The 122,045-nt window shown below is 42.9% G+C and overlaps 2 protein-coding genes across 14 annotated transcripts; both read right to left on the bottom strand.

The window, feature by feature from the left end:
- Positions 1-16,795: 16,795 nt before the first annotated feature.
- LOC134402588 (phospholipid scramblase 2-like) lies at positions 16,796-67,598 on the bottom strand. Of its 5 annotated transcripts, none has more exons than XM_063132141.1 (9): positions 46,549-46,834; positions 36,118-36,150; positions 33,515-33,619; positions 30,809-30,939; positions 29,983-30,025; positions 28,656-28,882; positions 25,246-25,407; positions 19,989-20,150; positions 16,796-17,564 (listed from the first exon to the last, which is right to left on the bottom strand). In XM_063132141.1, the coding sequence occupies exons 1-9, from the start codon at positions 46,817-46,819 to the stop codon at positions 17,394-17,396; spliced, it is 1,305 nt and encodes a 434-aa protein (XP_062988211.1). In that variant the 5' UTR covers positions 46,820-46,834; the 3' UTR covers positions 16,796-17,393. The 5 variants fall into 5 exon arrangements, with proteins under 5 accessions (XP_062988211.1, XP_062988214.1, XP_062988213.1 ...); XM_063132144.1 differs by lacking the exon at positions 46,549-46,834 and adding an exon at positions 36,230-36,692; XM_063132143.1 differs by lacking the exons at positions 28,656-28,882; positions 29,983-30,025; positions 30,809-30,939; ... (1 more) ...; positions 36,118-36,150; positions 46,549-46,834 and adding exons at positions 56,168-56,394; positions 59,536-59,578; positions 60,568-60,707; positions 64,093-64,218; positions 67,520-67,583.
- A 12,437-nt stretch (positions 67,599-80,035) lies between these two features.
- LOC134402587 (phospholipid scramblase 1-like) lies at positions 80,036-104,156 on the bottom strand. Of its 9 annotated transcripts, none has more exons than XM_063132131.1 (10): positions 103,956-104,156; positions 97,098-97,153; positions 92,419-92,451; positions 91,652-91,759; positions 87,252-87,409; positions 86,204-86,246; positions 84,505-84,725; positions 83,185-83,346; positions 81,673-81,834; positions 80,036-80,571 (listed from the first exon to the last, which is right to left on the bottom strand). In XM_063132131.1, the coding sequence occupies exons 3-10, from the start codon at positions 92,423-92,425 to the stop codon at positions 80,515-80,517; spliced, it is 918 nt and encodes a 305-aa protein (XP_062988201.1). In that variant the 5' UTR covers positions 92,426-92,451; positions 97,098-97,153; positions 103,956-104,156; the 3' UTR covers positions 80,036-80,514. The 9 variants fall into 9 exon arrangements, with proteins under 9 accessions (XP_062988201.1, XP_062988206.1, XP_062988202.1 ...); XM_063132136.1 differs by having other exon boundaries at positions 91,652-91,756; XM_063132132.1 differs by having other exon boundaries at positions 92,419-92,448.
- Between the last annotated feature and the right edge of the window lie 17,889 nt (positions 104,157-122,045).

Genomic DNA, 122,045 nt, shown 5'->3' with positions numbered 1-122,045 from the left:
TCAAACATAAGCCATTGAAATGACTCATTTAATTAATTCAGCTAATGTACTCAAGCCATTGAAACGACTCATTTAAGTCCCATTGATTTCAGTAGCCAGATTCCAATGGCGTACTTATGCCCCCACTGATTCTTTTGCACCGTGCCAATGCTATTCCACAGGCAGTGCACACTGATTACATAATGGAGATTTAGCACTTCTGGGAGCATCTGGAAACAAGCAAAAACCCATGTTTCTGGAACAAGACAGGTCAGTCGAGCTCATATAAGGAAGTTCTGTAGACCTGTCACAATCCAGAAATGAGTGTTTCCACTTATTTCAGAGCTTCCTCTAGGAAGTGTTAAATCTCCATTGAACAGCAATGGGTCCTGCTTGAGCAATGGGATTGGTGGGACCCACTGCTTGCAAAAAATTGCAACACATTTTTTTAGGGTGCAACAAAATTGGCATTGGATACTGTTCCGTTGGTCTAATCTTAAGTATGATTAGGGCTGGATCCAATATATAGCCCAAGCTTCCTCAAACTGGTGTACTCCAGATATTTTGGAATACAACTCCCATAATCTCTGACCATTAACCATGCTGAATAGTAATGATGGGAATTGTAGTTCTAGACATCTGGGCATGGGGAAAGTTGCTATCCCCCTAGATTTTGGATCATGCCTTGTTTCAGTGGTTTGGGAAGAATTTTTCCCAGTCCACTGCAAAAATATTTGAAGTTGGGTGACTATGTGTCCTACTTTACAGGGGAGAGTCCTCTAAATTTAAAGGTAAAGAACCAAAAGAAGGGAGAGCAAGAGGCCTTGAAATTTCCAATCAACAGTTAGCACCTGAACAGCAGACACCATGCTACCTGTTCCAAGTCTTTCTCACTGTGGTGAGATACACTGTACTTCCATTTAAATAAGTATTTCTCATTTTGCATCCATACATATACATTTGCATGTGCTGGGTTTTTTGGCAATTCTGTGTCTTTTTCTATTCTCTTTTTTGTTGATGCATATGTCGATACCCTAGTTTGAAGGATCACGCAGGTATGAAGACCTACACAGGTCTTTTCTACTCGATCATTGCCAGGAGGGAAGCCATTAATTGTTTGGGGAAGGCTCCCACAATTCACCCTGCCTAGGTAGTGCTGATCCCTCAAACAATACTACAGTGCCATCGGATGAAGCTGAAGAAAAAAACCCACATCACCGTGGTAATATGCAAAGGGGCCACAGTCAAATAAAATATTGAAGGCAAACAAACAATGTTTGTGCAAAACTCAAAGATCTGAAGAGCTCCTACTGTGTGTGTGTGTGTTTTACAGAAACATGAAGTGTGTGCATTTGGGGGTGGGGGTGGAACCACAGGAAAACAACTTTCACAATGGTACACTACATCACTTCAGTGCTATGAAAATTCTTTGAACAGATGGAGAATCTGACATGTCTGGAGGAAGTCAACAGGTCTGTGTTGTCTGGAGTGAATCATTCTTCATGCATCTCCACCAGTCTGATCATTAGTGGGTTTTATGGAATGACAGAGCTCATTCTTTTCTTCCTGCCATTCATCCTACATTCTATCATTTCCCTCCCCCACCATTGAAAATCCAAGTTGCCCCCCACCACACAAATACTTAGGTTAGTACAATGAAACCATAATGTTATTGGTTGGCCCCACCAAAAGTCTAGGGTATTGTCAAAAACTGGATCTAAAAATAGTTACATCAGTAACTGAGTTTTGTTTTGAGGTTGGTTTTTATATGGCCTAAAAACATTTATTACAGGGATATTAATTTGGGCTCCTGCTTTGAACTAATAATATGTCGTGCTTTCTAACTTAGTTAACAAAACATTTTCTTAGCAAGCTCACTGAAAATAATGTTCACCTCTTTTAAAATGATAAACTGATTTCTTACATTGTTCAGTACAAACATCCACTGGAGGTCAGCCATGGATTTTAGTAGGACATGGATTGCACCCATTAGGACGAAAACAGTGTCTCTCATTCAGAACAAGGCAAATAAAAATGAAAAAAACCTGAAATAATGGAAAGTTCAGAAGATTTTCTGTTTTTCCCAGTCTCATGGAAAAACACCCCACTCAAATATTATACAAAAATATTTCATTATGGTGTTTTTAACCTTTTCCACAATGCCTGGAAAACACATTATTCATGTGCCTGATGCTAAAGAGATTTCCCCACCTCCCACCCCGTCTGTACTCAGACTAAAAATGCAAGAATGAACCAGGCTTAAAGAGGGGCACACCTTGGTTTAGCAAACTCCGAGACTACATAATGTGGAACCTCTAATAAACGTGTGTTAAGTATCTGAGATTACAGTCTTGGAAAGAAATGAAGTGCTCAACTGCTGATTTTAAAAGTCTGATTATAACTGCTACCATAATTATAACCTTGGTGTCTAAAAATAAATTTATTTTTGTTATGTTCCTTTAATCCTCAATCAGACATTTCCCCTTAATTGATGCTTAGAAATGCTATATGGGTTGTTTTTGTCCTTGTAGCTTTTGTTAGCTGCTGCTAACATCAAGTCCTTATGATTCTTGCTGAGTTTGAATTCCTAATCAGGACCTTATATAACAGAGCGCTCAGGCTACAATCCATTATACTTTCCCATTTACACCAGAGTACTCAACTGTAAACTGAAGCTGAACTGTGATTATTTGTCTTTTTCCATTTAATTTTTCAATATGTATTTTGGCAGCACGTAGCTTCTTCCAAACCACTTTTAGAAGTAGTTTACTCACAGCCTGATTAACTACGAAGTGAAACCCAAGCAGCTTAAATCCAAACACTCTGACTTCATCTAGGTTGTGAATCTGGCAATTTGTTTTCTCAGCTTAATTTATAGACTCCCAGGTATAATCCGTGCTCAAGGAACAAGAGATTAATGGTGTTCATTATCAACCTGTGCTAGGGGTACAAATCTGCTGAAATTCGATAATAGCCTAAAAATCGCTTCTGAAATTACATAGGAAGATATTTTCCTTCACTCCATTCTGGAACCAATGTAGCATAACCCTGAGACAAGGCAGCATGAAAATTTCCTAACTAATCCTTTGTTTGGAACATATTACACAGTTTAGTCTCTTCTCAAATGCCTTAAGAGTTGGATAAATTCCTGGAGGGGAAAGCTATGAATGGCTACTAGTTCTTATGTTCTTAGATGTTGTAGCCGTGACAAAGAAACTTCCAATGTGGAAGACCATTGCTGTGTGTGTGGGAGGGGGAACATTTTCCTTGATTCCATAAATATTATATAGAAAAACTTGTGAATAATAAGGTTTGGAGAAGAGAAACCATGGAAAAAAGAAGCCCTCCAGTCTGGAAGGAGAGACAACCAGCATCACTAAAAATGTAAAGGCACTTTTCTTACAAGTGTGAGAAAGTTCTCATTATACAATTACAGGTATCCTAACATGAAGTGGTATGGTTTTTATAAAAGCCCACTGGAAACCTGTTATTTTCCCTTCCAGGAATACAAAATGTTAAGAGACATAACAAAGGAACATTTGAATTGTCTTTCAGTTTAGGAAACTTCCTTAGCATCGTAGCAGCATTGATGGACTTTATCTCTGCTCCTTCTGTCTGTCTCTATTATCTTTGCCAGTCCCCCTATAGCTGGCACCCTCGAGACGTGTTTGACTACAACTCCCATCCCCAGCAGCACATCTGGGGAATGTGAGGTTGGGGAAGGTTCACGTATGCAAAAGAAAGAAAAAGTGGTTGCAACTATGAACACATTATAGGGACTGGATTTAAACTCCTTACTATATATCTACATGCTCTCACTCTTGACTATTCCGGGGGATTTATAATACCCTTCTGTACCATCGTGCTGACAATGTAATGATTTGTTGTCTGTAATTATGTGTGACTATGAAAACACTTTCAAAGCTGTATGTAATTTAATTCATAAATTGAATTCTTACATTTATTTTTCTGGGTGCTGTTTTTCCTAGGCTAAAAGATGTTTCCTGACTTAATCTGGTAAATTACAGATTCTTACAAGTTTAGAGGCCCATATTGGCCTAGTTATGCATAAACTAGGAATGGTATATTTATTTATTGGTTTGTTGCTCTATCCATGATTTTACTGGGAGATGATCAAACAAACCATGATTAGTTTTCCCAGTTCCTGAGTCATTTGTCTCCATCCTCTTTCACCTGCTCCCACCCTGTAATCCCAAATGTCTTTGTATACTAGCATGTAGAGCAACAGAGGGGGTTTTTTTTTTTACCATTCTTGCCCACCACCTCTGTAGCCTGACAAAACAAACCATGATTTAAACAACTCAGAGTTTACAACCCAACAACAAATCACAAGTTCTCTTTTTGGGTTGCTCATGATTAACAAATGATGCTTTGTTAGTGTGGTCACAACATAACACACATCATGAAAACCCAGAATTCAAGAACTTGTACCCTGGGTTAGCGTTATGTATGGACCAGGCCAGTGTGTATCCTCCATTAATCTACATCTTCTTTTCTGAATTCAATACAGACAGTTGTTTAAGATAACGAAGATAACTATGCTCTTGCTATGGACTATTGTTGTTTTAAAGGCAGAACAGCTGGAGAGAGTTGCTGCTTTAAGGAACATAGGAAGCTGCCATAGGAAGCTATTGGTCCATTTGCCCAGTATTGTCGGCACTGACTGGCACTGGCTCTGGAGAATTTCAGGCAGGATCAATTCCTCACTTTACCTGGAAATATGGGGAAGTGAACCTGGAATCTTCTGCATGCAAATAATGTGCTTTCTTATGCTGTGTGATGCAAGCCTGGAAGTCTGTAAAGAAAGCTGCATAAACAAGGTTACTCAGGAGCATTCCAGAAGGCCTCTGGTCCCCATCTAGCTGTCCAGAGTGCATCTGGAGGTACAAGACAGATTCCGTTCCTGGAAGCTGAGATGACCCTTAACAGGCATAAATTAATAATTATCGACCCAGCTTTAATAAGAAAGGACATTTTTATGGCACATTGTGAAAATAGTTTTAAATAATCTGGCTTTTTTTTAAAAAAAAATGTGTGGCAGAATGACTGTCAAGATATCGGCCTTGGAAACTGAATCTAATCTTCCTTAAACAAATGTTTTGCACTTGAACTCTGTTGCACGTACACCTTCCACACACTTTTTCCATGTTGGCTGCTTTCCCTCCAGCCAGTTTGGATTGTCTATTTGGAGTTGACTCAGCATGAGATTACTTGATATTTTAGTGAGAAAAATCTCCTAGTTTACAAGCCTGTGATTTCCAGCCAGACTCCCAGAGGTCTCAGACAGGGTTCATTCAGGTTTCCCTCACATCAGTCATGCTCAGTATGACATCTGAACTGGGTCAGTCTCCTTCATACTACTGCTGAATGGTATTGCTAAAAGCCTTGTTGCTGCGTAAACAAGAGAGTGATGAGAGTTTCATTTATGAAACCAGTCACTCCCTGCTCTTCCTTTTCACTATGTTCCAGAAAATCAAAAGCATTTTAATAGTAGTTAGTACATTCTGGTCCTATGTATCTAGAGCTTCACTACATGAGTGATTTATTGCATGCTTGTGGTTAGCCATTCATGGAAGTTTGTGGGTCCTTTACACAATGTCCTCAACCTCCAGGATGTCTCCCACACTTTCCCCCCATAATCTCTCTTTTTAAAAGATTGGAGATAATGCAGCAATTGAAATTGTTGCACTACAATGCAGCCAGTAGATGGCTCTGTTTCATTGTACATAATAGAGCATTGCCAAGCGGGGAAGTTGTGAATTCCAGATCATGTGTTTGCCATCTAAAGGAGCCCATTGTAAACCCAGAAAAACTCCAGAAGAAGAAAACCTGGTAAGAGTGCAGTGTTTTTCTTTAATAGATAGACACCTTTACTCATATGTTCTATGGGGCTTAGTCCCACACAACTGTGTACAGAATTGCTACCTTAATTTGGGACCAAGCACACAACAAATGTAATTTTCTCAGTTAATTCTAGAAAAGCTAACTATGATATCAAAACCATATTATTATTATTATTATTATTATTATTATTATTATTATTATTATTATTATTATTATTTTTATACTGCCCAACAGTCGAAGCTCCCTGGGCGGTTCACAAAAACTAAAACTACAACCATTCAAAGTATAAAACAAACAGTATAAAAACAAATGGTATAAAAACATGATATAAAATCATAATGCTATAGCTAACAACCTATACCCACTTAGCTGAGAGTAAGTCCCATTGAATTCAGGATCAAATCAGACATTTCTTTAAACCCCCTATATAGCAGCTATGTCTTCTTTATTTATTTATTTTGTTCTAGAGTAGAAACAGCCCAATCTGGATTAGGATTTTAAGGTAGTGGAAGGGCTTTTAAGATCAGGGTTGTGTCTCTTGCACCTGCTCTAGAGTAAACATTTAAAAAGACCTAGTCTGTTTTGGTCCTTGATAAGGCTTACTGTTGTACTTTCAGTATGATAATGTTTGCTCTGCAAAACCTCATTTTTGTCATGAACTTTCTTTTCTAGCACATCTTGCTGTTACTTACATATTGGTCTCTTCAGGTGAATATTTCAAAGGAACAAGCTTACCTTAAGAAAACACTGGCATACTTATTTAACTTATTATTCTGTATAACTACTTTTGCACAACTTTGAATTAGGAATTGAGAAGCAAACTTCTGTTTATTTTAACTGCTCTTTTTTAATGCCGTACTGGATTCTGGTTTTTATTTTTATTTTGGATTTTTCAGTGTTTGTTTTGGAGATTTTTTGTGCATTAGTTCACAGCTGTCCTTTTCTCCCGTTTGCTCAGTGGAAAAGGCACGCAAGGCACAGTAAGTTCTTGTCTGCATTCAACAGCGTAGCTAGTATTCCTTCTTCCACATTGGCAACAAGCTGAATAGGAATAATATTCATTCAGCACTTGAAGATGCTGCCCTGGTTTACAGGATGGCCAAGGTTTCCAAGAGTCCATGTATTCTGTATGCTCTGGGCTTGAAAAGTTACTATTGGAGTGCTTGAAAAATATTTGTGTCTCTTTATGCATTTGGTTATGCTTTACAGTGGTATTGAAGCACACTGATAACTGTTGGGGCACAACCCACATTCCATATACCACTTTCATTTTATTCCACATTCGTAATGATTTGACAAAAGGTGTTGATCTGGACTAAGTTGCAATCTCTCTTACTCTTCTTCCCAGTGTTCCATTTTAACAGTACCATCTGTACACCATGCTCAAATAGTAAGGAGCATAGATAAACATGGCCCGTGATTGTACAATGATAATGGAACACCCCTTCTTTTGAAGGCCTGACAAAGCCTGAAACTGTGCATACTTCAAACATACTTCTTAAGTGAGAAAAAGGGTTATTTGAACTGATTCAATTTTGCTCATGTGATGTAGAGTTTTAAACCCGATAAAGTAGTATGGGGGATAGGTTGCATTTTTGGCTTGCTTGGGAGTTTCCTTACATCTCCTACCACTTTTTGTAGGTGTGCAACATGGATATGGATCATAATTTCTCTGCTTCATGTTCTTTCTGGTTATAATATAGTTTGGAAATTCTGCTCCCATTCCTGGCCTGTACAGCACAACACTATGCATGTCGTCTCAGAAGTAAGCTGCACAGGGTTAAATGGGCCTTATTCCAAGGTAAGTGGGCATAGACTTGCAGTCTTACAGACCTCATAATGTTCACGTCCTTGAGGCTAAAATGATTGTCACACACTTTGCTTTTGCCAAAACAGCAGAAAGGTGGGCATGTCTATAGACATTGGCCAGAAGCGAATTTTCTCCATCTGTTCCTGCTGAGGCCTGATTCATACATGCAGGGAACACTGCTTCTTAACAAGAATGAATATATTTTATTACGGTCATTGACCAATACCAACAGTACATTTAACAAAAACTCTATACAAAATATGTTAACACATAAAAACTACCAACATCTAGAGAGTCAGAGTTTAAAACAATTATAGCTTCTTAACAAGCTGTTTTTATGAAGTGATACGCCATATGGTTTTTGGCAAGTCAACCATACCATCATGACCCTCCTCTTCCTCCCCCCACCCCCTCAAAAAAAAAGAAAAAGAAAAGATTTCTCATGATACATGAAACGCTACAAGAAAGATAACGCTGCTATCTTTCTGGCGCCAGGTTAAGACTTTCCTCTTTGCCCAGGCATATGGCGGCACATCCTAATTACCCACATGTTTAGTTTTTAATCGGTTTTTAATGCTTTATGTGTGTATGTTCTGTGTTTTAGAGTTTTGAATTTTGTATACTTGTTTTTACCTCAATTTTAGAATTTCTGTAAACTGCCCAGAGAGCCCTGGCTATGGGAGCGGTATATAAGTGTAATAAATAAATAAATAAATAAATGACATGATTAGAATTGCCCAATTCTGCTGCTTCATGCAGTTAGCAGGATGGACTATGCTGTCTTATTTCAACCACCCAGTCACACCTGTATGAATTGGGAGTTAGTAAACCTCCAGACCAAATCTGTATAACTTGTGACCCACCGCCTCAAATGAAATCCACCAGTGATGTTTGTATGGCAACAATTCAGAGATTGAAAGTGAAGGAAAAGTGAAGGAGAATGGAGGTACATAAAACTTTATATGCAAACATATGTCATCTACGAATCACATAGTAATCGTATTGCCTTCCCAAGGGGGCCTGCCTAGCATCTTCATTGTGTGCATTTTGACTTTCCTCCTCTGGAAGGCATTTGATCTTTAATTTGCTGTTTTTATTACCAGCTTTACTGCTGGATCTTGATTATTTTAAAGCGTTTTTTTAATGTCTTAGTTTTTCAATATTTCCATTGGCTATATGCATTGGTTGTTATTTTACTGTTGTTTGGGTTTTTTTATTATTGTAAATAGCTTCAATTGTAAAATGCTTCAAGGGCATTTGTCAGTTTATTAAATAAATAAATACATTACAGTCATACTGTACGTCAAGAGTGGCCAACTTGTGGCCCTCCAGATCTTTGGCCTAGAAGTCCCATGATCTCTCACCACTGAAGACCCATGATCCTTCACTATTGGCACTGCTGGCTAGGGCTGTTGGAAGCTGTAGGCCAAAACATCTGGTGGGCCAGAAGTGGGCCATCCTTGCTCTATGTACTGAAGGCAGAAGAATAACAACACATACCTATGCATATCTGCTCAAAGGTAAGACCCACTGGCTGCATTCAGACAACACAATTACCACTGGTGGTTTCAGTCATCAACCATCAGTTGAGTAGTCAACGGTTGCTATTTGTGTCATCTGTTGGGCAAAAACTACCCCATGGTTGACCTTTTTCGTCCAAAAAAAACACCACTGGAGAAACACAACTGGCTGCAGAGTTGACTAGTCACACAACTGGTAGTTACTGTGTTGTCCAAACTGAGCCAGTTGTGTGTGGGGTACCTGCAGAATACTCAACTGTGAGTTGACTACTCCACCCATCATTGACCAAAGTGTTGTCCGAACGCAGCCACTGAATTCAATGGGACGTACTCCCAGATAAGTGAGCCTAGGATTCTACCCTCAACTACCATATATCAAAATAGGCAAGGCTTAATAGAGCTCTGACAGCTTCCTAAATAACTGGACCTATACATGAGCCTATAGCTCTAAAGTTCTGTGCTTGATTGCTTGATTGGTTTTTTCTTAAATGAAAGGTTAGGTTTTGAAGCACACATTAGCAAATGCTACAAGAAAAATACTACCTCAGAACTGCCACCAGCTGGATCAATTAATCCTTAGATTAACACATATGAAGAAAGTGAATATATCAACTGATTAAAGCAGCTGGAATACAAGCTAATGAGTAAATAGGAAAGAGTTGGTTTTAGGAAAGTTGAATTGGAATTGAAGCATATGCTTCCCCCGCTCCATCTATGACTTTGGGTTCTTTCCCTTCTGGCTGTTAGACAGTGTTCTTTTCCCCTGTGTGCATACCTTGCCAACGCGGTGTCAGAATCTCATCTGACAGCCTTGATATTGTGAATACTGGTTTTCTCTCCCAGTGCTTGCATGCTTGAAGATGAAAGAAAGGAACGGTAACATCAGACCGCACCAACTCTCGCTTGAAAGCAGCCACACCATTGGGCAGGATCAGAGAGAGAAAAGCAGAGGAGGGCAGTCTATCAACTCTGTTGAAAGACCAGCAACTTTTGGCTCCCCTGCTTCTTGAATGGTTTCAGATCCAGTCATCATCAGAAGAGGCTAATTAAGAACTAGTGCCTGAATTTGCATTTTTCCTCTTTCCCAGTCTCTTTTCTTTTTGTGTCATACCTTTATGATTGTAAGCCTGAAGCAGGAGCTGGCTTATTATTGATCACTATCAGCTTCTTTGGGAGCCTCTTTTGGCTGAAGAACAGGGTAAAAATACTTCAAATAATAGTAATAATAATTTTAAGATAGATCCACAACACTACCAAGCAAAAAATAAGTTCTCTTTGCAATATGAATTAAAATATGGATGACTGAGAAAGGCTAAGTTTTAGGCTTGGACCATAAACGCCCTGACATATTGTGAATGTAAGGAACTGAATGCCAAAATCATGTGAGGACTCAGGTTAAGAGAGAACAAAAAGTAGGGGAAACATATGTTCAGACAGAACAGATTCAGGTAGCATCTATACTACTGCTTTAAAATGGTTTATAACAGTAGTGACTGTTGGGGCCCAGGACAGACTGCATATACAGTGTTGAAACCATTTTCAAAGTGTCATATCTTGCTTGGTGCAGATCTGGTCTTAGTTCTGGATCCAGCAGCAGAATTTGCATGGAGGTGTTACTTTGAAGGGGCTGGGATTGTGGTACGTCACCCTATATTTGACACAGCAACTTATACTGACTTATATTCTGTAATAGCTGCATACTCCATTTTAGGAGTCAATAAAGATGGATCCAGATTGGATCATGCTTAGAGTAGACCTATTGGAATCAACAGGACTTGAGCATGGTTTGTCAAGCTGGGCACAGATTATTGCTTTTCTCTGTCTCTCTACTTCTACCACTGGGAGTAGTATACTCTTTTCTCTACCGTTTTACACATGGAGACAAAGACCGCCTCCATGCTCCTCCTGCTCTGCAGAGGATGCCCACTGGCCTCCAAGATTGGAGGCTGAAGAGTATCCCAGTAGGTTTGCACCCTAAGCCTGAATCTCACCCTCTGTGGTTTAGGTATTCTCTACTTGTAACACACAGAAGAACACCTATCACACCTTTCTTTGTTTGACTGGGTCCTTTCCAAAGTGTCTGTGACTCCCTCTCCATTTCCCCTTATTTAAATGCTAATCTGATTTGTTACCAGACAGAGTCACAAAATGCATCACTTAGTTGAATGACACCTTTCATGCCTTCCTCTCCTCTGCTTACATTTTTCACAGCACACCTACTCCTTGTCCTTTGGTATGGTCATCACTGGGTGCTGACACTGGGAAGGCAATTACGATTGTATCACTCTCTCAAGTACCTTAAGTAAAACAGAAACCCCTTTTATCACTACAGTAGCCTAATAAACAGTAAAATGCCTCCGGTATGGTGGACTGATCTTTTATTTGTACAGTGAAGTGTTATGTGCACACATTTCTTAAAGTTTTCAAGGAGTTCTTAACACCTAGATTTTTTTACCTTGGTTGCTTCACTGGGAAGAACAGTTCTTTGTATCCAGCCACTCCAGAAATAAAGCCAGAGTATTAAATAACCGATATAATGTTGTCAGTGAGGAAATAGGACTGGTAAGTCTTGGAACTCCAAACAAGCTGGAAAGAAGAATGCATATATGAAAATAAACTATGGCAGCACTGCCCTCTGTTGTCCACATAGTACATTGGATATTAAAACAATATTTGAATGCATCTGGATTAAGTCTTCCGTAGAGATACTTGGATAGTATTCCAGATGTTGTTTCATTGGGTTCTCATTATGTATTACTTTACTATATTACCTTGCAAAGACTACATCTTTCCTTTTATTTGTGCCTGATTAGTTTTGCTTTAAAAGAAAACATGTGCTAAGGATAGGTGAGACCAACTTGATGAGCAATTAAGGCAGGTTGGGTATGGGTAACATATTCTGAATTGGGAAGCAGAACAAGAGACCTGCAACACAGTGTTGTAATAAGAACATAAGAAGTGCCAGGCTGGATCAGACGGAGGGTCCATCTAGTCCAGCACTCTCTTCACACAGTGGCCAACCAGCCATCAGCCAGGGACCAATGAAGCAGGACATGGTGCAACAGCACTCCCCACCCACACAGAGCCAGTGTGGTGTAGTGGCTAAAGTGCTGGACTGGGAGATCTGGGTTCTAGTGCCCACTCAGCCATGAAAACCCACTGGGCCAGTCACATACTCTCAGCCCAACCCACCTCACAGAGTTGTTGATGTGAGGATAAAATGGAGAGGAGGAAGGTTGTGTATGCCACCTTGGGTTCCTTGGAGGAAAAAAGGCGGGCTATAAATGCAATAATAAATAAATAAATAAAAATGTTCCCCAGCATCTGGTGCATACAGGCTTGCTGCCTCGGATTCTGGACACAGCACATGGCGTACTCATGTTGTTTAGAGTTATGGCCAGCCAAGCAGTTTGACTTCTGTCAGGATACTCTATTTCATTTCCCCTACCCATTCCTGATTTTCCATTCTTTTCCCAACACTCCACCCAAGAGACACTTAGCTTTCTTTGATGGGGGTGGGGGTCTTTCCCACCCTTAGTATTCCCCCCTAAAGTTTTTGTTCTTGTGCTAATGCAATTCTCAGGTTTTCCTGCAGACATCTCCCTTTTGTGAGTGGATGGTGCTATTTTATCTACATTGACATAATGAAAATAAGTTCACTACTATTACTATATAGGATAGTTTCTGGACTCTGACCCACCATCTGATATATGGCCATTGGCCATGTTTGGCCTAGAAGCAAGTTTTACTCTTGATCTGCTATAGATAGGTTCTCCACTCATTAAGGAACATAACCTAGATTTTGCCCTCGAAGAAGAGTTTTGCTTGAAACATGCGAGGCATTTGCTGTTTAGGCAATAAACCACTTATAATATCTGTAGCCTACAAGGCTACAATGCATAAACTATAGTGGTCTTGTTGAGTCACAAGGAATACAGGCCTACAAGACTGGTAAATCATGTTCATAGGCTGTTGTATTAAATGGGTTTAGAATATTCATTTACCTGGGAGTACACCTCATTGAATCAAGTGGATCTTACTTCTGAACAAATGTGTATAAGATTGCACTGTCATCTGCAGTTACACTGGAGCTGTTTCATGAATTTATTAGTACTGTTTATGCTTTAAGCATATTAAGCCAATGGTAAGCTATTAGTGACATACCCTTATTTACAATAGTTTTTTTTAAAAAACACACACACACACATGCACACCTGATTTTTAGAATTACAATTTTTGGAATGAATGTTATAACAAAATATAGTGACTGATTATTATTTTTAATTGTTGTGGTAATATCAGAAAACTGAAAAGGATTGCAATTTTATTTGTATTTATCATTGAATTATCATTACCCCTCTCTCCCTTTGCAATTATAATAGTACAATAGTTTTATTAGATGGGGTTGATTTTTTCAAAAAGATAGATGTTTTTTCAGCAATACATCATCAAACCAGTCAATATTCTTTTCAGCTCCTATAGCAAGACATTATGATTTCCATAAGTGTATTTTGTCCTATATGCAGTGAGAGATAGCAATTCATAATGATTACACAGTTGAAGACAACTTTAAGAGAAAGCCATCTGGGAATTTCATGCTATAAATGTTTTATGTAATAGTTTTATCTAAACCAGAAGGAATTAAATAACACATTCTAAGCTGAAAATCTTATAATACTTTCAAAAGCCTGGATTTATGAACAGGGAAATAAATGGAGCGGTGTTGTAGCCTAACGGATAAGAGAAAGATCCCTTGTGTTTCTAGCACTGCTTTAATCCTCAACGTGGTTATGCATTTGTTCCACAGAAGGAAGCAATGTGGCCTTCAAAGTAAAGGAAACTAAACTTACTTCTGGGATCTGTTCTCATCAGCTTCAGTAGAGTTACAGCAAAGACCATAGACAAAAGAGGAAGGAAGTCAGTTTTGCCAATTCCCCCTTTTTCCTGCCCCAACCCCTCCATGCCATATCCTACGCTGGTTCCCCAACCATGTGGAGCAGATATTTGAGGGGTGGGCAGACTGCAGAGGGAAGGGGGAACTGGTGACAATACCTTCTACCCACTTCTGATCAAACAGAAGCCTTTGCTGGATTGACGAGCCTTTTCTAAATGGATTGTGTTGGATACAACCCATGGTGATTTTCTGCACATGCAGCTGGCCATAAGTCAGGTTCGCGCCCATCCAGAACAGTTTGGGTGTGAGGGGGTTGTTGGGGGGGGGGAGGTGGAAATAAAGAAGAAAGGCTTACACGCGTGCCAGACATGCGCGCAATCCACATGAGACAGGGGTGGTGCCAGCCTATAATGGCTCACCCCAGCGTGGCTCCAGCCTCTTTCGATTTTGGCCCCCACCCTGCCTCCCTTTAAACCAGTGTGGGACAAAACCAGTCGCCTACTTTGCAGGAGGGGCTGAGTAGGAATTTTCCCTGTCTTCTAGCGATGCTCAGGTTTTCGCCTACTCCATACTGGATTCAATCTTTAGAAAGGGTGGGTTAAATAGGTTAATCTTAATGGCAGGGTTTGTGCGGGAATCGGGGAAGGCAGAATAGGGACGGTGAGCACTCCAGCACCTTTATGGTGATTCGCAGATCAGAGGTCCTGCTCCTCGCAAGCTTTGCAGCTGGCGTGCCAGGATATGGTTTGCCTTTTGAGACCCTCTGGCATCATCTACTCGACTATGCAGCCAGAGTGGGGATGATGCGGAGCAGTATCACCAAACACTAAGTGTAGTTGAAAGGGGGGCCGGGTTACCCGACCCCGGTTTTCAACTGAGTGGCTCGCCCTGAGGGACAGGCTAGAGCCTGTAGCTAAACCGATTAGATTCCCGCACGTTCACGCACAGATCCATGGAGTGAGCATCTCCATGTGTAAATAAAGAGGCCCTAATTTTACCCCAAAGCTATGGTGTCTGTGTCTTTATTTCTGGGAACTTCCTTCTACCCTCGCAACAATGAGTGTAGATGCCTTCATACCCAAAGAGTATACATGTGTAGAAGTCATGAATAAATCTTGGGTGGAAATCATGCATATTTGTCTCTGCATGTTTGTTCCATGTGTGTACAACTGTGTGAACTGTTGGAAGATGTGGTGGCTGCTTTCCATGTGCTAAGCTGTCTTCCAAATTATGAGTGACAGCCATGTAGTGTCATTTGTCTATCCAGACAGCTGTCTATCCAGACAGCTGTCTATACATGGCCAATGCCCTGAATTGGCTGCAAATCTGCACTGCATCAGTTATATGATGCAGCCACAGATTTGCAGCCACCGCAGTGCTTTCCTGCAAAGCTGCACAGAAAAAAAGTCAGGAACTTACCCCGACTTTTTCAATGGAAATGAGGTCTGTATGGCTCTTCTGCCATCTGACCTCACTCTGTGGCTGATACGGGGGGTGGGTAGGTCCTGGTAGAAGGCACCCAACCAGGAAGGGGCAGAGGGCAACTCCAGTACCCAAATGACCACCAGAAACTTTCCACCACAACCCCAAGATCTCCTTTTTGGTTGGTCACTGCTAGCTCAGATTACTTCAGTTTATACTTGAATTTTGGATTTTTAGCTCCAATGTGCTTCACTTTGCACTTGCTTACACTGACTCACATTTGCCATTTTGATGCCCATTCTCCCAGTTTGGAGAGATCCTTTTGGCGCTCCTCACAATCCTTTTTTGTTTTAACCACCTTACATAATTGGCAATTTTGGCCACTTCACTGCTCACTCCTAATTCCAGATCATTTATGAACAAGTTTAAAAGCAGCAATAATAATAATAATAATAATAATAATAATAATAATAATAATAATAAAAAACATTCTTACCCGCCTCTTGGTTGGATCGAGACGGGGAGCAACAATAAGGATAAAATATATAAAACTGATTAAAAACATAGTATACGTTATTAAAACATCCTAAAAACATCCCAAAATTCCACTGGATAGCATGACGTAATACAAATATCCTTGCACTCAGCAGTGGCTACTGCACTCACTTATCTCCCCCAGCAACGAATCAGAGAGAAAAGGGGGTGGGAATAAGATACTAAGGTTCAGCCCCTCCTACCATGTGTTGGATACAGGGGGTTCTTCACATAAAGCTTTAATCATGCACTCATGGCCGGTTACTCATGTGTCCTTTCCATGATGACGTCAACCTCCAGTGCCTCTCCCATTATTTCTAAGCTTTATTCTGCCATTTTTAACATGCTGAAAATGAAGTAATAATAAATATAAACTGCAATCAAAGTGGTGTATTTTCAGAATCAACATAATATTGCCGTGCAATCTACTTGCTGTACAAATGGAACATATGGAACGTGCCAACAAAACAAATGATGAAAAAAAAAGTGTGTGTGTGTGGGGGGGGGAGTGTGCATTGTGCCAATCATAATCCTGCAAAGACTCCATAAGATGAAGCTTCGGTAAAGGTGTGGGATTTTTCCTTGACTGTAGAGAAGCCCGGAGTTGCTGTTCTTTTTCATATCATCACCCATTTGTATAGTGGACTAAACTGATATGGGCAATCCATACTCAGAAACTTTCTACTGAGCAGAGATTACCTTTACAAGGTGCCGGTGTGTCTGAATGGAATGTGCAATTCTGTTCTGTAAAGGAACTTCTCAAAGTCAAAGTAGTATCACTGTTATTTGCTTCATTTATTATGTTAGTTGTATGACAACTGCTCAGCATGGTTAACACAATCACCGCTGTGCAAAACAGTCGCAACAATTCAGGATATAATAATGACAAACATTTGAATAATCAAGCAGAAGAAAATTCTTAAAGTAAACTTGGAGAAATGAAGTTTGGCCACCTCCTTGGCTACTGTCACTTCAAGGCCTTTTAACAGTAGTGGCAGTAGCAGCAATAGCAAATACAGGGTCAGATTTTTGCCCCTCCATCTGCTGCTGACAGCTGGGAGTCTGGAATGCTAGTACAATTCATATTATCTATTCTTATAATTATAGTATATATACACACAACAATCCTGATGCATCAAAGTAATAAAAGAAAGCAACCACGGTATTGTGTAATCTTTTGAGTTGCTTATATGGAATATTATGACATAAGTGGTATAAGGACTACAGCCATAGTTGTAAGTTATAGAAATAAGCAACTTAAAAACAACAACAACACCCTAACGTTCTTCTTAGATGTTGCATTTGTAACTTGTTTAAGCAAAACAGCCATGGTTACTTAGAGGTGTTCGTAATGCAAATTTGGTCTGAGCTAACGCCTGCGATGTCCATGTCTCCCATGGTGTCCATGTCTCCCATGGTGTCCATGTCTCCCATGGTGTCCATGCATCCCATGAACACCGTGCACCCTACGAGCACCATGCACCCCTGTTGACCTGTTACGTCTGTTCCTGTTGCCCCGCCGTTCAAAAAACATGAAATCCTAAGTAGCAAAAGAAAAGAAAATATATTAATTGTACAACTCCATACCAAAATCCAGAAATGTCTTTATATATATATTGTGGTTATAAATATATATATTTACAACCACTACTTCAAAAAGTATTGAGATGGGACCACTGAAGAGAACATCTAAAATGTGATCCGTAGAACCTTGTGTGGTGAATGTGTGGGAAACACTGGGGGAATAGGTGACCGTATCTTCTATCTGTGCTAGTGTAAAGCTCAAGTCACCATAGATGCTTGTAGTCCTACTTCTTTCCTGTTTTTTTTGCCCCTCACCACAGAAGGGCTCATGAATAATGCAAATGCGGCTCATGCATAATGAATCCCACCTTTGAAATTTGCATGCAGTGCGGCCCCGCTCCCTTCCTCACACACCCTGATTGTCCGCCTCCATTCCTTTCCCTCTCCCCACTGGCAACAGCAGCCTGTGAAGGCAGGTGCCTGGGGCCTGCCTTCGTTCTACACCAATTGGCCGAGCAAGGCAGTCTGTCATCCTGCTGGCAGAGGGGTTGCCCTGCCTGTTTGGCACAGAGGAAATGAATTGCCATTAAAGCTCGACCTTTATACCTTTTCAAACTTTCAAAATTTTCTGCATGTCTACACTGCTCAAGCTTCAATTTAAAACAAAAATGAGCAAAATTGGCCAGGTACATCTTGAGTAATAAACATTACACTACTGAATTCTTCTTTAAGAGTCTACTGCCAATGCAATGACTTGTAACAGAACAAAATTATAAGACCAAGTCTACTTCCATAAGTCCTGTTGTATTCACACATAAGCCATTTTCATAACCATGCCTGGAATCATAAGGAATTATCCTTGGACAGTGGCTATAGGCCTAGTGCTGCTGACATTGAAGGCCTCAGCTCCTTTTCTGGCACTCCAGTGAACACTGGGTGGTCACTAATGCAGCGGTGCATAGGGGACAATTATACCATGGTTGCCTGGTGTTGAGAGGAAGTGCACCACCACCGCAGCCCTCGTCCCACTGTTCTAGGAGGCTACACTTGCCCACCCATCACATCCAACATAAATAAATAAATAATTGGGGAGGAGAAGCCTCCCTCCTCATTTATTTGGGTGGTTCCAACAAAGCATCTTCTGAAACCTAAAGCCAGCTCTGTGCTCTCAATACAATTGTATAATCCATTAATCATGGATTCCTGCCTTCTTCTCCCTAGTTCCCAGACCTCTGCATTGAAAGCACTTTTCTCCAGTTATTATCCTGTGATAGCAGCTGGATAATGTGATCTTTAAGTACATGTCACACTACTTCAGCATAGGCAATGGATTATGCTGGTATGGCAGAGCTTGCAATGGCAAGGAATTGCTTTCTACTCCCTGCATCGCTCTCATGAATCAGTACCATCCACCCTGTCTCCTGTCATTATAAGAACACCAGCTGGGGAGGGGAACAAGCCCTAAATGTGCCACAGAAAGATTTGGTTGGTGTGAATACCCTTATGCCACCTTCCTTGAGCCAATGCTTCAGTGCAGAGGACCATAAGATCACAACATCAGTTTAAATCAGGGGTGCAGAACCTCAAGCTCGGGGGCCAAATGCAGCCCTCCAGGGTTCCCCAGAAGGCCTCACCCCCTTCCCATGCCCCAACCACTGATCATTTGTTCTACATTCTGAAAGGTTGGCATAATAGGTGTGTGCAGCACATTTCATTACGGTGCGTACCCAGGGATTTTGTTTAAGGTGAACATTTATTGAATACTCAATCATAAAGGACATTATTTTTATTTATTTATTTATTAAACACTGTAGACACTTCGTGTTTGGCTTGCCTGACAGTGGGAGGGTCATTGCTGTTGCAGGCAGGTGGGGTGGGAATAAGGAGATGCTCCTCAAGCCCCAGTGCTGGTGGGGCACTGTGGTGACACTGGCTGGAGGAGGGGCTCACGAGGTGATAGTAGCCTTCAAGGCTCCTCCTCCTGGCCCCTATGAAGCACAGCTCCTGGCAGAGGGGTTCCCAGCAGAGCCATTCCTTTTCACTCCTGCTTCTGTGAGCAATGGTGCTCTCTTGGAGGCAGCAGTTCTTCAGCACGGTGGCAGAACAGCTGGAGGGCGGCCAGAGGCCTGTTCCTGCTGCGTCCGGATCCCTACTCAAAGCCCCCCTTAATTCGGCAGTTATTGTTTGAGACATTAGAGTGTGCCCAGGCCTTGCACACGCCTATGGTCAGCGTGCCTCTCCTAAGGCTCAGTTACTGGCAGTAAGATTCTTACATTAAAATGCCCAGGTACTTTTATTTTTTTGGCCTGGTTCCTTTCGTCATCAGCCCCATCCTGTTTTGTTTTTGGAGGTTCTCCAACATGGAATTTGGCTCTCAGGCTGAACTAAGTTCTGTACCCCTGGTTTAAATGGACTGCAATATCCAAGACATAAGACTTACCAGGAGGAAGCAAGCCCCAATCACGACGGCTTTCATTTTAATATCAAGATCCACTGGGAACTGAACTCCAAAGATGCTAGCATCTGTAGCTGCCTCTCTGGCCATGCCAGTCCACTTCCTCACAATTGTTCCAACTGTAGATTTCCCATCTAGTGATTTCACCTGTTTGTTTGATTGTTTTAAACAGATACGTAAAAATATTCACTGCAGTTCTTCTTCTTTTTCAAAAAATATTTAATTATACATATAGAGTAAATATCCAGTCTGGTAAGCTACAGCGTGAACATATTAAAAACAGAAAGTACATAATAATACATCATACTAATAATTAAAAATATTGATATACCCAAACCAATTAATATAAAGTGCTATTATCATACATAATTTATCGTCAATAAATCTACATCAACATCAATCAATAAGTAAAAATGTCAATGCCAATAAATTATATTGTGTTATGAAGCATCTGAGCCTTAGAGGAATTATTAGAGGAATCCTCCTTTAAGTTGACACATGCTTGTTTGTTGCTTACATCAGTAGCTCGCAGGATGAGTTAAAACAGTCTTCTCAAACCTGGTGTCCTCCAGATATGCTGGACTACAACAGAGTAAAGCCCAGATACTTCATAAGGCAATTCAGGACCAAGACAATGAAGGTCATTTCTGCTGTTCCCAAACACACCATCTTCCCAGTCTGGATTTGGGCCTAAAAACTGAGAAAAGTGTGGGTGCATGGAGGGGAAGTTCTAAGCCAGAACAATCTGTGACATTGCACCTCATTACTGATCACGGGGCACATCAGGTAAGACATCAGCCAGCCTTAGCTTCTAATTCCCTACATGTTACTTCATAGATGTGGCTATTCCCCCCCCCCATCCTTTTTACTCAGAAGTAAGCATATGGGATCTAATCTAGATCAGGACACTAAAGTGGGGAGGTTTAAGACTTTACCTAATTACATTACAATGGATGCCTTTTTAATGTAAATTGGAGATGTGAGTGCCTGAACCAAGACTGGAATCACCGCAAGGGGGCAAAGAGTTAAAGCCCTCTTAACCACCCACAACACACAGTAGGGTGGTTGTAGATCACAAGCTGAATATGGGCCGGATTGACACTACTGCTTTAAAGCACTTTATAACAGTTTTATAGCAATTTAAAGCAGTTAAAGCGCTTTATAACCGTTATAAAGCGCTTTAAAGCAGTAGTGTAGATCCGGCCCAGCAGTGTAATGTGGCTGCAAAATCAGCAAATGCTATTTTGGGATGTATTAATAGAAGTATATTTTTCAAATCATGCAAGGTACTGGTTCCCCTCTACTCGGCACTGGTTAGGTCTCATCTTGAGTATTGCGTCCAGTTCTGGGCACCACACTTCAAGAAGGAGGCAGATAAGCTGGAGGGGGTTCAGAGGAGGGCAACGAGGATGATCAGGGGTCTGGAAACAAAGCCCTATGAGGAAAGACTGAAGGAACTGGGCATGTTTAGTCTGAAGAAGAGAAGATTGAGGGGAGACATGATAGCACTCTTCAAATACTTTAAAGGTTGTCACACAGAGGAGGGCCAGGATCTCTTCTCGATTGTCCCAAAATGCAGGCCACAGAATAATGGGCTCAAGTTACAGGAAGCAGATCCCAGCTGGACATCAGGAAAAACTTTCTGTTAGAGCAGTGCGACAATGGAACCAATTACCCAGGTCGTGGGCTGTCCTACACTAGAGGCATTCAAGATGCAGTTGGACAGCAATCTGTCAGGCATGCTTTAAGGTGGATTCCTACATTGAGCACAGGGTTGGACTTGATGGCCTCATAGGCCCCTTCCAACTCCACTATTCTGTGATTCAATCTGTGTAGTAACTTGTACCCTGACCTTGTGAGGTAATTTGCCATAACTAATGGAAAAGACTTTGAACATAGATACAGTAGATCTCTGCAACATAAGCCTTTGAAAAGATTTGGAGTGCTGGTAGCATTCTCGCTTCAGAATGACACTGAACATGCACAGAATGTAAATGTATCAATTTTCAGCACTTTTTAACTTGCTGTACTTGTGGCAATTTTTATCAGGTTGGTTTGAAATTTTGCACAATTGTAGAGCTCATTAGGTAGATTACAGATTGCATGCTTCAAGTTATTCAGGTTTCTATAAGCAATAGAATTGCCAAGCCTATAATGATGGAAACATTTTTCTTATTGCTACTCACCTTAATTATTATATGTCACTCATATAATTTGTAAAGATTTCAGTATGTTTTAGTCCTTGCAATATTAATAGTTGTTTTTCTCCTGGGATGTGTATGCTAGCTATTGCGCTGTCATGTTTTCCATACTGGACCTTAGAATTTTTTAAAAAAGATTTGTATGTAGGATTGCCATTGTAATATTCAATTTTACAGTTTGTACAATGCCTAGAGAATGACTCAGTTCATACAACACTTTTCTCAACAGCGATGTTTGGAGGGCAAACTCCACCCCAGGGTGGAGGAGGTTTTTTTTAAAAAAACCACTCCATCCTGAATCTCCACGCTGTGCAGAGGAGAGTTCCTGCACAACCATTGTGTTGCATGTTGGCTGCAGTGCTCAGTAGAGTTTCCTGTGGAATGGAGTGGAGTTTCTCAGTAGCCATTGAGTTCCTTGGCAAGAGCGGCGAAAGGAGGGAGTGCCACTCTAGGAGAGCCGCTGGGATTGGGTTTTTTGCAGCAATGGCTGATGAGATGCCATTTGGATGACTGGGGGAGGAGAAAGGGTGGAGGAACTGTCAATCAAAAGCTGCATTGACTTTTACTCCACTCCATAAGAGGCCACACACACGCAATGGTGGAGTTGGAACATGTTGTGTAGTGAGTACACCCTACAAACTTCACCTTTGAGTGGAATTTGCCCACTGAGTACAGAAAAGTGTTGTGTGAACTGAGCCAATCTGTTTATAAGTTATCAGAGAAAACCTAAATAAAAAAAACAAAAGGCCTTTGCAGAGCTGGATCAAAGCAGGGAGTTGTGCTCTGAGATCCTCACTCTTATGAATCAACTCTTATGAGTCAACTCATTGGCCTGTTTTGCATGTAATGGCAATTTCTGGGTTATTGTGGGTTAACCCACAAATTGCTGAAATCTAGTGAAAGTGAGCAAGTGTGCCATCTCCAGTGTGCTTGTCACTTCTGCCTTCAGTTAACAACTATTGATCACTAGGCATGTGCTCTGCTCCGATTAGAACCGGAGAATCAGAAGCGAATTGGCCTGCTCCGTCTTGCCCAGAGGCGGAGTAGAAGTGGACCGCGGACCCCTAGAAGCAAGGCAAAGAGAAGCGCCCATTATTGGAGCGATCCTCTTTCCGCGGACCCTTTGATCGCCATTTTGAAACATTTTGCCCATAGGATTGCATTGCGGAAAAGAAAAGGGGATAACTGTGTTGTTTTTGAAGCTATCTTTCTGAATCTTCTTGTGCTTAGAGAGTCATGGCTGGGGGTCATTTTGAGCCTACTCTCAGCTCTCTGCGTGCTGCGGTTCACGCTAGAAATTTTTAAAAAGTAGGGTAAACACGGGGAAAAGATTACGTTTTTCGATTGCTGAGGGGCAGAGTCAACTCCCGGTCATGATCACATGATCCCAATGTTGGAGGAGGGGATAGGCAAAACAGGTAACTTGGGATTCTGGGAAACTTCTCTTTCTACTCTGAACAGAGTTTTCCCAGTGTTTTTAAAACAGTAGCTCCACCAAATGCACAAACACAACCTGAAATCATATACTACAGATAGGAAACACACAGCAGTGCTACCCACCCTAACTTTGGGGAACAACTGAATACATGTGGTACAAGGGGATGAGCTCCCCTAGGGCATGTGGACATGCCCTCACTCTCCTGTACTTGGAGGGCCATCAGAGCCCTCCAAAGAGTAACTCAGTGGAGCAATGCCTATCATGAGTTGAAGTGAGCATTAGCTTCTTAAAAGACTGGTACCTAGACAGGACCAGTCAAATGGCTGATGTTTCCCCCTTTGGGCACGTCCACCACCACCACCCTATTACTGGTAAAAGACAGATATAGCCTTTTTAAAAAAGTTCTTGTTGTTGTTTATTCAGCAACACTGCTGCTTTTAATTCCACCCCTCCTTTGTTTGTTTGTTTATTTATTTATTTATTTATTTATTCCATTTTATATGCATTACTGGCTTATCCTTGGCTCACTTCCTTATGCCCCCAGAAATGTCTGCTGCCTGCCTGCCTGCCTTCCCTCCCTCCTCCCCTGCCCGCCTCGCAAGGATGGTTTGTGTCTGGCTTTGACTCAGGGGAGAAGTCCTTCCTGCGCTCAATTAGACTTTTGGAAGTTCCAAATCCATTTTTCAAGTGTGGAAGAAGATTCATATTTAGGTTGATCTCTCTACTCTCCAATTCATGGCATCTTGGGATTTCCTTTGAAATGGCCCCATTGAGCTGTCTGCAGCTTTAAGCTCCACCAAAACTCAGGGGATGATGGGACTGCCTTGAGTCTTGGCATGCATGTGTATTGTATCCCTGGATAAGCTATCATGGTGGCAAGTTTGAGGTTTCGAACGTGCAAATTGACGGAGCTATCGAAAGGGGTGTGAATGGGGTGTCCGATTTTCATAAATTCCCCAAAAATCAGGGGATGATGGGATTGCCTTGAGCCTTGGCGTGCATGTGTATACATCCATGAGGTGTCATGGTGCCAAACTTGAGGTTTCTAACTTTCACAGAAAAAAAGTTGTATACTTTTTTAGCTTAATGCAAGCCTATGGGGGGGGCGGGAAACAGAGCTCCGATCCGGATCCGGAGCTCCACAGCGGAGCGGAGCGGACATAGGCAGAGCGGGGGCGGAGCGAAGCAGGCCGATCCGCAAATCGCGGATCTGGAAGAGAAGCGGAGTGGGGGGTCCGTGCACACCCCTATTGATCACCCTGTTTGTAGGTTGTTAGCGTGACATCCAAACCTGGATACTCTGGGTAGTTTAGGGTAACCATGATTTGTTGTTTGGTTAACTCCGGGTTGTTTAACCATGAAACAACCCAGAGTGTCCAGATTTGGATGTCATGCTAACAACCTATGAACTTATCATAGATTATTAATTGAAAGTGGAAGTGACACCAGGGACAGTGTGCTCACTCACTCCTGCTTGTGCCCGACAATTAGGTGTGAAGCAGCGCTATGACTATAATGCAATTAACGTTCAGATACAATATATTCTCAGCATCAAAGGTCTTGCTAAGAAACAAAGAAATCCAGCTTTTTAGAATGTGCTTACCTCAAAATTAATATCATCAAAACAGCGGCACGGCACACAAGGCCCAGCCATTCTAAGTACATCTTCTCTGACCTCATTTTGGATATAAAATTTAGGCAGAAAGGGGTGCCACTTCTGCTTAACGTAGCCAATGGTTGTGCCTAGAGGGGCCTGAACTTCAAGCTATAAGAAAAAATGCAGCAGTTAGAATGAAAGCCAACCTTATACTTCTGTCTAGTGCAGAAACACACAAATAAGAATTCATGGGCTTCCATGGAAAAATAAAGGGCTTGAGGATCCACCAGGGCTAGATCTACACTATTGCTTTAGAGCAGTACTGAAGTGCACTGATAACTGTTGGGGCACATTACACATTCTATATACCACTTTCATAGTGTGGCTTTCTGCTTTTTATTCCACATTATCCAAAAGGCGAGGCATAAATCCAGAAGAGGGATATAGCGTTACCATAATGGAATGGTAGGAATTTGACACAGTTATCAGTGCACTTCAATACTGCTATAAAGCAGCAGTGTAGATCTAGCCCTGGACACAATTCTAAGCTCCAACCAAATATGCTCCAAAATTATACTGGATTTGTACACTTAGACACACACACAGAGAGAGAGAGAGAGAGAGAGAGAGAGAGAGAGAGAGAGAGAGCAATAGAAAATGGGGTGCATGTCTCGTTGGATTCAAGTAACCCATTCCTGAAACTGTCATTTTGGGGTGCACTGGAACTCCTCTATATTTCACCAGGCAAAGAAAAATATGTCTATTTAAAAGGTGTTGTAGTGGGTTTCTGCCGTGATAGTCAGACTTTGGGCAATCTGTGTAAAAATTGGTGGAGCCAGGTGGCACAACAATAGCATTCCATGCCTTTTGGAGGATCTCCCTCTCTGGGCTTATCCATGGACCACCAGGGGGCAACTGGGTTTTGTCCACAGAACTCCAGAGTTTGCCACATTTCAAAAAACGGGTTGGAATCCTGCTGATAGTGGGAGACCAGGATGACTTCAGTAGTGAGGTCCCAGTATGTTACAGATCCAACAGAAATGAATGGTAAACCAACATGGCACCCTGAAGGTTCAGGGCTTGGTGCTCTTATACCCTTTTTCTAAGAGCTTCAAAGGTGCAATGGGTGCCAGGTCTAACAAGACAAAGCCACAAAGAACTTACAAGAAAACTCCCCAGTGATGACAGTATGCCGTTCTGTGCTGAAAACAATGGGCTTGACACAATCCATTGCCAGAAGCATCACAAATGCAAAGCAGAGCAATTTTATATGGACAACTTAATCAAAGGAGAGCTGGTCTTGCAGATATTTTAAAAATGGTGTCTTTCCTAAAAGTTAAGATATTCCTGGTCCAACCCCTGGGCTGGTGATTTGACCACATTTAGGGAGATCCCTTCAGAGCTCATATACATGTGCATCATTACATTAGCATTTGCCTATCTTAAAGCTACTAAATACTTGCCATTTTGATTAATTCGATACTGCTGGATCTGGCCTTGTATACATGACCTGCAGGGTTATTATTAGCCAAAGTCACTTTGCTGTCAGTTTCCCCACCCTTGCCTTGCTGTGCTTAGAAAAGGTTTTCTTAAAGTGGTTGTCAACTATCACTGCCAACTATCACTGGAGTCTGCAGCACCTGCCCTAACAGTCTGCATTTAACTGGAGGGAAGCTCAATTATGAAACTTCCTCCTACCAGGAAATCTCTCTGGCAAAGATTTAGCACTTTCCAAAGAGGGGTTCAATATAAAATTTTATCAGTCGTTGCCAGCAGATAAGGCCAAACTCTGTCTCCATCTGCTGCTGTTTTCTGATTGGCTCTGCCCTTGCACTACAAGTTTGTGACCGGTGGGCTTCAGTCATTTTCATCTCTTTCAAGGAGTCCCTGAGGGTAAGAGTTTGAGAACCCCTGTCTTAGCTCAAAATATTTTCTTGGGAAAGGAGGAGTGCATGCACAGATGAGTACACAACTGTCGCATGTTCAGCCGTCACCAATCACAAGCCTTTAATAGTCTGAAATGTAAACATAATCTTGCCATTTTTTACATTGATCCATTTAAAATGGGCAATGCAGCCTCAGTACTAGGGATAGGGGTGGGGATAGAACTTGATGAGCTTTGCTGGTTCGAAACCTCCCCACTCCCAGACTCCTGTCTGACATCCACCAGCCAGCTCGACTTGGCCCTCAATGAGTCAGGCCAGCTGGCAGGTTTTCCAGCAGCACAACAGTGAGGGCAGGAGCGAGAGGGCTCCCCTTTCATGCATCCTCCTCTCCTTGCTTTCAGGCTGCCACTGCTGCTGCCACAGTCTCACAGACATTAGGAGGATGAGAAGAAAGCAGTGCTCCCCTCACAGGAGAGAGAACGAAAAAATTGCACACAGTGACCCCGCTGGGCATTTGTGAATGGCTGCATAGTTTTTTGTGCAAAATGGTGGTGAGTAGTGGTGGGGACTCCTGCTGCCACCTGCTGCTGCCATTTTGCACAAAATAAACTTGGTAAAGTTCCCAAGTGTCGGAAACTTTACTATGGCTCGGCCCATTAATGCAGGCTGAATTTCAGTGTGATAGAAAACCATAGCAAATAAGTGATGTTCAAGCGCACCATTCAGCTCATGCTTGATTTAGCTTTGTGTTTAGGATCGCTACTCATTTTGGGCAAATGGAGAAATTGTGGTTAACAAACAGTGATTGACTGTGAAAGTTGTGCAAAAATTCCTAAATTTGTGCACATCTCCAAAGTTGTGTGAATTTTCCCATAGGCTAAAGCAGGGCTGATTTAGAAATTTGTGCAAATCAAATGGGGAAAGTTGTGCAAATCAAATCCACATACATGTTCAGTGATTTGCAATCCTTTTTGGTGTACTCCTTCTCATGCTCACATTCGAGATTGTGAACAGGGCAGGCTCACATGTTCATAATTCAAACAAATCAAGAAACTCCCTATAGTTAAAATATTGAAATGATTGAAACCATATGAGCAAAACCACTAAGAAACCTAGAAGACAAATGAAATTTCTATAAACTTGCATATGGAGGAATCCCAAAAGGCAATCCTGTTGATGGTCACAAAGCATAATTCTAGGGAAGGGAAATTAAAGGATTCGCTCAAGGAGAGATGACAACCTTACCCAGAGGACCTTCTCTTCTGCCGCTCCCAGACTGTGGAATGGCCTGCTGGGAGAGATCTGCCAGCTTAATAGTCTTTCTGAATTTAAAAAAAGCTATAAAGACTTCTCTCTTCTGGCAGGCCTACCCAGTCAAATTTTAAAATGTCTTAAAAGGTTTTGAGATTTTAACAGTGTATTGGTTTTATTTTTAAAAACAGTTTTATGTATTTTGTATTCTATGTCGTTTCCCACCTCAATCCAGAGGGAGAGGCGGGTAAGAACTTATTATTTATTATTATTATTTACCTCTTGCAAGCAGCAAACACAAGGACAACAACAAATGGAACAATGGAAAGACCTTGACAGTTGCATTACTGGTTGGTTTGTGCTGTCAAAGAGCTTAATGTTGAATGACCGCAATGCCCCATACATATTCAGGGTGAAATCATCATTTTCCTCAGCTGCAAAGTACACCAGCTGTCCCAGAGAGTTTTTGACTTCATATCTGTTGCAAGTTTCGTAGCCACTTATCACTGAAAAGGAAGCAATATCAATACAGCTGTTGAGTTGTTTCAAACGCTTGTCAATAATGTTAAGGAAAAGAATCAGTTAACATATCCAGCCTTCTTTGTCAATCTCATGAAGTAATATATAAAAACATATAGCACGCAAATACCTACAGTCTTATCACCTCTCCAAGAGCTTTAGTTGACTGGGAGCTTTTCCACCCAGGGCTTTTAGCCTGTGATTGAGATTGCTGACTCACAGAATTTTGTGTGTCCTTCACATGACGTTGTCAACCTCCAGAGCCTCTCCCATGCTTTCTGAACTTTATCCTGATGTTTGTTTTTTAAGACGTGGATAATGAGCTATCTAAATGGCTAAATAAAGGAACTTATAGAGGTTGCAGAGAAAAGAAATCTCCGTGGAGAAGAAAATGGAAGTGTGTGAGAAGGTGTGATCTTAACCCCACAAAGAATATGGAAGCCGACGCCCTGGTAAAAGTCTGGTGTGGAGAAGCCCTATTTGTCACATAATAAGATGTGACAATGACCTTGCTGCAGTAAAAAGTACAATCCTATGTATGTTAAGACTGAAAAATGTCCTACAATTACCCAGCATGCCCCACCTTGCATAGATGGTTTGAGGGATGCTGGGATTGTAAGATTTCTTTTTCTGTCTAAACGTGTATAGGATTGCATCCCAAGAGAAGTAAGAGAAAGTGTGTTGTCTTTCACTTGGATTCTTACTCTTGCAGTGATGCTAGCCTTGTTTACCCTTTCTTGCAAAAAAAGACAGGAAAAAAGAAGAACAAGCAACCCCATCTCTTCTGCTTGACCTTAAATTCAAACAGTTAATTTGGTTTTCCCCCTGGTGCTAGGGGTTTCCTCTCCCCCCCACACCTGTTCCTGTTGGTTTGTTTAATTTGTTGTGTTCTATTTGCTCTTTCTTCTTTGCTACCTCGAGTGCTGGAAAAGTGTCTAACAAATGGATTTTAATAAATAAATAAATAAATAAATATTAATATACCCACTCACAAAAAATATCCCAGATTCATAAAGCAAAGCATTTACAACTTGTAATAATTATTGATTGCCCAGTAATTATTGAAGCAATAAAGCAAGATGCTTACTTTCCATGAGCTCAATCTGCTGTTGAATTGAGATCTGATCCATCTGTTACAATGATTTAGAAACAAACAAACAACCTATTAAAATGTAAATTTGTGACAAAAGAATTACATAAATGCAATTCTAACATGTTCTATGGAAAGTCTGGCGCCTTCCAAATGTTTTAGACCAATCTAGTGCTTTCCAGATGTTTTCGACCACAACTTCCTGCATTCCTGACTATTGGGCATGCTGGCTGTGACTGAGGGGAGTTGAAGTTCAAAACACTAGGCTGGGGAAGGCTGTTCTTTGGTAAGTATATTTCCATGACTGATATGAATTGGAGGGCTCTATCATTTTTATTAGTGCTCACCAAAAAAATCCTTCCATGAGAATTTTGACCATTCTCATCCAATTTGATAGGGAAAAAATGCTTTGGGGGTGGGGGGAAATCAAAGGAGAAGAAATTTTGGAGAAATTCTCATAGGTTGGATTTTGGGTTTTTACCCTTACCATGTATAGGAGATAACCAAGCAATAACAAAAGTTCCCTGGGCAGATTACAAAGCTAAAAGGAAAACAAACAAAGAAACAAACAAGCAAGCAACAATAAACAATGTAAAAAATATATGAAATGCAACGTAAAATACATGAAAGCAGTTCTTTAATAACAACAGTTAACCTATTTGATAGGGGGAAAGTTTTGAAAGTTTGGGTATTTTAGGTAGCAAAATACTGCAGCTGCTTAGCTGGCAGGGTTGTTGGCTACTGATCCGCAATTTGGATTGCCAGAATTAAATTCATGTGAACCAGATAAGAAAACCAAACTGAAAATAAGAGTGGGAGATACCTGGCATAAGTATTCTAATCCAGGAGGGCATTTGGGCACTGGAGGTGGTGCTGGCATCCATACTACAGGTGGAGGCGCAGGTGCATTAAGCAGTCCTTGAACTGGCTGAGGTCCATAAGCCACTGGCTGACCTAAGAAAGTTGAAGAACTTTATCCTGGAGGCAGCAAAAATGACAACACTTAAAACAAATACCTAGAGTTTTGAAGACAGTCAACAGCAGTGAACTTGCCCCCTCTTCAGGTGCCTTGCTGCCACTGCAGGAGGGAAGGAGGCTGTGTTTATGGGCTCCACCCCCTCTATTGCATTCCTGTCACCTGACCATGCTACCCTCCAGTTGTTGGAGAGAAAAGTTTGGCGTGGAGAGTCTGTTCTAGATGTGCTTCCTGGTCCCACCTCCTCTGTGGCCTCCCCGTCACCGCTGTCGGCTCTTCACGCAGACTGCCCATGCGATTCAGAACCCTGCGTGGGGAGCCGACAGCAGTGACAGGGAGGCTACAGAGGAGGCGAGCAACCTCGGGGGTGGGGGAGAATTACTGAATAGGGCTTGAGCAGTCATAACATCCATTTCACTTCAGTTGGGTTCATTAGTTGCCTTATGCAGTGGGGGCTGGTGGCTCCAACGTCAGTGAATCCGGTCCGAGTTTCAGTCAGAACCATTCAGAACTCTAATGGAGCCAGCTTTGCAGCTTTGCCTGGAACAGTGACATCAGAACTACCAGCCTCCAATAGCATCATGTGTTGTTTCCATACCAGGCAGTTTTCTCCAGAATGAATATGAGTCATCCACTCAGGCTGCTTCCAAGCAAGGATTTTATTGTGTGATCAGCCTACTTCAAAAGTCAGGGGATTTTATTGGGGGGTGGGGCGGACACATTTCGTATTAAACCTGCAACCCTCTGGTGTTTTCCCACCACCTCTTCCATTTTTTTCTTATTAGGAAAAAATTCTGTTAAGGAAGAAAATACGAAATATTGCTTTTGGATTGCTAGTGCTAGGAACCCTCCATCTGGAAGCACTCTCAATCTTTGTTGACTCTATAATATAGTGAATCCAGGTGATGTTATTGCATTCCAAGATTGTCTGCATTGCCCTAATGTCTTTTTTCTAGGCTGATTTGTGACAATTTAAAAAAATCGCAGTACCACTGTATCCAGTTTGACTATTATGAACTATCACTAGGCAGGAAAGAAAGATGGGAAAGAAACAAACAATTGGCGTGTGGCTAGGAATGGATTCCAGGGAAGCCAATGGGTCAAGAGGGAAATGATGGCGCTGAAGGGATATGGTTAAGAAAAGAATAAAGGAGACCTCTCCATATTGCCAGCTAGAAAAACTGCCTTGCTCCTGGATTTTTGCCAAAACTGCATTGCAACCCTGATGCTTGGGAAATATTAATATACCAGGATGAGATAGTGTCTGCCCATGAGAACAGAAAAATCTTCATATGCAGTCAAACTGAGAAGATCCATCAATGTTGCTATTTAATTCTTGTTGTTTTAGTGTTTTATATTTAACCTTCTATTGGTTTCATTGTTGGATAATCTGGCAGAGGAAAATTATAAATATCAGAAATGAATTAAAATTAATTATTCATTATATGTTTTCTAAGTCAAGTTTGCAAGGGTTTCCCCCCCTCTTCAACTAAAAGCCACTGCATTAAACTGGGGAAAAAGCATCCACAGACGTTGCGTTTCAGCAAAGGGCTAGAAGATCCACTAGAGGGCGCACTGTATTACTGTTTACACAGGTTTTAACTTAAAAATCAACAGGCTGGGTTCTTATGCAACAGATTTTTTTCATTATGTTAGAAACACTACTTCTTTGCTGGCAGATGCTTAGGACACGTGAAAGAGACACAAAGATGGAGACTTTTGTAGTTTCAGTTCGAACCCAACTCGGAATTTTCTTTAACCTCATTCCATTTTCTTCTCAATTATGACTGCAGCTGCAGGACTTCCTGCAAGAACTTGCAGAAGTTGTTTTCTGGTGATTGCATTCTCGGATGCCCGGGGGGGGGGGGGGCATGCCTATCAAACTGTGAATGGATTAGCAACAAAACAGTTAATAGTTAAGAACCAGTGTGGTGTAGAGGCTAAAGTGAGACATAGCTAAAGGGGGGGGGGGGGATCCTTACTCAGCCATGAACCTCTTGCTGGGACCAGTCACTGTCTCTCAGCCAACTCACCCCAGAGAGTAGTGGTGAGGATGCAATTGGAAGAGGCAGAAACATAGAGGAAAGGTGGGATGTAAAATGTCTCTGTGAGCTTCTCTACATGAGAGATTTATTGCATACTCATGATTGGGCACTCATGGAAGTTTTGGGTCCTTTACTTTATGCTGTCAACCCCAAAACATCTCCACTGCCTTCCCCCAATAATCTCACTTTTAAAAAGATCAGAGATAATGCACTAATAAAAGTTATCATAGGATATTGCAGTTCACTAGATGGCAATGTTTCACTTAATTTTGTGAAGCATTGCTAAGAGTAGAAGTTTTCAATTACAAATCACATGGTCCCCATTGGTCACCATCTAAAGGAGCCGTAATCAATGCCAAAAGACCTCAGAAAAGGAAAAAATGTTAAGTGTGTGGGTGTTTTTTCTTAATGCAGAGACACTCTAGGTGTAAGTATAAAAATAGTTGTCTGAACCCACTCTGAATATCCTTATTTCATAAACCTCATACACCCCCACCAACCAACCTACCTGGAATAGCAGATCCAGGGGCATACTGAGGAAATTGGGGTTGGGCAGGTGGATAACCTGGGCCGGAATATTCTGGAGGGGGTGGTAGAGGTTCAGTTTCCTTTGCTGGAAGAAAAGGAAGGCAGGGGTGTGGTTGCATTAGTTTGGTTGCATTAGTTTGTTTCCCCATATTTTTCTGTTATCTATGTCACCATACTCCTCATACCTGCTTGAGACAAACTGAAGTCTGCCAATGTTATGTTTTGTTCTTTAAGGGTGCAATCCTATGCATGTTTAGACAGAAAAAAGCCCCAGCTGGCTGGAGAATTATGTAAATTGTGTAGGACTTTTTCCTTGCTAAACATGCATAGGATTGTACCCTAAGTGGTCAACTCATTCATGTACAGCAGCCTTCCCGAACGCAGCTCCCTCCATGTGTTGGACTACAACTTCCATCATCCCCAACCAGCAAGCCAAGTGTTTGCTGGCTGGGGATGATGGAAGCTGTAGTCCAACACATATGAAGGAAGCCAGGTTGGGGAAGGCTGAATTACATAAGGCGCTGAAACCATCTGGGCCAAACACAATTAAATTCAATTCTTCTAACAACTGAGAATTCTTACATCTGTAGTTTAATATTTTTAAAATATTAGATCATTGTAATATTTGTTTTTGTAGTGAATTAGGTTTACATTTATGGAAACGTTAATAATGTGTTCAATTAAAGAAACCATATAACATGTTCCATTGAACCTAATTATGTGAGTGCCAAACAAATAGAAAATCATATCAATTGGAAGATCTGACTACCTTTGTGTGGGGGAAGCCTGGAGAAGTAGCCATATTAGTCTGTTGCAGAAAAAAACTACAAAGAACCTTGTGGCACCTTAAAGACTTATCAAATGTATTATGGCATAAGCTTCCATGGACTAAAGTCCACATTATCAGATACATAAAGATCCTGTTCAGATGATATACTAAGCCACTGTGGTTAAGCATTTTGAGCTAAACATTATAGCTTAGCATGTCATGTGAACCATTCTTAACCATGTTGGCTACATAACCATGGTTTAAACATGCTCACTAACCATTTGCTGCAAAGAGGTTAGCGGCCTAACTATAGCTTAGGCCTTTGCTAGACCAGGCTTTATCCTGGGCTGATACCTGGGATTGCCCCTGTGCATCCAGATGACACACAGGGGATCCCAGGCTCAGGGAGGGATCAACCCTCCCTGGCCCCGTGATATAGCCTACCCCAGGAGCACTGCGCCCATTGGGGGCAGGGTGGGGGAAGCAGGGAAACAGATTTTTTTTTAAAAAAAATGCTTACATGGGTGCACGAGCATTCGTGCCCATCGTCCCTTTAAACAATAAAAAATGGCGGGTGCGATGGCTCTCTTCATGAGCTCATCGCACCTGACATATAGACTAGCGCAACAGCCTGCGATAGTTACATTGTGGGCTCTCCCCTCCTCCGTCGTGCTTTTTAAGGTAGGACTAGCAAAGGCCTTAGTGTGTTGTCTGAACAGGCCCAGAGTATTATCCTAAGTGGGCAGGTATATCTGATTTAAAAGGTTTTAATTCTATTATTATTTATTACTATCATCATCATCAACAACATAATTTCCCCTTTCTATTGTTCGCTGTTGGGACCTTTTCTTGGATGTAGAGTGGTATATAAATTTGTTTGTTTTAAACCAGAAGAAGTTTTATCTTTTAAAAACCTTTTCATCAAACATGTTTCCTTTTTTCTTTATCATTTTTTACTGTAAAAAATGACAGGGTTTTAAGAGTGGGTAGTCACTCTGTGCTTATCAAGCAGCAAGATGGGTGTTGTTGCTGTTATTTTTTTAAAAACAAAACAAAACACCATTGTTACAGAACAGATCAAGATCCACAGCTTGCTAAGGAGAAGATGCATGTTTCAGCTTTGTGCTACATGCACACATTATCAAAGCAGCCATCACATGAATGACTTCAAAAGGCTCTTGGTTGAAATGCTTACGGTCTCATTGAGCAATGGGCAGAAGCTTGGGTAATTTTTACACACACATGCACAAAGACAAAGGATAACATGAAAAAAAAGAAAGAAAAGAAAACCAACAAATCCTCTAAATGAAGGAAAGGCAGACCTAGCACAAGATAAACCAGAAAACATTTAGATAAACATGAACATGCAGCTAGCAAGATCAGCCAAAGCACAATGGTCCAGACATTCAGACACCACCCATTTCCTGCTCCAGAAGGCAAAGAGTTATTAGGCTGCTAATTTGTAACCTCATTAGGGACTCGTACAGAGATAATGTCTTCTGCCAGAAACACAACAAGAGAGTAATTACTCTTCTAAGTCTTGTCTGCATGACTGAAAATTGGGAGTTGAATCCATACTGGATGAGAGGCAATGCACCCTCAGATATTTCTGCTTCTACAGCATGGATACAATTCCCGCTTCTATATCACATATAGAATTCAGCACTTCCTATTTCAGACTGGAAAAAAGAGCAAAAGCAGCAACAGAGAAGTGCTCACGCAAGCGAAGATTTCACCAATGAAAATATACAATTCAAGTTCAAAAACAGAGAGAAATCTTGCTCTGTCTCTCCTGCGCAGAGTAATTTACTCACGTTGCATTTCCATGATTTTGTATACAATCGTTTCTGAAAAACAGGATACTCATTTTACAATATGAACATACTTTTTCCACTTCTGATTTCAGGTTTCTTGAGATGTACTTACTTTGCAATGGTTTTTAAGCCGGCTTTAAGGGCAGAACCCTCCCAGAGTGGCATGCAAGAAAAAATCAATACAAGCAATGCAAAACAAATTCAGTATAAAACCAATCCATAAATACTCAATAGCAATGCTATAAAAACAGATAACACCAATAAAACCTGCAGCCTGTGCACTATGGAAAGGCCAGTGAAAACAAATGAGTCTTCAGAGCCTTCCTGAAACTTACAAAGGCTCTGGACAAATCCCTGATGGAAGTTGATTCCAGAAGCCACCACTGAAAAGGGCTGCTGCTAGTGATTTCAGAGTCTGGGTAGACTGGAATGGGAGAACAATGTAAGTAACGGAAATCAGCAAGCCAGATTTGTATTTTGAGGCTGCAATCTAAAATACACTTACTGCATTATTACAGGATAAGTCCCACGGGGACTTGTTTCTGATGAAACTTGTACAGGACTTCACTATGACACACACTTTTAGGAAGTGTGTATATCTTTTAAATTAAACTATATCTTTTAAATTATCCAGTTGTTTTACTCCTTTACTATGTTTTTTATTGTTTTAAGATTTTATTGTTTTAAAACAGTGACAGGGAACATGTGGCCACCAGATGTCATTGAACTGCAATTCCTATCAGCCTTAGCCAGCGTAGACAATGGTGAGGGATGATGGAAGTTGCAGTCCAACAAGGCCAAGTGTTTCCTGTTTTAAATTGTTAAGCACTGCCATAATAGGGGTTTTTTTTTGGGGGGGGTGCAAAGAAAGCAGAATTATTATTATTATTATTATTATTATTATTATTATTATTATTATTATTATTGAAGAGGAAGAGGAGAAGCAGTAGCAGTATGCATAAAAACTACAGGGAGAATCCCATTTTCAGTTAATTCTTCTTGGCTCAGAGTCCTAGATTTGCATAGAAAATCCCATCCAAGTAGAGAAGCCTGTGTTTATTCTCAACAATGCACACATAGACAAAATCTCACACATGCTCCTTTTATATGCTGTATAATTTGTATTTTACTCTTTCATTAGGTATTGAGCTCCCACTTAGGCTGTTTCACTGCAGATGTTCCAAAGTGTATCAGTTATAGACTTAAGCATTATAATTACTGATTATTATTTTTGCTCCTTTAGTGATCTTGATTTATTGTTATGTATGTTCTTCTTTTGTTGCCTTTACTTTGTTAACTTTATTTCAATAAAATAAAATTTCATGGGAACAGAAAATCTTCCTGCATCTTCCAAGATTTGTTCTGTTCCATTGTGCTGCCATACTTTCAATAATGTCAGCTGCTCATTTCAACTAAAAGCCTAGATATCTTTGTGCAGGCACGTTTCAATCACAGTCACAGTACGTCAGGGGGCTTCTAGTCATACAAAAGCATATACACATAGAACATATTTCAGAAAGCTTAGAACACAATAGAAATTTATTCTGTTCAACTGCTGTTTGCAGTATTATAATACTGGCTGTTCTACACAGTAGCCCACTTAGATGAGTTGTGTTATTCTAAAATGTAGGGAAGCTGTCCTGCTCCTAGAGTAGTTCTGCTTCTGAACAGCTGTGTCCAAATAAGACTGGTTTGGTTTTCAAAATGTTTATTCCCAGAGGCATGGTGTATTTAGTCCATCATTTTAAACAAAACATCAGTACTTCAGTCAGTACAGCCTGATAAAATGAGCATTTCCCTCTAAAGGTACAAGGGAGCCAAGTTCTATTTTCTTAATAAACAGACCAGAGGACATTGCACTTCCAGGAATAGAAATCTGAAAAACAGAGCCCTTCCTACTTGGCTGCATGTAGTTAGTAGCTCACTCCGAGACCAACAACACTTACAGAGTCAGCTTCTAAGAGCAATGGTGTCAACCCTGCACAGGTTCTTCTTTCCAGAAGATATGGTGTGAAGATATTTTGTATTACACTTAGTGATAATATTCACCACCCATATTTGCTTATCCATAAGCTGCCTTGTGGGATGGTCTATGCCTCAGTGGCAGGGCTAATCCGTTGCATGCAAAAGGTCCCATGTTCAACCCTAGGCATCTCCAGATAATTAAATCATTAGCAGGTAATGGAAAGACCACTCCCATTACCTGGGGAGACTCTGGGGTTTGGCTGCTACTCAGTTTAGACTATACTAGACTGGGTGGGCAACTAATATGACCTTGCATAAAGGAACTTCTGATATTTTTCAAGATTACCATGATGAATCTATTGAGACCAACGGTAGAACTGTGTTGAAGGGAATCGAATAGGTAACAGGGCTATGCTGGGTCTTCTTTCCTGCTGGTTCCATTGTGTTTCCCAGCAAGGGAAAGGTCTGTAAGGCAGAACTGATTGCACCCTGGACAAATGGGATGCACTTCCAGATGCAATATATTGAAAGCAATGCCGTGGGGGTGGCCCACATGTTTTCGGATGTGTCTTTGGAGGCATGCACACTTATATATTTACTTTTTGTAGGCATTTTTGAACCAACCTTCAGTCATGTTCCCAGAGTTGTTTACATTTTTTCCCCAATTTTTTTTTCACAACTCATTTTTTAAAAACAACAACAGCAATAATAGACTAAGAATGCAACATGGGGCAGTATCCAATAGTACTTCTGCACAGAGTAGATCCTTTGAACGAATGGGTCTGGTTTACATAGACTACCATTACATAATACCCAAGGACTCAAAATCAACACAAGAAAAATCAGCAAGATCAAAATTGTATCTAAAATGTTTAGGAAAACAGAACAAAGGAAGATTTTTGTCTGGCACCAAATAAAGATAACAAAGTAAGTGTAGGTGAACCATTTCTCTATGAAGAGCATTCCACAATTGGGGTGCCACAACTGAAAAAGCCTTCTCTCTTCCGATGGCAGGAGTACACGGAGATCCTCTACTGAAGATCTCAGTATGGGCCTAGGCATACTGTCTAGTAGTTTCCAGTAGTTTGGTGCTAAGCAGAGAAGGGCTTTAAAAGTAAAAAAAAAAATGGCCCCAGAAATGGGCTGGGATCCAGTACAGCTGATGTAGCACAGGAGCAATATAATTGTCAAACTCAGTCCCAGTTAGATACTACATATATTTGGAGGGCTATGTATTCTGCTCTAGCATAGTCAAAACAAGTTAAAAAACAGAATTCTTTTAATTTCCCTAGCATCATCTCCTGTACTCAGCTCAGCTGGAATTGCAGGAACTTAATTTGTGGCTGTTAATAGATAAAACAACCTTTTTAGGTTTTGGTTAAGTTTTCAAGCAAAAAAAGTCTGATTGATCATTACTTCCACACCCATATCAATGAACAGGACAATGCAGGATAGTGGTTAGAGCAGTAGGACTGAGAAGATTCAGGTCCATATCCCTGCTCAGCCACAAACCTCAACAGGGCTCTTGGGGCACAATCCTATACATGTTTAGACGGAAAACGTCTTACAATTCCCAGAATTACCCTGCCAGCCATGGGAATGCTGGGAATTGTAGGACTTTTTTCTGTCTAAACGTGCATAGGATTGCACCCTTAGTTGATAGTAAATAAGAAACCCCTGGCTGTGTTCTCGTTCACACTCTGAAGGTTCAGTTTGAATTCCACTTCAGCACTTTGAAAAGTAGGATGCTTCACCTCAGACCACTTTAGGCATAACCCATTTCACCTCAGGTCCAAAGCAGAGCCTTTCTTTGGAATCCCAAGGCTTTGCAAGGAATGGCTTATTACCGTTTGGCAAAATCAGATGAAATTTGCAGGCAAAGTGATCACTTTGAGGGGATGAAGCCTGCCAAATTTCAGACAACTAGGTGCCGAGGTGCATTTTGAATTTGGTGTTGTTGTTTTAAAGGGAGTTGGACGCCTCTAACTTTTTTTATTTCTTGGCATAATATGATAACGTTTCCAGGATTAGTTGCCATTTCTGAAGGTTAAATGCCATTCAAATTTCAGACTGAGAGTGTCAGGGCTGAGGGGTTGTGCAAAGGTAGTATTTAAAATTTGAGGGCAAGGGAGTTGCTTCCCCCCAGTTTTCTTCCACATTACTGCATGTCTTTGTGACATGTGTGCAAATTCACATGTATACATGTTTGTCCAATGAATCCAGAATGTAAGGATCATTTACAGAAGTGTGGTGCATAACAGGGGAAGAATGACAATCAAGGCTAAACTGTGCATGTTTTATTTTACCACAAAATATTTCACGAAAGAGAAGAGTGCTTGGTTAGCCTTAAAAGCAATATGTCCTAGTTCTAATAGCAATAAGCAAGTTAAAGAAAGATGGACGTGGGGAATTAGAGTTTTGCCCCCCCCTCCCACACACACACGAAGAAAGGAAATGAGAGGATACTAAGGAATTGGTGAGGGGTTTTCTTCAGGTTTTGTATCACAGGGTGGGCCACACAAGAGGCAGAAGGGGGGAAATGTAGAACAATTTCAGGAGAAAAAGAAATACAATAAAAATTGATATGTTTACCTTGTTTCAGAATAAGAGGAACCGAAACTACCTCATATCCTTGATGGTCACACATACTTGGAATGCTTAATGTAATGCATGGCTTAGCCCTAATAGTTAGTGAAGGTCTCAGTCCTTCGATATGTGAAGTAATAAGTCAGGTGCCTCTAATCTTGTACCTTTCCTTCAGTCCTGTGTAAATGCAATTTGCTACCTCACAAGTAAAGACATGATCACTACAAATGAACCAGCCACATTGCCCGAGCTATATACATGGTTACAAATGTTCTTTTTGTTATTTTCACTTAAGGATATATAATAACCCTATCTGCCACAATGTAAAGCTTTCTCCCAGGTAAATGTGTTCATCATTAGGGCAGCAGATGCAAAGCCTTTTTATTCATGTAGTCATGATGGTGCCATTATGAGTAAAGTGAGTCTAAAACATGAAACTCTGCACATACTCAGAGTCTTTTTTATTTATTAGGACTGGCAGACTTTGTGTGCTCTACCCTATCAGGAATGGAGTAGTTATAATTGAGGAGGGGAGGAAGACAGACATGAACACCATTTGACCAAAGCATGGTAATATATATTATCATAGAATCATAGAATAGCAGAGTTGGAAGGGGCCTACAAGGCCATCGAGTCCAACCCCCTACTCAATGCAGGAATCCACCCTAAAGCATCCCTGACAGATGCTTTAGGGTGGATTCCTCAAGGGGGCTGTCTAAACACTTGAAAAGGCCCAGGGGTGGGTGTGCAGTGGCATGGCGTTGATTATGTGACACAGCACACCACCCCAGTGCTTTCCGTCGAAGCTGCAGAGAAAAAAAGTCAGGGACTTACCCAATTCCCCCCCCCCTTGGAGAGAGGCGAGAACGTGCAAGATGATGTCAAGACAGCCCCAAAGCCTTTGCTCCAGAGTCGCAGTGGAGGTGTGGCAGGGTCGTGCCTGGTGGAAGACAACCTGTGATTGGTCGCCTTCCACCAGGAAGAGGGCAGGGGTGGCTCCATTCCCCAGATGGCCGCCCAGAAACCCTGTGCTCCCTCCTCAGTGTCAGGTTTACCTGATACCACACTGCGGGAGAGAAAGCACTGGGTTTCCAAGGGATGCACCAACCTGGCACTGTGAAAATACCCCCCAGGTGTGCCTGAATGTATGTAAGACCATTAAATCCAGAATCTAACATTACCTAACCACACCGCTGAGCCTAATAACACATTTGGCATTGTCCCACTGAATTCCATGTGTGGGTTCTAACAAAGAAAGCATGCAATCCATCTAGATATCCATACAAGATCTAGCTTGCTTTTAGTCAGAGGAGTATTTAGAACTGAACCCAGAATACTTGGATATATCCAGTTGTAAAGGAATGCAGGAAACATTTTACACTATCGCTTAGATAGAAAATGGAGCCCTGGTTCCCCCAACTGCAGTATCAGTGGAGACTTTACCCCTCTTTGCGTATTCTAAAGATGTGTAGTCTTTACATGTCCTACATCTTACACAATAGCTCTGTGCCCCTTTCTGTCACCTTATTTGTCACCCTCCATAGCCCTGTTAATAAAGCATGTTTTTTAAACACGTGAGGTGGGGAAAGGTGCTTGTCCAGCACCCTTTATGGCTGTTTTTGAGCTTCATCACACCAGCATTATACTGTGCAATCACTGTGCAAAGGACTCCAAAGTTTTCCAGCTTGTAATCTGCTTTGACTGTGAAGTACTCCCATGCATCCTGCTTCTTAGCCAAAAGAACCAACTTATTTTAATCCCTCTTTAGGAGTGAATCTTTTTTTGTTCTCTGAGTGGCCACTGGGGGCGCAGGAGGATGATTTGATATGTTTAAAGTACAAATTAAACAAATGCTTACATCTCTGTAAGTTTTAAAGATAAAGGCATCAAAATTAGCACAGTAATAGATATTAAGGAGAGCTTTAAGCGTACCAAATTTGAAATGGATTGGCTCATCCATTGATTTTTTAATGATTTTTTTTACATTTCTCCCCCTTAAACCCTTTTCCTGGTATGCAAAGGATCTGAGGAGCACTGCCGCCCAGGGTGTGATTTAGCTAACAACAACAGCAGCAGCTTTATGCTACGGGGATAATTAGAGGGAACCGGGTACGTGGGATGAAGCTCCTTGTGGGGGCGAGGAGTGTTTGAAGTGAAGAATCTCCCCTATCCGTGGAGGCTGTCCACACAATCCAGGCAGAAAGAGGCACAAGTAATATTTGAACCAATCTTTAAGTATGGAAATCAATTCAGTACAAATTAGTCCAAGCGCTTTTAAATTACATTCCTGTGACATGGACTCTGAGAGCCCTTACAGTTGGGAAGTAACTTATACTACAAGCTTGAAAGAATAAGTATCCACAACCTATTATTCGGTGGTCAGAAGCCCACACAATCCAGGCTGTGCAAGTCTCTAGATGGGTCGGTGCATGCCCCACAAGTGCCCCACAGATGCCTGCTTCCCCTGCCTCACTGCTAGTAACAGCTGGCATCCTGAAAGTGGGAGGCTCTCAGGGAAGCAGGCAGCTGCAGGGCACTCACAGAATGTGCAGCAATCCATCCAGCGACTTGCGCAGCCTGGATTGTGTGGGCGGTGGCAGTGGCAAGGCCACAAGCGCCTGCTGTTCCTGGATGCTGGTAAGTCCGTTCCTCCCTAGTAATGGATGCTGGGAGTTGTAGGCTCTTCTCCCCCCCCCCCCCAAACTAGATCTGTGCACTAAATGACAGATTCTTTATAAAATGCCTGCTGAAGCTTCGGAAATCCGAATCCAAAGCTTGCATAGCCCAACTAGAATTGGTTCTACCACTTTGTATGGAAGACCACAACAATACCAACTGAGTGGCCTAAAGTCTTCCATCCCACACCACTGCCTTCTTGCCAGGGAATGTCAAAACCTACATTTACGAAAATGCCCTCTTCTACACATATTAAAGGCACAGAAATCTCCCTTTCTTCACTTACATTTCAGAAGGGCTACCATGACAATTACTTTTTCAGGATCGATGCTACTGCTTTAAAATGATTTATAACAGCTTTGACAACTGTTGGGACCCAGGATGCATTCCATATATAGTTTTCAAAACATTTTCAAACTGCTTTATCCTGCTTGGTGTAGATCTGGCCTTTGTTTCCTTGTTGGCTGAGAATTGTCCTGCTGTGAGAAGTCAGCAGTGAAGTCTGCATTCAGACCCTTTTAAAAACAAACAAAACACCAGCACTCCCGTCTAGGTAAAGTGAGTTGTGAATGAAATCACCTTCATGTGTTTATTGTTTGACAAGCAGAGAAGAGAGCCAATAGCAGCAACTGGCCCAGGCTTGACTTCTGCATGTTCAGTGAGTTATCTGAGATATCTGACAACAGGCGCACGGCACTGTCAGATCTCCATGCGATGGATACAATTATATACGTGTGGAGGGCCATTTTCAGACATTGCACCAAACATGCAGATGAGACCAGCAGGCATTGTCCCATTTGCCCCTCCACAAATAGGCTAAACTCGTAGAGACAGCTGCGTGAACAGGCTTAAAGAAGGTAATCCTATATACAGAGTGAGCCCTACTGAATGAAATTCTGAGGACACATGTATAGGAGAAGGTTGCATGCAGATTTCATTGGAAGCATGCAACTTGCAATTGACTTGTTCAATTGTTGCAAACAGACTTAAAATCCAGCTTGTGTTAGATAAGGGCCAAGCGAACAAAGCTATTTGGGGTATTGTGTTAGTGGCACTGAATATGGGAATGGGATATTGCGGCAGTGGCACGTTTGGATTAAACTCATGTGAACATAGCAGTAAGGAGAAAATCCTATTTAAGTATCTTAAAGCCCTTATAACTCTTGTGAAGGAACTCACAAGAAATGCCAGCGAAAAACAACAGTGCAAGCTGAAGCATATTTGCTCAGAAGTCCGCCTACATTCAGTGAGGCTAACTCTCATGGAAGTGTGAGTAGGATTGCAGGCCAGGTCTGCACTTCCTATGCACACTTATTTAGGAGCAAGTCTCATTCAACTCAACTGGGCTTTCTTTTGAGTAGACATGTAGGAATATTGTGAGCCTTAAAGATTCAGAGATTTATAAGGGCCAAAGTCCTGCAACTCCCACTGTGCCCTAGCGGACTTTTATAGGACTTTATTCTGTTTGAACATACAGAGGACTGCACCCTTATTGTATCAGAAGCTTTATTTGAGAGGTCGCTTCATCAAATTTACAAAGTACAAAATAGTCCATGAGAGCTTAAACTATAATAATCTTTTATAAGATTATTAATCATTATTATATAACAAAAAAATCTTTTATTGCACCACTCTTTTTCTTGATCTTTCCCAGACTTCTCTGAAACACACAGGTGGAACTAGGAAACAGGTGGAACTAGGGTGACCATATGGAAAAGAGGACAGGGCTCCTGTATCTTTAACAGTTGTATAGAAAAGGACATTTCAGCAGGTGTCATTTGTATGCAGGCAGCATCTGGTGAAATTCCCTCTTCATCAAAAGAGTTAAAGCTGCAGGAGCCCTGCCCTCTTGACCAGATACAAAAGAAGGCATTCTCCCAGGTGCTGCATGCATACAAATGACTGCTTCCGACCCCACAAGCTGGGCCGCACAGAGACAGACATCGTTTTACTTTTGCCTCCTGGGAACGGGGAGAAGTAAAGGGCCGGGAGCGAAAGGGTTAACCAAGAGGCAACACCCCGGGCAACATAAGGGGGCGGGGCGGAGAGGGCGGATCACGGCGACGGAATTAGAGGTGTCAGGCGTCGTTTTAGGTCAAATGCAGCTGCAATCCTATGCATATTTACCTGGGAGTAAATCCCATTTAATTTAATGGGGCTTCCTTCCGTGTTTTTGCATTGAAAAGGACTAACCAAGCCCTGGCGATGCTATTTACGTTTACATAATCCCATCAACGCGCAAATGCCTACAACTCCCAGCATGCCCTGCTGGAGAATGCTGGGATTTGTAGGACTTTTTTCTGTCTAAATATCCCTAAGATTGCGCGTTTATTTCCTTGGGTTTAAGTTCTGGATAGATAAATAAATAAATAAATACCACCGAAGCATCAGAACACGAGAGTTGATGGTCGCCGCCTCGTCCTAGAAAAGTCAGACTTTGGTACCGTGGAAAGTTGCTGGATCAGCCGAAATCAACAGATCCAACTATCCCCACCGTTGAGAAGATACTACAAACACGGCTTTCCCCAGCCCTCCAGACGTCGGGCACTACAAACCCCATCCTCCCCAGCCAGTATGGCATAGCAGCAAATCTTCCCCTTGTCGTGTTTTTTGTTTTGTTTTGTTTAAAGCCTGGCTCAGGGAACAGAACTGCTCTCTCCAGGAAAACGGCGGCGATCCAAGTCCGCGTTTCCTGTTTACCACCACGCAAGTTTTGCCTGTAACTGCACGCTTAGCGGGCCTTGGAAAGAAGGAAAAGCGGGACCGGGCGTCAGGAATTCAACACGCACCGCGCCTGGCAACTGCAGGGGCGCGGAGCTTTCTTTTTAATCGTCTCCTAATCACTGAAAGTTTCAGCTTTAAACACAGGAGAAAGTCCTACACCTGTGTCTTTCTTTCTTTTTCCAGTGGAGGATGGTGGCTCCGATGTCAGTGGGGTGGTGAATCCGATCCGAGTTTCAGTCAGAACTCCAAATGAGCTATCCAAGATGCGAGGAGCCACCAGCCTCCACTGCCTCTCTCTTTCTCCCGCCCCCCTCCCCGATAAAGAAGGGGGCATCCAGTGTAAACTATTTACACTAGTTTAAAAAAAAATGGGGGAGAGAAAACACGTAGCTGCTAGACACACATTTAAAGTCATGCCTGTTTGGAGCCCTGCGCAATTGAAGGCGTGTTTTGTTTCCAGCCCCGGGAGAAAATCGGTACCTTGGTGGGAACTTCGTGATCGCTCTGATCGCTTCTTCTCTACTACCCAGATGTCGGGCGAGGAATACCGGGCGACCAGGAAGTCCCTTTTGAGATAGGTGGGAGAGGGAAGGGCCGCATAGAAAAGAGCAAGCGGAGCCAGAAGTGGGAGGGGAAAACCAAAAGACAACTCCAAGCGAAGGGAGTCAAGGGCGGTGGCAACAGCAGCAGTTTTGGCACGAGCAACAACATCTAGAAGCGACGCTCCTCTCTCCGTTTCGAACGTGTCCATATAGCAAGTTTGCGAGCAGACTGTCTAGGCGCCCCAATGTGGAAGTTCTAATATTAGGCGAGCAAGCTAGGAAGCCCTGATGCTACGTGCCTCTACTCGGTACCGAAGGGAAGGGAACAAAGTATGTACGTAATAAAAAGTCCAGCCTTTCAGGCACAGGAAGAAGCAACAGGCTTTTGCTTCAGTTTGCCTTGCTCTGTGAACAGCTGGGATAGAGAGAAACTCATTAGCATTACCAATACTTCTCTTCCCCTTGTCTGATGTTGGAGACAAATTCACGGGGAAGGATAAGGTCTGTCTAGGGCTAACAGCTGCGTCCTCTAAATAGAACCTCCAGCTTCAGGGGCAGTGTGCTGCTAAATATCCCAGGAGGGGGGGGGGAGTTCTGTTGCTTTCTAATGGCTTCCCTGAAGAACCAGGCTATTAGAATTGAACAGCAGTGCAGAAACTCTTTCGGTCTCAGGACTGAACTCCATTTCCAGGTAACTTTGGGGAGGTGGGGTGCATTTCAATGGTAGGTGGGGCCAAGGGCAAAGGGGCTCATTAGGAAGAATTCAAGAGACCACACTATGAAGCATGACTAGTAAATTCCATTCCTGCCCCTTCAACACTCCAAGAAAAGAGGCCAAAGGCAGTAGCTCAGTGATACAACTTCTGGGTTCTTCTTCCGCATACTGTCTTTTTGACCACTGGGCAATGAGTAGGGCAGTCATGTATTTTTGGCACCTCGCTTGGGCATGGAGGGCAGAAGACGGCATGGAAGCCAATAAGTGAAGCCATATCAGTTCTCCTTTCACCTTTGCCTGTTGCTTGGCCCCTTTTAGGCATGGATAATAATAGCTTTTCAGTAGGCATGTGCTCCGCTCCGATTAGGAGCGTAGAAGCAGTAGCGGATTGGCCTGCTCTACCTTACGCAGAGGCGGAGTAGGAGCGGACCGCGGACCCCTAGAAGCAAGGCGAAGAGAAGCGGCCATTTTTCGGAGCTCCTAGTTCAGGCGGAGCGCTCCGGTCGCCATCTTGAAAACATTTCGCCCATAGGATTGCATTGCGGCAAATAATCGCAGATAACTACGTTCTTTTTGAAGCTATCGTTCTGGAAATTCTTGTGCACAGAGAGTCGTGGATGGGGGTCATTTTGAGACTACTCTCACCTCTCTGCGTCATGCGGGTCACGTGCTAGAATTTTTTAAAAATCGGGTCAACAAACAGGGACAGCGCGGCTCAAACGGCGGTTTTCGGCTTTTCGCCCATAGGATTGCATTACGGGAAATAATCGGGGATAACGGGGGGTTTAAGCTATCGTTCTGAAAATTCTTGTGCACAGAGAGTCATGGATGGGGGTCATTTTGAGACTACTCTCACCTCTCTGCGTGGTGCGGGTCGTGCGCTAGAATTTTTTTAAAAATCGGCGGGAAAAATACCTTTTTCAAAGGGCTGAGGGGCAGAGTCAGCTCCCGGTCATGATCACATGATCCCAAAGTTAGAGGAGGGCATAGGCAAAACGGGTAACTTGGGATTCTGGGAAACTTCTCTTTCTTCATCTGAACGGACTTTTCCCCGTGTTTTTTTACACAGTAGCCCCACCAAATGCACAAACACAACCTGAAATCATATACTAAGCCAAGAATAAGAGATAGAAACACAGCACTGCTACCCACCCTAACTTTGGGGAACAACTGAAAAGATGTGGTGCAAGGGGATGAGCTCCCCTAGGGCATCTCATCGTGGACGTGCCCCCACTCTCTCCTGCACTGGAAGGCCATTAGAGCCTTCCAAAGAGAGTAAAACGGTGGAGCAATGCCTATCATGAGTTGAAGTGAATGTTCACTTTTTAGTGGTGGAGCGATGCCTGTTATGAGTTGAAGTGAGCGTTTACTTCTTAATCTCAGAGCTGTTGGTGGCTATCTTGAGCTGAACTGGCAGCTGCTTCCCCCTCCCCCGGGCACGTCCCCCTATTGCTGGTAAAAGACAGATATAACCTTTTTAAAAAAATTCTTCTTGCTGTTTATTGAGCAACACTGCTGCTTTTAATTCCACCCCTCCTTTGTTTATTTGTTTATTTATTCCATTTTACATGCATTACTGGCTTATCCTTGGCTCACTTCCTTATGCCCCCAGAAATGCCAGCTGCATGCCTGCCTGCCTTCCCTCCCTCCTCCCCTGCCCACCTCGCAGGGATGTTGTGTGCGTGTGGCTTTGACTCAGGGGAGAAGTCCTTCCTGCGCTCACTTGGAGTTTTGGAAGTTCCAAATTTTGCAGGTTTAAGCCCCGCCAAAAAACAGGGGATGATGGGACTGCCTTGAGTCTCGGCGTGCGTATGTATCCCTGGATAAGCTGTCATGGTGGTGAGTTTGAGGGGTTTTTTTAACGTGCAAAATTGACGGAGCTATGGAAAGGGGTGTTGGATTTTCATAAATTCCCCAAAAATCAGGGGATGATGGGACTGCTTTGAAACTTGGCGTGCGTGTGTATACCCCCATGAGGTGTCATGGTGCCAAACGTGAGGTTTCTAACTTGAACAGAAAAAAGTTGTATAATTTTTTAGCTTTCAATGCAAGCCTATGGGGGGGGGGGGGAAACGGAGCTCCGATCCGGATCCGGAGCTCCGAGCGGAGCGGAAGTGGGCGGGGTGGGGGCGGGGCGAAGCGGCCCGCTCCGAAAAATGGCGGATCTGCAAGTGAAGCGGAGCGGGGGGTCCGTGCACACCCCTACTTTTCAGCTCACGTCTTTGTCAAATTCTCACAAGCACTTTCCTAAGTTGATTTTTATTTGCATATGTAGGCAGGGGAAAGAGCTTAGATTTTATTAAAATTTACAAACATGTATAGCATTTGATATACATATCATATATACATAAGAGAGAATAAGTGTGATTTATGTTTTATAGTGAATGCTCAGATATGCTTTTAGAATGTTTTTAGGATGTTTTAAGGATGATTTAATCATGTATGCTATGTTTTTAATCAGTTTTTAATGTGTTTTATTGTTGTTCCCCACCTCGATCCAAGTGGAGAGGCAGGTAAGAAATAAATTATTATTATTATGAAGTAGTATCCTTTAAAATGTGCATTATATTGATGTCCACACAAAAATATGAATATGAACCTTGCTTGTGTGTGGAGGGATCCTCGTTGGGTTCAAGAGAGTCCCATTTCCCTTCTCCCTTCCCACTGAATATATGGGTATCCACTAGAACAGGGGTGGACAACTTTGTAGCCCTCCAGATGTTGGAGTGCAATTCCCATCAGCCCTAGCCAGCATGGAACTATGGGAGTTGTACTCCAACACATCTGGAGGGACCAGGGTGGGAGAGGCTGACCTATGTTCATTATTCCATAGCAACCCCTACCCTAAAAACAAACATCCTGGTTGCAGGCACAGTGAAAGAGGGCTCCACCCATATCCTGACATTTTCATTAAACGTTTTTCTTATCAGCAGGCTTGAAACTCATTTATAGCCAAGCAAGAATGGAAGCAACCAGAGGACTTTCTCTGAAGCCAGCAGAATGCAGGTCAGCTGTGCTAGCTCTGTCGGTCCTGTGGTCTTTGATGTCTTTGTTCAAAAAACATGAAATCCTACGAAGGAGAAGGAGGAGGAGAAATTATTAGGTGAACTCCAATAAAATGCAAATTTCTCCGATTTGACAAGACATAACTGAAAGCAAGACAATTTAAAAGGCTAAGGACTTAGGGGAGCAGGAGATCCACAGAACCTGTTGTGTAGGGGTGGGCAATGTTAGGCCTTTGGGATCTACTTTGGCTTTTGGACTAGAATCCCAAGATGCACCACTCAGAGCCTGATGGAAAAGACGTACACTTTTAACTTAAAGAATTCTGAGATGAGGAACTTGTTGGGAGGGCCAGAACTGAATGAAGCTCCCAGTCCTTTCATGCCAAAACCCACTCCTAATCACACACAGACTTTCTTTATTTCAAACAGTATAATTTATGGCAGGGAAGTGCCGTTATGTTATTGCTTATTGTTAAACTACTGAGACTCTGCAACCCTTGCTGATCAACTGATCGACTGTCTGCTCACCCAAATGTTGTGCACATGAATGGCAAAAGAATAGGGATGCAGTGTGATCCAGTGGCATTATTATGAGATAACTCCTTGCTAGCAATAAATGGCACTGCACCATTCAATGGCAGCCTAGGGTTACTTCCCTAGTATCCGTTAGTGTTGACCACCTTAAGACATAGCACAGCATCTTGTGCATTTCATTTCGTTCAGCATACTTTCCTCTCCCCGCTCCACAAATGGCTGCACCTTTGGATTAAGAACTTGGCATTAACCTTCCATAGCTGCCTGCTGCTTAGTCTGTAGCAGGGTTGGGCAACTTCCAGCTTTCAGAGGCCATCTGTGCAGACTGGTGCAGGTGCCCTGTTTCCACAATTCCCCTGTGCATCACTGCTGCCGCTGCCACACAGTACATGTGAGGAGGGTTGTTGCTGTGTTCCGTTTCGCGGCAGAATCGGGCTCAGAGATGATGTGTGTGTGTGCGCATGCACGGGTGTGTGCCAGTGCAGTGTTTGTGGGTGGGTGGATGCCCCTCAGCCCTACCCCCAAAGGGATCCAGCAGGCACCAATCCCCAAAGCCTGCCCACCCCGACACATAACAGTGCAAGAAATGCTTTGGGCCACTACAGCTTTAATTGTCACCTGTGGTTTTAACAAGGGCCAGCAATCCTTCAATGCTCAGCTGACTGCTCGGATTTACACCAACCTCCATACCACAGGGCTCCAAAGAGTCCCCAAAGAAGCTGGAGGTGGAGGTCAGGCATACAGTACCCACCTGAGAACCTTTCTGCTGGGTTCTGCAAGCAACTGCTTCAACTCAGAGGGCCCTTCCAGACACATCGCTAAAAAATGAAAGCAGCACAACTGCACAATAAAAGCCTCATCTGGAAGCACCCAGTGACTGTTAAGACTGGGCCACCAGTAAGGCTTGCGACCGTTCGACTTACCATTAGGAAGACAGCCCCAAGCACGAGGGCTTTCATTTTAATGTCGAGGTCCAGGGGGAACCGGAGTTCAAAGTTGCTGGCATTTGTCGCAGCCTCCCTTGCCAGGCCACCCCACAACTTAGTAATGGTTCCAATTGTAGCTTTCTGATCTAGTGACTTCACCTGATTTTTAAACAAGGAATATAAGAAATGTTTGATAACAACAACAACAACAACAACAACAACTTACTCCAAGAGATCTGCAAGGTTCAGTCTTTCATAAACTGCAGGGTCAAAGGCTAATGTCAACGTATTATACAGCCTGGAAATGGAAAATTCCTATCATGAAACCTGGTATGTTTCTTAATGCAACCTCTACACAGTGCTGTCAAGGCATGGTAATGATGGGTAGTATCCAGTTGTAGCCCAAAGCTAGCGTTAACGATACTTGTTGTTTATTCGTTCAGTCTCTTCCGACTCTTCGTGACTTCATGGACCAGCCCACGCCAGAGCTTTTTGTCGGCCGTTGCCACCCCTAGCTCCCCCAAGATTAAGTCTGTCACCTCCAGAATATCATCCATGCTATCCATGCACAATGCTGTGCTAGTATAAACCAATAACTACACAATGTAATTAGCAATTGCTAGGTGACACAACTTTTCCCCATTGCTCTAGTAAATGCTAGTTACATTGCACAACAGCATTAGCATTAGCACTGAGACACAGTTGGATACTACCCAATGAACAGAGAGTAGCATATGCAATAAACTATAATAGCCTTTGGACAGTTTTTGTTTTCAAAAGCATATTGCTTTCAAGCAAAAAAAAGAAAGAAAAGAAAAAGAAAAGTAGAGTCTTGGAACACCTTAAGGACTGGGAAATTTATTGCAACATTACACCAGTTGTGAAGATGCAGGATATTAGACACACACACACACACCAATGCGGAGGAAATACTTTTCTGAAATTGTTATATTGTTACTGTATGTTAATGTATTGTCTTAATCATTTTAATTGGTTCTGTAAGTCACTTTGAGTGCCATTTTTGTTAGGTGGACTACCAAAAAATAAATAAACAGAAGCATACTGACAGTGAAGATGCTATACATGAGTCAATCAAAAGTTTTATGGCCCTTAAACAGCAGAAGCTGTTCTCATTGTATGGGATTCTGAAAATTATGTGCCATCCCACTTCCCTACTGAAGCTGAAGAGACATCTTTGTGCATAGTCATGTGCACAGGGCCTGATTTGCACATAATGCTAAGCCGTTGTGTGACTTGTTGAAATCTGGCCTGTTGTTGTGTCTGAACTCATCCTGGCAAACAAACTAGAGTTAACCAGCTAAAAACCACAAATGGAAGCCATGGTTTGTTGTTGGCTTACAAAGTCTGGCTTGTTTAACCATGGCTTGTCATGATGTCTGAATTCGGAATGCATGAGAATTTCGTTTCAATCCATTTTTACTTCAGATTTACCCCATTCACAACTCCAAACAGAAGTGCAATATTCTGAAAAATTCACCAATTTCCAATTGGTGCACTTCCATGCTTTAGCTCATGGGAGGGAAGTGCAAATTTTGTTCGTGCATTTTAAAAAATGCACACTTCCTTGGTTCAGAAAAAAACCCCAACTGAGGTCAGAGATGAAAACAGGAGAATGTGGGCAAGCTCAAACCTTACTGATCCTCTCATTTTTAGTCTGAACCCAGAGCAACCCTTGACATGTTTGCGCTGCTGTCCCCTCTGTGGCAGAGACACCCAGCAAGAGCAGCCTAAATACGAAACTACTCAGAAGGTTGCCAAAATGGATGGGAGGGAAACAAGCCAGGAACAGGCAGTGGAGGCTGATGGCTTTGATGTCAGTGTGGTGGTGAATCCCAGTCAGGACCAGTTAGGCCTCTAAAGGCTCTATCCAAGATGCTGAATCTGAATCTGAAATGGGTTCAGCACCTTGGATAGCTCATTTAGGGTCCCAAATGTAACCCAGAGTGGATTCATAGCTCCACTGACATCAGAGTCACCAGCCTCCACTGGGAATAGATAAACTTCTCTACATTAAGGGAAATCCTGTTGTTTACCTGCTGCTGTTGTGCTTCCTGTTTCTTTGGCGTGATTGACATGAATTGGATTACATGGGAGGAGAGGGGAGACACGGCAAAACACCCTGCTGCTGTTTCCCAGGGCTGCTTTAAATGGTAGACACAGCTGAATCTAGGGAGCGCCTCCCTCATGCCCATGTGTGTGAAGTAGGGGGTGGTCTTGTTATCGGTTTTCTCACAGCCCCTAGGAAAGCCAGGACTTACTTCTGAGTAGAAGTAAAATTTTGCTGTAAATTGAGAACCCTCATCACACTTACTTGGGAGTAAGCCCCATTGAACACAGTGGGACTTACTTCTGAGTAGACACATGGGGATTGGCTCTGCCTGCCTTTGTTGCCAGGATGCATTTTTCCCTTTTAGTTTAAAGTCCTTCTTTGGCAGATTCATAGCACAATGTCAGCTTTACATGCTGCCAATTTCGTGCCATTTGGGGTTTACTCTAGCTTATCTGTGATGAATTTTAAAACAGCACAAGGTGGTGGTGGGGCTACGGGAGACCTCCTGTTTGTTTACTGCATCATTAAATTGATCTGAAAACTTCTACGAGTGGCCAGAAACCAACGTGCTATAAATAACTTGTTTAAAGAAGTTCAGTTTGCTTGTCTACATAACAATTCATGGCTAATACACAAATCATGGTTTTGCATGATGTGCCAATGCAGTCAGTGTGATAGACTACAGTGGAAAAGACCAAACCGCAGAAATTGAGCAAGGATGCTTTGTGACATCCATTCCTGCTCCCATGAATAAAGTCACTCGTGGGCTACCAGGCAATCTTGGTTCAAACTGAATATATCCCAGCACTGAAGGATTGGTTGAAATGCATGCAAGATGAGAGCTTTTTTAGGGTTAGCTTACCTCAAAATGAACATCCTGATACATGCGGCACCCCACACAAGGTGCATCGATTTTCAGTACGGTTTGTCCGGACTCATTTTGGATATCAAACTTAGGCAAGCAGGGGTGCCACCTCTGCTTGATGTAGCCAATGGGTGTTCCTGGTGGAGCCTGAACTTCAAGCTGTGAGTAAAATGCAACACAATTGGAAAAAGGAACAACGTCACACTTGGTCTCTTGTAGGGACAGGCAAATAAGAAAGAGGTGGTTTACAAAGTTGGGAGGGAAGAAAGGCTAAAAACTGGTACCAATGATATCTCTGGAGCAGTAAATCTGCTCCAGGTTTCAGTCTGACTGGGTTTGACTGAAACCCAGAGTTGATTCACTGCCAGATGACATTGGAATCACCAGCCTCCATTGTATGAAAGCAAGCAGAACATAAAGAATCTGAGGATGGAGTAGGAGCTAACCGCTGTGGTGATACTATAGTGAAGCCTTACCAACCTGATGCCCTCCAGATATTTTGGAGTTCCAACTCCCACCAGCCCCAGCTAGCTGGTTAGGAGTGCTGGGAATTGTAGACCCCAAACATCCATTGGTTGTTGAGGAAGGTGGCTATAGTGTTTTACATATGGTTTTAAGAAGTGATTTGAAGGAGGAGAAGGAGAGGGCTTCATGGATAAGTAGATGAGAGAAAGATTGGTATCCAGAAGTCAACCAAATAGTGTTTATGCAAATCAGGAGAAATGGGGAAAGTCTATTTTCCTGATAAAACGGTCAGTGCTGGAAGGCTTAATAAATTTGCAGTGTTAAAGCTGCAGACCCCTGCCTAGCATAGCCAGAAACAAAAGAGGGCAGGGCTCCTGCAGCTTTAACTGTTGTGATGAAGAGGGAATTTCACCAGGTGCTGCATGCATACAAATGACACCTGCTGAAATTCCCTCTTCATCACAACTGTTAAAGATATAGAAGCCTTGTCCTCCTTTTCATATGGTTACCCTACTGTAACCACCTTCTCTCCTGCTCCTAAACTAAATGGCTAGACAGGCAAAATCACCCATCTAACAAAAATGCAGAGATTCACCACCATGCTCCAGACTTAGGATACTCGGCAGCCTCTGACTTTGGAGGCTGCTGACTATCAACACAGTATTGCACTCTAGATGGCTTAGGACTCAAATACCTTAAGCAGTGCATCCCCCCATAGCAACCTGCCTGAGCAAGCAGATCATCAGATGAGGCCCTGAGTGCCTTTGGTAAGAGAAGTACATAACATAGGCATGAAGGAGAGAGCCTTTTCTGGGCTGGCACCTTCTGTGGAAGGTTAGAGAGGCACCAACACTGTACTCTTTTAGGCACTAGATGGCTGGACAACAAAAAGACCCCCTGCCCCAACTAAAACACTTAATACATCAGGAGAGGCTCCACAGTTAAAACTCTGAAGAGATGTAAACCATATGTTTACCTCTTGCAAGCAGCAAATACAAGGGCAGCAGCAACAGGAGCAATGGAAAGCTCTCGTCAGCTGTATGACAGGTTGGTTTGAACTGTCAAAGAGCTTAATGTTGAATGACCGGAATGCCCCATACATATTCAGGTTGAAGTCATCATTTTCCTCAGCTGCAAAGTACAGCCACTGCCCCAGTGAGTTTTTGACTTCATATCGGTTGAGGGTTTCATAGCCACTTATCACTGGAAAGGAAACAAGGTCAGTACAGCTGTTGATTCGACCCAAAGGCTTGCCATGAAGGTCAAAGAAAATTATCAGGGCCACCAACTTCAATCTCTAATTTCCAGCCATAAAATCTTATAAGAACGCTCAGTCTTATCTACTCTGCTTGTGAAATAATTATTAATATAGCCAGGAGCACATTTACAACATTATTAACTGCATCTCCAAGCCTGGGCATCCACAGGAAGGGCAAGCCATAATCTCCAGATTCCCAGCTTTTTCTTTTTTTCTTTTCTTTTTTTTAAAAAAGCAGGTCTCTAGCCGTTGTAGAACATGAAATAGGTCGCAAAATGTATAGCCACTATTCTGCCCAGTCATCTTGTAAGCAAACAGACTTTGTTCTTCCCTTTCAGGGTTTTTAGCCAATGTTTGACACACCCACTGTCTGGAGAAGGAACGACCTGGTTCTTTTAAAACCTTTGGGGTGATGGAAAGTGATTTCTGTCTCAAAAAATACATTAAGAAATTCAGGATTTTAGTGCAGCTTAGATTGGACAGTAATGTGTCTACCCCCTCCCCCCTAAAAATAAATAAATAAATAAAGGAGGAACAAAGATATTTCTAACTCAGGTCTTATTAATATTTCCCCCCAAGTTTGTAAACATTTAAAAAGCACCCTTACAATGCACGCAGAGAAAGTTCATCACAGTTATATCTACACTACAGGGGCCAGGGCTGTGGCTGAGAAAGTGTGAGTTATATCACCCCTGTAAAGTAAACCAGTGCAGCTATTACTACTATTCCCATTTTACTGGTGGAAGAGTACTTTATGGCAACTGTGCAGTGTAGTCCAGTGTTGTTTTGAGGCAAATGTGCACAAGAGAATTTGCAAATTTTATTTCTTGCAGGAGGCCTTGGTGGGGCCTCTTCCTCTCTCTTTGAGTGCAGGACTTAGAGCCGGGACAGTGTGCCATGCAGCTCCTCAGAAGCTAAGTGTTTTCTTACGTATTCTAATAAAGAAAGAACATGGTTATAAAGGTACCAAGGACCATTAGAGGGTGAAAGGAGCCAGGGAAAAGAATTGAGGGTTTCAGCTGTAGTGGAAAGGCTTTTTCCAGACACACCGTCTACCTACCTAGTGGGAAACAGCTGTAGCAGGCCTGGTGTACACAAAGTAGTCCTGGTACCTGTCCATACTCAGTATGGATGTTGAAGGATTCCATTTGAAATTTGATGGATTTTTTCCCCCTAGTTTGGCCCTATGGATCTTATTCCACTTCCTTCTGCTGGTGCCAACTTGCTCTGTAGCAAGTCAAGTCAATATGTGGATTTTGATTTTTTTAAAATAAATATTATTATTTGCACATTCCCCTCTACCCGGGTTCCACCATTTGCGCAATTTGCAATTTGCACAAATTTATACATTTTATCGTGAGTCTTGAAATGTGTGCATTATCGTATTTTTTTAATACTATTTTTATTGATTTTCAAGTAACGACAAATGCAATAAACACACAGAGTAAAAGAAAACACTCTACAACAATACAAATGTTCCCACAGCACCACTATAAAAAAGCATGGGTATTCATACCTTCAATAAGCACTTAGTAAATATAGAAATCTTAAACAAATCTATACTTTCTGATATAGAAAAAAAATGCAGGTTAAGTTAGAACCTCTGACCAAAAGGATTCCTGAGTCATTGGAGGTCTAGGTTCGCCAGGAATCATATTAATAAATGAGAAAAAGTCCAACCAGTTTCCCACAAACATTGTCTGATGTTATTTCTCCTCTTGCTAACCTGCTATGTTGAGTCAACTTATCATTTAAAGCTAGTTTCCAAATCTTATCAAACCAGCGTTGATGGTCAAAAGGTCTGGTGCTTTTCCAGAATTGGGCAATTTCCCACCTGGCTGCAACCAGTAAGTGGGTGACCAAGGCTTTGGGAATAATGTTTCTATTGGCATTCCTAAAAATAGCAAGTAGAGCCAGTGCTGGATCAGTTTCTACTTCAACATGAATAATGTTTGTAATGGTTTGGAAAACACTTGACCAAAAAGTTTTGACCTGTTGACATTCCCAGCAAAGAATATAAGTGCCAGGAACTGAGCAACCATGCCAGTTGAGCAACTGTGGCTGTCTGTGGCTCAGTTCAGAAAACATGTTTCTCAATCGTGGTTTTAGAACCCCACAGTGGAGTTTTTACACTACCATTGAGAAATGTGTTGTCTGGCGGGAAAACTCCATGCAGCAGTGGAGTTTATTGGACAACACTCCATGGAGAATATCCACACTGCACAGAGGACAGTTCCTGCACAACTGTTGTGTTGCGTGGAAGGCTCTGTGGAGTTTTCCATTGCATTGATTTGACTTTTCCCACTGGCTACAGAGTTCCCTGGCAAGAGCGGCAAAAGGAGTGAGTGCTGCTCTAAGAGAGCCACTGAGATTGGTTTTTGTTTGTTTGTTTGCTGCAATGGCTGATGGGATACCATTGGGAGGACTGGGAGAGGGTGGAGGAATTGTCAATGAAACATCAATGAAACATTGTCAATGAAACAAAGACTTTCTCTTCTCCCAGGCATTTAACAGCATTTAACAATATATGCTAAGGTGGGTTTTTTTTAATGGAACTGTTGTTGTTTAAAATGGATACTGTATACTGTTGTTTTTATATTTTTTGGTGGTTTAAAATTCTGTATACTTTTTAATGTCCACTGTTTTTTAACTTTTGTAAACCGCCCAGACAGCTTCAGCTATGGGGCAGTATATAAATTTAATAAATAAATAAATAAATAAATACTCAACTGTTGAGTGGCGTTCTCACACTGCACTGACTGAACTGAGCCTGTGTCTGCTACATAGCCCTACAGACAAGCTTCCCTCTTGTCAATATCCTTGTCAATGTCATCCCTTTCACATTGCTTTGTTTAGCCCAGCAGAGCCATATTCCTTTCTTGCCAATTTCCCAAGGCTCCCAACCCCTTGACCCTGATAGCTTTCTAAGTGAACTGTGTTTGACAAGACACTGAGTAGTTTTGTAAAAGCAGGTACTGATAGATCCACTTATAAAGACACACATAGTTTTACAAAGCAGAAGCACAAACATTTGGAATTCTCTGAATGCCCGATAATAGTTCCAAGTAAGGTGGTAAGATACATACTTTCCAAAAGCTCCATCTGCTGTTGAACTGTTATGTGATCAACCTGTCACAAAGGTAAAAATTAAAGATGTTAACATGCAGATGATAAAATATATAAATAAATACAGCTGTAAAAACTGAAATCAATTACAAAATAATCACATCCATTTAATTATTTAAAGTTCTGTGGCTCAGTACATTTTCACAATGTATATGAAACGGACTGGTCTATAATCTTGATTCTATATTTTAATATGAATTTCATGTTCATATGCCAATGCCATAACAAAACATAATTCAAGCTATAACAATTTTTGCCATTAAGGAAAGCAAGTGTCAGTTCACATTACACCTTTTTTTCCAATAAAAAGAAAGTGACAGCAGCATGTCAAAAATCTTTGTGTACTTCTGTTGGGATTAATTAAATAGTATAATCAGAAGCCTTCCCATTCTTCTACTTAGTTACTCTTCAATGCAGGCATTCAATGTACTTTGATGGTGCTATTTAAATAAATAATAATAATAATACAATCCAGCAAAGCTATATTCATGCATGCAAGCAAGCCAGGTGTCTGTACATAGAGGTTTTCTTTGAAGTTACAATTGTAGACACCCCTTGCACTGCTGAAGAGGCAAATTTTAAACTGAAGAGTGGATTGTCTCTTCAGCACATGGCAACCTGTGAAGCCACATTGAGAAGGAGAGAAATAAATGCCGGCGACCACCTGAAAGTGCCTTGGGACATCAACTGGAGCAGGGGTGGGCAACTTGTGGCTCTCCAGATGTTTTGGCTTACAACTCCCATGAGTCCTAGTCAGCATAGCTAATGGTGAGGGGTCATAGGAGTTGTAAGCCAAAACATCTGGAAAGCTACAAGTTGCCCACCATGAACTAGTGTGAGGCTGCAATCCTATACATAGTTGCCTGGGAGCAGGTCTCACTGAAATCAATGGGGCTTACTTCTGAGTAGACATGTATAGGATTGCACTTATTACTTCTGTACTTACTTATTTATCAGATAAGAGGAAAAAATGGAAATAAGAGGGGAGATACCTGGCTTAAATATTCTAATCCAGGAGGGCATTTGGGAATTGCAGGTGGAGGTGGCATCCAAACTACAGGAGGAGTTTCAACAGGCATAGTTTGAAGTGGGACGGCTCCATAAGCTGATGGATGACTTAGAAAAGGTTGCCCTGGAGGGTTTCAAATGGAAAAAAGAAGAAGGTCCAGAACAAATTTAAAGAAATAATTCTAGACTAGACTTATTGAGCATAATTAACAGATATTTATGAGCCGTGTTTGACAGCTTCAGTTCAACAGTTCAGCATGCATTTCTGCCCCATCACTCCAGTGTAGACTTCAGATAAAGAAATACAGTTTAATGTATCGCTATAGTGCAGGTCAACTATTTGCCATACTGCAAGTACATAGCTGGAGATTGATAAGCATGTTTTCCACATGGAGGAGAATGACAATGTATAATAATGGACAATGGTATAGCGCTTTCATCCATTATGCATTATCTGGTTGCAGTCCTTACAACAACCCTGTAAGGTAAGTCAGCATTATCCAACATATTGCAAATGGAAGACTGAGGATGAAAACGGCTTGTTTGCCTAAGGCCAGCTCCTGAGTTCGTGGCAGGGACAGGGTTCAAACCAGGGGCTTCCTGCTTAGCTTTCAGAGCACAATCCAATGCATGTTTACACAGAAAAAAGTCCTACAGTTGTAGGACTTTTTCGGTGTAAACATACATTGGATTGCACCCTCAATCTCTTAACCACTACACTTCATGCTTCTCTGTAGACAAGTAAAATTGTGCATCCTTACCAGGGCTTTCATCCTCTGCAGCCTTGCCACCATGACAATGCATCCCTTTACACACGACTACATGATGTTGAACTGAAAACTTCCCTTCCTGGGAAGGCCCCATTGAATTTAATGAGACAGCGCCATCTATTGGCAGAATTATAGTGGCTTAATTCTGAGATTTAGAGAAGCTACTCAGTAGCTTTCTAGTGTATGAAATGGGACTCACTGGTGTATAGTTGGAAAGAACGAGAAATTAATGAAGATACAGGAGCAGAGCCCCGTTGTCTAAGGGGCCTGCCAGGAAACCAGGCTCAATCATGTTCCTTCATCTGCCTGCCTTTATTATACACCAGCCTGCCCCAACCTGTCACCCTCCAGATATGTGGAGCTGCAAACCACATCCTTCCTCGCCAGCATGGAGGCAGCAGTCTGGAGGACACCAGAGCAGGGCAGGCTGTTCTACATTACTAGTTGTGTCAATTCACTCTTTACTAGTTTTACACCCTATTAACTTCTATGGATTTTTGTTTCCCTATCTGCTTGCTTACATGATGCTAGGGATACACTGCTAGACTTGGATGGTGGGATGTCTACATTCACATCACGGCTCAGCTACATTTTAAAGTAACATGGACTTTGATCCTGATTGGCAGCCATGAGCAAGTCACCATGGTTCAGCCTCATCTATTTGCAAGGATGTTGCAAGGCTAAAATGTTGCTTTGAATGCCTTGAAGAGATGGCTGGATAAAATGTAATAAAATACAATGACACCAGCATATGGAGAACACTGGGCTTCTCTGGCTATGTTTTCACGTATCAATGTGCATTTGTCATGCTATTATTCAGAAATGGAGGGCAAAGCCAATAGCTGAGCAGTTGTGATCATGCATTAAAGGACAGCCCAGACCAAAATGAAAAGTAAAGTGCTAAAGAAGACATCTACATCTAGCCTGCCAGAGAATCCATCTTGTGTTTAGACAGAAAAAAGTCCTAGAACTCCCATCATTCCCCAGCCAGAAATATATAGTATTATGACCAATGTTTTGCACACTGATGAATGAGGACAGTAATAGTCTGGGTGAGACTGTGCTTGACCATGCAGACTGAACAAATGAGTATCCATAAAATCTGTGAATTAAACAGCTAGACATGGAAGATCTGTGTTGCTATCTAATTTTGGTTGTTTTAGTATTTTATGTTGTATCTTACATTAGTTTTACTGTTGTATGAGACCTCAGGTGCTTTAGCAAATAGGCTAGAATTAGAAACATCATAAATAAATGCAAATTTTATTTATTTATTTATTTATTCATTGCACTTATATACCGCTCCCATAGCCAGGGCTCTCTGGGCGGTTTACAGAAATTCTAAAATTAAGATAAAAATGAGTATACAAAATTTAAAATTCTAAAACACAGAACATACACAAATAAAACATTAAAAACCGTTAAAAAGACTCTAAACATGTGGGTGATTAAGATGTGCTGCCATATGCCTGGGCAAAGAGGAAAGTCTTAACCTGGCGCCGGAAAGATAACAGCGTTGGTGCCAGGCGAGCCTCGTCATTCCATAATGACTAACTCAGCATTCCATAATGACTCCATTACATTTGAAGTGTTTATAAAACAAAAACAAAATAAAACCAAGGGGTACATTAGAGGAAATATATATTAGCCATAAAAAGCAGCCAAAGACAACAAAAGACTGAAAAATCCAGTAGTGGGGACACACAAAATATTACTGTTCAGACAAGGATTTGGGGGTAAACATTGGTGGGATTCTGTTATGCAACAGATGTTTTTCTTCTTATTATCGTGTTAGAAACACTGGCAGTGTTTGCACAAAATGCTGAGAATTCTGGCTTATCAGTAATGAGCAGCATGTTGCCTGATTGCTCCAGCTTGACTCCTCCTGCAAGTGGGAGTGGCTTAGTTAGGCAAAATTGTAGCATGACAAAAAAAAGTTTAACATTATGTCTGAAACTGGGTCCTTGTTTGCCCTTCCTGGTCTATTAACCAGGGGTCCAGGTTTTCTGCCCCGTTAAGTTTCTAATTACTTTAGCCCAATCATGAGGAACCTCCAACCAATGGGGCTTCCCCATCTGGCCTGCCAGCTTCTTCCCCTTGCCCCTCCCCCTCTGATCTCCAATCACCAGCTGATCAGAGATAAGCAGCTGATCAGAGATTGCCCGATTCAGCACAGAGAAATGGAGCCTCCCTCAAAGCTCAGGAGGGAAAATCTCTCCCCCTCCACTGATTTGCATGGATCAGCTGAGGAAAAGGCTGGGAAGAGTATGTGTGTGTGACCACGTATGCAAATGCTGTGTGTGGGTGCTGTGTGAATTTAGGTGAATGGTGTGTGAGAGAAAGGGGCAGCAATGCCTACATAGGGATATGGTTATGCCCACTGCTAGCACACAACTCTTGGGGTGTTTCCAGGTGGCAATCTGGCCCTTGAGCCAAGAAAGTTTCCCACCTCTGCTTTAGCCACATCCTCTTGTAGGAGGAGCCTAGTGGGAGTGATTCTTACTATTGAGCCAGAATCCTGTGCAATTCTGGCTTAGCATTTTGCATGAACATGGCCCCTGCCTCATTGCTGGAGGATGTGTTCGAGGTCTCTCCAGTTTCAACTGAAAACAAGTTCAGAACATAATCTAACATTTTATTAAAATACCATTTGCTCCTAAAAGGAGAAGATATTCCCACCATATACATTTGGATTTCTCTGGTCAAACTAGAAAACCAACAGATGCCCCAACTGCCTACCTGGATATGCTACCCTGGGTGCCTGTTGAGGAAATCCATATTGAGGTTGGACACCTGGATAACCGGGTCCTGGATAACCGGGTCCTGGATACGCTGGAGGTGTTGGTACAGGTGCAGAATCATTTTCTGGAGGAATGGGGAAAGACATTTAGGCTTATCTTTTCTCATTCTTTCCCCATACCCTCATGAGAACCACTTGCAAATTAAAGTCTGATAATGAAAATGACAGTGTTAAAAGAAAGCTATCCATGTATTTACATATAATGCTGAAAATATCAACGAACAAATAAATTTATGGGGATTAAAATTATATTCTTAAATAGTACTGAGAATTTTAACATTGAATTTCAGTCTATTCGAAAGTACTTATTCAATGTAATGCTGTATATTAGGTTTATATTTATAAGTTTATTAAGCGTTCAGTTTAAGAGACTGCCATTTTGATTCGGAAATTTTCAGGCCAATAGCAAATACTTGATATAGCTTAGTTCTTTTTTGTGTGACATTTTCTTTTACTTGTATCAAATTTGCTTGCCTGATTCATTGTTTATCATTTTCAGTTGTAACAGTGTTACAGTTCTTTTTAGTGTGGCTGCTCTGGGTCACATGGCTGCATTTGGATGTAACATTAAACCATAATTTAGTGCAACGTGAACAGCTGGAAGAGCTCAACAGTTTGGTACTGAGAATTAAATAAGGTTGATAAGTTTACTTCATTGATTTTATATGGCAGATGGAGTCTAGACAAGACATTAGTCAAAATCCCGGAGGATGGTCTCCTCTCTAGTCCTAGTATCTAAAAATAAGGAGCTTTTGGGTGAAATAACTAAGGTGTAATTACTCTCTTAGGAAGCTAACAAATTGGGGAAAGATAATAAGTGAGGAATCATAGGATCAAACTGGCAAACATCTCTACACTAATTGGTAGTCTGAAAGGCCATGGGAACAAGGCCTGGGTTATCACAGAGCATAGTATAATTTATAAAGCTGCTCTCTACAACTTTTGTAATAATGTTCTTAACACTGATTTCATAGGATGTTGTTGGTTGCTCTCTTTGATGGTGGGAAAGGTAAGGCAGGAAGAGTAGATATTTGTGTGTGTTAGCGATGTCAGTATGTACAGGCATGTTAGCATATCATATCACAGATTATAGGACATACCATTGTATAGACATTTTATTAATTTTGTTTAATGGTATAGAATAAAATGTATTTACTATTTATTTATTTTAATACTTTTATACCATTTAGTATATTAAAATGTCTAGCAATTTACATTATAACAATATCGAAACAAGATAACAAAATATAAATAATGTAAAACAGTTAAGAACATTTAACAACAGCATCATAATATAACAGGGAAAGCCTGTGTGAATAGGGGTGTTTTCAAGAGGCATTGAAAACTTGCCCTTATTTCTTCCTCTCAAGTCACACATAGGAGAGTTTTCCAAAGGATGGGTGCCACCACTGAGAAGACCCTAGTGATATTCCATTGGCCATGGAATAACCAGTAAGGGCTCTTCAGAAGATCTCAGGGGTCAACTGTGTGTACGTGTATCAATAGAAGACAGCAAGCTAGGTATCCTGGTCCAGAGTTGTTTGGGGCTTTGGATGTTAGCAACAAAACCTTGAACATGGCTCAGTAGCAAGTAGGTAGCTAGCACAGTTCTTTTAATGCAGGTGTAATGTGTGTGTAGCTAGGTGACCTACCTACTGCATTCTGCACTAGCTGCCACTTCCAAACCATATAGAGTGCATTAGACTAGTCTAACTGTGAGGTCACCAGTGCATGGATCACAGTGGCTAGGCTATCCTTATCCAGGAATTGGTGTAGCTGGCATGCTAGCTGAAGCTGGTAATGGATCCTCCAAGCCACTTAAGTCACCTGGGACTCTAGGGACAAATTTGTGTTTTGCCACATCTGTAGGGCAATCCTATGCCTATCTACTGAGAAGTAAGTCCCATGGGACTCAATGGTCCTTGCTCCCAGATATGTGTGCATGGGGTTGCAGTCTTACTATCCTGTCATTGTCCTTAGAGGTTCTTAAACAAAACTATAAACAAAACTGCAGTTCCCACTTTTGTCCAAACAACAAACCAGTTAGTTGAAAATGAACATGAGTGCGCACATGATCTGCTCACGGCCATCCTGGAGTAGGAGATGGGCAGAAGGAGGAAGTTTGTGCACATAATGCTAAACTATCATTTAATGTTATGTCCAAACCAGGCCCTGTATTTATCAAAGCGCCTGTCATTTTAAATGTCATGAGATTGGCACAGAACAGATTCACATTCACAGCTTGCTAAGGAAATTTGGTTCAATTTAATGATACCCTGACCCAAACAATACATGCTGATGTGATTTTCAAGAGATCTGTACTAGGAATAAAGCAAACTGTAAAAGCGTCAGTAATGAAAGTCTAACAGTTTCATGTTGCAACAAGAAGAAGTACAACATTTCTTCTGGGAAGAGCAAATTTATGGCCCCTAGACAGTGTCGGGGGGTGGGGCATAGGATTTTTTGGATTCTGGGATCCAATGTCAGAGACAGAAAGGGAGCAGTTCTCTGTGTGGGAAGGGGTGAGGATTTAGGTGGATTGCTTACAAAGAATCCTCCAGCCCTCTCTCCACCCATTCTGCAGAGCCCCAGCTAGATGGGCAAAATCACCCATCTAACAAAAATGCAGGGTGAGATGAGCACTGAGGTGCTGATCACCTCTGCACTCCTTCTGCCATGCATAGGATGACCATCAGCCTCTATATTTGGAAGTTGATAGGCATGCAGATAGAATTCTGCTCTGTGTGTGTGTGTGCGTGTGTGTGTATATATATACACACACGTACAACCAGTGAATCCACTAAATGGAAATAAATAAATGTCAGAAAATATAATAAAGACATAGAAATGGCTAGCACAAGATAAATCAGAATTTCTTTAGAAAATCTTGAAAAGGCTGCAAACAAGATATGCCATGGAACAGTGATCTATAAACACTGTACATTTCTTGCTTTAAAGGCGACCATCAAGGGCAGTATCACCCACACTGACTGGCAGCTTTCTGAAGTTTCAGAGAGGGCTTTCTCTAAGCCCTACCTAGAGATGCCAAGAATTGAACCTGGGACATTTTGCATGAAAAACATGTACTCAATGACTTAACTATGGCTGTTCAGTAGCTGATTTGATAACTGTGCATTTTGAGCACATCACCCTGGTGTTTCATCAACTGCAATGGCTTCTGATCTGTATCTGAACTCAGTAAAAGGTGCTGTTCCTGTACCATTTCCATGGCAGAAAGGTCTTACTGCTAATACAGTGGACAGAACACTGTCAGTACACTAATGGAAGCCATGTTGGGGGTATGGTAGGGTTCTATCATGCTATACAATTTCTGCTTCTACAGCAAGGGTAAAGTTTAACACCCACCTATTTCAGACCAGCACATGCAAGCAAAACTTCATTGAAAACCCATGCAGAAAATGTACATTCCAAGATCAAAAACTGACATGGATAAAACATAATTTGATTCACCTTGCATTTTCTTGGTTTCCAGTACAATTGTTTCTGAAAAATGAAATATTTGTTTTACAATACAACCATGCTTTTTCTACTACTGATCACATATTTTTCCCCAGTTTGCTTTGTTAAGTCACTGGCAAAAAAAGAAAAGGAAAGTGTTATATATTGACCAATGCTTTTATAAAGATAGCACACAAAGTTACCAGATGGGTGGCTCCTAATGTTACCCAACCACTGCTCTTCTGTTGTAAGCTACAAGTAGAATTGCAACTGTCTTTCCACACTATCAGGAGTACTGCAATTTCTCTACATGTATGTCCTGCTAAATTCCATGCTCACCAGTAGGTGCCCCATCACTGCTCTGGGTGAAACCATTTGAAGCTGAGCACACATTCACTATAACCTTTGTGACGGGTACCACTTTATGACTCTATTTTCTTTTAATTAGATCTAATAAGCTTCTCTCTCTCTGTGTGTGAATTGAATGGGAAGTATAACCATAAGAGAAGCAAGACATCGTAATGCTATAGTGTTATATTTTGCATTGTGATGTTCTAATGCTATAATCCAAAAAAGGGGGGCTATATCCAATATTAGTCCTACTTAACATATACCCATTAAATAAACAAGAGTTCATAACTAACTTAAGCCTCATTCATTTTAATTGTACTAGTCTAAGTAGGACTAATATTGGATATAACCCAATGCTTAAAAGAAAAGATGAACATACCACCACATGCACACCACTTTATCAATAGTATTAATGGTGATAACAGAAAATTTTATCTAAATTCTTTTACTAAAAACATAACATTTAAATCTCTATACGTCTCTATACACCTCTCCATACCATAAAAAGTGAATGAATGAAACATGGCAATTCCAGATGAAATGTGCAGTGGGTTGGGCTTGACAGCCTTATAGGCCACTTCCAATTCCAGTATTCTAAGATTCTATGTTTCATCCACTCCTACTACATGGAGGCTTACAAAGGACCTGTGTGGAGTCATGAAGCAACCCAATGGGAGACATACTAATCAGAAATTAAGCATGTTCAGAAACTTTATATTAGAATTATATTTGTAGGGGCCTACAAGGCCATCGAGTCCAACCCCCTGCTCAATGCAGGAATCCACCCTAAAGCATCCCTGACAGATACTAATTGACCACAGCTGAAAGATGTGCGGAAGTGGCATAATTTCCTGATGTGGCTATTTTGAAGAAATATAATGGTTCTTCCTTCTTTTCCACATTTGTAATTGTGTTTAGAGTGCCATTTTATACTGTGTGGTTGAAAGTGCATATTTATATTTCCAACACACACCCTGCTTCATTGGCAGGGATCCAAAGAGCCACACCATTAGTTCCGTATATTTAAAGAGACTTTATCAAAGGGCAGCACCCAGCCATCTGCAGCCACAGTGGAACTGCTTTTGAAATTGACAACAACCTTCAAAGTAAGGGTGAATTTTATTCAAATTCTATTTGGCCTGCCCTAGCCTGAGCACATCTAAACTAACATGTTAGTGCAGGAGTCTCCAACCTTTCTGGACCCATTTGGAAATTTGAAAAACTGCTGTGGGCACTACCACAAAATGGATGTGGCAAGTTACATCGTGGCTGCCATGAGGTCCTGGCTTGTCAAAAGACAAGTAATTCACCCAAGAAATTGAGTACAAACAGGAGAAGGGCTTGAACTACCTTCTCCTGTGCCATGAGAGCCCCTGCCTAGGAAATGCTCTGTGCGTGCGTGTGTGTGTGTGTGTGTAGAATGAGAGAAGGGGCTGGGAAGGGAAAGGAAAACGGCAAAGGTAGGAGCAGGGAGGAGGAAAAACAGCAGGATAATAGGGGTGAGAGGGAGAGAAAGAGCAGGGAAAGGGACTGGGAAGAGGGGGGGAATAGTGAGAGAAATAGTGAGGCTAGAGGCTAGGAGTGGGAGAACACAGTGTGGTAAAGAGAAACAGCAAGAGCCTAGCAGGGGGAGAAACAGCAAGGTAAGGGAGAGAAATAGCATGCCACAATTAGGCAAACCCCCCACCCCCCGGTGCTAGGCATGCAGAATCTCTTCCAGCCCAAGAGCTAAATTCCATTTAGGACAAATTGGGGGTGGGGGTGGGGGTGGTAATCCTGTGGCAGGTATGCTTGAAGTGACCTAAGACAAAATGGTCAAAACCAAAACTCCAAAAATTGCCGACATATTTTAGCTTAAAGCTAAATTAAGCCGTAGGGGAGGGATTTCAAGTGTTTAAAATGGAGGGGGGGGAACCAACTGATTGGTAGTTGGGGGAAGGGGGTGTGGCCTTCTGGCAAGCCCCAGAGGTCCAGATTAAGACTCCTGGAGGATTTGGCCCCCGAAGCTGGGGTTCTGCACTCCAAATATGGCCTAGTTCACACAACACAAGGGGACTTGTTAACCTTCCTGTGCCTGCTGGCCCAATTTACATAATTACCCTTGCCAGGAGCAACTTCTTGTGTTGTACAGAGAGGGTGGCTTGTTGGTTTGGTGAACAAACCACCCAGAACCCATGGCCTGTTGTAGGGTCAACCTTGCTGGGTTCAAATGACACAAGAAGCAGGTGGGGAGGATAGAATAGTGACCTGGCATTCAGTGCTGCAATCCACCATGGCCTGTGGCACCAATGGGTGCCAGATTAAATAAGACACAGTAGGGCAAGATCTACACTACTGCTTTAAAATGGTTTATAACCATTTTGACAACTGTTGGGTACACTCCATACACAGTTTTCAAAGTGTTTTATCCTGCTTGGTGTAGATCTGGCACAAGATGTGGTGATTATGCAAACCAGATCTATATGTCTTACTTCATTGAAGCCATTGCCAAAGTCTGACGGGAAATATGTTCAAGAGATCACAAGATGTTTTAATTACATTTCCCTATGCAACACAGATCCCACTGCACTAGGGTGGCTCGACAGGAGGAGGGAAGGGCTCCCGTGCCTTAATAGTTGCGTAGAAGAGGGCGCTTGCATGACCAACAACTCCTGCAGAAATTCCCTCTTCTCCACAAGCATTGATGGCCCTTTTTTGCACTTAACCACCTGCTAGTCTATGCAATGATGTTTTGGCTAACATGACAGAAAGATATGCAAATGTTAGTAATTTGTTCTTAGTATGGAAAACAAGAGACTGGCTGAGGGTTTGAAATGACTATGGGCAAAAGTACCTTTGGGCAAGGTACTTTTGTTGGTGGCCCTACATTGATGGCAGACAGCAGCAGTACTCCAAGCAGCACTGGGAGGCTCGTGGTGATTTCAGTGACCCACAGAATGTGCTGCAGAGTGACATTGTGTCAGGGGGCTGGTAAGAAATATAAACAGCTGGGGGACGCAGGCTTTGGGTGCTAAGCCTGGAGCACCAGGATGGGACGTTTTTCTCCCCTAGCAGAGGCCTCAGCAGTGGGCCCTATGAGGGCAGCTGCCCAAGGATATCATGTGCCCACAGTAGCTGTGGCGAAAGACAAGAGCCACTGCTTAAAAGGTTCATAGTTTCCGGTCCTACGGGCCTCATCCAGTGTAAGGTACACCTCTTCTCAGTGCTAAAATCCCCTCTTGGCCAAAAAGGCAGGAACCCGTTCTCCCTCTTTCCTCACCTTAAGAAGATTTACCAGACAATAGTTCAATATCCTTGGCAGCTGCGAGTTCTGCTCTGAGAAAAATCCATGACTCATTTGGAGCCATTTATAAATGAACAAAACACAAGGGCACCAAGCCAGCGAAAGGACCGCAATCCAGTACAGACTTAGAGCTCCATCACACTGGGGGTAACACACTCCCTACTTTCGCTTCTCCACCCATGTTTTCATTCCTCAGTTCCTACAGAACCAGCACGAGGCCCATTGAGTCTGCTGCTCTAATGGCGCTGCTGTTCCTGCACACAGCAGGAGAGAGCAGCGATTCTGAGTTAAAAAAAATAAAACATCGGACTTAAAGAGGGGTTTTTGTTGTTGCACAAGGAAGGCCAGAAGAGCCGGAAGGCGTGTAGGAGGTAGACGACGTCATGTGAGGGACCTGAGCAAACTCTGTGAGTACCAGTAACGAGTGTACAATAAAATGCTCACGGGATGGAGCTTTTATTTGGGTAGATAAGGCACCCGAAGGGAAAGCTGAACCTGTTGCGATTAACGCCACTTTCAATGGGACTTAAGTCATGACTAACTTTGACTGTCTGAAAGCCAAATAAAGAGCAGAGAGACACAGGCGCTATAGCCTCCTGCCCAATCCTTATATAATACAACAGATTTCTGGACTGATGTTGGTTGAGAGGCAGAGCAAACATTGCTCATTTTTCCACTCCAGCACCCCACCCCAATCTCAGATTTCCTGTAAGGGGCTGCGGGAAGGTGACTCTTTAACCCTTTCATTCTCAGCTTGTCTGCTCAATATCATCCTTCCCCCCCTCTCTAATCCTTAAGGGTGGGGAACGTGCATCTTTGTTGGACTACAACTCCCATCACCCCTGACCCCTAGCACTGCTGGCTGAAACTGATGGGTGTTGCACTCCAACAGTATCTAGAGAGCCACAAGTGGCACATTTCTTCAAAAGGCAATAAACAGTCTCCCCACCATCCCTGGCTTTCTTTTACTATTTATTTTTCATCTCATGGAGAAAAGGAGATGGCCTTGATCACCGCAATGATTATAATTTTTATATTAAGAACAGACTTTTAAACCACACACACACACGACATAACTGAGACAACCGCTCAGCTCCTTGGTTGCCACTTCGTTTCGGAGAGACGCGCTGCGTGGCTGGAATAGCTCGCCTGCAGGCAGAAGATCCACTGGTGAAGCTTCTCCCAGCCTGCCGCAACGGGAGGAAAGCTGCACCTGTCGGGTTTTGGACTGTGTCGCGCACGGGTGACCGGAACCCACTCTCTCTCTAGGGCAAACCCCACCACCATCGATTTTCCTGTTTCCCAGCCTTCCGTTTGCTCGTAACTTTCTGGGACTTGCGGGGCGCGGAGGAGGCGCCCCGCGGCTGGTTGGTCATTGGTAATCACGCCTGTCAGATTACTTTTGACCCCTACCTCTACCCAGCATCCTCCGCCGCTCGCTGGTGAGCTGAAACCCCGGGGAAAGCAATCAATACCTTGGTGGTTAGTGCTCGATCTCCGTTGGCTGCTGCGGTCGCCAACCGCGGGCTTAGAAGCACCGAGGGCCCAGCCAGGACGCCTCGTTACAGACCCTCCCTGGGAACTGAAGCGAAGAAAGGAGGGGCTGGGAAAAGAGAGCGAAAAGCAAACACCGCCACTCGGGGGAGGCAACCGAGGAAAAGGCGAGCACGGGCGCAAAGCTCGGGGCGGGGCTCAAGCCCGCACCGACATTTCCCGGAGGGAGCTGTGCTCGATCTCAAGGTCCTCCAAGCCAAGTCAGCTTCCTCCTCAGCTGCCCAGCAGTTCTCTTCGCAAAACAAAAGCGGTGTCTCTTTTGGTGTCAGGGTCAGCCTTTGCCAGATTCATTTCCTCCTACCTCTCACGTCTTACATGTAGCCTCATCCCAGCTACCTGTTTCCCTCGAATTATCCCCTACAGCGTTTAGCTGTCGTTGTTGTTGCTAAATCACGCCCCGGGCGGTAGCGCTCCTAAGATCCTTTGCATACCAGGAAAAGGGTTTAAGGGGGGAAATGTAAAAAACCAACGGATGACCCAATCCGATTCAAATTTGGTATACTTAAAGCTCTCCTTTATCTCTATTACTGTGCCAATTTTGATGTCTTTATCTTTAACACTTACACAGATGTAAGCGTTTGTTTAATTTGAAGCTTAAAAGTATCAAATCCTGCTCCTGCGCTCCCAGTGGCCGCTAGGAAAACAACAAATGATTCTCTCCAAAAGTAGTATCAAAAAGTCGGTGGGGTCTTTTGGCTTTATAGCACAATTAAAGCAGGATGCCTGGGAGTACTTCACAGTCAAAGCAGATTATAAACTGGAAAACTTCAGAGTCCTTTGCATGCAATTCACAGTGATTGCACGGTATAACGCTGGTGTGATAAAGCTCAGGATAAAAGGTTGCCAATTTAGGAATTACAGTGTGTGTGGAGGGGTTGTCTTTTAAATATGTCTGAACAATATAAAATCATAAATATACAGATAATAGCACAATCCAGCTACCACTAAACACTTTTAGGTACCTAAACTTATGCAACTTTTGTAAACCGCCCAGAGAGCTTCGGCTATGGGGCGGTATATAAATGTAATAAATAAATAGAATGTTTACTTAGAAGTAATTTCCAGAGAGCTTTTTGGAACTTAATTATAAAGAATCTCATTAAATTAATACAGTAAATCTTGACTAATGAGTCAAAAGGACAGTACATGTCTTCTATTTTCAGACTAAGCACAGGACGAGGGACTTTAGGGTGTGTGATATTACTGCACTGGGTTGTGGGGGGAAAGTTTGAAGAACACTTGTCTATTGTATAGGACTATGGATGATGGGGTAGTGTGTAAACTATAACATTATAATTTAAATGTTCATTTTGGTTGAGTACTTGTTCTTTTAATATGTGGCTTTAAACTTTCTGGGATCCATTGTTGATGAAGGATGGTTTCCAGAAATAGAAATATATACATAAATGTAAACAAATAAGCCTAGCCCCTCTTTTTGAAAAATGGAAACGTCTATGCCCCTGCACAATAGCACTGGCAAGAGCAAGAAGTGGAAGCTGAAACAGCACCGGCAGATAGCTGGATTCGTCCCTGCAGCGGAAACCGTTTTTATATAACATTGCTAAATGTATCTTCAATAATATGCAATAGCCCTTCTTTTCTAAAATTAGAGCGTTCTTGAAAGGCCTTAGGCAGCCTGTGGATTCCCTCCATGAGGAGGGAATTGATGGAACTCTGCATACGCTCAGAGGCATGCCTGACTTTTTTGTTCCATCCCCGTGTTCCAGGGCTGAGCCTTCGGACTGCAAATAAATTCCAGAGCTAAGCGCCACCAAAATATTGTTTGTTGGGGGAGGGGAGAGCACTGGGGTAGTGCTGTTGCCTCCAGGCCTTGCTTGTGGGCCTCCTTCAAATATCTGTCTGGCCACTCCCGGAAACAGGATGCCGGAACTAATGGAATTTTAATGTGATTTAGAAGTGTTCCTTATCAAGGTGTGGATTTGTGTAAATATGCCTGAAGCAATCACTGGCCTAGTACATTTCTGGCCTCTCTACACAGCTGAATTACTTTTGATGCCAAGATCACCGAAATGTTTAATGCTTACGGAGTCTGCCTTCCTGAAGAAAAATGAAGTATAATTAGTTCCCCTCCTTAAAATGTATCCCCCCACCCACATGTACATGTAGAAACATTTCTTTTCCATCTTCAGACAAACCACCTTTATCACTCTTGTCAGCAAAATTCACAGCATCTTCATAAAGGAGGTCTGCACGTAACCTGAAACCAAATGTTCCAGCCAGACAGGCCCCCTTTCAGGATATTCTATTCCATCCCCCCTCCCCAATTCCCCCCCTCCCCCATGTACTGTCCTCTGGGCTGTGTGTGTATGTGTGGAATTGTACCCACAGGTTCTTCCCTCCCCACCCCATGAAGTTTTTTTTTTCTATTTCTGAAAACCTTGGGCTTTCCCTAAGCATACCAATACCCCTCTTTTGTCTCTCGTTAGTCCCGTTTTGGTTACATAGCCATCCTAGCTCAGTACCTGAGTTCAGTGGAGGCTGGTGGCTCCAGTGTCAGTGGGGCTGTGAATCCACTTTGCACCATTTATTTATTTATTGCACTTATATACCGCTCCCATAGCCAGGTCTCTCTGGGTGGTTTACAGAAATTCTAAAATTAAGATTAAAACAAGTATACAAAATTTAAAATTCTAAAACACAGAACATACACACATAAAGCATTAAAAACTGTTTAAAAAACCCAAAACATGTGGGTAATTTAGATGTGCTGCTATATGCCTGGGCAAAGAGGACAGTCTTAACTTGGCGCCGGAAATATAGCAGTGTTGGCGCCAGGCAAGCCTCGTCAGGGAGATCATTCCATAGTCTGGGGGCCACCACCGAAAAGGCCCTGTCCCTTGTTGCCACACTCTGAGCCTCTCTCGGAGTAGGCACCCGGAGGAGGACCTTAGATGTTGAACGTAGTGTCTGGGTATATTCACATCGGGAGAGGCGTTCCATCAGGTATTGTGGTCCATGGATAGCATCTTCTGCCTGAAACCCAGAGTGGATTCGCAGTCATACTGACATTGGCACCACCATTGCCTGAGTTCACTATTACAGGAGGTGGTAGATTGCCCAGAGCCATTATTATTATTATTATTATTATTATTATTATTATTACTACTACTATTTATTTATATAGCGCCATCAATGCACATGGTGCTGTACAGAGTAAAACAATAAAATAGCAAAACCCTGCCGCATAGGCTTACATTCTAATAAAATCATAATAAAACAACAGGAAGAGGAAGAGAATGCACCAAACAGGCACAGGGTAGAGTAAAACTAACAGTATAAAAGTCAGAACAGACCATGCTATTCTATTTCTGGAAGGCAGTCTGAATGGTAAAAGTACTGGTTTATCCTCCCCCCCCCCACCGTGACCTTGTTTCACCTCACCCACTCAGGTTAAACACTGTATGTCTTGAGAGCCAATGTGGTGTAGTGGTTAGAGTGTTGGGCTGGGAGTTGGGAGATCTGGGGTCTAGTTCTCACTCAGCCATGAAGCTCACTGGGTGACTTTTGGCCAGTCACAACCTCTCAGCCCAACCTACCTCACAGGGTTGTTGTTGTGAGGATAAAATGGAAAGGAGGAGGGATTATGTCTGCTGCCTTGGGTTCCTCAAGGAGGAAAAAGTTGGGATATAAATGTAATAAATGGGGGTCATGGGAAACATTTGATATTTTTCACAATCACACAAAGTGTGGGTGTAGTCCATGTGTGTACATGTATCTGATACACCTGAGCCAATGGCATTTCCAAATGGAGGTTCATGGGCACTGGTATTGGACTGGAGATTGTGAAAGTAATAAAAGCACTCTGATTTTCCTGGGGGAAACACCAGGGAGAAACACAGGCTCTTGCCCATGGAGAAGGTACCTCAGAGATATTGTATCAACTCCTTATTGACAAGGGTTTCAACAGGATAGTCAGTCAGATTGACAATCAGTCAGATTGGCAATCTGGAAAGAAGCCAGGGTCAGTTCATTTTGGTATATGGGGCATAGCCCCACCCATGTCCCAACCCCAGCATGGCCACAACTACAGAACTAGTTTTTTAAAAAATAACTCTGGAGCTGCTCTGCCTGTTGCACAAAGGAGCAGAGTTCTGGGGATGTTTGCGTCTTCCTCTTCATTTCTTCAGGCACCAGTCCTGAACTCTCTGGATGCCTTATTTGGGCATTTTCACTACCAAGTGACCCAGGAGAGTATTGGCAGAGAAAGGGAAATACGGTCCAACACCTCCAGTCAATCCATCTGCCACTTTTCTTTAAATCATTGGCCCACGCATGCATAAAGGAAACAGCACCTGGGGCAATTCACTGCACTCTCACACTGACACAGTAGCGTGGGCGCAGGCAGGGCACAAGTCATTCATGTAATTAATCTGAGAGTGTGTGTAACTGTGATTTAGTGATTAGTATGTCAGCACACCTGACGGCAAGGTAGCCAGTAGCTATTTCCTCAGCCAGTAAAATTAAAGCAGCAGCCCAGAGGAAGGCATTATGTTGCATTCCTAAGTTGTGTATTTAACTCCCCCCAAAAACCTGTTAGATTTCTTTTGCTTGGACAATTTCTCTGGGGTGATCCAGTTTTCTTACTTGTGAGTAGACAGTCATAAAGTGGATTTTTGTACTGTGCCACTTCTTACAGTTACTTCTGAGGAGGTATGGGGCAGGGGATACTGGTTCCTCTCTATTCGGCCCTGGTTAGGCCTCATCTAGAGTATTGCATCCAGTTCTGGGCACCACACTTCAAGAAGGATGCAGACAAGCTGGAGCGTGTTCAGAGGAGGGCAACCAGGATGATCTGGGCTTTGTCTGGAAACAAAGCCCTATGAAGAGAGACTGAAAGAACTGGGCATGTTTAGCCTGGAGAAGAGAAGATTGAGGGGAGACATGATAGCACTCTTCAAATACTTGAAAGGTTGTCACACAGAGGAGGGCCACGATCTCTTATCGATCCTCCTAGAGTGCAGGACACGGAATAATGGGCTCAAGTTACACGAAGTCAGATTCCAGCTGGACATCAGGAAAAACTTCCTGAGTGTTAGAGCAGTACAACAATGGAACCAGTTACCTAGGGAGGTTGTGGGCTCTCCCACACTAGAGTCATTCAAGAGGCAGCTGGACAACCATCTGTCAGGTATGCTGTAGGGTGGATTCCTGCATTGAGCACGGGGTTGGACTCGATGGCCTTTTAGGTCCCATCCAACTCTACTATTCTATGATTCTATAGGGCTGCGAAGATGGTCATGTAAGGAGATGGATTTTGGATGCTATGCAATGGTTTGCTGGTGGAACAGGGCAATGTGAGGTCAACAGAATGCTTCTGCATGTTGTTGGGATCAGATCAGATGTATGTGAATAAAAGGAGTGCTTTAATGTGGCATTGTGATCAGACCCAAACTCTCCCTTAATGCAAGCTTGATCCCTCCTAGGGTTTATTTTCCCCTCCTCAATCCTATGAAATTCACTGAAAAGTAAGTCCCACTTTGTCCAATGGGTCTTACTGTGATGTGAGTGTGCATCGGATTGAGGCCGGGCAGTGTAATGGATTTTACTGTGAGTAATCTCTTTTTCTCAGACTAAAAGCTCTGGGCCAAACTCTTTGTTCAAGGACTGGTGTGCCTAACTGGAAGATCAGGGTGCCCATATATATTTTTTCCAAGTGGGACAGAAACCAACCCTTCTGAACCACCGTAATGCATTTTTCTTCCATTTAGTTAATTGTAATGCATTAAGAACATAAGAGCCATGCTGGATCAGACCAAGGGTCCATCTGGTCCAGCATTCTGTTCACACAGTGGCCAACCAGCTGTCGACCAGGAACGCACAAGCAGGATATGGTTGCAACAGCACCCTTCTGCCCGTGTTCCTCAGAAGCTGGTGTATATGGGGTTACTGCCTCTGATATTAGAAGTAGCACATCACCATCAGGACTAGTAGCCATTGATAGCTTTGTGCGCCAGGAATTTATCCAACTCCCTTTTAAAGCCATCTAAATTGATGACCATCACTATATCTTGTTTAGGTGTACTTAAACCTTGCAAGAGAGGAGATTAGGAAGGTAATAAACTAGATGTAGTTGGCTCTGTCTCTGGTGACTGTTGGCTCTGCCCTACTAGCCACAGTATGCACCAGCCACCACTGGAAGGAACCTCCTGGGTCCATCCATCTTTGGAGGGCAGATCATCTTAACTAGTTCCATACCTATACAGAGTCCAGAGAGCATCACCACAATGCTCACTTTCATAAGGTACTAATCTTTTCCATGACAATGGAGCTGTTACAAAGTCTCCCACCAACAGTGCTTCATCACTCAAAACAAGACACCAAATTCTGCATATGACTGATGAATTCCTGAACTGCACTAGTCAAGGATACCTTGGCACAAAGGTGGCAATCCCCTAATACTAATATGTTGGAGTATCTTAGTACCAAGGCATAAAACATCTCTCTTAGTTTAGGCAGGGGAAGTAGCTGAGGATTCCCTCCTAATGCAAATAGTAACATTAGTGGCGGAGGATTTTAATCATAACCGTGATGGAATGGGGAGTAGGATTAAACTCTCCTTTCCTCCCAAGATGTGATGTGCTTGGGAACATCCTCTGTCCCAGCTGCTATTGATGCTTGTTATTTTTATTAAAACTGTGTTCACACAATTAGTATCACATCTAGTTTGGTCCTGTCTGGGGGAGTATTGCAAGCATAGGGAACAGTGAAAAAAGCAGAGAGAAAATAAAGTGAACAAAATGGAAGGAAAGTAAAGAAAAAAATGAAGAACAACAGAACAAAATGTCAAGCTCAGTTTCTAATCTAAAGCCAAATCAGCAGAATTTTAGCCCCTAAGTCAATGCCTAAAGATGCCACCAGAACCTTCAGCAACAGGTGACTGATCTAGTCCATGCCAGGACTCTCCCTGTTGGGTGGAAGTATGAACAGGCTGAGAGTGGATATAATTTGGATTATGTCAAATGCCAGGCAAAGTTTCGTGTTCCCCCCTCCCCATTCATATCGCTCATCATTTTGATATAAAGAAACTCAAGCCTTCTGACACACACTAATTGTAAAATTGTCACTGGCATTTTTCTCAGTATTTATACTTTTTAAAACTTTTTGAAGAGAAGAGCATACAGATGTAATAATTTTACATGCATTATCAGGTTCAATATGCATTAAAGTGTAAGGTGTGATGTGTTGTAAATAAAATGCCCAAGACCGAAAAATAGTACCTTCGAAGTTTGTTTTATATTGGCTCTACATAGAAAACTAGAGCATGATCCTTAATTTAAAATACAGAAGCCTTTTCCATTTCTCACAACAACTTTTTTACATTGCCCATGTGTGCCATCCTTCCAGAGCACTGTACATGGGGCAGGATCTCTCCCTATTTATTTATTCTGATTTGTAGCCTGCCTTTCTATTAAGAAAAATGGCACTAGCGGCAGCCCTATAGGTATACATTTAATATATCAAAAATAGTAAAATGAAATAAAAATATACACTTCAATGTATTACTAATCTTAAAGCTGCCCCCCCCCCCATAAATAGGAGCATTACGGCACTGTAAGTGTGAGAGCAGCAGCCATAGTACAAAAATAAGTTGTAAGGAAAATCCCTTATATGAGATACTCCACTTTGGCCAAGCAAAAATAGAAGTAACACAAGAGTTTTCTTTGAAGCTTTTATAATGCAGACGTGAGCTCTGTTACCAGACCCCAGTTCCCTGGCGCCGATCTTGTCCATGTTCAAAAAACATGAAATCCTATACAGAGAGAGAGAGAGAGAAAATAACAAACAAACAAAAAGTCAGTAGTTAAGACAAACTTCAGTTTAAAATCATAATGTTTTCCTTTTTCCTTTTCTTTTTTAAACAAGGTCTTTGAAAAATCCAAGCTGTTTAAGGAAAGCCTTTGGTTGGGACTCATACAATACAACATACTGCCATGCGAGTGGAAGACTGGAGAATACATTTCCTGCATGGTCTGCTTTGATTTTTGTAATAACCAACACTGCACCATTCAACTGCAACCTAGACTTGGTTCATACAACCAACCACTTGCTGGTTCCACTTTGCATCTAGTTTAGCATACTACCCAGGAATGCCTACCCTGTTCCTGGGTTGTTTGTCATGATGTGCAAAACAAACTCTCTGCATTGTTATGGGAGAAATAATCTCAACCCAACAACAAACAATGGGTTAGGCCTCTGGGTTGTTCTCCCCTAACAACCCAGAGTGCTGGATTTGGACATCACAGCAAACAGCCCCAGAATGGGGTTATTTCTAGATTGTTTTGTAATCCAGAAACAAAGCAGAAGTGGTGAGCAGACAGACAGCTGCAAACACACCCATGCATGTTACCTACAACTCATGGATTAAACAACCTGTGGGTTGTCGTTATGTGCAAACCAGGCCCTAGTGAATGGCAAGTTCCATTATATTAAGCATTTCATTAAATTCAGCTTGATTGTCTCCCTTCCAACTGTATCCTTGGATCAAACAGAATTTGGCAGTTGGCCCTTCCCAGAGCTGGCAGCTCAGGATTATGGATCAACTTACACTACAGCAGTTTAAGCAATCACTTGTGCCAAAAGCAAATTTGCCATCTGTAGCTCATCTAACAAATGCCAGCAAACTGCTGAAGCTTTTCAATCATCAGCTAGGCACTTGGGCTATTTTCACCACGGTCCCTATCAGCCAAGAGAATTCAGAAAGTCTCACAGGTTCAAAGTGCCCCATATGAAGCTGGGGGTGGGGGCGGTCAGGCACAACCGTGGAGGCCCTGATATTTAGATTCCACAAGCAACTGCCTCAGCTCAGCAATAAGATCACTGATAACACAACATTTGAGACTGTTCCACTTACTATAAGAAAGCAAGCCCCAATCATGACAGCTTTCATTTTAACGTCGAGGTCCGCTGGAAACTGGATTCCAAAATTGTCAGCATCTGTGAAGGCCTCCCTCACAAACCCGGTCCATTGCTTAGAAATCCTTCCAACCGTGTTCTTCTCATCTACTGACTTCACCTAGTTTTAAAAGATAGAGAGACACGTGTGATGAGAAAGTTACTGAAGGCATTTCAAGCCTTCACAGGTGCAGGTGTTTAAACCAGCCTTCCCCAACCTGGTGCCCTCCAGCCATGTACACAACAGGCATAATATTACATAAAAGGCTGCTTTATGGCTGCCATTTCTGGAAGGTTTTACAGAAATACACAAGTCACCATTTTTAAAACGGTAACCCATGAAGAGGCACAGACCACTGCTGGCACTCACGAGGAGCAGGGGCCTCACATGGCTCGGTGGGCACATCTGTGGGTGGGGGCAAGTCTAAACTGGGACAAAGTGTTTCGTGCCCAATCTGACACACTCCAGATCCAGAACAATTCAGTCTGAATCGACCCACTTTGGCTAGGAATTCAGATGCAGAGCCAAAGTGGTGCACAGCCCTATAGAAATGGCAAGATTAACAAGGACCGGGGACAAGCAACGTTTAGCAGCTGGCACAAAATTAATTTTAGTTTCTTTTCAGTGTTACCACCATCCCCCAAACTGTGGGGGACAGAATAAGTTAAAATAACAAATCAGTATCTAATACTACTAAAATATCTCCAGTTTTCTAAGCATTGCACAAATATAAAGATACAATAGATTATGAGCCTGTGGGCATGAACAAATAGACACAATACCAAAGGAAAAAAATGAGGAGGGGAGAGGAAAACAAGCCTTGAAGTAGCAGCCCCTTTTCTGGTTGATCGATGGGGCCAGGTTGGTCTCCCCATCACCCTGATGACACCTGGAAAACTGTCTTCCCCTATATAGACCTCTAAGACCATTGTGATCTTCACGGAGGTGTTGTCTGTGTCACAGCCTGCAGAGTCCCGTCAGGCAGCAACAGGCCTTCTTTGTCGTGACACCCACCCTTTGGAAGGATCTCCCATCTGGCACTGCCCATCAGGTTTTTCGACCATTATTAAAACTTACCTGTTTACCCCAGCTTCTTCCAACCATCAACGTCTTAATATTGGCATGCTTTTAAAATGATGTCTTGTTTTAGAATTTGCTGTAAACCACTTTAGGATTTAAAAAATGGGAAGCGGTATATCAATATTTTTGAATGAATGAAATTCCTTCCTGGGAAATGGGTGGGGAGAAGGCAGACTGCCAGACGCTGTGTGTGCTACCCTTCAGCTCTGCACTCTGAGGGCTATAAATATAGCAAACCAAGTAACTCAATAACTGGCATTTTCTCCCCAAACTGACAACAATACCAGCTCCAAACATTAGAAGACTTTGCTGAAACCAAATAAAATAGACAGGGTAGCTTGCTTTATTCCACAGGCCACTGGCTGTGGCCAATTGGATAGAATGACTTACCTCAAAGTTAATATCTTCACAGCAGCTGCAGACTACACAGGGCCCAACAACTTTAAGTATGTCTTCTTGGGCTTGGTTTTGGATAGAAAATTTAGGCAGACAGGGATCCCAGATCTGTTTAATATACCCAATTGGATTGCCTGGTGGGGCGTGAACTTCAAGCTGGGGGGGAAATAGACACAGCTGAATCAGAAAGCAATGTTCCACTTTTGTTTTTTCTAACACGTCCACAAAATCTGCAAAGGAGACACAGACCTAGTTTGCACATAACAACAATTCATGGATTGTTCAACCTATGAATTTGTGGATTGCACTAGAGGAAGCAAGCACACTGCCTCTACATATTTGCCACTCCAGTATGCATCTGGTTTCATAAACAATCCAGGAATGCCCCGCTCCTGGGTTAATGTGATATATGAACCTGGAATCCTGGGTTATGGAGGGACAAACAACCCAGAGGTTGAGCCCAACAACAAACCATTGTCCCTCAACAACACAAAGTTCTGTGTTCACACGTCACATTAAGCAACCCAGGAATGGGAAGCCAGTGACCTTGTACAGACATAAAGGTGGCATCCAGAGACAATTTGTGAGTTAATCAAAGCCACATTAAAAAGGAAAGGAAAGGAACCTCTCGTGCAAGCACTTGAGTTATTACTGACTCCTAGAGGGACACCTGCTTTCGCTGACGCTTTCTTGGCAGACTTTGTAGTGGGGTGGTTTGCCATTGCCTTCCCCAGTCAGAGTTACCTTTCCCCCAGCCAGCTGGGTACTCATTTTACCGACCTCAAAAGGATGGAAGGCTGAGTCGACCTGAGCCGGCTGCCTGAGAACCAGCTTCCGCTGGGATTGAACTCAGGCCGTGGGGAGAGTTTCGGCTGCAGTAACTGCCGCTTACCACTCTGCGCCACATGAGGCTCTGTGCCACACGAGCCACATTAATTAACCCACAAATTGCAGGGGAATGCACTGCATGTGAGCCACTTTGTGGTTCTACTAACAACTCTCAAATATGGCATTTGAAGGTTGTTACTGGAACCTGGTAGTGGCTCATCGTGACATCTGTGATGTTTAAAGCTGGGCATTTGGGCTTGTTTGTGGGTTAAACAACCCCAAGTTAACCCACAGCTTGTTAATTTACCCATGAATTGCTGGCAAAAGCTACACCGCATCCAAAGCAACCCAGCATGAAATTCATGAAGGGTCATCTCACATGGTCAATGAAATGAGAAAGTTTACACATAAAATAAAATAACCGTAGCTTGATGGTTTCCAGTTGGTTTTCCTAAAGAAAGATGGAAGAAACAGCTGGTAAATTACCTCTTGTAAGCAGCAAGGACAGCAGCAGCTAGAGCATCTGAGAGGTCGCATGAGCTGGATGACTTCATGGCCCATGTTGTCAATAATTGTCATTGTAAATGGTCGCGCTGGTCCGCAGCAGTTTCGCGTACAGCAGTCATTTTCCTCGGCTGCAAAGTACACCCTTTGCCCCAAAGCATTCTTTAGTTCATATTTGTTGGCAGTTTCAAAGCCAGTTAGTACTGAAATACAAAAGCTTCTGTTAGAAGACTTATTCAGACTCAAAGAATCCGCATGTGCTGGTGGCGGGGTTGGGAGAACTAGCCTGCACCCACCAGCCTTGACAAGAGAGCCCTTACATCAGGACTGCCTATATGTCAGGGTTGGGGAACCTCAAATCCCTCCCCCCGCCCCGGTCAAAATCTGGCCCTCTGGGCTTCTCCAGATGGCCACAACTTCTTCCCTTGGCCAATAGTGTTCTGGTTTCCTGATGCTTGCGAAGTTCCCCCCATTTGAAAGGCTGGAATGCCTCTCCTAAGGCTTAGTAACTGACAGTGCCTTGATTCAGACAACACACTAAACCATGCTGCTTAACCACAAAATAGTTAATGGAATGCATTGACCTTAATGGGGCCAGTAGTCTGAATGGGGCCAGTAGGAGCTTTAAGCTAAAATATGCCGGCATTTTGACCTCCCCCTCCTTTTGCCTTTGGCCCCACCTACCACTGGGATGTGCCCCCCAAGGACCTGCACATTCAATTTGGCCTTTGGGCTGAAAGAGGATCCCTGCCCCTGCTGTATGTGAACAGGCAGGGCATGCATGCAGGTGCCATCTGGTTCCATGGAAAACCTGGGGCACTTGCATGCAGGTAGATTCAGTGCACATGCTCAGCTGAATGTATGTGGGTGGGTCAAAACAGAATGGTACAGAAAAAACTAGTTTCCAGGTGCTAACCCAAATTCTGTACAGCATATATAATTATTAGTAATATTCATGCACACAGCACCTTAGTGTCAGTTATAACAGTGCAATCCCGATGATCTGGTTTGCACAAAACACCAACTCATGATTTATTTAACTCATGGTTTGTTGTCCTACCCAGGGTTTGTCTGGGAGATGATGAAACAAACCATGGCTTGTTTTCTCAATCCACTAGGTTGTTTGTTTCCCTCCTCTTTCACCCACTTCCTCCCTGTATGCCAAATGCTTTTGTGGCACTCTATTACTGGCATGAAGTGCAACTGTTTATTTCTTCCCCCCCCCCCCACCCCACTTGCCTACCATCTTTGTAGCCTCGTAAAACAATCTATGAACAACCCACAGCTCTGGGTTCACATGTTTGAAGTTTACACCCACACCGAAAAAAACACGGATTCTCTTTTTGGGTTGTCTGTGGTTAACAAATCATGATTTGTTAGCTCAGCTGGGCTGGCACATCACAACAACCTAGAATTCAACAACCCATTATGTACGAATCAGGCCAGTGAATTTATACACATACTTTTTTGGTTTAATTAAGTATTGAATTTCAGAAATCACACATAAGCAATGCTTTTGAAATTTGAATAGCCCCTCCACCCCACCCTCTGCATTGTAAGTACAATAATTCAGCTCACGCCCTAGGAAATACAATAAAAAAACAAACTTTAAAAAGTTGAGGCACATAATTTGAAATGTATTTTAATGCACTAATAATATAAAGTAATATAAGATACATACTTTCTAGAAGCTCAAGCTGCTGATGAATTAATATCTGGTCGATCTGTAAGAGGAGTTTTAAAGAACAATCAAATGTTAGAACAGGCTTGTAACAAAACAAAAAAATATGTAATTGCACAATTATCTTATGTTCTGTTTACATGATTTACAATACTGAGAAGCTGCTCCATAAGTATTCAGCTCTATCCTAAACTCATGAATATTTGTATGTAGAAGTAGCTTCAATTAAAAAAAAAAAAAATCCATGCAATTTGCTTCCTGGTAAATGTGTCAATAACTATTCTTGGGAGAGTCTTAACTCAATACCAGGGTAGCTATGGTGGTGCTATGAGCGACTTTCACAAATGCAGCTGTAAAAAATATGGGGAAGTGGAATTCTGGTCCAGTTCATATAAATGTCTCCACATGGAGAGAATTAACTCTAAGTAACTGTAACACTTATCAGTTCCAACAACTGCTACTGTCAGCCACAAACAACCTCTTCCAGCCATCGTTCAGTGTTGTTATGGCCTGCCTTCTCACGCTCTAACAACCTTCCCTAAGCTGGTGCCCTCCATATATTTTGTACTTCCACTCCCATCAGCACCCATGGTATGGGGTGAGGAGACCTGTAGTCGAAAACATCTGAAGGGCAGCAGGTTGGGGAAGAATGTTCCACCGATAGTTGCCATTTTACTAAAGCAACAGAGTGTGTGTAGCTAGCAGTTCTAGAGCAAGATATGCTTGTGCATATCACGGGTGCACTGCCATGAACTCTCACAGGTGAAGCAGTGCAAAGAAACATTCCTCTTCGAGCATCTGATCCTGGGTCAAGCCTCCACACACATCTGAGATAGAGGAGTCTCTTAAATATTGCTAATTTGGGTGAGATGTAACAACAATGACCTAGGTAAGTCTTTTAAACATACATTTTAACATTAGCAGCCATCTCAATGGTTATTAAACAGCTCTTAAATGCTCCCCACCCCCAGTGCCTGCCCAATAAGACAAACTCATTGAAGTATTGTATGCAGAAGAAAAATGAACAGAGAGAGAGAGAAAGAGAGACCTGGCTTAAATACTCCAGCCCAGGAGGACAGTTGGGAGGTGGTGGTGGTACTGGCATCCATATTGCACCAGGAGCTGCATTAGGCTGGCCCTGAACTGGAGGAGCTCCGTAGGTTCCTGGATAACCCTGCTGTGCATAAGGAGGCTGTCCAGGAGCACCTTGAAGGAGGAGAAAAAAGCCAATTTAACAGATTTCGTCTATATATAACAAATTTCAGGGACACTTCATACATTAGCTTCTTCCTCACTATGCAGAGATACGAAAATGCATGTATCGAATTGCCACTTCTGAAATGCAGTGCACATGCTGGACAGTAGCTTTGTGCACTGGGTTCTTACAGTGCAATCCTATGCATGTTTACTCAGAAGTATGCTTATTGCAAGTTGTGCACAAAGGAAATGTATGCCTACTGTACATAATGTAAACCATACCTTTATTTCTAACTGGATGTCACCATGTGTTTATATTTTGGCTAATAATAATAATAATAATAATAATAATAATAATAATAATAATAATAGTTGTTGTTGCTGTTATTAATATTCATTATTATTAAAGATTATTATTAACTAGCAGATATTACCAGTGTTGCTTGGGTTCCCGAATAACGTTAATCTGCTTCCCTCCGCTCATCGCGGATGCTGTTCCTCACCGCTCTCTTGAGGGGTAACATCGTTGAAGAGTGGAGGAAAGCGGCTCTCAGTGGATGTGGGCAGCTCCGTGCAAGGCATGCTGGGATGTGTAGCCATTTCAGAGAACTTGGGTGATGCCCCACATAGCTGTGTGTGATCCCCCAAGAACTCCCAGAATGCATGTGGTGTTCCGCAGTTGTCCCAATCCTCTGAGAAGCGGTTCCTTAACAGTTGCTGGGAGTTGTAGGCGTCATAGTAGGATTTGTTTAAAGTTATTAAAAAACATTTAAACTGCAAAAAATTGGGTTTTAGGATTTTTGGGTACATTGCACAGGAAGACCTATCAGTGTCCCAAATTTCACATTTGCAGCTCATCTAGAAGTGGGTAAACATTTACAGAAACACAAACCCACACACATACGTTCAGTTTTACATACATGCATACATACATTCTTCCACACTAGTTCCAAGGTACTAAGGGCACTATGTGTAGTCTCTTCCCTACTTCCTTATGCTCACAACAACCTTGCAAGGCAGGTTAGGCTTTGAGATAGTGACTGGCCCAAGACCACTCAGTAAGTTCAGTGGCTGAACAGGGATTTGAGCCTGGGTCTAACTACTACACCATGCTGGTCTATATTCATGACACCAACAACAACCCACATAGGAAGTTGCCATACACTCTGTTGGAAAGTTGCTTGGCACAAAAGCGTGCACAGACAGCCCACTCTGGTATCTGGCAGAATACAGAGCATTCAAGTTAAGAAGCTCAGCCTAGAATGTATCGAGTCAAGGCTAGGAAATATTACACGACACTTGAGCAAGAGATCTTGTCATGAGGGCAGCAACATTCAAGTCACATACCCAGCTCCGTATTTAACAAGGTGCCTTAGCAAACAACACTAGATTAAGTACCCCATGATAAGATTGAGCACAGCTATCAGGGAAGTAGATATGCATGCACCGCCAGACACAGCGTGACTTGCCTTCAAGGCTGACATAATCAATGGCAGGGAATTTCTCAATCTTAAACTCTGCAACCTGATTAGATTTCACCCATCCCAACCTGGCCCTTTCAGACCATTGAGGGCTTTAGCGAAAAGTCTTCTCCATCTGTTGTCTGGTTGTCTCTAGCAACTCACCTCTGATCTTTTGCCTCCAGAACCACATCTGGAGGGTCACGTTCTCTACCCCTGGTCTACACTAACCAGCAGAGGCTCTCCAGGGTTTCAGACAGGGTATTTTCTCAGCCCTACCTGGAGATGCCGGGGATTGAACCTGGGACCTTCAGCATGCAAGCCATGTGCGACTGAGCTACAGCCCTTACAGCCATCCCTGATCAGCAGTTTTTGCCTCACTCCATTCCCAACATACAGGTAACACCATCCTCCATCATTCTGCAGCATGGATGAGTTCATATTTCTGCAACAGCAAGCAGGGAACCAATGCTCCTTCCCCAATGGCTTTTAAAATTCAAATAGTCTAATGGATGCATGTTTTTCCCAAGGGATAAATGCATCCTTTTGATCATTTGAATTTACTAAGCCACATCGAAAGGATTATTGTTCACAGTAATGTCATCCTGCATTACATACTGTGCCAGCAGAATTAATGAGTTTCAGGAGCAGTATGTTAGGGGCAAACACATACACCTCCATTATGATTATTGCTGCTCGTATTTATACAGTACTGTCTCCCAGGGCCTGAGCTCTGCAAAGTAAGACATTCGCATGGGTGAAGAAGTATGTTCAGACACCTACATACATTAAAAGCAGTTTTAGATTTATTGAGGCAGATAAGCAAGCATGATACACTCGCAACTGAGGGAAAGCCAGTTCAGAGATGAATTCAAGATATTTGGTCATGGTCTCCGATGAAGGAATTCAGGTGACATCACAAGTCAACTCAATTTGCCTAAATATTGAATTCCTTATGTACTACGTACTTTCCCCACCATCTTGGTATATAGAGCATTGCAGAAGACAAGAGTTTTCACAACTTAGGGCAAAATCCTAGGAGGATAGTTGAGAGTAACCCAACAACCACCTATGGGTTATTTGAGGGTTGTTTCCCCCTTCAGCAAGTCATGCCACCTGGGTTCAGATGACACAACAAGCTGCACTTGGGTGGGGAATTAGGAAAATGGTGCCTGGTATGCGCCACAGCTTAAACAAGCCACTATGGTTTGTTTAAGCTATGGTGATTGTGCGAACCAGGTCAATGACAAGATTAAAATAATCATACAGAGATTATTTATTTATTAAAACATTTTGTATCACGCCTTCTATCTCAGGGCAGCGTACCAATTAATGCTATTAAGGGAATTTGGTTGTTAATATTTACATATTCTAATATGCCAAGTGGTTTGAACATAATGCTATTTATTTATTTGTTACATTTATATACTGCCCCATAGCTGAAGCTCTCTGGGCAGTTTACAAAAGTTTAAAACAGTAAACATTTAAAAAGTATACAAAATTTAAAAACAAAAAAACAGTGTAACATTATACTGTGTTTTAACATTATGTGTCTGAGCTTGGGTTTGTGTGATCCCTCTCCCGTGTAGTCATGGTACAATGGATGCTTTTGCTTCAATTTTCAACTAACTGCCTTTGATGTTATGTTTGAAACCAGAATTTGGGAGATCTTAACTATGGTTTAGGAAAACATGTCAGAGTAAAGAAACACATAGTTTTAAGTTGGCTTCTTTTGTAAACCATAGTTAAAACTAACCACAATTTCCCTGGGTTGACAAATAACGATCAAACCATGGTTAGTTGAACATGGAAGCAAAAGCTTCCCAGGCTCCTCACAGCCAGGCTGGAAGAGGGGAGCGGATGAAAAAGCTCAGGAGCCTGAGTCGTTTTTGTGTAATGCTAAACTATGGTTTAACCTTACATTGATGCTGCCAGTTTACATTTGAGGGCTATTTGGAAGTCTGTTGTATGTAATTAATTCTCTGCCTGTTTTTAATATGTATGTTAATACTACCACCAGTTTCAGATCAATATGGTCTCAGAGAGCCAAAATAGACATTGCCTTAAATCTGTGCCTAGCAAAACTGTCTCCCCAGCCCCTCTTTTTTTGACTCTGGAGTAGGCACAGGGCCTCTCATTTAGACTGGAACCCTAGCATGGGGGGCAGGGGGGCTTTTAAGGTCTGGATTGGGTCCTGTGCACCTACTCTAGAAGAAAAATGAACACACAAGAACAAAAGTGAACCAAAGGACATAGCTGCTAGACACAGATTTAAAACGTCTCTTTAGGCCTGAAGAGCTTATTCAATTGTTACCCAGGTGGCCAACAAGACTATGTACCATTTGCTGCTCCTCCTCCATTTCCCCCCTCCCATTTCTCAGAGCAACTAACTGATAGGATGATCACAAGAGACACCGAAAAGATAAAGTTGATAGGAATTACTGCAGCTGGTAATCGGACAATGAAATACAAAATGGTGGACCATCAATGAGCAGCTGCTTGGTTCCCATCCCAACGCACCAGCACTGCTGGGAAAGCACATCCAGGAGGAGTGACTTGCAGTTCCTCAGCCACACATCATGGGAGGGGGGAACTAAGTGGAGTTAAGGTTGCAGGCCAGGTAGGAGTCAGCATGGTTGTGATGGGGGACTGCTCAGGTAGATGGACCCCACCAGCTACTGAAACATGCTGGCTGCTGATACCGGAATTACTTTTCTTTCTGTTTTTTTCAGGCAATGATCCTTTCAAATTAGGTCAAACTGGAATGTTTGCATTCGTATGAACCTCTTACCTTGAAAAACTGGTCCAGGAGCATATTTTCCTGGTCCAGGTGCATATTGAGGGTATCCATACTGTGCCTGTTGTCCAGGATATGCTGACCCAGGGTATCCAGGAGCTGCTGGTACAAATTCAGACTTATTTCTTGGAAAAGCAGAAAGACATTTCAAACATACTAAAGCTTCAGTCTGTTCCCCCCATTTGCAGTGGATACATTTCAAACCCTCCTATTATTTTCACAAGGATGAATAGCTGCTAATGGCAGCATCAATGTTTCAAACCTCTGTTCTTTGCGTATATGCAGAAAGTAGAAAACGTCAAAGGGCATTTCTATATGCGGCTTTTATCCCAATACCTTTACTGAGGCTTCTGCTTCAGGATTCTTTGAGGGATTAGGATTGGCTCCTTTACAAGTGCTTTTTTCCAGGGGATTTCTTCCTCTGCCTTTCTATACATTTCAGTTATACAGCCACTAGACAGCGCTGTGGTATAGCGGAATTACGCAACTGCAAGAGGCTTCCACAACGCCATTGAGAAAACTACAGACTTTTCTTGTTAGGAAAAACAAAACACGAGAGGCCCTGGATGCAATAAATAAATAAAAAATAAAAGGAGCACACAGTGTAGCAAGGCTCCATGCAATATCGTATGCTTTACTAGAGAGCCTAGTTCCCCAGCTGCGTGAGAGCTGTGCTTGCTGAGCATGATGCGAATTGCTAACCAACACATCTGGAAGACTGTTCGAAGGTATCACTCAAGACAGAAAAAGATATTACTCACATGTCATTTCTATGCGTCTGTGTTCAACTGCTTCTGGGCGGGGGGGGGGGGGGAAGAGAAACATTTTTACAACATGATCATACTTCCCTCCCCACATCAATTTTTTCAGTGTGTATTTGTAACTCATTCACCAAAGATAAAACGTTAATAGATATGCATTCCTCCCTTTCCACGACTGCAGGAAAAGTTCCCTTTAATCACTTTCTCCACAACATGGGTAATTTTATAAAGAACTATCATATCTTCCCTTTAAGTCAACTTTTATCTGAACTAATAATCTCCAAATGGGTTCACCTTTCCTGGAAGGGAAGATACTCCAATCTCTGATTGCCCCTTTTTGGCTTTATAACATCATTTTTGAGATGGGAAGACAAGAACCATGCCCTATATTCAGAATATAGCTGCACTGTAAAATAAAATTATCAAGCCATCTTATTTTCATCACCTTTCCCAATATTTAGTATCTCCTTCACTAACGCTACACAGTAGTGGATCAAGGAATCATGGAATAGTAAAGTTGGAAGGGGCCTATAAGGCCATCAAGTCCAACCCCCTACTCAATGCAGGAATCCACCTTAAAGCATACCTGACAGATGGTTGTCCAGCTGCCTCTTGAATGCCTCTAGTGTGTGAGAGCCCACAACCTCCCTAGGGAACTGGTTCCATTGTCATACTGCTCTAACAGTCAGGAAGTTTTTCCTGATGTCCAGCCGGAATCTGGCTTCCTGTAACTTAAGCCCATTATTCTGTATCCTGCAGTCTGGGATGATTGAGAAGAGACCCTGACCCTCCTCTGTGTGACAATCTTTCAAGTATTTGAAGAGTGCTATAATGTCTCTCCTCAATCTTCTCTTATCCAGGCTAAACAAGTGTATGCATGTAAAAATACCTCAGGCTGCCTGGGTTATCCTGATTTACTGTGAACGAGCAGCAAGATGGTACACACAGTCCATTCGCTTCCACTTCACTTCTTTCTTCTCCAATGAGCAAGCATTAGCTTATTGTGATATCCAGACCCAGGCTCTTGGTTTGTTGCTCCCAAACAAACCAGAGGATGTAAACCAACAGGTCTTTGCTGGCTCATGAGCCTGGTTTGTTTGAGAGCAGCAAGCCAGAAAACTGGAGTCAGACATCATAAGCTAATGCTTTCTCTAGTTTTCAGAGATCAAGATACACTCATGCTTCCCATTTGGTTTTACCTCCTTGCATAGAGGAAGGATGAAACAGGCTGCGTGTGCCATTACACTGCTCATTCACAGTAAACCAAAAATAAGCCGGACAACCGCATAATAACAAACCAGGTTGCCTGGCTTATCATTATGTGCAAACACAGCCACTCAGTTGATGTCTTCATGGAGCTATCTACCAAGATCTCTTTTCTGGTTACTCACTGCCAGTTCAACTTTACGCACGTAGCCTCCCTGCTTCTGACTTTCAGCCATAGAGGTGGGGAGAGCAGAGTTAGCAGTGATGGCAATGCTTGGCCTGGGGCCAGTGAGCACCACCATGTTCCTCCTGTCGTGGACTTTTTCACTGCAGGTCAAACACCAACATGACTTCAGGTAGCATTCTTAAAGCCAAGCACTTTTTATTGCAAGGCAGAGTCCAAACGTTGCAACGGGTTCTCTTAACAACATCGGAGGGAGAACTGAACACCACCCCCAGGCTCATTACACATATGTCTTACACGTAACAGTGTCCTACCTGGGGTCATTTGTCCAATCACAGAGGTTCTGATTGTTCTAGCTGTTTGTTACATACCAGCAGAGCTAATTAAAAGAGGGAGCGGCCTCACCTCCTCACAACACTCTTAGCAACGCAATAAAAAGTTGGAGGAAGTTTACTGGGCAGTGTAAATTTATATCACTTACAATAACAGACTAAAATAAAATTCTTTAACACTCCCTCCAAGCATTCTTCTAACATCTGAAAGGAGCTCTTGAGCATCGCCACACAGGGGGAATCATGTTTCCTTACTGTTTGCTTCCCTGCCTGCGCATTTGTCCCTCATTACTTCCTCTTTCAAAAGAAGTAAACAACATGCAGGTGGCCCATTCAGTGGGCTGTTTTGATTGTGCTGCTTCTCCTGCACACAGCAGGAGACAGCAGCAAGTTCTATCTCACAAAATAAGGCAGTCTTACTGGGGTGTTTGTGTGTGGGGGTGGGTGGGTGGGTTGTGTCAAGGCTAGAAGAGGTGGGAGGCGTGTGGGATGCAGATTTTTTCTTTTTATTTTCTCCCTCTTCCCTACCCATCCCCTTTTCCTTGTGTGTCATGTCTTTTTTAGAATGTAAGCGTGAGGGTAGGGACTGTCTTCTTTACTGATAAATTGTAAGCCGCTCCGAGAGCCTTTTGGCTGAGGTGCGGGATAAAAATAATCTAAAATAAATAAATAACTGGATAATGACATCGCGAGAGAGACCCACGAAAATCCATGAGTGCCCAGCAATGAGCATGCAATAAAACGCTCATCTGGTGACACCGCTTGTCAAAAGATTTTTGGAAGCCCAACGATACAGTATATACTAGATCAGTGGTCTTCAACTAGTGGGTCATGACTCAAAAGTGGTTCACATGATCAGTCCAGATGGGTTGCAGCAAAGCTGTTGCCGCCATGTTGGGCAATTGTGAAAGTGAGTCCCATGTTGCAGGTCAAGAGTCTGAGGTGGGTTTTGGGTCTGGACCAGTTGTAGACCACTGTACTAGATCGCTCCTATTGACATGCTTGATTAAGAATGTAAGAAGAGCCAAGCTGGCTCAGATCAAGGCCCCATTTAGTCCAGCATTCTGTTCACACAGCAGCCAACCAGCTGTTGATGGGAAAACCACAAGCAGGACATTAGTGCAGTAGTACTTGCCTGCCCATGTTCCCCAGCAAATGGTGTACATCATTATTATTATTATTATTATTATTATAAAACATTGAACATTTAAGAAAATGGCTTACTACCTCTGATGACTTACTGCCTTTGATATTGGAAGAAGCATAGAGGGTTACTGCCTCTAATACTCTGAGGTACACATTGTGTGAATTCAGAGGAATGACAAATACTCAGGTACCAGAAACATAAGGCACAAACTGAGATACTGAACAGCAAATCTAAAAATGAATTACAAGCGATGGCAGTAATAGCACATTTTTTGCTAGATAAGGGATATAATTAAGCCTCAAAAATATCTGAGAAAAAGGACAAAGAACGTTGAAACTGAGACATGCTATTTAATATAAAAGCATGGAAGTGAATACTTTTATTTGTTAATTTAGGGTGCAATCCTATGCATGTTTAGACAGGGGGGAAATCCTATAACTGGCTGGGGCATGCTCAGAGTTGTAGAGCATTTTCTGTTGAAATATGCATAGGATTGCTCTCTCAGCCAATGAGAATTTACCCAATGATTTTTCACATTCTTTTTCAAATGCTACAACGTATCAGCTGTGCGCAGCACATGGAAACATTTTTTTTAAATGCAGAGATTACAATCAGTTTTCCTGCTTGTGTTTATCCAAGGCAGAGCTCCAAATAAGCAAGTCATTTTATTGGATTCCATTCCTATTTAGCAAAACTGACCAGAGACCTTCTAGAGGACAGGAAACATATCCTGGCACTACATTATTACAGTAATTCTTCTTGTTAGCTCAGGTAGGGGTTTTCCCTTCTAAAGCCTGTATGGAACTATGTTCAGCAGCAATCCTGAAAGAAGTGATGCTGCAGCCTTCATACTACTTACCATGTAGCAGCCTCACCCAAACAAATAAGGGTACTCAAGGAGAAGGCAGCTGATTAGTATGGCACAAAGGCTGGTCCACGTATCACACACAGGATTGAGCAGATCAAGAGAGGAGGGAAATTATTAGAGAAAGAGAATGTTCCACCACTGTACTTCCGACACTTCCTGCTCTCTCATGTACTCTAGAGTTCCATTTATCTATTCCTGGGAGGCACAAATAGAAAACAGGTCTCCTAAAAGGAGTTAGCGTTGCTTAGCCTCCTGCCACCAAGATGGCAAAATTAGGCAACCTCTTATGAACTTTTCCATACACATTAGACTCGTTTCTCCATCCGTCATAACGAGGAATTATTTCTTTTCCTGCCAAATTAGATACGATGTTATTCATCCCCCTCAGCCCTTGTATTTTAATACACAGCTGGCACAAGATGAGGGAGCAAGCTGGATTGGAACCACATTCTGGGAGGAAGGGGGGGATTTGACCCTTTGCACAGGGTTCCAAGTCAAACAGGGCTTGCGGGGCTCCTGTTTACAATGGGAGAAGAGTTCTTATTGGTACCAATATGAGCTTTCTTTCCATTACAAATACCTGGTGCAGAAGTCCCCCAGCCCCCATTTGCATCAGAGCCATGACAAGGATAAAGGGTTAAGTCCCCTGTCTCCACCCCCTACACACACACCATAGTACCAATTTGGCCCGGGAGTCCCTACTCATGCTATTTTTTTTTTAATTTTTGAATAACGCCACATCTAGTTTGGCCTTTAGATGTATTTCTCTCTCTTGGTTAGGATTTCTCCTAAGAAAATATTTTCCATTTCCACTTCCACTGGTTTCCTGTTTTTCCGCAGGTTGCTCAGTTTTGCAGCATTTCCATTTTGTCATGATTTAACATTCTTTCTTTCATTGGTATGTTTGTTCTAATCAGAAAATGTATAATGTGTGAAATGTACCTGGTAGCTGTATTTCTGTTCTTATCTTGTTGTGGATCTCCTCTTAAGTATTTTTCCTCCAGGGGAAACAAAAATGAGAAGAAAAATTTCAGAGTTTTCTTCTTCTTCTTCTAATTGCTAAGAGATTGGCATTTCAAATCACATGGTGCTATACAATGATTCCTGGGACAGTATCCCAGGGGTCACTGGTTTCTCCATGCCTCCCCTCCACAAGCAAAGAAGGAGATCTGTCCATAGAAGTCCATCCTAGATAGTGGCAGAGTTTTCTGCTGCAACGGCTGTTCCACCGGCATAGCTTTACCATCAGTAAGGGCACAAAGAGGATGTTCTAAGGGCAGGTCAGGGGAGGCTTTTTATCATTTTGCAGAATAGAGGTGGGTAACCATTGTGGACCCTTAGGCACATTTGAAAATATAAGAAACTGTCCTAGGCACTACTACACAAAGGATACCTGGGAAGCATGGTGAGTCTAGGGTGACCCTATGAAAAGGAGGGCAGGGTTCCTGTATCTTTAACAGTTGTATAGAAAAGCAAATTTCAGCAGGGCCAGATCTACACCAAGCAGGATATGACACTTTGAAAACATTTTGAAAACTAGATATGGAGTGTGTTCTGGGCCCCAACAGTTGTCACTACTGTTATAAACCATTTTAAAGCAGTAGTGTAGATCCTGCCCTGCTACCATTTGTATGCATGCAACACCTGGTGAATTTCCCTCTTCATCAAAACAGTTAAAGCTGCAGGAGCCCTGCTTTCTTTACCAGATACAAAAAAGGGCAGGGCTTTAACTGTTGTGTGAAGAGGGAAATTCACCAGTTGCTGCATGCATGGAAGTGACACCTGTTGAAATTCCCTTTTCTGTACAACTGTTAAAGATACAGGAGCCCATTCCTCCTTTCCATATGGCCACTCTAGGTGAGTCACAATGGTAGTGCACCTCAATGAGAGCCAAGAAAGGTGTCCGGGGGTGCATTTGTGCCTATAGCCATCTGGTTACCTACCCTGCCCCAGAGACATATTTGAAATGGCCCTGGAGCTAGGGTAATTATTTACCTACCCGTTGGACCCAAAAGGAAGGATTTTTTTAAAAAGTTATCCCTCCCATGGACTCCTCCCCCACCTCTCTCTCTCACACACACACACAAACACACACCTCTTGTTCTGCCAGTTAAATAAAGAAAAGCCCACAGTAGTAATTAACAAGAAATGTCACCGAACACCTGCTACTGATAGAACCTGCAATCTGAAAATGAATGACTCAGCAAAGTCCAAACTGTGTCTTTCTTTACAGCCTTGCCTAATGTTCAGACAGAAAATTAAAACAGAGGAAAGGTATGTTTTGCACTGATACTATCCAGATCACAAGAGGTTTGCAAATTATATCGCTTGCTCTTTAATGACGTATGACTGAAGTAGAAGGAAACAGGCGTTACAGACACTATTTCCTATTTTGTTCGAGGAACCAAGCAATGATGATGAAAGATGTAGGCCAAAGGGTGAAAACATGCATTTTTCCACTCCTCATGGTCTCTTCTCTTCTTGGCCCTGTCTGCCACTTACTAAATTAGTGTTGTGACTCCCATCCAATCCCATTTACTAGACGTGGGTGAAGGAGATATGGGACATGGGATATCATCCTACTGACTTTGCTGTGGGGCTGTAGGAAGTATATTGCCAAGGATAAAATCTGTTTAATAATATTTTAGCATACTATGTTTTTAACTAAGGTCTTATCTGCTGCTGCTATGCTAATATATTTGCTATCATCTTATTGGTTATTTTACTGATCTATGCACTGTTTATTGTTTTCTCTGATGAATTTGGTATTTTCAGTTAAGTGCAATCCACTTAGTGGCAGAGGCTGAACCCTAAAAAGGGGCTATAAAAACTATGAAATAACTAGCAACCTCTGCTGTTTTGATGGGGAAAGCCTTCCGATTTTGATAAAGAAAGCAAAAGGCTTGGGTCTTAAGATAACTTAAAATTAAGGAAATGTCCAGAAAGAAAATGCCCTGTGCCTTTCCCCACTCAGGGGCGGGAGTTGTCCTGAAGAATGAGGAGAATGGAATACAGGAAGCTGCAAAAGGAGATGACAATTGCCAAAATTCAATATTAGGCAATTCTCATCTCCCCCAGCAGCACCCTGTGCTTCTTCCCACATTGTTCTGGAAGGGCCTGTAACCCTCTGGGGTGGCTTTTCAGAGGGTGCAAATTGTCTCCACAGAGGGATGAGGGGACAGAACATTTTCATTCCATGAACTTCCTGATGTTAATTTATCTTTGGATCTAAGCCATTATTCGGCTCAACCCTGTTAGACGGCACTGGTTTATGCTTACAACATATAGGGTGTGATCCTATGCATGTTTAGATAGGAAAAACTCCTGCAGCTCCCAGCATGCTCCAGCTGGAAGCTGAGTGAACTTTTGTCTGGTTAAACATGCATTGGATTGTGACCCAGGTGGTCTACTTATTCATTTACAGCAGCCTTCCCCAACCTCCATATGTGTTGGACAACTTCCATCATCCCCAGCCCGTAAGCCCTAACTGTACATGCCCAAGTTCAGAAACCAGTAGGGAAATGTATCAGCCTTCCAGGACGCAATGACTTATTCTTTGACAAAGGAATTTCAAAGACAGACATCAACATGGAATTTCTGAAGTTTGATTCTTCAAGAGATTCAGCTGTACTTTTTTGTGATTAGAAGAAGGCCAACATGTTTTTTTAAAAAAATTACACTACCTATGATAATGAGAGCTAATGCAGTGTAGTGGTTAGGCTGCCGGACTAGAGCTGGGGAGTTCTAGGTTCTAGTCCCCACCCTGCCATAGACCTCACTCTGCCGTAAAGCTCACTCACTTTGGGCCAGTCACTGACTCTCAGCCTAATCGACCTCACAAAGTTGCTTTGGGCTCCTGCTCTCTGGTTTTCCACGGGCTCATCTCCACCTCCTGACATCTATGCAGCTCTGATCACTTTAATCATGTGATGCCCCTCTTTAAATGCCTACATTAGCTCATGGATCCAGCAGAGTCCCAATCCTTCCTTATCTGCAAAGCCATCTGTACTGTTGTTCTTATATACTGAGTCACTCCTTCCCATGATCTTTGTTCCTCCAGCTCCACCATCTGAAGTTCTCCCACCCCCTCAGAAGACTCGTCCCTTCCTCTTTTACTGCCCCTATGCTTGGAACTTCATGAGAGAAGGCCTGCATGATTCCACCTCTTTCCCCCCCTTCCAATTTCCTCCACAAAACACACCTTTTCAGCAAAATCTTTGACACACACACCAGTCCTAGCACCTGACTTTAATTTAGCTAGTGCCTAAGCACGGGTAACTGAAACAACCACATTTTGCTTCCCCATTTACAACTGTCTCACCTTTCCATTCCATGTTGTTTCCCCTGAGTCATTTTTTTAAAAGATTGTAAGCTCTTCTAGGCAGGGACTTATACTCACTGGCCATAGTAGATACATAATAAATAATAATGACCTCCTAATTGGAAATAATCCCACCAATTTTCTTAAAAAAATATTTAGCATCTCATAAACCCAGTTCAGATGCTCCCTTTGAATTTAGGGAGGGTGAGGGAGAAAGAGTGGAATTGCTCATTGGTTGCACCCAGGATTGCCACATGTTCTGCAGAAAGTCTGAACGGGGTGCTTAGGTGCATGCAGCTGCAAGCTTGTAAACTCCTTTAAGCTGGACTCCTTTGAAACGTTACTTTGAATACATAATAATTTATTTATTTATTTATTACCCGCCTCTCCCTTTGGATCAAGGCGGGGAACAACATTAGTACAAGAATCAACACATCTTTAAAATTCTTGATTTTACAATGATCTGGGTAGGCCTGCCGGAAAAGGCTAGTCTTCAAAGCTGTCTTAAAATCACAGAGAGCGCTAATTTTACGAATTTCCTCTGGCAGGCTGTTCCACAATCTGGGGTCGACAGAAGAAAAGGTCTTTGGGGTAACTGATGTCAGCCTAGTTTTGACTGACTGAAATAAGTTCTCCCCAGAGGACCTGAGTGTGCGGGGCAGACTGTATGGGAGAAAGTGATCCTGCAGGTAACATGAACACCTGCTCCCTGCCATGTCAGTGTGCAGGCTGAATACATAGAATCAAGGGTGGTGCTTGGTACTATTATTTATTATTATTTATTTATATAGCACCATCAATGTACATGGTGCTGTACAGAGTAAAACAGTAAATAGCAAGACTCTGCTGCATAGGCTTACAATCTAATAAAATCATAGTAAAACAATAAGGAGGGGAAGAGAATGCAAACAGGCACAGGGTAGGGTAAGCAGGCACAGGGTAGGGTAAAACTAACAGTAGAAAGTAACAGTAGAAGTCTGTACAACATCAAGTTTTAAAAGCTTTAGGAAAAAGAAAAGTTTTTAGTTGAGCTTTAAAAGCTGCGATTGAACTTGTAGTTCTCAAATGTTCTGGAAGAGCGTTCTTGCTATTTACTGTGTTATCTGTACAGCACCATGTACATCGATGGTGCTATATAAATAAATAATAATAATAATAATAATAATAATAAAGGCGTAAGGGGCAGCAGAAGAAAATGGACGGAGCCGAGCAAGGGAAGTAGAGGCCCTTGGGCAGGCGAGAAACATGGCATCAGAGGAGCGAAGAGCATGAGCGGGGCAATAGTGTGAGATGAGAGAGGAGAGATAGGAAGGAGCTAGACCGTGAAAAGCTTTGAAGGTTAACAGGAGAAGTTTATATTGGATTCTGAAGTGAATTGGAAGCCAATGAAGAGATTTCAGAAGCGGAGTAACATGGTCAGAGCGGCGAGCCAAGAAGATGATCTTTGCGGCAGAGTGGTGAACAGAAACCAACGGACTGATGTGAGAAGAAGGAAGGCCAGAGAGAAGAAGGTTGCAGTAGTCCAACCGAGAAATAACCAGTGCATGAACAAGCATCTTGGCGGAAGAGACAGACAAAAATGATCGAATCCTGGCAATATTATACAGGAAAAATCGACAAGATTTAGCTACTGCCTCAATATGAGGAATAAAGGTGAGCGAGAATGCCCAAATTTTCTTGTGCTAATTTACATATACAAATAATTAGAAATAATGACTATAATTAAAATTTTATAGAAGGCAAGCTAATTAACCTCTTGATTCCTTCCGGCACAGAATGGTGCAATGTCCCAAATTGTGCTTGTTTAAAACTTACGCTCCATGCAACCACACTTTCCCTTGGTCTTTCAGGACCAAATCCAGGTGGGGAGGATGGAGTGCCTGAGACCAGCAAAGAGCTGTATGGCACCTCAAACATGTACCAATTAAATACAAACTGAACATGACACACCTACAACGGAGAGTTTAGGACTATATTGTAGAGTATAATAATCCACGATGTAGGCTGCAAATTTACACAATTATGAGATTTACTTCTGAGTAAATCCTCACTCACTCCCCACCCCCATCACCAAAATGCACAACAGCACTGGAAAGAGACCTCAGGTCCGGAGGACTTTTGCTTCTCCTGGTACCTGGGCCAAGTGAGACAACAAAGAGATCAGCTACCAACACTGGCTCCTCCTTTTATTTCATATATTTATTTTGGTAGTTTCAGGGATCTACAATGCTTTTTTAAATCAGTTCTTGGGTTCTAATGTCTTGAAATCCCAAAATCTACACCAAATATTGCAATATTAAGTTTCTAGCAACCTCATCATTATACAACTCTTCAAATATCAAAATGCATGAAGATTATTCAACTGTGGATTTTTGGTTTTTATTTCTCATGGACCAGCACAGCTACTTTTAGTTTTGGCTAGTTGTGTGTTGTTGTTTTTAATTACCAAAGTTATCAACTCCCAAGTTTCTCTCTAGATCCAGATATCAGGGTGTTTAAGGCAGGTTGTAGCTCTGAGCACAATCACTAAGGGGTAAGACTCTAATCCTACATACAACTCTTAAGAAATCTGGGAGTAAATCCCATTGAATTTAGTACAACTTCCGAGTAAACATGTTTAGAATTACATAGTACACTTGATACAATCCTGAAAATGTTTCCCCATCCACAGATACCTCTTCTTGTTTCCCTACCCACATAATTTCCTGTACCATCTCAGCGACCTTTCCCGACCCCACAGGGGCTGCCACCCCCACCCCGACTTCTTGGTGTCTGAGACACAGCAGTCAATGGCTCCCCCTCCTCGCCCAGTCAAGGTGCATAGTACTAAGGTCTCCTTAGTAACTGAGAGTTCTAAGGTCTCCTAGTAACTGCAAGGCTACCGCGTTCAGAGAGATGAAGCAGGCTTGTATTGAGGCAGATAACGGCAATTGGGGCAGCTGAAAAGATCAAAGGCACAGCTCAGAGGAGCCGGGGCTCATGCCCGAGTGAGCCCCACCTAACACCGCATATAAGCCAGAGCAGGATTGCACCCATTGGTCCCCCTCCCTAACCTCTACAGGTTCAATACAACATATAGAAGGGGTTCCTCTGGGCGTACGGAAAGGCGTGGAGAGCAAGCCTGAAGGGAGCTGCTGCAACTTTAAGACGAAGAGGAAAGCCGGGGGGAGAGACCCACACACACGCACACGCACACACCGCCATGAGGAACGCTGGGAGGAGGGTGAGAGGGGAGGGGGGAAAGAAACCGAAAGTACCTCGAGAATGGCGCAGATTTTGTTTCTTACAAATTCGCAATCCCCGTTCCGCTTTCCCTATAATGACTTCCCAGCAGCTCTTGCTGCAGCCACACACCTGCTGCTAGGCAAATATCCACCGCCTCAGTCCCCCACACCGCAAGGGGGGGGGTTCGGGGGCCGGCGGACCCGTTCTTGCGGGGCTACATAACCCCCGAGCGCCTTCCCCTACCCCGGATCTACCTGGAGCCGACGCGTTCCCTCGGCGAGCTCGCCCGTGCGCCCGACGTGCTTTTGCTGGGTTATCCGACTAAAGCGGCTTTGCGCGTCGAATCGTCTGAGCGCCCGAGATCCGCCCTTTACTGGAAGGGTGAAACTGTGGGTGGGGATAACATCCAGAAGGCAGGGCCGTGGGAGCGAAAAGCGTCAACAAGTAGTGGGAAAGAAGCAGGGGCCAGCCAGACCCTGCAGACCAGGAAATCCCATTTATTTATTCTGAGCGCTCTCGATGGCCGCTGACGTATTTTTACAGCATTGCCACTGACATCATCTTCCCCTTGCATAGTGAGGCGTTCTATAGCCCGGCGCCTGAAGTTTCAGACGAGAGGCGCAGGGATTCAAAACTGCCTGCACGTTCTGCCCAGGAAGAGCCCTAAATCCTTTAGATTCTGGATGTTTGTGAGATCCGTTGGGCTTGCTCGTGAAGACAGCAAGGCTTCTCACGCTTGAACTGCTGTTGGACTCGGTAGGTTTTGCTTCTGAGTAAGCGCGCATAGGATTGGGCGTGGAAGAAAAGAGACATAAGGCACAGTCGCATGTTGAGATAGAAAAGAAAAATCCTGCAATTTCCAGCATTCCCCACCCAATCATGCTTGCTGGGGAATGATGGGAGTTGTAGGATTTTTTTTCCTGTCTAAAAATGCATAGGATTGCATCCTTCGGCTATGTTCCTATGCATGTTTAGACAGAAAAAAAGTACTACAATTCCCAGCATTCCCCAACAAGCCTGGGGAATGTTTGGAGGAGGGGGGGGTAGGACCTTACTTGCACCTTTATTTACCACAGCTGTGCTTATTCCGCGGATAATCATTTGATTTTGAAAACAGGTTCAGGGGCCCAAAAATAAAAGGGAAAGAAATTGTGCTGTACTAGGCATAAGCTCAAATATTTGGCAAAACAACAAAAGATTTGTACTATTGACGATATTTAATGTCTAGTTTGTTACACTGCAACCTTATGCCGTGTAACAAACTCAGAAGTAAGTATTTATTGAAACTTACACCCTACGAAGTGCATTTATGTTTGAAGCATTAATAAGGAGACCATTTCGGTGCTGTTTTCCTGAGATCTCATGACTTGGCTCAGAATAGGGTGATCATATGAAAAGGAGGACAGGGCTCCTGTATCTTTAACAGTTGCATAGAAAAGGGAATTTCAGCAGGTCTCCTTTGTATGCATGCAGCACCTGGTGAAATTCCCTCTTCATCACAGCAGTTAATGCTGCAAGAGCTATACTAGAGTGACCACATACAAAAGAGGGCAGGACTCCTGCAGCTTTAACTGTTGTGATGAAGAGGAAATTTCACCAGATTCCCCATATATACAAAAGACATCTGCTGAAATTCCTTTTTCAATACAACTGTTAAAGATACAGGAGCCCTGTCCTCCTTTTCATATGGTCATCCTAGCTCAGAATAACTATTTCCTAAACAATTCTAGATGCACACTTTTTTCTTTTTTCTTTTAGAAGTCTAGACCTACATACAAAAACTAGTGTACATATTTTGCTTCTACATTTGAACCAGGGAGGGTGAGGGAGAGGATCAGTCAGTCATAGAGAAAAACAAACAAAACACAGCTGCACAGGTGGATATAGTACCCAACACATTTCAAGGAAACTCTTTATCAAGGTGGAAATGTTATCTAGTATAATTTATTTATTTTTACATAAACAATATCCAGTAAGATAAACTGCATTAAACAGTGGTATCTGACCATGATATTCATTATACAGACAGCTTAAGCACTCACTGTTTGAACTAGGAAAAAGGAAAGGAACCTCTCATGCAAGCACTTGAGTCATTGCTGACTCCTAGAGGGATGCCTGCTAGGGGTGTGCATGGACCCCCCGCTCCGCCCCGCAGGCCGATCCGAAAATTTTGGATCGGCCCGCTCTGCTCCGCCCATACTCCGCTCCTCTTCGCTGCAGAGCTCCGGCTCCGAATCAGAGCTCCGCAGTGGAGGGGAGTGGTGCCAGGTAAGCCCCCCCTCCTCTCCCTTACCTGCAGAGACCAAGGGGAAGGGGGACCTTACCTGCGTCCGTCCGCAGTCCCTCGGCTTCTTCAATTGAGTCCGTGGCTCAACCAGGAAGTCTGGGCCGCAAGTGCTCAATTGAAGAAGCTGAGGGACTGCGGACGGACGCAGGTAAGGGAGAGGAGGGAGGGGGGTTTACTGGGCCCTGCCGCTGTCCCCGCATGGGCGACAGCGGCAGGGCCCGGTAAACCCCACTTACCTTTCTGGCGGAGCTCCGGATCGAGGCGAAGGATCCGCCTTCACCTCGATCCTCTTCGCCACGCTCCGCCGGCCCCCCAATCCTGTTCGCCTCCGCCTTAAGGGCAGACGAAGCCCCCGGCTCCGCTCCTGCTTCTCCAGTTCGAGGAGAAACGGAGCACATCCCTAATGCCTGCTTTCGCTGATGTTTTCTTGGCAGACTTTGTAGCGGGGTGGTTTGCCATTGCTTTCCCCATTCGCAGTTACCTTTCCTCCAGCTAGCTGGGTACTCATTTTACCGACCTCGGAAGGCTGAGTCAACCTGAGCTGGCTGCCTGAGAACCAGCTTCCGCTGGAATCGAACTAAGGCCGTGGGGAGAGTTTTGGCTGCAGTAGTAACTTCCGCTTACCACTCTGCGCCATACGAGGCTGTGCGCAAATGGTCTTTTGAAATTTTCCACCGTTTGTGGGCAGAGAAATTCAGAGGACAATTTCAATGACTTTCTCCAGGGGGAGGAGAAATTCTCCAATAGTTCTCACAGGGCTCGTCTATACGGCTTGTTTATCCCGACCTAAATGCACATATTCATGTTTCAGGACACATGACGCAGCCATCCATTCACCATAGTGCCGGGTTTTTAACACAATAATGTGCATATTCACATTTGCGATTTACCGTGACTTTTGGATCACGTCCAAGTTTGCACCATGTTATGGTTATGTGTCTTTTGGGGAGTTAAATCGAATTTTGACATGTGGGTGGAGCTTTGAGGGTAGGACAACGTGATTGGCCGATTTCCCACCTATCAGCTGCCTCATTCCTTCGTGCCATTTTTTAGTTTGAATTCTCTGTTTCTGCTGCCTCGTTCCTTTCCCCCACCCCCCACCGCTCCTGGTTCGTCTGTTATAGGAATATGCAGAGCTCTGTATATAAAATGTATAGCTTCCATCATCTCTACTCCATAGCATCGTACCATCGTATATGCATACATGCACATGTGTGCATTTATAACTGCACTATAATAAAAAAATCAGGAAATAAATCACTGTTGCTGCTGCAGCGTGACGCTCTTTACCTAGATTCTAATCAACAAAAATTCAGGTTTATATTTAATGCGGAGCAATCCCATTGTCGTGTAGATGGGGGCACAGGTAGGGCTCATAGGTATGCGCAGCATATTTCATTAGGGTGTGAAGCCAGGGAATTTATTTATTTTTAAAAGGCAAACATTTATCGAATTCTCAATCATAAAGGACATTGTTTTTATTTATTTATTTATTTATTTATTAAAGACTTTTGATACTGATGCCCTACTCCATGTTCAGCTTGCCTGATCACGGGAGGGCCATTGCAGGTGGGGGGTGGCGTGGGATGAGAAGACACTTCTCAAGCCACAGCACTAGTTGAGCTTTGTGGTGACACTGGCCGAAGGACGGTCTTACGAGGTGATATTAGCCTTCGGGGCCCTTCCTCCTGGCCTCTTTGAAATACGGCTCCTGGCAGAGAGATTCCCAGCAGAGCAATTCCTTTTTGCTCCTGCTGCCAGGAACAACGGCACACTGTTGGGGGCAGTGGCAACAGAGCAGTTCTGGGGGCATTTCTGCTGCGACTAGAACCCCCTATGTACCCCCCCCCATTTGGCACTTATTGCTTGAGACATTAGGGTGTCTCCTCAATTTGGCACTTATTCGTACTCCTTGACTTAATGCTTTTATTGAAGGGTAGTAATTTTAAATAATAATATTGGAGATCTTGCACAGTCAGCAGCAGGGACATATTCATTTCTTGTCAATATCCTTGTCATATTCATCCTCTCCACAGACTACTTCATTTAGCCCAGCAGAGCCATATTCTGTACTTGTCAAAGAACTTGTCAATTCCTCCCATACCCCCATCCAGAAATGCAGAAGTGGTGGATTAAATTGACAAGTTCTTTGACAAGTATAGAATATGGCTCTGCTGGGCTAAATGAAGTAGTCTGTGGGGAGGATGAATATGACAAGGATATTGACAAAAGTGGAATATTCATCTACTCATTCCCTGGGACACTGCCTGGATCTTGTCTTTTCTAGGAATTGTTCTATCTCTGACCTTTCTATTGTTGACTTCCTGTTGTCAGATCATCATGTAGTTTCCTTTATGATTACTCATAATCCTCCTTCCTTACATTCTGTTTCTCGCTCTTGTCGTGACTTGCAATGTATTAATTATGAGGCTTTTCCTCAATCATTGTCCTCCTCTCTTCCTTTTGTTATTTCTGCCGTCTCTTTGGACTCAGCTGTGTCTCTCTTTAATTCTTCTTTATCCTCAACTCTTGACAGTTTTGCTCCATCTTTGATATGGATGGCTCGTCCTTCTCAATCCCAACCTTGGCTCACCTCTTTCATATGCTGTCTTCGTTCTTGTACCCAGATGGCTGAATCCCTTTGGGCAGATTTTTTGCATTATAAATTTGTTCCTTCTTCTTTCTCTTCTGCTATTTCCTTGAACAAACAGCAGTATTACTCACTGCTAATCCAGTTGAATCCTAAGCATCCTCAGCAGCTCTTTGCGTATTTCAATTCTCTTCTGAAGCCTAGTCCACCATCTCTCCCCCCGCCCCTCCCCCCTCTAACAACTTTGCCTCTTTCTTCAATACCAATATTCTAACTATTTGGTCTGATCTCACCACCTCTGCCCCTCTTCGGGTTCCTGTCCCTCAAACATCAGTTCCTCCTGCAACTTTTTCTACATTCTTAAAAAGAGTTTTCTCCATGTGCTTTCTTTCTCTAACTACTGTCCTGTTTCCTTGTTGCTGTTTGTTTCAAAGGTCCTGGAGCGGGTGGTTTACTCTCGTTGCCTCATTTTTCTTTCTAGTAACTCTGCTCTGGATCCTTTTCCATCTGGCTTTTATCCTTTGATCTTCTTATTGCCGAGTCTAAAGGCCTTTATTCTGTTCTTATTCTCCTGGATCTTACTGCAGCCTTTGACACGGTTGATCATGATCTTCTGTTGGATTCCCTTCATGACCTTGGATTTTGCAACTCTGTCTATGACTGGTTTGCTTCTTACCTATTGGGTCGATCATTCAACGTGTTAGTTAATGGCCGCTCATCTTCTTCCTTTCCCCTTTTAGTTGGGGTTCCACAGGGCTCAGGGCTCAGCCCGTTGCTGTTTTCTTTATACAATCTTATTCAATCTCATGGCCTCCAATATCTTCTGTATGCTGCTGATGCACAATTATATCTTTCATCTCTGGAACTTTCTCCTGACATTCAGGATCATATCTCAGCATGTCTTTCAGTTATCTCAGCCTGGATGCTTCATCATCGTTTGAAACTTAATATGGTAAGTGGGGAAGGGGGCTTACTTGCTACCTCCATCACCATCTTTCTTCTGGTGGCTTCCAGTGCCGCCAGCGGAAATGAAAGGGAGTAGGCTGCGCGATAACTTAAAATTGTGCAGCCTACTCCCTTTCATTTCTGGCAGTGGCACCAGAAGCCGCCAGAAGAAAGATGCCAGCGGAGGCAGCAGGTAAGGAGACTGGCAGGGGTGGGTGGGGGTGGGGTCAGCTCTGAAGTGCTGAGGTGGCTTTGGCTTTGGGTTGCCTCGGCCTTCGTCCGAACTGCCTCGAATCCAGTGCAGAAGGGTCCGAACCACCCCAATCTGCTTCAGATTTGGGGTTCAGATCCGAGGTGGTGCACAGCCCTTTTACAAATGCTTGCACAGAATTCTGAAGTTTTTAAACACTGCATTGTTAGCCTTTCGATGACTTGAGAAATGTTGGAATATAGCACTTCACACACCCAAAGTAGCCACTGCTAGTGCATGTGCTATCCAACTTGCAACAGCAAAGAAAGTTCTTGAAAATAATTGCTTATTGGGAAAAGTGAGAAAAACCTTATTTTCGACATGATCCATATTCCCCCCCCAACACACACCTCCTTAACTATAGTGAAAAAGACAGAACACCCTATGCGGAGTCCCTCCTGTCCTTCAGAAGTTGCATGGGTGAGTGGACAGAAGTGCATCATAATGCTATCAGAAACTGGGATGTGTTGAACTATTCACGGCTGCCATTTTGGGCGACCGTTCCTTAGAACACGTAACTCCATGTTATGACCAATCAGTATAGAATTTACGATAGAGCATTTCTTAAAGTAGAATTTGGAAGCACAGTTCATTTTATTATATTGCCCTTCTCATGTTTAACTCTATTTCCTGTCACTCCCACCCTGTTTTTGTGTAGTTTAGCCAACACAAACAATATTCTGAGAAGTACGGCTGGGATAGAATGTTGCTGTTGGCATAGCAATCCTAAGTAAGGCTGTACAAGGTCCATAAATGAAATACAAGTCTGTGCTATTGTAGGCTCTATCAGTATCCAAGCGCTCCATATATGGCTGCCAGTGGCTTCAACTGGTATGACTGAGCATTTTAGAATTGTTTACAATCTAAACTTTAGATCAATCAGTGAAAACACAAAATGGGGGTGGGTGGGGTGTTGCTCAGTCTATTTCTGTGTACCTTTGTTGTCTGTTGAAACCTGGTCATTCATTCAGGCACCGCACAGCTGTTGGGTATGTAACAGGTTTATGAAACAGGCTTGTATGTACCTCTCTGGCAGGGCTGCTTGCTCAGACCTGCAGCAGGTTTTCCTCTAGTTTAAAGGAAGAGATGGGGGGATCCGCACGTCGCTCCCAGAGTGCTTCTATGCGACCCCAGAGCACCCCGAAAACGATAGTCTGACTTCCCTGTAAAAGAAACGAGGAAGAGTCGTCCATGCTGCCGCCGCCGCTGACGAAGAGAGCTCTCCAGCGGAGAACTCTCTTCGTCGTCGTCGTCGTCAGCATGGACAGCTCTTCTTCGTTTCTTTTACAGGGAAGTCAGACTATCGTTTTCGGGGTGCTCTGGGGTCGCATAGAAGCACTCTGGGAGCGACGTGCGGATCCCCCTGGGGAGTCTGAATGGTGAACTGCACCATACCTGAGGGGACTGGGCACAATTAATTCTTAACTCAGGACAACACCTAGGGTTGGAGTTTAAAAAAAGTACAGCCCATGGGCTCCAAGTGCCCTGCCCCAAGCCCGCTCTCATGGTCCCCCAGATCCCAAGTATCTGCTGTGACAAGAAGGAGGAGGAAGAAGAGGGGAGAAATGTAGTAGGAATGGGCTCCATGGTTCCTGCCATAGAAGCCTCATTCATAGGTCATCACAGGAAGCCATATTCAAAGGTTTCTGCTTGCTTCCTTGAATGAGTCTTCTATGACAGAGACCATAGAGCTTGTTCTAGAAAATTCTTTTTTCTTTCTTTTTTAGAGGCGGTGGAGGGGAGAGGATTAATGTTGTGAGTAGGTGTATGTGTGTGTGAGTGGGTGAACAGGTACAGAAGTGAGTGGGGGTAGTTTGTGTGAAGGGGTCATAGACAAACTTGTTGTCTGACATAGAGCTCCATCACACCAGAAGTTTACTGCACGCTCACCATTCCTGGTATGTGGATTTGCAGCGTGGTAATCACATGATATTGTCCCTGTCCTCCACTCATCTCACCCCTTCCTCCCTTGTTTCATTTTATTTTGGTGCGGGGAAAGTCTGGATTATTTTCCCCTCTTGTTTTTTCCTTTGTTGGGGTGTGTGTGCTAATGGAGTCTTGATGACGAAAGGGGAGGGCGGGGCACAGTTGTCATAGGGACTTGTTAGTCAGTTGAATGGACTTTTCAGTGCTCCATCCGCCCCTCCTCATTGCCCACAGAAATGGAGCCCAGATGAAACCTTAAAAGTAATTGCTAGATAATAAAGCCAGAGTGAGGTGGTGGGGGGAGAGCCTGTGCCCACCAGAGTACCACAACCAATGAACTGGAGGAGGAAGAAGGGGCGGGGTGGAATGGAAGAGCAAACAAGCGAAAACCCACATGAAAGACACCATGTGTGAGGGAGCCCTTGCAGTAGTTATGAAACGGGTAAAAAACATGGAGACAAACCAGAGGGGGGAAAATAGGTGTGATGGAGCCCATATTTTAAGGGAATGAATCACAAGTTCATAGAATCATAGAACCATAGAATAGCAGAGTTGGAAGGGGCCTACAAGGCCATCGAGTCCAACCCCCTGCTCAATGCAGGAATCCACCCTAAAGCATCCCCAACAGATGCTTGTCCAGCTGCCTCTTCAAGGCCTCTAGTGTGGGAGAGCCCACAACCTCCCTAGGTAACTGATTCCATTGTCGCACTGCTCTAACAGTCAGGAAGTTTTTCCTGATGTCCAGCTGGAATCTGGCCCTCCTCTGTCTTAATTGGAATGTTTTTAAATATTAAACTATATATAAGACAAGCACAGTGCGTGTTGTATGTGGATGTGTGTGTGTGTGTTGCCGCACATATGTGCTCACGCACATGTGCTACCCCCAGCAGACACTTGATGCAGCCTTTGGCGCAGAAAACAGGATGCACTTCTGTTTTAGGTTACAGCATGCTTCTAACAAGATTTTTGTCCTGGAAAAGTTACAGGTTACAAGTGTGATAAATAAATAAAATAATTAAACAGCACAGACACAAGGTTTTTAGATGCCTCATACACCCTCCATGGAATCCAGAAATGAACACACAGATCTTAGGATAAAATCCCAGCTTATAAGCTTCAGGTCTCTTAAGAAAAAGTCCCAATTTATAAACTTGTGGAGGATTTGAATGAAACATCCATTCAGCCTGTTGGCTGGGATGCTACACTAATGGGATGTTGTTAATGGCAGAGATTTCTCAGCATTCCAAGATTAGCAAAGAACCCACTTAGAGATTTTATTATAGCAAGTGGTATACAACTATAAAATGGTTGTATTTAAATTAGTCCATTAAGTCTGCCTTCCTAAACACACTTACTAGAAATGCCTTCCGTGTTTGGTGGTGTTGGACTATAACTCCCAACATCCCCAGCCAGCATGGCTGGATTGGGCTGTAAAGGTGATTCAAAGGATGCTTTAAAAACAGCAGGATGTCTGCATTTGCTAGATTAAATTCATAAGCCTGTAAAGGGAAGAGGATTGGACTGTTTACAATTGTCAAAAGTGGAGAGCAGCTCTAGATAAGGTGGGGGTGTGGGGTGGGGAGAAAGGTGACTACTTTATTTTAAAGAAACAAAGAAAGAGGAAACATTACAGGAAGCCAGAGAGGGGTTTTGCCATGGAAAGGGGACGATGAGCTACATTGGAAAAGGTTGAGGAGAGAAAAGTGATTGGAGTGAATATAAATTTGCTAATTACTTGTATTTTCTGTCATGGGCTTTAGAGGCTGAGCACCAGAAGAACTATGCTGGATCAGACCAAGGGCCTATCTGGTCCCATGGTGGTGGAACAGATGCCCTGGGAAGCCCAGAAGCAGCGCAGTAGGGCACTAGAATGCTCCTGCTTGTGTTCCCCAATCACTGGTATTGACAGGCATGCTACTTCCAGTACTGGAAATAATATATAGCTACCATGACTAGCAGCCAAAATTTCCTCTAATCCCTTTTTCAAGTCATCCAACTTGGTTACTGCCACAACATTTTGTGGTAGGGAATTTCACAGTTTAAACAATGTGAAGAAGGACTTCCTTTTTTCTGTCCTGAAACTCCTGCCCTTCAGTTTCATTGGATGATCCCACGTTCTAGTGTTATGAGAAAGGGAGAAATCCCCATCTACTTTTCCCACCCCATGCATAACTGTATACGCATCTATGGGCTCAAAAACTTATTTGGAAAAGCCTGAGTGCTTCATCAAAATCAAATCAATATTTAAATCAGTATGCGATTCTTTCCCAACAGAGTTGGGCCCTTCAAAAACACCCATATTCTCACCTGTGCAATTCTTTACCCACAGAGGTAGTGATGACCTCTAGCTAAGATGGCTTTGCAAACAAAAAGTTTACACAAATTCATGGAGGGGAAAAATATGGCCCTGACAGCTAAATATTAAGCACAAATTCAAGAGGCAGTATACTTCTGGATGGTTACCAGGCAATGGATTTAAACAAGTTATCGTGATCTCCATATTGCTCTGCTTATGGATTTTTCCATCTGCTTGGCCACTATTGGAAACTGTGCTGGACTAGATGGCTTGTTGGTTGGATCCAGCTGGGCTGTTCTTATTTTCTCCCTGTGCTGCTAGCTTACATCAGCCTGCCCTGATCTGGTGTCCTCCAGATGTTTTATGCTTTGACTCCCATCGGCTTCAGGAAGCATGGCCAATGGTCAGGAATGCTGGGAGATGTGGCCCAAAACATCTGGAGGGCTCAGGTTGGGGAAGGCTGGCTATCATGGTAGGAAGGAATTATTACTTAATTATTCCTCTCCCCACCCCCTGCTCTTGATCCAGGATCCCCTGCTATGTTCCACTGAAATGTGTACCTCCTTCCAGGATTCATGTCCCTTCCCTTCCTTCTCTTCCCCACCCCTGCTCTGATAACTTCTTTGCCATCCTGCCCAGTAGCTGCTTCTTCAGTGCCTTCTACGAGCATAATTGCCAGAATCTAAGGTCTTCTGCCCCATGCCCTTCACCCACTGCAGGGCTAGATCTGCACTACTGCTTTATAGTGGTATTGAAGTGCTCTGATAACTATTGGGACATCATTACACTTCCCACATACCACTTTCATGATGTTGTTTCCTGCATTTTATTGCACATTATCCAAAGTAACACAACAAATGTCATTGTGTGCCCTGCGAAGTATAAATGTGCAAGAGGGATATAGTGTTACCATGATAGGATCGTAATGATTTTACACATGGTGTAGATCTGGCCCAGGTCATGGATCTGGCCCAGGGGCCTGGCCTGAGGACAAACAATGCAGTCACCTTGTTGAAGTTTAGCATGACTGTATCTGGTTAATTTCCAAATGGAAGATCAGCCTGTGACCTTATGTATGCTGCCTCACATTGAATGGTGGGATACCAATGTCATAAATCTAGTTGGGTGAAATGGGTTTTGATAGGGGCAGGGATGAGGTCTACCCCTCTGTATGCACTGAACTCTTCATACAATCCTTTGGGTCCCAGCCCAAGAGAATTCTCCCTGTCCAACAGAAGAGCTGGTGCTGGATAGCACCCTTTCCTATATCTATTTGGATTAGGCAAGACAAAATGTCAGCAGGCCTCAGGTTCTCCATATGTGCCCTCTCCCTGTGCCCTCTTGGCTCTCTCTCTCTCTCTTGCCTAGGAACCCTTTGTTCTCTCTTTCTTTCAGATGACCTTCCTGTGAATAATTTACAGCTTCCCCTTTTTAGGCCTTCTGTGTACTTTTGATTCAGTACAACTTCCTCCTTGGTTCCTCTTTTCCTCAAGTGCATGACTGCATTGTATTTTCCGGTCCCTGCTATTAATGCCATCTTGTTCTGCCTCCTTTAGCCACTCTGTTTTTGGACTAGCATTGTTAAAACTTCTCTCTCCCCACCCCAACACATAGCATGCCCTCATCCTAAGCACTGATATTTCTTTAGTGGCCCCTCTCAAATTAGCCACCTCATACTTCGCTTCAATGCTTCTTTTGTATTTTCCTCAAGTCTGACTCTATCTCTTCTTCCTTCAGATTCCTCTTAGTCCATTGCCTCTTCTGTACCCTTCTCTCATGCATCTTGTCTCTGGAATCTTTGTTTCTTGCCTCCTCTCTGTGCCAGGACCTCTTGGCAGTTCTAAGCTTGCCCCCAGATGCGGTTTTAACACCAGCCAAAATGACAACATTTCCTCCTTTCACAGATGCTGAACTGCAAAGTGCTTGGTGTCCAGAATGACTGAACATCCCAAGCACAACGTAGTACAGACGGGTTAAGCAAAAACACTCTTTTTATAAGAGAAAGAGATAAAGTAAGGCCAAACAAGGAACAGGCACAATTAGTCAAACACTGAGGTATTTCACTTGTTGTTTTGTTAAAGCTTCTACTTCCTTCCTCTTTCTTAATCTCCTGCCTGTTCTGAGTTATGTAATAAGCAACGTAATTGCTTGGATACAACTGAGACCCTGACAATAGAAGGCCGCAACTGTTAACATTCTTACTAGGAAGGTCATCAGATTCAACTCAATGAGATATACTGTTATGGATAGGAGCAGTGTAGACTTTCCCTACTGGAAGACCTTATTACAAGGGTTCTCCAAAAAATAATTATGACAGGTTGCGACCAATCAGGTTAAATCTCCTGATATATGTTACGGGGGGTCTATACGAGGTCGCATTGGTGCCTCAAGCCCTCACTATCCTGCACTTGCGCTTCTGCCAGGTTGTCATGGCAAGGAGTGAGTGCAGGGTTTGAAACCATAACGGGGAGGAGGAGGAGCCACCACCACCCCATTCCATTCCACTTCACCAGGCTGCCACACCATGCATCATCCATCTCCCGTTTTTCCCCCCACTGAAGCTTCTCACCCACTGTTTCTTGCTGACAATGGAGGAAGTATGGAGGTGTTCCAGAGGCCATTTGGCTCGCTGGCCTGCCCCCTCCCCCTCCTCCCTGTCCGGTGATGGCCACCAATCAGGGGTCACTATTGGCCAGGACACACCTCCAACGCAACACTGGAGCAAGGCGACAGACGACAGACACCATCGTTGCCTCGCTGCAAGAGGGAAAAGTTGTGATAAGTCCGTGATTTTTTAAATTCGGAGCTTCAGGGGAAAGCTCTGGAATAGCTCTGCAATGGCTGCTGCACCCTATAAATGATCTAGCACCTCAGCCGAGCCAGCCTGGGTCTTTCCCCCTCATCAAAACAACCCCCTAGTCTCTCCAGCTGCTTGAGGAGTTTCTAAGCCCTTCTGCCAAGGAGTCCTCCCTTCAGCTCACCTCTAAGGATAAAAAATCACTTTACCAAAGCCCAGAAGACACAGAATTGAACAAACACTAATTTATTTATTTATTGCATTTTTATACCACCCAATAGCTGAAGCTCCCTGGGTGGTTCACAAAAATTAAAACCATTCAAAATATAAAACAAACAGTATAAAAACATGATATAAAATACAATATAAAAGGCTATTTCACAACATAAAAGGCTATTTCAAAATATAACCCTTGTGAAATAGCCTAGGGACACATGATGTAGCTTAGCAACAATGCAGTCTTACACGTGTCACTTGTGGCACAGGTGAACTCAGTGGCAAAGAGCACCTTTTATCAGCTTAGGCTGATATACCAACTGTGCCCTTATCTGGACGGAGATAGCCTAGCTACAGTTATCCATGCTCTCATAACCTCTTGTTTGGATTACTGCAATGCGTTATACGTGGGGCTGCCTTTGAAAATGATCTGGAAACTTCAACTGGTACAAAACAGGGCAGCACGTTTACTAACAGGGACTGGCCGACGAGACCACATTACGCCAGTCCTTTTCCAGCTTCATTGGCTGCCAGTCCAGGTCTGGGCTCGATTCAAAGTGCTGGTATTAACATTTAAAGCCCTAAACAGCTTGGGGCTAGGCTATCTGAAGGAACGCCTCCTCCCATATGTATCTGCCTGGACCCTAAGGTCATCCATCCACAGGGATCCTTCTCCATGAGCCCCTGCCAAAGGAAGTGAGGCAGGTGGCTACCAGGAGGAGGGCCTTCTCTGCTGTGGCACCCCAGCTGTGGAATGATCTCCCTAAGGAGGTTCGCCTGGCCACCTTCACTATATTCTTTCAGACGCCAGGTGAAGACCTTTCTATTCTCTCAGTATTTTAACAGTCTATAAATTAATTTTAACTTGGCTGTTTTAAATTTGTATTTTACATTGGTATTTCTGCACTGCTGCTGATTTTATCCTGGTTGTGCTTTTATGTCATACGTTATATCATGGTTTTATACTTTTGTTTTATACTTTGGTTGGTTTTAATTTTTGTGAACCGTGCAGAGAGCTTTGGCTATTGAGCAGTATAGAAATGCAATAAATGAATAAATAATATGCTGAAGGTTTTGGTGAGAAATTCCCTTTTACAATGATGCCACTCAAATATCAAAGTATTAAAAAGTGTTCATGGGTGTTGCGTTGAGGAAAGGGAAGGCAACTATCACACAGAGAATTCTGAATAAAAAGCAGTGGAGTGAATATAAATTCGCTAATTACTTGTTGTCTTCTGTCATGGGCTTTAGAGGCTGAGCGCCAGAAGAACTATGCTGGATCAGACCAAGGGCCTATCTGGTCCCACGGTGGTGGAACAGATGCCCTGGGAAGCCCAGAAGCAACGTATTAGGGCACTAGAACGCTCCTGCTTGTGTTCCCCAATAACTGGTATTGACAGGCATGCTACCTCCGGTACTGGAAATAATATATAGCTACCATGACTAGCAGCCAAAATTTCCTCTAATCCCTTTTTCAAGTCATTCAAATTGGTTACTGCCACAACATTTTGTGGTAGGGAATTTCACAGTTTAATCAATGTGAAGAAGGACTTCCTTTTTTTCTGTCCTGAAACTCCCGCCCTTCAGTTTCATTGGATGATCCCACATTCTAGTGTTATGAGAAAGGGAGAAATCCCGGTCTACTTTCCCCACCCCATTCATAACAGTGTACACAACTATCATGTTTCTCTTAGTCACTGTTTTCTAAGCTAAAAAGGCCCAAAGGTTAAAACCTTTCATCATAGCAGAGATACTCAAGCCCCTTGATCGTTTTAGTGGCCTTTTTTCTGGATCTTTTCCAGGTCTGCAATATTCTGGTGACCAGTTCACAGTATTCCCAGTGAGGACACTCCGAAGATTTGCGTAAAGATACTGGCAGTTTTATTTTCCTTTCCTTATTATCCTCACCATTGATTTTGCCTTTTCACAGCTGCCACCACACTCTGGGTCAACATTTTCATTGAACTATCCACTATGACCCCAAGATTCCTTTCCTCATCAGTTACCGCCACCTCCGACCCCATCAGTGTATATGTCAAGATAGGGGTTTTTTTGCCCCAATGTGACCACTTCACACTGAACTGACATTCGCCATTTAATGCCTAATTCTCTTTTGAAGTTCTTTGCTCAACATTTTTGTTCTAACCACCTATGGGAGACCCCATACTTTTAATTCTTCCATTGCAAGAACTGCCCATATATTCCTTTTCTCTGCTTTCTGCTCTTGATCCGGTTTCTGATCTGTAAGATCTCCTCTTATCCTGTGACAGCTTTGTTTGCTCAGGAGTTTTGCTGAGGAACTTCAGATGCCTTTCTTGACCTGCAGTATACGATGTAGTGGAGATGAACTGTTTGTCTAATGGTGAGATAAGGTTCATTTCTCATGTCAGTGGTGTAGCCAGCCAGCTAGAAATTCTACCCAATTAACAACTGTGCACTTACATTATGAAAGAGCTAGCTGGTTCTGGCCAGCTGTCTTTTGTGCATCTTTCACAATACTCCAGACCTAGCATCATTCTGGGGGTATTGTAAAGGGGAAATGGTGTCTGGCACATACAAAAAGTGTAGAATATTTGGAGGGGGGAAAGTAGCCTTTTTTATTTAGTGGGGTGGAGAGAAAATGAAAAAAAAACCTCAGCAATGTTCTAATAGAAATGTCTTCTGAGAAATTTTTTGCTAAGTTCTACTAAGTGGCTCTAGTGTGGAAGCAATCCAGGTCTCCCTGGATAACAACTCCTTAGCTTTCCCTTGAAGATATTTGGGCTGCTTTTGTTGAAGTTCATGTACATTTTTTAAAAGCCATATTTTCAACACATTGCACATATATATATATATATATATATATATATATATATATATATATTGCAAGTATTGGAAATGACATACTCAAATTTATGCTGCTACATCTTTTCTTTCTTGTTTTTTGTTTTGTTGAAATTTCACAATAAAAAAAATTAATGAGACAAAAGCTCCCCCTTGGCCATCCAACTCCCTTTTCTCACAAGGGAAAAGAACAGCCAAGGAATTGTTGTTGTTATCATCATCATCTATATAGCACCATCAATGTACATGGTGTTGTACATAGAATCAGTACAAATAGGGGGTGGCACCTTCACCCTTATGAGTTTTTTATTATTATTATGCATAGCAACTGATTAAGAGTGAGCAATATTACCTTGACTTTTGGTTCGACAATAAAATGTATTGAGTCATAATGAACATACATATTATTATTGTGTAACTATAGATGTGTGAGCATTGTGAAATACAGAAGTATTTCCTGGAACAATTCTGTCACCCAACAAATATGCTTCTCGGTAAGTCTAAATTTCCTCAGTTTGTAAATACTAGTCAGGAGAATTGTAAAATACTTCCCCCTTTTTTGGTTCCCTTTTTCCTTTCCTTTTTTTACTCATTTCTTCCTTGCTTCTCAAGTTAACTCTGAGATTTGCTTAGGGTGACCAGCACACTAGTTTCGCCCAGAAATCTCTGTGTTTCAGGCCCTCGGGGGGAGGGGTGACTCCAGGAGGGCAATTGACATTACTGCAAAATATCCAGAAAAGGAGCAGGTGGGGGGAGCAGGTCGCACGTTTTTTGGGCCTCCAGAAAGTGCACAGAATCGCCTGCACCACTAGTGTGACTGGGAAGATATCTGCGCATGCGCAGCTATCCTTCCAGCCATACTAATGGGTGGCCGATCTGCGCAGTTTCCATAGGCCCAGTAAATGTGTGCCCGGCTCACCCCCTGCCTGTGCCAATTGAGGCTGAAAGGGTATTAAGAGACCCTTTCAGCTTCAATTGGCCTCGGTGTGGGCAGAGGGCGAGCTGGGTGCATGCTTGCCAGGCTTCACATTGCTCCCAGAAGTCCCCCTTCTCGCACAACTTCTGGGAGGGCTGAGGAAGCTGCTGTTTGCTTGGTGGCTTCCACACCTCTCTCAGATGTCACGTGGTCAAAGAACACATTTCCTTGATTGAGTTCAAATCTCCAGGGCCTGATGAACTACATCCTAAAGTAATGAAGGAGCTAGCGGAAGAACTCTCAGAACTTTTGTCTTTGCAAAATCATGGAAGACGGGTGAGGTGCCGGATGACTGGAGGAGGGCTAACGTTGTCCCTATCTTCAAAAAGGGCAAAAAGGAGGAACCTGGGAACTACAGACCAGTCAGTCTGACATCCATCTCTGGAAAAATTCTGGAGCAGATTATAAAGAAGTCAATCTGTAAACACCTTTAAATCAATGCAGTGATTACTAGAAGCCAACATGGATTTGTCAGGAACAAATCCTGTCACACTAATTTGATCTCATTTTTTGATAGGATAACCTCCCTTGTGGACTGTGGGAATGCTGTGGACATCATATATCTTGACTTCAGCAAAGCTTTTGACAAAGTGCCCCATGATATTCTGATTAACAAACTAGCTAAAAGTGGGCTAGGTGGAACAATTATTAGGTGGATTCACAGTTGGCTACAGAATCGGACTCAAAGAGTACTTATCAATGGAACCTTCTCAAACTGGGGAGAGGCAACGAGAGGGGTACCACAGGGCTCAGTCCTGGGCCCAGTGCTCTTCAACATTTTTATTAATGATTTGGATGAGGTGGTGCAGGGAATGCTGATCAAATCTGTAGATGACACAAAACTGGGTGGGATAGCTAATACCCTGGAAGACAGAAACAAACTTCAAAGTGATCTTGATAGGCTGGAGTGCTGGGCTGAAAACCACAGAATTACATTTAATAGGGATAAATGCCAAGTTCTACATTTAGGAAATAGAAACCAAATGCACAGTTACAAGATGGGGGATACTTAGCTCAGCAATACTACAAACGAGAAGGATCTTGGAATTGTTGTAGATCGCAAGCTGAATATGAGCCAACAGTGCGATATGGCTGCAAGAAAGGCAAATGCTATTTTGGGCTGCATTAATAGAAGTATGGCTTCCAAATCACGTGAGGTACTGGTTCCTCTCTATTCGGCCCTGGTTAGGCCTCATCTAGAGTATTGCGTCCAGTTCTGGGCACCACACTTCAAGAAG

The sequence above is a fragment of the Elgaria multicarinata genome, chromosome 8, assembly GCF_023053635.1.
Source record: "Elgaria multicarinata webbii isolate HBS135686 ecotype San Diego chromosome 8, rElgMul1.1.pri, whole genome shotgun sequence".
Classification (NCBI taxonomy): Eukaryota; Metazoa; Chordata; class Lepidosauria; order Squamata; family Anguidae; genus Elgaria; species Elgaria multicarinata.
Note: the sequence above shows the minus strand (reverse complement) of the source record. Positions and strands in the feature narration are given on the sequence as shown.

Excerpts from the sequence above, each read along its gene's own strand:
- LOC134402588 (XM_063132141.1), bottom strand. The coding sequence starts at position 46,819 with ATGGACACGTTCGAAACGGAGAGAGGAGCGTCGCTTCTAGATGTTGTT. Across the intron at positions 33,620-36,117 it reads CAAAATCATGGAAATGCAAC|CAAAGGAAACTGAACCTCTA; the intron begins GTGAGTAAATTA and ends CTTTTCTTCCAG. Across the intron at positions 20,151-25,245 it reads TTGATGATATTAATTTTGAG|GTGAAATCACTAGATGGGAA; the intron begins GTAAGCACATTC and ends TCAAACAAACAG.
- LOC134402587 (XM_063132131.1), bottom strand. Across the intron at positions 84,726-86,203 it reads GCAGCTTGAGCTTCTAGAAA|TACTAACTGGCTTTGAAACT; the intron begins GTATGTATCTTA and ends TTTGTATTTCAG. Across the intron at positions 81,835-83,184 it reads GTGAAGATATTAACTTTGAG|GTGAAGTCAGTAGATGAGAA; the intron begins GTAAGTCATTCT and ends TTTTAAAACTAG.